At 37.6% G+C, this 144,179-nt stretch overlaps 9 protein-coding genes and 7 long non-coding RNA genes across 16 annotated transcripts; 6 read left to right on the top strand and 10 right to left on the bottom strand.

The window, feature by feature from the left end:
- Nucleotides 1–34,838: 34,838 nt before the first annotated feature.
- Nucleotides 34,839–36,217, bottom strand: LOC139994744 (uncharacterized). Its single transcript, XR_011801704.1, has 3 exons — nt 36,132–36,217; nt 35,909–36,012; nt 34,839–35,819 (listed from the first exon to the last, which is right to left on the bottom strand). It is a non-coding gene; the product is annotated as an uncharacterized lncRNA (long non-coding RNA).
- On the bottom strand, nt 36,216–39,862 carry LOC139994743 (protein RRP5 homolog). The gene is made up of 4 exons (XM_072017658.1): nt 39,708–39,862; nt 39,561–39,623; nt 38,930–39,488; nt 36,216–38,859 (listed from the first exon to the last, which is right to left on the bottom strand). The coding sequence occupies exons 2-4, from the start codon at nt 39,621–39,623 to the stop codon at nt 36,503–36,505; spliced, it is 2,979 nt and encodes a 992-aa protein (XP_071873759.1). The 5' UTR covers nt 39,708–39,862; the 3' UTR covers nt 36,216–36,502.
- An 8,511-nt stretch (nt 39,863–48,373) lies between these two features.
- LOC139995152 (protein RRP5 homolog) lies at nt 48,374–51,968 on the top strand. The gene is made up of 4 exons (XM_072018363.1): nt 48,374–48,528; nt 48,613–48,675; nt 48,748–49,306; nt 49,377–51,968. The coding sequence occupies exons 2-4, from the start codon at nt 48,613–48,615 to the stop codon at nt 51,731–51,733; spliced, it is 2,979 nt and encodes a 992-aa protein (XP_071874464.1). The 5' UTR covers nt 48,374–48,528; the 3' UTR covers nt 51,734–51,968.
- A 50-nt stretch (nt 51,969–52,018) lies between these two features.
- On the top strand, nt 52,019–53,397 carry LOC139994819 (uncharacterized). The gene is made up of 3 exons (XR_011801764.1): nt 52,019–52,104; nt 52,224–52,327; nt 52,417–53,397. It is a non-coding gene; the product is annotated as an uncharacterized lncRNA (long non-coding RNA).
- A 4,857-nt stretch (nt 53,398–58,254) lies between these two features.
- LOC139994691 (rRNA biogenesis protein RRP5-like) lies at nt 58,255–68,787 on the bottom strand. The gene is made up of 7 exons (XM_072017579.1): nt 68,633–68,787; nt 68,486–68,548; nt 67,855–68,413; nt 65,434–67,784; nt 58,755–59,586; nt 58,524–58,689; nt 58,255–58,446 (listed from the first exon to the last, which is right to left on the bottom strand). Exons 2-7 carry the CDS (start codon nt 68,546–68,548, stop codon nt 58,284–58,286), a joined length of 4,134 nt encoding a protein of 1,377 aa, XP_071873680.1. The 5' UTR covers nt 68,633–68,787; the 3' UTR covers nt 58,255–58,283.
- Nucleotides 64,138–65,142, bottom strand: LOC139994692 (uncharacterized). Its single transcript, XR_011801697.1, has 3 exons — nt 65,057–65,142; nt 64,834–64,937; nt 64,138–64,744 (listed from the first exon to the last, which is right to left on the bottom strand). It is a non-coding gene; the product is annotated as an uncharacterized lncRNA (long non-coding RNA).
- An 8,658-nt stretch (nt 68,788–77,445) lies between the features above and the next one.
- On the top strand, nt 77,446–80,945 carry LOC139994747 (protein RRP5 homolog). Its single transcript, XM_072017660.1, has 4 exons — nt 77,446–77,453; nt 77,538–77,600; nt 77,673–78,231; nt 78,302–80,945. Exons 2-4 carry the CDS (start codon nt 77,538–77,540, stop codon nt 80,656–80,658), a joined length of 2,979 nt encoding a protein of 992 aa, XP_071873761.1. The 5' UTR covers nt 77,446–77,453; the 3' UTR covers nt 80,659–80,945.
- On the top strand, nt 80,944–81,948 carry LOC139994748 (uncharacterized). The gene is made up of 3 exons (XR_011801706.1): nt 80,944–81,029; nt 81,149–81,252; nt 81,342–81,948. It is a non-coding gene; the product is annotated as an uncharacterized lncRNA (long non-coding RNA).
- Nucleotides 81,949–87,179: 5,231 nt separating this feature from the next.
- LOC139994712 (protein RRP5 homolog) lies at nt 87,180–88,700 on the bottom strand. The gene is made up of 3 exons (XM_072017619.1): nt 87,680–88,700; nt 87,449–87,614; nt 87,180–87,371 (listed from the first exon to the last, which is right to left on the bottom strand). The coding sequence occupies exons 1-3, from the start codon at nt 88,548–88,550 to the stop codon at nt 87,209–87,211; spliced, it is 1,200 nt and encodes a 399-aa protein (XP_071873720.1). The 5' UTR covers nt 88,551–88,700; the 3' UTR covers nt 87,180–87,208.
- A 4,362-nt stretch (nt 88,701–93,062) lies between these two features.
- On the bottom strand, nt 93,063–94,067 carry LOC139994713 (uncharacterized). The gene is made up of 3 exons (XR_011801700.1): nt 93,982–94,067; nt 93,759–93,862; nt 93,063–93,669 (listed from the first exon to the last, which is right to left on the bottom strand). It is a non-coding gene; the product is annotated as an uncharacterized lncRNA (long non-coding RNA).
- LOC139994710 (protein RRP5 homolog) lies at nt 94,067–97,712 on the bottom strand. Its single transcript, XM_074112082.1, has 4 exons — nt 97,558–97,712; nt 97,411–97,473; nt 96,780–97,338; nt 94,067–96,709 (listed from the first exon to the last, which is right to left on the bottom strand). Exons 2-4 carry the CDS (start codon nt 97,471–97,473, stop codon nt 94,353–94,355), a joined length of 2,979 nt encoding a protein of 992 aa, XP_073968183.1. The 5' UTR covers nt 97,558–97,712; the 3' UTR covers nt 94,067–94,352.
- Nucleotides 97,713–106,370: 8,658 nt separating this feature from the next.
- Nucleotides 106,371–109,870, top strand: LOC139994745 (protein RRP5 homolog). Its single transcript, XM_072017659.1, has 4 exons — nt 106,371–106,378; nt 106,463–106,525; nt 106,598–107,156; nt 107,227–109,870. Exons 2-4 carry the CDS (start codon nt 106,463–106,465, stop codon nt 109,581–109,583), a joined length of 2,979 nt encoding a protein of 992 aa, XP_071873760.1. The 5' UTR covers nt 106,371–106,378; the 3' UTR covers nt 109,584–109,870.
- Nucleotides 109,869–110,873, top strand: LOC139994746 (uncharacterized). Its single transcript, XR_011801705.1, has 3 exons — nt 109,869–109,954; nt 110,074–110,177; nt 110,267–110,873. It is a non-coding gene; the product is annotated as an uncharacterized lncRNA (long non-coding RNA).
- Nucleotides 110,874–116,104: 5,231 nt separating this feature from the next.
- Nucleotides 116,105–118,500, bottom strand: LOC139994716 (protein RRP5 homolog). Its single transcript, XM_072017621.1, has 3 exons — nt 116,605–118,500; nt 116,374–116,539; nt 116,105–116,296 (listed from the first exon to the last, which is right to left on the bottom strand). The coding sequence occupies exons 1-3, from the start codon at nt 117,473–117,475 to the stop codon at nt 116,134–116,136; spliced, it is 1,200 nt and encodes a 399-aa protein (XP_071873722.1). The 5' UTR covers nt 117,476–118,500; the 3' UTR covers nt 116,105–116,133.
- A 3,487-nt stretch (nt 118,501–121,987) lies between these two features.
- On the bottom strand, nt 121,988–122,992 carry LOC139994717 (uncharacterized). The gene is made up of 3 exons (XR_011801702.1): nt 122,907–122,992; nt 122,684–122,787; nt 121,988–122,594 (listed from the first exon to the last, which is right to left on the bottom strand). It is a non-coding gene; the product is annotated as an uncharacterized lncRNA (long non-coding RNA).
- On the bottom strand, nt 122,988–126,637 carry LOC139994715 (protein RRP5 homolog). Its single transcript, XM_072017620.1, has 4 exons — nt 126,483–126,637; nt 126,336–126,398; nt 125,705–126,263; nt 122,988–125,634 (listed from the first exon to the last, which is right to left on the bottom strand). The coding sequence occupies exons 2-4, from the start codon at nt 126,396–126,398 to the stop codon at nt 123,278–123,280; spliced, it is 2,979 nt and encodes a 992-aa protein (XP_071873721.1). The 5' UTR covers nt 126,483–126,637; the 3' UTR covers nt 122,988–123,277.
- Between the last annotated feature and the right edge of the window lie 17,542 nt (nt 126,638–144,179).

The following is a 144,179-nucleotide window of genomic DNA, read 5'->3' as shown; positions in this document are numbered from 1 at the left end:
CAACAGTTTTTTAAGATTTATATTTTTAACAATTTATTACACTTATTATTGCGCCGTGTCGGAAGATATATTTGATAATTGTATACTTGCTAGTTGCTTCATGTAAGCAAAAAGTAGATTAAGTTAATGTCGCGTAGACCGTAGTAAGACCTTTTTTCCTTTTTTTTTTTTTTTTTTTTCGTGGAGGAAATCCGCGCGGACACCCGTTAGTCCGCCGGAGGCGTCCCGTAATCGGCATTCCAGCAAAACCACATTGCCTCGGACTTCTCGGGTGAAACCTCCAGCCCCAACCCTTTGATCGCGGCGACCGCGCAGGCCACTGCCAGTTCAACATGCTGTTGAAGGCGTTGACCACGTCTAGCGACACAGCCAACGCCACGTAACCCCGCCGCACTGCCCCCTCGCCAATAGTATCGGCCGTAGACTGTCCCTTCCGGAAGCCAAACTGGCTGTCGTGTAGCCCGGGATCACGTCGGGACAAATGCGACTCGAGTCGGGCAGCCACAACCCTCTCCAACAGCTTGCCAGCCTGGTCCAATAGGGGGGAGCATGAGGCGGGCATGGGTTTTCGGGCCGTAGGACCACGTCCCGGGAAACCCCGATAGATCTGATGCTCTCTTACAGTCGGGTGGCAGCTGGTCGGTGCCTCTGGCGCCCGTCAATTTTGCCGATCCGATGCGGAGAGTTTCGGAGAAGTTGGTGGGCCCATGCCTGTCAAGACCACTCACCTCACCTTCTTGTGGGGCCCCCCGACACCCTGCACCGGCTTTGACCGGGGCAGGGTGCGAAAGAGTGAGTGGCACCAGGACGGACTTTGTTGATGACCGCGGCGACAACAATTACATAGCACTATGGATTGCGAAAGCGAAAATGGTTTACGGTGCAGGGGAGGGATACCCCAGTACCGGCGCAGCGGTCGGTAGTCAAGTGGGCTCACCTGCGTCGTCATCTCACGACCACGGCTGTTCGGGGGTGGACCGCCAGGCCCCCGGATGTGTTTTCACGTCTGGTGAGGCGGGAGGCAATAGTACGGAGATTCACAAGGAACCTCCGAGAAGAATAACAAGAGCATCGCGGAGAACCACGGGCGGGGCGGACGGCGTCTTCCTCGCACCGGCCGCGGTAACGGGCCTCGCGCCGGTAAGGGAGCTAAGAGCGCGGACGAGGTCCGATGACGGGGATTCGGTCGCCTCTTCCGCGTCTCGGTCATCCCTGGGATCGATCGTCTCCGGGGGGAAGAGAAGGCGCATTATGACGCTGACCCCGGAGATTTCTGTGGATTTGGCGCTGGACATACGGATGAGCTCGGCGGCCGACGTGAGCGCCGAGTTCACCAGGCAGGTGTCTAAGATCTTGCGGGTGGCGGCGACAGCGCCGAACCTGAAGGGAGCAAGTATCAAGGACCTAAAAGACGCGGTGACCTACGTCGCCGCCGCATGGAGGGAGCTTAACCTGCAGAGGGCTGAGGTGGTCCACAGCGGTAGCTCCACGGCCGCCAGGCTCGCGGAAGCAAGGCTGACCGCGTTGGAGGAGGAAAACGCGGCCTTGCGTAAAGAGATAACGAGGCTGGCCGCTCGCACCCACGAGTGCCCGCGGTGCAACGGTCGGGCTATTGAGCCCGGCCACCCTCCGCGGGAGGGGAAACAAGACGGCGCGCGTCTGGACGCCCTAGAGAAAAAGATGGGCGAACTCGGTCCCTCCATCATGAGGGCCATTGAGGAACGGTTCGGGGGCCGAAGACCGCGCAGCCCTGAACCTCGGCGCAAGGCGGACCAACCCGCTGTCCCACGCGTCACCCAAGCCACAATGCTCCCGAGGGAGCAGGAGGGTGGCGAATGGAGGGTGGTGGAAAGACGGCAGCGGAAGAAAAGGGCCGCAAGGAAGGAGGAGAAAAAAAAAGAAAGAATGCCCGCTGCTCCTTCGTCGCGACTAATGGGCATACGGAAGACGGGCGTCGCACTGGTGGCTAAAAAAGGAACGGCGCAGGCGACAAAAACGGCCGGGCTCCCCCGCGCACCGCGTACGTCCGCGGTGACGTTGACTATCAACGAGGGGGTTAAGACTTCGTACGCCGATGTTCTCGCGACGGCGCGACAGAAGGTCCCGCTTGCGGAGATCGGCGTCGAGTCCCTCGGAATGAGGAAATCGATGACCGGGGGTATAATTATCCGGCTCCCCGGCGACAGAGACAGAGGAAAGGCGTCGCGATTGGCGACGCGTCTGGCCGAGGTGCTGGATCCGGCCGCGGTGAGAGTAGCGGCCCCGAACAGGACGGCGGAGTTGAGGGTGGCCGGGATAGACATCTCGGTCGCTAAGGAGGAGCTGCGGCAGGCGCTGGCCTCAGCGGCGGGATGCGGCAGTGCGGAGGTGCGGGTCGGAGAGATCCGCACCACCAGATACGGCCTTGGGACTGCATGGGTAAGGTGCCCAGTGGCTGGAGCCCGGAAATTAGCCCGGGACGGGAAAGTAGCTCTGGGCTGGTCCACGGCGAAGGTCACGGCTATCCCGAAGAGACCCTTGCAGTGCTTTAAATGCCTGGAGCTGGGGCACATGCGGGCAACCTGCACGTCCAACGTGGATCGCGGGCATCTGTGCTACAGGTGTGGCGGTGGCGGGCATCGTGCCAGGGGGTGTCCCGCCTCCGCGCCCAAGTGCCCGTTATGCGAGTCGCTGGGGGCGCCAGCCAACCACAGGATGTGCGGGGCGGCATGTGCTCCGCCGAGAACTAAGAGGAAGCCACCGATCCGTGAACCGACCGCGGAGGTAACGCAAGAGGGGAGCACCGTCGAACATCCAGCGGTAGATGGCCGGGAGGAGGCCATGGAGGTGATTGAGTGATTTTAACCGTCTCCTCCAATGCAACTTGGGCAGATCGAGAAGGGCGCATGACCTGCTCCTCCAGACTATCCGGGAGGGAGAGGTCGCCCTCGCGACAGTGGCCGAGCCGTATCGCGTCCCTGACGCTCCCAACTGGATCGGGGATTTGGACGGACTGACGGCCATAACTTGGACGCCGACCCTGGGCGCCTTTGGCGCCCTGCTTGACCGTGGCAGCGGCTACGTCGCGGTCGAATGGGCAGGAATAGCGGTGGTGGCGGTCTACGTCTACCCCAACAGCGGCCTGGCCGCGTTCGGGGACTTTCTGGACGATGTCGGGGAATGCGTCAAAAGGTGCTTTCCCCGTCAGGTGCTGGTCCTCGGGGACTTCAACGCTCACTCGACGCAGTGGGGGAACCCCGCGACGAACGCCAGAGGAAGATGGCTGACAGACTGGGCTGCGGGACTCGGACTCCTGCTGGTAAACAAGGGTACGGCGAGCACCTGCGTGGCGTGGAGGGGGTCCTCCGTGGTCGACATCACGTGGGCCACCTCGAAGCTGTACCCGAGGATCCGTGACTGGAGAGTGGCCGAGGGAGTCGAGACCTTGTCCGATCACCTCTACATATTTATGGAGGTGGTCTCGGAGGACGTGGACGAAAATAACAACCAAGTCGCCCGAGGTGGTGCGAGCCGCTCCGGCCCGCAACCACCCAGATGGCGCCTGAAGGAGCGGGACAGGGAGATGTTGCGGGCGGCAGCCATCGTCTCGGCGTGGAGCTGGGACGCCCAAGGGACGATCAGTCTGGGAAGCGTCGACGAAGAGGCGGAGATCCTCCAAGGATACATGAGCGCGACGCCTCGATGCCGCGCTCCGTCCCGGGCGGTGGACGCAACCGCAGCGTCCACTGGTGGACGCCGGAGATAGCGGAATTGCGGGCGAGCTGCGTACGGGCACGCAGAAGAATCCTGAGGGCCCGTCGCCGTAGAAGGACGCGATACGAGGAGGAGATCTCCCGCTGCTACGGGGTCTACAGAGAGGCGAGACGAACTCTGCAGCGGGAGATCAAGATCGCGAAGGCTCGGTCTTGGAAGGAGCTGATCGAGGCGGTTGAGTCAGACCCGTGGGGGCGGCCGTAAAAGGTGGTAACAAAGAAGTTGCGACCCGCGGCCCCCTCGCTGACCGCCAACATGGATCCAGTACTGCTGGCCAGGGTCATCGGGACGCTGTTTCCGCGTCAGGACAGCGACGCGGGGCGGTCGGGATCGTCCCTCTCCTCCGGCGGGGGCGAGACGTCGTCAACAGCAGCGGTGGCGACGACGTCGATGGAGCGGAGCGAGGAGCTGCAGGTCACTCAGGAGGAGCTTCTCGCGGCGACTAAGAAGATGGCGTCCCGGGACGTGGCACCGGGTCCGGACGGAGTTCCGGGCCGAGTCTGGGCGGAGACGATGGAGGTGGTGGCCCCTCGCGTGCGGCATCTGTTTACCCGATGCCTGAGGGAGGGCATCTACCCGCGGATATGGCGGATGCCGAGATTGGTCCTGCTGCGAAAGGAGGGTCGTCCGCCGGAATCGCCGTCAGCGTACAGGCCGATATGCCTGCTGGACGAGATCGGGAAGCTCCTCGAGAGGGTGATCGCCACCCGTCTGGAGGGCCATATCTCGGGGCGGGTTCCCGGATGGCACGACAGTCAGTACGGCTTTCGCCGGGGTCGCTCCACGGTGGATGCTGTGAAGCGGGTGAGGAGCATGGCGGAGGACATGGTTTCCCGCTACGGAACGGCGGTAGCGGTCTCCCTGGACGTCAGCAATGCCTTCAACTCTATCCCCTGGGCGAGGATAATGGAGGCTCTGCGACATTTCGAGGTGCCGGCGTACCTGGTTGAGGTCATCGGAGCCTACCTAAACGATAGGTGGATCACCTTCACTGGGAGGAACGGGGAAGAGAGAAGGCGCGTGGAGCGCGGCGTCCCGCAGGGTTCGGTGTTGGGACCGATCTTGTGGATCACGGCCTACGACTCCGTCCTTCGATGCCCGATGCCCCCGGGCACGGGCTTGGTTTGTTACGCCGACGATACCTTGGTGCTAGCCGGGGGACGGTGGTGGAGTGAGACCGTGATTCTCGCGGAAGACGCTGTGGCATGCGCGGTGCACGCTATTCAGCGACTGGGATTGAACGTGTCGCCGGCCAAGTCGGAGGCCCTATGGTTCTTCGACCGCCGCCGCAGGGGATCCCCTCCCGATGGTTTGTCCGTGGCCATAAATGGCGAAGCGGTGCCGGTGAAGTGTCGTATGAGGTACCTGGGCCTCACCATCGACAGTCGGTGGACGTTCGGACCACATTTCGAGCTCCTGGTCCCGAGGGTGACGGCTGCAGCCAACGCCTTGTACGGCCTTCTTCCGAATATAGGCGGAGCAGGGTCGGGAGTCCGCCGACTCTACGAGGGAGTGATCCGGTCCCGGGTCCTCTATGGAGCACCGGTGTGGGCCCAAGATCTGATGGCCAACCGTCGCAGTCGTACCGTGGTGAGGAGACTGCAAAGGACGATCGCTATCCGAATAGCCAGAGGATATCGAACAATATCCTACGAGTCAGCGACAGTGCTGGCGGCGTCCCCCCCGTTCGAGCTGCGGGCCCTCGAGCTCTGTCGGGTGCATGAACACCTGAGGGCACCGCCTTCGACGGTGGCGCTGTCGCTGGGCGGCCTCTCGGCCTCGAACGTCCGGGAAGAGGCAAAGCTGGAGATCTGGGAGCGGTGGCGCTCCCAGCTGATGGAGGAGGACGCCAGGCGGCCACACCGAGCCGTCCGCGCCGTGCTTCCCAATTGGGAGGCTTGGAGAGATCAAGGCGGGGTTCCGCTCACCTTCAGGACGACACAGATGCTCGCCGGACACGGGGTCTTCGGTGAGTACCTGCTGAAGATCGGGCGGGAGGTGACGTCCACCTGTCACCACTGCGGGGAAGAGGAGGACACGGCACAGCACACGCTGGAGTTCTGTCCAGCGTGGGCGGAACCGCGGCGCGTCCTACAGCTCGACATCGGCGAGAGGTTGGCTCCGGAAGCGGTCGTTGAGGCCATGCTCCGAGGGCCCCGGGAGTTTAACGCTGTCCGCGGCTACTGCGAGGAGGTTATGCAGAGAAAGGAGCGGGCAGAGAGGGACCGGAAGAGAAGAGCCGATCCCAGTAGATCGTCGCATCAACGTCGCAGGGGCTCCGTACGACGCAGGGGCGCGGCGCCGCCGTCGCTGCCCCGGGTGCGTCAGATTAGGGGACGTGGCGCTAGGAGGAGTGGTTCCCCCTAGCTTTCCAACTCAAGCCGGGACGCCTCCCTAGACAACTACAACGGCAGGGAGATAGACGACGAGGTTGCACTCGGTAGTGATTCGCAAGAGACCCCGGGTGCACCTCTGAACGTCGGGATGACCACCGTGGGGTTTTAGTCGGTAGGAGTCCGACACTACACGGTCGTTGCTACGCAGCGCCGAGTGTCCATGAGGATTTCCCCACGATAAAAAAAAAAAAAAAAAAAAAAGCCTGGTCCAATAGGCACACAGACCGGAAGGCGGAAGGCGAGTCTGAAGTACGTCCAGGCTTCGGCAACAGGACCATCCGCCCCTCCTTCCATAGGACGGGGAATTCGCCGCGTGACAGACATCTGTCAAACAGAGTTCTCAGCCTCGGGGCCAAGACTCTGGCGACCTCCTTCCACAAGCGGGACGGAACTCCGTCTGGACCGGGAGCCTTCCGCGCTCCAATCCTCTCGACAGCCCCGGCCAACTCTTCCTCAGTGACCGCCGATTCTGGGCTCCCGTTTTCCGCGGTGTCCTGTGGCTCCTCCCCCGTCAGTTGTAGCTCCCGCCCTTCGTTTGTCCTGCCTTCCCCGTCATTCACCGCTCCCGGAAACCGGGTCCCGACGACTTCCTCCAAGAACTGAGGGTCCATGTACTCCACCGTGTGGGGCGCCCAAGGACGGAGTTTGTTCAACGCTAGTCTGTACAGGCGACTTCAGGGATTGGAGTCGAGGGTGACCAGAAGCTCATCCCAGGCTCGTCTCTTCGCCTCTTTGATGGCTCGCTGCAGAGGCCTCCGCGCTTCGCGGTAGACGTCGTACAAATATGCCACCGTGGCTTCATCGCCCCGTCGCCTACCCCGGGATCTAGTGTGCCGGCGCCGGGCGCGGATGCACGCCTCGCGGAGATGAGCGATCTCCTCAGACCACTAGTACACCGCACTGGCGCGGCGTCGAGCTCCAGACCGCGGCATACACGAATCGCAGATCGCGTGCAAGTCGCGCCTCAGGCGGACTGCCCCTGACTCCGTTTTTTTATTCGCCGGGGGTTCTTCTGCCCAGGCGACGACCATTGCGGCCGCAGTCATGAGATAATCGTCGCGGTGAGTCGCCGCCCACCGCGGGAACCGTAGTGAGACCTAAGTTTGCAATAACAGTAGATGACTATGTCGAGATTGAACGAACAATAGATTTGACTAATCTAAATGTGTAGCAATAGTAGATGACTGCACTGAGATGGAAAAAGCAGTAGATGACTGCTCTAAGGATAAGACCGTTGACTTGACTACACGAAAATTGGAAGAATAGTAGAAGACCCGTCTCGTACTATTAAGGAGGAAAGCTCGGTGTGGCTGTGCCCTTTTGAACTAAGAACGCGGATTCGTTGTTCACACTTTTCGGTAGAAAAGTGACAGCAACGATCCGCGATGCCCATTGGTTATAACCAACGCGAATAAATAAAAATATGAGGAGAAAGTCTCCTGCACATGTGACTCATAGGTGTCCTTGTTCCTGGGAAAAACCAGCTATTTCACTGGACACATCCGCTTTCTCCGTAATTAGTAAGAGCGTGCAATAAGCCGAAGGACTGTTTAAAGGACCATCCATAAACCGAAAATACATATATGAGTAGAGATTAAGCTAAAAAGATTCGATTTATGGTGGTTCCTTAGGTTTGTTGCGGGTCAGTGTAACGATGTGTAGGCCTTGGCGGCCAGACCATGAGGGACGTCACACGGACTATCTCACGCGGCGTAACACATTTTATGTCTAATTTATGTTCTTTATGATCGTTATGTATTAAAACTAATCACCTTCTTTAAATATTGACTGTGGTTTTATTATTCGTCGTCTCTGATCTCTCTGGTACCTTTGTTTACTCTTAATCGATTGGTCGCGAGCTTTTGAAAGTCTAGAATCCCATTCTCGTTTTCTGAATGCTACTTCGTTTGTGTAAGTGCGTTGTGGATTTCATTAAATTGTCGACGGTAAATTTGCTTTATGTTCGAATGTTAATTCAAAATGTATATAACCGGTTGAGTCGTGCATCATCATATTGTAAGCTAAACATATAAAATTTAAATGTTCGTCCCATTCTTTCTCTGAGTCCTTTTGGACACTTTTTAACATATCTGCTATTACAGCGTGAGTTCGTTCTAATGATCCATTACTTTGAGAGTGGAAACTTGTAGTTTTAATATGTTTTATTTTGAAAGCTTCTTTGTATTTTTGCATTAAGCTACTAATAAAAGTTTGTCCTCTATCTGTCAGTATTTTCTTACGTGCTGAATATGTAATGGTTTAACAAACAATTCCAAATAGTTTCTGTTTGTTGGTTTTTTATAGGAAGAAGGATAAGGTATTTCGTGAGTTCGTCGTGAATGAAAAGTATAAAGGAACGTCTTCAACGGTCCTAATATATCCATTGCTATCTTGCCATTTGGTTCCAATGGTGTGTCGGTTATGCATGGTACTTCTTTGGGTCGAATCCTAATCATCTTTGCGGTTTGACAGGTCTCACAGATCTTGATGAGTTCTTGAATTTTCTCCATAAGATTCGGAATCTTGTATCGTCCTCTAATCCTATGTTTTCTGTATGCCGGGATGCCCTATTAAATCCTTGTTCTCTTGCAGAATTTCTTCGATTTGCTCTTCAGTAAATTCCTGAATTGGTTCCCATGCTAGTATAAATTCTTTATCTTTATTGATGCTGTTGTGGAATAGAATTCTTGTGGAGAATCATTCTCTTGATTTCATTCTTCTCGGTTTCTGTGAAGTCGTTATCTCCAAAACCTATCTTTCTATTCTTTTGGAGGATATTCCCTATCTTGTTGAGCCATACTCGAGGTTCATAGTCTCCAAGTTGTGTTTTCTTCAGTTGGTAGAAGCTTTTGTCGTTAGGACAGATCTTTAAGTATTTTGGTTTCTCGCTAGATCCGATCCATAGTCCATACTCAAATAGAATATCGTATTCAGAGTCAAGTTCTGCGTTAAGTTCTTCGTTCCTAAGTGTAACTGGTTCGTTGGTTGTACAATGTATTCTACTGAGTGCGTCAGCTATAATGTTGGCTTTGCCTTTAGTATATTCTATGTCGCACTCGTATAACTCAAGTTTCAGTCTTCATCATATAAGTCTTGATGAAGAGTCTTTACAATTTTGAAGCCATTCAAGAGCTTGGTGGTCTGTTCTAATGGTAAATCGTCATTCAAGCAGATACCGTCGGAGACGTTTAACTGCCCATATTATATGCTAATAATACTTTCTCGGTTGTAGAATAATTACGTTCAGGTGGATTTAAAGTTCTTGATATATAGCTGCATGGATGTCCGTCTTGGGATAGAATGGCACCTATTCCTTCGTTACTTGCGTTAGTGGTTAATGCGAATGGTTTATTATAATCTGAATATTTTAAGAGAGAGTCACATAACTTTTGTTTCAGAGTATCAAATGCGTCTTGAGTTTTGTCAGTCCAGTGGAATGGCGTGTCTTTCTTAGTGAATTCAGTAAGTGGTTTTGTTAGTTTTGAAAAGTTACGAATAAATTTTCTGTAGTAACCTGCTAGTCCAAGGAAGCATTTTACTTCTGTTGGGTTTTTGGGTTGTCTAGTTTTTTACTACTTCTATCTTTTTCGGATTTGGTTTTACTCCATCACCTGTTACGATATGTCCGAAGTATTCCAATTCCGGTTTCAAAAATTTCCACTTATCTGGTTGTATTTTCAATCCTAATTCTCTAAGTCTTTGTAGCACGATAACTAAGTTTTGTTGTGTTCTTCTATTGATTGACCAAAAATAATAATATCGTCCAAATATACAAAGCAATGTTTATTAATAAGTTCACGAACTGCAGTGTCCATCATTCTTTGGAATGTCGCTGACACATTTTTGAGTCCAAATGGCATTCGATTATAATGGTAATGTCCTTGTGACGTGGAAAATGCTGTGTATTTCTTTGATTTGGGATTCATAGGAATTTGGTGAAATCCTGAAGATAGGTCGAGTAGTGGATATACGTCTTGGTCTGTAAGTTCGTTGAGTCTTCTAAAATTAATTACAATTCTCCATTTCTGTTTTCCTGAGACGTCTGGTTTCTTTGGTACAACGCATATTGGAGAGTTATATGGGGAGTCGGAAAGTTCTAGAATGTTTTACTTAAGCATTTCATCCATTTGTCACATAATATCTGTTTTGTGGCATTCAGGAGGTCGGTAGGATTTAGTGTTTATGATTTTGTTTTCTGTTAGCGTAATTGTATGTTTCGCAAGTGAACTGTATGGTAAGAGTTCTGTTTCGAGATTGAAGACGTCCAAATAATAAAGCAATATTTTCTCAATTGGTTCTCTAAGAGTTTTTTCTATGTATGAGAGTCTAACTAAATCTCTGAATGTAGAAATTTGATCGTAGGTGTTAGAATTTTCGATAGCATTAGTAATTTTTAAGTATTACTCACCACCATTGATAAAGCATACTGGAGTTGGTTTTCCTTCTAGATACACTGCTTTTGATATGGTTTGCCCAGGTGATATAGTCGTAGCGGGGGAGGGAGCAGGTTTCCCATCCCGAGAGGATCGGCCGACGAGGGCGCAGCGATGCCCGTGGACGCGCCTACATGAGGTGCGCGAGAGCCACCGCGGCCTCCGCAGGGGATTGAAATTAGGTGCTGGACTCTCCAGCACCCGGGAGCCACCAAGCAGTCCGGTTGGGGATCCGGACGGCCCCTGGGAGAGGACGCGACGTGACATGGCAGCACGCCGCGCCATTTTTGACAGAATGTTGTGCGCGGGGGGGGGGGCCTGGTGTGTCGCCTCAGCGGTTCCCGGGCACCCCTCGATCGCAAGAGGGACGGTCATCGTGGAGGTTTTAGTCGGTTGGAGTCCGACACTACCACGCCGCTCTTCCCCTTAGAAGCGGCGGGTGTCCGTGCGGATTTCCTCCACGAAAGAAAAAAAAAAAGAAAAACAAAAATAAAATATCATGTGGGTGGCTACCCCCAGCGGGGTACCATCGTCGTATTTGCTAGGTTATATCCTTTGTGAGGTCTGTTGAGTGTTTCCTTTTTAGTCTTCTTTCAATGTTTGTTGTGTTGATCGTTTCTGCTGCCAGCCGGTTCGGGTGCGTTGCTGTTCTTTCTCTGTACCTACTTGCGGGTCTGTTAATCTAATCCTTGACCGTTGGTATTTCCAGATCTTTCCGAATGTCCTCGTTTCTAACGTACCATGGGGCGTTTACTATGGTTCTGAGTATTTTTGCTTGCATTGTTTCAATTTTGGTTATATGGCTCTTTGCTGCTGTTCCCCATAGCGGGATTCCCTGCTACATGAAAATCTATCCTCTTGCCAAACAGATTTATAATAACGCGTTCTGAAGTTTATGACTATTTCAAATACTTTGCTTATGTTGGGGAGGAGACTTATAGGTCGTAGGTTTACAGGTGATGAGCCGTCTTTATTTTTTTTTTTTCTTTTTTTGTAATGGCTATTAATTTGACTTTTTTCCATATTCTGGGGAAATACGTGTTATTTAGCGTGTCACGTCGGAGACACAAGAAATCGTGAAATTAACGGATCACCGGTAATCTCCTCGCGGTTCGAACGAAATGATTCTTTCACGAATAGGATGCAGAGAATTGAACTTCGTATGGGATAATAAAATTTATTATAGAAATCCAACAGAGTGACGGTTCAAGCGTTACAACAGAATGGTTCGGAATGTTAGAACAGACTCGTTTGAAATGTTACAACAGACTGACTCGAGCGCTAGTTTAGAAGGGTTTTTCTATTGAGGGTCTAGTCCTTTTGGAGGGGTCACAGTCGGATGTGTGTGTCAGAGGCGCCTTTTTAGTTATTGTTTCGATAGCTGTGGCATGCAGGGTGTTTAGTCTATTCGGTTACTGAGCGAGCGACCCTTCTTGAGCGGGTGGTCTTCTTGAGTGTGTGACAAGCGCATTGTTGAAGAATACTGTGTAGTACCATTTTATTTTACGTTTGGGATACCGTCGAAGCCGGAGGATTTTTTATTGTTTAGTTTGGAGAAGATTATTTTTAGTTTGTTGTAATTTGTAAAGTAGTTTATTTCTGGTTCTGGTTGTTTGGGGTTGTCTGAGGTGTTTTCGTTTGAGAATGTGCATACTGTTTTATTTAGTGTTATGTCTTGTTCTATTTCATTTTTGAGTTTGTTTGTTTCGGCGATGATAATTCTGCTTAGTTGTTCTCGGCCCATGTGTTCGTTTTGTGCGTGTGTTTTGGAAAAGTGGGTGTCGATAATGTCTAGTTTTTTTTTCGTTCTTTTAGATATTACGAAGTTATCTTCGGTGTCTTTGTTGGTGTTATGTGTATCGTTATAACTGCTTCTTGGATGAGGGAGGCTTTTTCTGGCGGCAATTTGAGATGTGTGATAGGGTTTTGTTGTTTTGGTCTGAAAATTTGATTTATATGTGGGAACATGCTGGCTGAGTCGTTTTTGGAGATATTTTTTATTTTGTTTGTCCAGTAATTTATAGATGTCCAGTAGTTTATAGAGTTTGCAAATTCTTGTTTTGATTTTATTTTATATAGCAGGTACTTTAGGAATTCTAAGTCTTCTCTTTTGTCGTAAGAATAGTTGTATTTTAGATTATTTAATTTGGATAGTATGTTGCTTTTGTCTCGTTGTAACTTTTTTATTTTATTGTTGATATAGGGCTCGCATGAATTTTTTGTTTTAAGTTTAGTACGGATTCTTGAAGAGCAATTTGTGTATGTTTTTCTATTTCGTCTATGAATGAGTCGATTTGTCTGTTTGTTAGGTTAACGTTGTTGTAGATCTTTAGGTCGCAGCTCTGTTCGAGCAGGTTTTGGAACTTTTTCCAGTCTGTATTTTTTTAATTGAACCAGGGGGTCTCAGTCTGTGTGTTTCAAGTGTTAAGAAGTCAGATGTATTCTTGTTTATCTGAAATACTAGGGCGTTATGGTCTCTGTCATAGTCTAAGGTTTTGAGAGTGTTATTTGGTCATAAATTTTGAAATTTTAGTCGCGCATCTGCTAGCCATATGTCCAGGTATGAGCCTCCTTTTGGGTAAGAGGGTAGCTCAGAGATGTAAAGGTTTTTTTTGTAGTGTATGCTTTTATTATCTAGACAGTTTCTAATGAAGTTACCTCCCGTGTTGTTCAGTTCGTTTTTCCAACTTGTATGTTTTTCATTCAGGTCGCCAGCTATTATATAGTAGTTTTCCGGTTCATTGAGCTGTAAGAGTTCGAAAAGTTTCTTGAATTTGTCGCGTAATTTTAAATGATAACTACTTGCTTGACTCAGTAGAATGGCTGCCTTCATTGGTAACACAGTTAAGTTTTTACTACAAAAAGATCACATGAACTGTCACAAACCCGTCTCGTACCATCAAGGATGAAAGCTCGGTGTGGGTGTGCCCTTTTGAACTAAGAACGCGGATTCGTCGTTCATACTTTTCGGTAGAAAAGTGACAGCAACGATCCGCGATGCCCATTGATTAATAAATGAAACTATGAAGACAAAGAAAAACAGATGTGGCATCCTTATTCGTGGGAAAAGCCTGCTATTTCGCTAGACACCCGCTTTCTCCGTAATTGGTAAGAGAGTGCAAAAAAACATAAGGACCATCCGTAAATAGAAAATACTTATATAAATAGAAATAAATCTAAATATTCGGTTTATGGTATTTCCTTAGGTTTGTTGTGGGTCAATGTAACAATGTGTAGATCTTGGCGGCCAGACCGTGAGGAACCTCGTATGGACCATCGCATTTGGCGTAACACGTGGCAAGCAGAACTCTATCCGTGACAAGCGCATAGTTGCCGCCAAGCAGCGAGTTCCAGAAACGTCGATTTCGTTCCGTTCTTTTATTCTAACAAAGAGGGTGGCCTATGTGATCATGGGCGCGAACGGTGGCGTGATGCGAGCGTGGTGGGGGTCGTCTCCCCGAGAAGACAAAGAATTGATCTAAGGGCAATCAGTCTCTTTTGGAGATTCAAACGACATACATCGCGAGGTCTGACGATTGAAATTAAAGTTGCTCTTTCGTTTTCGACCTTTCACCATTCTAACTCGCACTTAGAAATTACAATTAATCTCTCACAACTCATACTTTACTTATACATACGCACCAGTGTAACTATCTTCATTACAAAGGTATTGAAATAAACTGTAACTTATAATTTGTTATATCATGGAAATGAAATAGGGAATCGATCATTTCGCGGCGTCGATTGTCTAATCGTAACGGGAATTTACGATCGCGTTTCTCCGCGAGTGAACTTGTAGATCTGTGAGTATTTCTGCCTCAATATTGTCTAAACCTTTTAACAAATATGTATGGTTTTGATTGGTGTTACGCTGTATGAAGCGGCCAACAAGTCAGCCCTTGTTACCTGACTGTCAACGGCCCTCATACCGTCATTCTGACCTCCTACAGACCCAAGGACCCACCATATACTCTAACGATAGTTTAATGGCTAACGTATATAGATGGGTCAATCGGTCTGCACTAAAATTACGGGACGTAGAGTCCTAAAAAGTACTTTAAGTTTAAAGCGGGCTATTCACGACGGCCTGGAATTTATTACGTGCTGGTAACAATCACGGAGAAAGCGGGTATCTGTCATACGGAAAGAGCGGATGTGTATACAAAGGAAAACGGGACTTCATCCCAAAAAACAATATCGTCAACCACCTAAGACGGTAGAAAGTCTCCTATTTCTGTGATGGCGAAAGAACGAACAGTCAGTCGAGTCTAGGCCAGTCTGTGCAAAACATCTCCCGGGTTACTTTGGCTCTTCAAGCTCTCGTGACAGTCAAGTCAACTGTTCGTACGACAATCGGGTAATTATATTGACTCTACGTTTCGTGTTAATAATCGAATTCACCGACTTCGCTTGTGTGTGAGAGTGTATCATTATAAAATTGAAATAAATATATACATTAATAAAACTGTAGACTACAGTTTTATTCCATTAGAACTACCCCTCTTATCCTAAAAGAAATACGGGGATCGAGCTGCTCGTGGTGTCGATTGATACAATCGTAACAGGAATTTACGATTCCCGTTGACGCGTCTCCTCGCGAACGCGTCTCCCCGCGACTGGCCGAAAATACAATTGGATTTTGGTGTGTAAGTGTAAAAGGCAGTGTTGGCTGCGAATAACGTTTCTTTGGCTCTGTTGAAATCGGGTAGATTTTGGAGGTAGAGTACATGTCTACCTGTGTGAATTCCTTTGATATGAGATTGTTTAATGTTTAGTACTTTTTTTATGAGCGCTACCGCATTCTTTGAGTCCTGTAGTGTTATATTGATTGGGGATGGTCTGGTTCCCATTGTAGTAGCTGGGGCGTCCGTGCGCTCCTCCGCGGTGTGTCTGATAGACTGCCCGTTGAGTGCCTGGCCTCGCTGTAGCACTGCTGGTGGGCCTTTTGGGTTGTTCGATGGGATTTGTCGCGCTTGCGTCGTTAATTGCTTCGGCGGTGTGGTGGGTGTGTGTTTTCCGATTTTGCCTCGTAGTACCTCATTCTTTTTTTTTATCTGTTCCAAGGTTGAACTCGGCGTTGTGGTATTTTTTGTTGATCCCGGTTATGGTTGCGATTCACTGGCCTCTTGACATTGCAGTATATCGAATCTAGATTTTGTTGTGATCATTGAAAGTGAGGTGGTTTTTATAGGCTTTATATTTTAGGTTTTTTCAGCCTTTTCGTCCTGGATGGAGTGCTCTTCTCCGTCTGTGCTTTCCTGGTTGTCCTCTAGCCCTTTAGTACTGGTCACCATGTTCGGCTATTGGTTCAGTTTCCGCGTCTTTTGTGCGGACCAAATCGGCCAGTCTTTTGATGAGTTTTCTGGCGGCACTCGACAGCAAATACCACCATTCGACACCAACTAGTGTCGGACGACGGCTGCGCAGTGGTTAGCGCCTCCAGGATGAGCTCGGCAGCGGACGTCAGCGCTGAAATCACACGGCAGATCGCCGAGATAATACGGGTTGCGAAGACATCTTCCAACCTAAAAGGTACCTACGTGAAGGCGCTAAAGGACGCGGCGGGCTACATAACCACCGCGTGGCAGAACCAAGCGTTGCAGAGCGTGGGGCCAGGGCAAAACAGCAGCACCGCAGCGGCGAAGCTTGCGGACGCCAGGATGACTGCGCTGGAAAAGGAGAACGCAGCCCTTCGCCAAGAGCTATCGCGAAGGACTGCCTGCGCGCACGAATGCCCACGGTGTAGAGGCTCGGCTTCCGATTCTGACCGCCCTCCGCGCGAGGACAAAAGCGAGAATGCGCGCCTCGCTGACCTGGAGGGGAGGGCCGAGGAGATCAGACCCTCCATATTAAGGGCGATAGAAAAGCGCTTCGCGGGCCATCTACTAAATAACGCCGAAACGCGGCAGAGAATGACGGAGCACCCTGCTACAAGTCGCTCCACCACCGCTGCCGAGAAACCACCAACACCTCCCCCGAGGAAACAGGAGAAGGAAGAGTGGAAAGTGGTGGCTTCCAAAAGGGCGAGAAGGAAGGAGGCCAAGGAGAGGATGGCAACTGACGTCCGGGAAACGGCGAAAAAAGGGGGAAGGATTGCGGCTCCAATACCACCGGCGGGGCGGCAGCCAACGCAGCAATCCCAGGGAAGGACAACGAGACTACCCAAACCGAGCAGCAGCGCCGCTGCAATGAAGACAGGACCGACGCCGCCAACGAGGATGGCCACGCTCCCTCGCACACAGCGAACTTCTGCGGTGACCCTCACGTTCAGCGAGGGAGCAAAAACGACATATGCCGAAATATTAACGACGACCAGACGGAGCATCCCCCTCACGGATATCGGCGTTAAGTCGATAGGAATGAGGAAGGCCGTGACGGGCGCGATAATAAAGTTGCCCGGTGACGAAGGAAGGGAGAAAGCGTTGCAACTGGCGACGCACCTGACGAAAGTGCTAGACCCGACCGCGGTCAAAGTGGCAGCTCCTACAAGGACGGCGGAGCTGAAGATAGTCGGGATCGACATCTCGATAGAGAAGGAGGAATTGCGACAAACGCTGGCCCTAGCGGCAGATTGCGGAGTCGCGGAGATGCAAGTGGGGGAGATCGGAGCCTCCAGAAGCGGCCTCGGGCGGCGTATGTAAAGTGTCCAGTGGCCGGAACCCGCAAATTGGCCCAGGCAGGGAAAGTAGCCTTGAGATGGTCCACTGCGAGGGTCATCGCGATCCCAAAGAGGCCGCTCCAAGGCTACAAATGCCTAGAGCTAGGATACGTACGAGCCACATGCGTGTCCACTGTGGAACGAGGGCACCTGTGCTACAGGCGCGGCGGAAGCGGACACCGTGCAAGAGAATGTCCCGCTTCCGCACTCAGATGCCCCCTGTGCGAATCGCTCGGGGCACCCGTCAACCATAGGATGGGAGGGACGGCATGCACGCCGCCAAAGACGAGGATAGCGAGCAAGAAATGTAGACCCTTTCGCGAAACAGCCGCCGCGGAAGGAACACAGGGATGCCCCGCCACCGCCGTCGCCGCCAAAGAAGCAACACCAGCAGCAGCAGCAGCAGCGGTAGATGGTCGGGGGGAGGCCATGGAGTTGGCGCAATAAAATCAAGCTCATACTCCAGGGCAACCTAGGAAGATCGAGGCGAGCGCTAGACTTACTCTTCCAGACCATCCGGGAGAGCGAGGTCGCCCTCGTTGTGGTAGCAGAGCCATATAACGTCCCCGACTCCCCCAATTGGGTCGGGAACTTGAAAGGGTCAACGGCCATCGGATGGACGACGACAACGACGTCGAGCGCCCCTGGCGCCCTGCTAGATCGTGGCAATGGATACGTCGCGGTCGAGTGGGCCAGGATAGCGGTGGTGGGCGTCTACGTCTCCCCCAACAGCGTCCTGGACGCTTACGGAGACTTCCTGGACGGAGTGAGCAACTGCATGAGAAGAAGATGCCGCTCCCGCCAGGTGCTCATACTGGGGGACTTCAACGCCCGTTCCTCGCAGTGGGGAGACACCCGTACAAACGCACGGGGAAGGATGCTGTCCAACTGGGCCGCGGGCCTCGGGCTCCTGCTAACCAACAGGGGCTCAACGAGCACGTGCGTAGCATGGAGGGGTTCCTCTGTGGTAGACATCACGTGGACCACTGCCAGCATGCACCGACGGATACACAATTGGAGAGTGGCCGAGGAGGTCGAGACACTGTCCGACCGCCTATACGTAATGATGGAGCTGACCTCGGAGACTGCGTCCACCGGACAGGACCGCAGCAATACCCGAGGTCCAAGCCGTTCTCGTCCACCGCTAACTCCAAGATGGCTACTGAAGGAAAGGGACAGAGACCTGCTTCAGGCGGCGGTCACCGTATCCGCGTGGAGCTGGGATGCGCGGGCAACGCAAGAAGGCGGCATCGACAAAGAAGCGGAAAGCCCGCAAAGGGACATGAGCGCAGCTTGCGACGCCTCGATGCCGCGCTCCATACCCGGCGGCGGAGCACGCAACAGCTGCGCCTACTGGTGGACAGAGGAGATCGCGGAACTCCGAAGAGAATGCGCGCTGGTCCGAAGAGGACTCCAAAGGGCTAGACGCAAGCGGAGACGTGACGAAGAGGAGATCTCTTGCTGCTACGAAGGCTACAGGGAGAAGAGACGCGCTCTCCAGCAGGAAATCCAGAACGCGAAAGCTCGGTCCTGGATGGAACTGGTCGAGTCGGTCGATTCCGACCCGTGGGGGCGGCCCTACCGATTGGTCACGAAGAAGCTGAGACCACCAGTACCCCCATTGACCGCAAACATGGAACCAGGGTTGCTCGCCAAAGTCATCGGAACTTTGTTCCCACGGCTGCGGGACAACAAGGACAACGGCAACACGAGACGGACACCATCCTCCCACCTCAGCGAGACCGTGAAGTGGAGCGAAGAGCTACGAGTCACCCAAGAGGAGCTCTTCGCGGCAACAAAAAGGATGGGATCCCGCGGCAACGTAACACCGGGACCGGACGGAATCCCATGCCGGGTCTGGGCAGAGTCAAAGAAGATCCTGGCTCCCCGTCTGCAAAGCCTGTTCACCAGATGCTTGAGGGAAGGAGTATACCCCCGGGCATGGAGAACGGCGAGGTTGATCCTACTGAGCAAGGAAGGACGTCCTTTGGCCTCGCCGTCCGCGTGTAGGCTAATATGCCTTCTGGACGAGGTGGGCAAACTATTCGAAAGAATAATTGCCACCCGTCTGGAGGCCCATATGACGGAAGGCGCACCTGGATGGCACGACAGCCAATTTGGATTTCGGCGACGTCGATCGACGGTGGACGCGGTGAAGCGGGTGAGAGCAACGATGGAAGCCATGGTCTCCCGAAAAGGAGTGGCGCTAGCAGTCTCCCTGGACGTCACAAACGCCTTCAATACCATACCCTGGGGCGGGATAATGGATGAGCTGGAACGTTTCAGAGTACCGCCGTACCTAGTACGCCCCATCCGGTCGTACCTCAACGATGGATGCATCGCGTACACCGGTAGGAACGGAGAGGAAAAGAGACCGGTCGAGTGTGGGGTTCCGCAGGGGTCAGTATTGGGACCTATTCTGTGGATCGCGGCATATGACTCAGTCCTCCGATGCCCCATGCCACCGAGCACGGACATGGTGTGCTATGCAGACGACACCTTGGTCCTGGCCGGGGGCCGCGGGTGGTACGAGACACAGAGGCTCGCGGAGACCGCCGTGGTATGCGCAGTGCGCGCCATCCGCAGACTGGGCCTGAGCGTGTCGCCGACCAAGTCAGAGGCACTGGGGTTCTTCGACCATCGCACTAGAGGAGCCCCCCCTCCAGAACTCTGCGTGTACATTGACGGAGTGGAAGTCCCGGTGAAATCCGAGATGAGGTATCTGGGTCTCACCATTGACAGCGGATGGACGTTCGGTTCACATTTCGATCTGCTTGTCCCGAAAGTGACGGCAGCAGCCAACGCCCTGTGCGGTTTACTGCCGAACATCGGAGGAGCGGGAACCGGAGTGCGCCGCCTATATGAGGGAGTGATTCGATCGCGGGTCCTCTACGGGACTCCCATACGGGCCGGAGATCTAATGGCCAACCGCCGCAGCCTAACCTTGCTGCGGAGGCTACACAGGACGACCGCTATCCGCATAGCAAGGGGATATAGAACGATATTCCATGCGTCGGCATCCGTGCTAGTTGCGTCATCTCCGTTTGAACTACAAGCCCTCGCACTCCAACAGGTGTAAGATCACCTGAGGGATCTGGGCTCGGGCGACGGGGGAACGCAGCCCACCAACTGTAACCGGCCGGTCCAAGACGTCCGGAGGGAGGCGAAGCGAAGGATATGGGAAAGGTGGCACTCCCAATTGCTGGAGGAAGACACCACGCGGCCGCACCGAGCCGTCCGCGCCATCCTTCCCAACTGGGAGGCCTGGAGGGACCGCGGAGAAGTCCCACTCACATTCAGGATGACGCAAGTACTCACCGACCACGGCGTGGTCGGGGAGTACCTGCTAAAAATTCAAAGAGAAGTGACGTCCATCTGTTACCACTGCCAAGAGGAGGAAGACACGGCACAACACACACTGGACCGCTGCCCAGCGTGTGAAGAACCGCGCCGCGTACTACGCCTCACCATCGGCGATAGGCTAGCCCCTGAAGCGGTCATGGAGGCCATGACGAGTGTCCAACCGGAGTTAGCCGCCGTCCGCAACTACGAGCGGACGGCGATGTACTCCTATTGCCCCCTCAGCATGGCTTCTACTAATTTCCCTAGTGATAAATGTTTCTCGGATCATATATTGAACTAATTCTACCATCGTGTTCCAGTGTATCAAGTCCTCGCCACGCTAAAAACGTCTGTGGCAAATCGCGTATCCGAAATACGAACCAAGACCAATATCGCCAACTGGCGTCATGTGCCCACCGCCGACAATCCAGTGGGTCTAATCTCCCGAGATCAGACGCCCAAGGAATTCCTGCACCCAACCATTTGGAAAAACGGACCAGAGTGGCTTGAGCAGAACGAAGAAAATTGGCCGATCTGGAGACACAAACAACACCGAACGGCACCTCTAACAATAGATAAAATAACTTCGTCACACAACAAGTTGATACAATTAATACAAAGCACGCATTTCTCGAGTGAAATTCGCACGTTCCAGAAGGGTCAATGAGGTTGGAGAGAAGCTCCAAAGTCTAAATCTCTTCATCGACAAGGAGGGAATATTACAAATCGGGGGAAGACTCAGTAACCCACCGATTCCTTACCACCAAAAGCATCCCATTATTTTGCCGAAAGCCTCGATAACAGAGCTTATTATAGAACATGAGCATCGAAGTAACCATCATTCAGGAACACTATACATGATACAACACTGAACATCATACGTTGTTAGACAACGCTACTGGTCTGTCGAGGGTCGTAGCCAAGTATGGCGTACTATAAAAAGGTGTGTACGATGTTGCCGAGCCAATCTACCCCCAGTAGAATACCTGGTGGGAGACCTTCCAGAGGCGCGTATTACCGAATCGCATCCCTTCACTAACGTCGGGATCGATTATTGTGGCTCATTCGACCGCACCCACCGGAAGGTCAAGGTTTACGTCGCCATATTCATATGTCTGACAACCAAAGCTGTACATATCGAATTGGTGAGTGACCTGACAACCGACGCACTCATTCCCGCTCTACGCCGCTTCATCTCTCGGCGAGGATATTGCGCGACAATCCTTTCAGATAACGGCACCAACTTCGTCGGGCCTAATAAGGAGTAGAAAGAACTCCGGGTCCTCTTACAGATAAACACAACAAAAGGGAGCAGAACTTTCTCACTGATCGGCAAATACAATGGCGTTTTAATTCTCCCAATTCACCATACTTCGTGGGCTTATGGGAAGCCGCGCTGAAATCATTTAAACGTCAACTCACCTGTGTCGTCGGCACGGAACTCTTAACCTTTGAACATCTCAACACCCTTATTAGTGACATAGAAGCCATACTCAACTCCCGTCCTCTTACCCCAATATCATCCATTCCTAATAATCTTCCTGTCCTCACTCCCGGTCACTTTTTAATAGGCGATACCGTAACGAATCTACAAGAACGAAACTTCAGAGCCACTCCACCAAGCCGGTTAACCAGCTGGCAGTGTATCAACCAATTAAAGCAACATTTTTGGAGGCGCTGGTACTAAGAGTATATCACCGAGTTGACCAGCCGTAATAAATGGAGCAAGGGCATTCATAATATTCGCGAAGGTACCATCGTAATACTCAGGGAGGATAAGGTTCCGTCAATGCATTAGCCCTTAGGCCCCATAATCAAGATCCATCCTGTAGCTGATGGAATCATCCGGACAGCCACGGTGCAGACGGCAGCGAATATCTTGGATCGCGGCTATTACGTCGATCGAATTTCTACCTTTTTTTACGTAGAGAAATCCTTATGGACACTCCGCTGCTGCTGCTGCTGCACCGGCAGCAGCAGAGTAGTGTCGGACTCCTACCGACTAAAACTCCACGATGGCCTTCCCACGCGTCTGACCGGAGTGCACCGTGTATCTCTTGCGAATTATCTGCTCCGGTGCACCCCCTTACGCGTCCGCTCGTTCGTTCGAGCCAGTCAAAGGTTCTCCTACCTATCGACTTCTGGCGCTAGGGGGGGGGGCATTGCCCCTAGCGCCATCCACCCTTCTTCTGGTCGCGGCCTGTTGGAACAGCGGTAAGGCGGCTCTCGGTCGCCTGACTCTCGCCAATGGCGAGACGCAGGGTGTAGCGAGGTAGCTCCCACGCCGGACAAAATTCCAGCATGTGCTGCGCCGTGTCCCTGCCCTCCCCGCAGTGGTGGCAGACGACCGTCTCCTCCCGGCCGATCTTCTTCAGGTACTCCCCGAACACGCCGTGTCCGATGAGCAACTGGGTCATCCTGTAGGTGACCGGGAGGCCGCGGCGGCTTCGCCATGTCTCCCAATTTGGGAGAACCGCCTCCGCGCCACGAACCTACCAACGCCCGAAGCTATCACGGGGGTGACACGGCCAGAACGGTTGCCGACGCATGGGACACCGTCCGGTATCCCCTGACGATTCTGATGGCGGTTGACCTGTGCAACCTCCTGAGGAGCAGGATACTGCGACGACTTGCCCTCAGATCGTCCGCCCATAACGGGGCTCCGTACATCACCCGGGACCGAACGACGCCCTCGTATAGATCGACTCCCGCCCCGCCGATGTTCGGCAGCAGGCCGCACAAGGCGTTGGCCGCCGCCGATACCCCCGGGATCAGGGTCGACTCTCTACTTAGAAGTGTATCTACCTAGGATTGTATCGAAGTTCTAGACTAATTTTTCCATACTTCCAGATTTTTCTCCAACACGCAATTTGGCGAGTAGATAACTACAATTCTATAAAACTAACTAAAATAACTTTAAACCACGAGAAATACCAAAAATCTCCAATGAAACGGCTCAACCACGGTGGAACCCACTACGAGCAGACTCTATCTCTGTCAACAAACAAGACCATAAGGTGGCAAACCTCTTCCCAAAGTTGCGAGTGGACATCGAACACTGCGCCTGTGGATATACCGAACCGTATAACAACATGGCGTATCAAGAACCAAATTTCGCAAGTCGCCATTTTGTCTGGAACTTTGATTAAACTACTGTGAATTAATAACCGTGAATAATTGTGATTAAAATAACCCCACTTTCAAAGTCTGAAACTACATTTATATGCGTTAAACATGATCAACACATTCCAATTATGCCTGAATATAGTGATAACTCAGACAGTATTCGAAGATCACTGTCGATAATATGATATCACCGAATCAAACATATACACCTTTATGCGCTTAGCACCGTACTGATAGCAACTAAAAAAGCGGCAAGCAAATAACATGAAAAGTAAATAAAATTAGTCACACTCAACAATGCAACTTATCTCTCGACTCTATCTCAGCTGGCCGCAATGTGATTACGGAGGGAGCTATCATCCCAATATGGAGTCAACTGATGAATATCGTACATGGCACTCTCGTCCGTCGCAGGCGCAGCGATCTCGAAATCGAGCTCTGAGGAGCAGGTCACTATCATAAAATGACGCCGAATACCAGTTACCGTAAGCGTCACCTCTACTCGCGTCGATCAAGTGCCTTACAAGCGTAATTACAAAATGGTTATACAAATCGCAATCTTCCACCTCATCAAGGCTCCAGCAACAACAAGGCATCTGTCATCCCATGGATTCTTACTAACATTAACAGTCTTACACGCTCGTCAACAGCTCAAACGTCAACATTAGCCATTCAACTTATTACCTGCACTTTAACTGGCAAATACCATAGGCCCATGTACAACCGTTAATTAAATTGATTCAATATTATTCAATTTAATTAATTAATTTTAATTTAAGGAACGGCACTGCAGACCTATCAATAAATAACTACCAGGCATATCATCCTGGTAAGGTGAGCCAATGTTTATATATAACTATTTTACTCTTCATTATAAATTCTCAAATCATACTACTATATCTTAGATTAACTGCTTACACTTTAATCAAAATGATACTGTTATAACTTTGTTTTAATTTTACTACGTTCTTCTATAAATTTAATCAAACATTAAATTTATTTAACTTTTGGGGACTGCATGCCTAGCCCTGTCACTGATAAAGAAATTTATCCTCCTTCCCCTTAATAAAGTAAGACTGATTATATAAATAACTATTTCTTTTATTCATAATTCTCAAATCCTCCTAATGTGTTTTCGATTTTAACCATTACCGTTCCGTTATACTTAAGCTCCAATGACTACCACTTTATTTTGATATTTATTATGTTTTCTAACTCATTTTAATCATTATATTATAAAAAACCTAACTCCAACCTAATCCCATCAATACCAATGATTCATCCACTTTCCCTTTGACAGAGTAATACTGCTAAACAAAATTACTATTTCGCTTTAATTCCCAATTTCTAGTCCTACATATGCATATCATTACATAACCCAACCACGACAACAGCTATTTTTATAATAAATATTATAAATTTAACTTTTATAAAAACCATATCTATTATATTTTACTATTATATCTTCCTGCTTGATATTGGATGTCTATGAGCCATTGTTGGTTCAATCATAAATATTTCTATTGTTGTTTTTAATACTAGATACACCAATTTTGACCGATAAGCCATTTTATTTTAATTCGGTTTATTCTGTTTTTTATTTGTTAGTTTACCTCCTTTGTTTTCAACTTTACCTCTTTCGTTCTATGCTAAATTCATTTCGAATAACCTTAATCTTAATTTAGTTATAATTAACTTCCTGTGTATTTGTATTATGTAGCGATATATACTATCTACCATATACCACGGTTAATTTAATTCATTTTATTACTTAATTAGGATGAATTAGTCGATGATTATTTACATCTAACTTTCTGGTCCTCCATACTATTGGCAAACTAATCTATTAGAGTAAGTACCAAATTAATTTACTAATTTCTACATAGTGATCAATTAATTATGATCTCATTAATCTTACTATACCTTACTATACTTTAACTACAGCTTCTTTCTACAACTATCAATTTATTATCTTTATTATATTTATTATATTTATTTTATTTTATTTTATTTTTATTGTAAGCCCGGACCACCAATCCCACTCAATACTATCAAAATCGCATTTTACATGGCCATTGCCCAAATTGACCTTTATTTAACAATGAACTACGATTATTTAAACTCTAAACATCGGCACTTAATACAAGAATATTCAAACTGTATACATAATTAATATTTAATATTAAATTAGATATTCATTTTAATTACACGTTGACTTTATTATCTACCCTATCTTTCTGTCTATGACCTACGTCTACCTTAACATGTGACTCATAGTTATTCATTCGTTATAGTTGCCGAACCGTAATTGCACTTTATTTCAATTCCTATTCTATTCAAATTTTAATTTCTATTTCCTTTAATTTAACCAGTACATTAACTTAATATTCATTTAGCTCACTTTAACTTGAATTAAAATCCACTAAACGCTGACTCACTCAATAACATTAATCGTTATATCGATTTTAGCTCCGCTACGCCTTCCAATTTAGCTTGCAACTTCTCGCATCCGTTAAACCTTCTCATCTTATTCAAGTCAACAATAAACTAAAAGCACTGTCCGTACCCATCACAACCTAATTCTTTTACTGAATCCTATCCATTCTCTTAGATACTCCAATATTCCGCTACTTATTTAACCCCAAATGGGAATTATCCATCACTATCTAGCTCGTTAAAAATTGGTATTTCTCGTGTTTCCTTTAAACTAACTCCACCCACGTTATGACACATCTACTACTGTTACAATTAGCCTTATGCTCACGAGCGGGAGCTCGCTGCAAACACGTCCGCACGCAATGGTGTCTCGAGTCGAACTCCAGTTTTACTACTAATTAAACTCGGTTTGTCTGATTTCTAAGATTTTATGTGTTTTAGATAATACGTCGATCTGCACATTGTTCGTGAGGATAATGATATAATGATTTTCAGTCTTTAAAGATACGAAGGTCAATTCTTCCAACTTGAATACAGCAATTGGGCAAGTTTTGACTGCCTGTTGGTTACTAATTAATTCGATTCTATATTCAGGTGAATTGCTTCTATTCTGACTTGGTTGAGTTCCCTTACAAATGTGGATGATTGCCGTTCGTTTATATTTGTTTAAGTAATGGCTATCGACAAACGTGTATTGTTCTAAGTTGGTTAGTATTAGATCAATTTCTACCAAGGTGCGATAAATACAGAGTTTTGCTTGAAATCGGATGAATTTGTGTTATTGAAAATTGAAAGTTTTGAACTAAAGGTTCGATATGGTTACTCATAAAGTTTTGTTTCGCTATTTGGTCGAGTGTTTTTAAGAATTGTTTAGGTTCTATAATTTGTGGATTTATTATTCCTTGTTTTCCTGATATGATAGGGCTAACAATTTCGTGGATGTTAATATAGAGCTCCGATATGGTAGATTCAATCTGGATTAGTAAAGAGATCAGTATTTCGTTTTTCTCGTTACGGTTTTCAATCTTGCGTTGGTAAGGTTTTTGAGTTGATTCGTCTTAGTATCATCTAGTACGTGTTTGATGTGCGATATGGTTACTAAGAATCGTTTTTATTTTGTTGTTGGAGTCAAACAATGTATCAATATTTTCGTTAATGAATTCTAAATCTTTTTCGAGGAGAGTTCCGAATAGAGTTCTAGATACTGAGCCTATGACGTTGAGCAGTCCGCGTTTGCTTCTATAGTGTAATAACAATTTTAAGTTGATGCGTTAGGTTTTGGAGATTTCTATACTTGATTTTTAGATTGTTTATTTCTAATATATAAGCGCAAGGTGGTTTACATTAATGATTTATTGGCTCAATTACATGTTGTAATCTATTGGTTTGATCGATTGGATCATTAAGGTTCACTATAAGAGTGATACCTACTTGTTCATTATACAGATAGTAATCGTCGATATGTTCTAAGAAAACGTTAGCATAATTTAGTTAATCTTACTATTAGATCGCTTTGAATGTATTCGAGAGTTAAAATTATCCATGTTATGGTCGCCTCCATGAAAAATAAGGTTTCAATCTGTTACCGTGTATTCTTTGCGTTTAACCATTGGAATATTCAATAAGATAAGTGGGTGGACTGGATGAGAGGATTGCTGCCGGTCCTAGCTATTCGTGGTCTAGTTTGTTGGTTTTGCGATCGTTATGTATCCATACTTTATCTTTTACTTGGAATATCGTTTGCGTTTTGATAATTTTTCGAATCTGATCTCCCTGATATCGCTTTTTGTTTAATTCGGTAATTTTACTTTGACTATATAGGCGTTATATCGATTTTTCCAGAGCTTAAATAATTGTTCTTTAGTTAGGGTGAGGGTGTTTGATGTTGAGGATGGCGTATTAGCTTGTCGTCCAAATGTCAGTTCGAAAGGGGTATGTCCGGTCGTTTCGTATACTGAAGTATTATATCCCATACATATTAGTTTTAGGTTTTCGTCCCAATCGTTTCGTCGGTCGATTTTAAAATCTTTCACGGCCTGAATCTTTTTGGGATTGAAATTTACTCCTTCTTTTGTTACTACTTGTCTTAGATATTCTAACTCTGGTTTCAAAAATTCGCATTTGTCCGGTTGTATTTTTAATCCTAAATTTTGTAGTCTGTCTAATATAATAGCTAGATTTCGGTTATGCTCTTAGATGGTGCTTCTGAATATTATGATGTCTAGGTATACGAAACAGTTACTTCCTACTAATCCCCGTAGCGCAGTATCCATCATGCGTTGGAAGGTTGGCCGTACGTTTTTGAGTCCGAAGGGAATACGATTATAGTTTTTTTTTTTTATTATTTAATTTTTACTTTACAATTTGTCCAGCTGGACATTTGGTTAATTTTTCTAACTTAATTGCTAAATAACACGTGGATGGCTACTCCCCGCGGGATACCGTCTTCAAGTTTGACTATTTTATTTCTTTATTGAGGTCAGTGGAGTGTTTTCTTTTTAGTCTTCTTTCTATGAGAGTCTTGTTCGCTTCAGCAGCCAGCTGGTTTGGATGTGTCGCCGTTCTTTCCTTGTATTTTTCGACGTACCTCCCGATTTCTTCGTTGACCGTTGGTATTTATAAGTCTTTCCGTATATCCTCGTCTCTGACATACCATGGGGCGTTGACTGTTGTTCTGAGTATCTTCGATTGTAGCGACTATAGTTTATTTATGTGGCTCATTGCTGTTGAATAAATATATACTCATTCTGATGTAGTACTAAAGAAGTTGATTACTAACAACAATACTTCGCAAAACGCTTTTACAAACTACGAAAAATTACGTTGATCGCACAATTTCCTTAGTTGGAGATTGTTCACTCGGCTTAGATTCTGGAAAATTCAGGATTAACGCGAAACAAGAATCATTTCTATGAAAAGTCGTAAGACAGCAATAGCATATTTTCGACTTTTTACACAAAGAATTACGTATGTACTTACCTTAATATATCAAGGACTTTTTTGTTACAAGAATGGATGAGCTACATGCACATTTATCTTCTATATCTATCTTGTATATTTTATATACATGCTTATACGCATACATATAGATATACATGCTCTATTACGTTACGATAAGCCCAATTGTTAGGTTAAAAATAAGTAAAAAATGTGTAGAATTCGTTTTTCTTAGATCGTATGTAATATCAATTGTCGTAGAATATCGAGACTCTGTGTAAGTAATACACATTTTGAGTGGATCCGTTAACTTTCCCACGATCAATCTGTTAAGTTACGAGACGAGAAATTTTTAACTTACAATAAAAATGTATGAGCTTACCTTCGTTTATCTTCCGACGTATACGATTTTTCAAAGATTTGTAGCGGCACTAGGCCGCAGAGAACAATTATCTCTCCAACGGTTTCTTCGGTACATAGTAAAGCATCGCTGGAACACTGTTTACAAAAGACCGACGAAACACATACACGATAAAGCGTAGATGCTGACAGGCCGAAAGTGTCGGGAAACTTCAATAGGTCTAATGGTGCATCGATATCCCTTTCGTTCTTCGGTCAAATAATCGGAAGAAGGCTTATATAATAATAATAGCAGATGATTGCGAATACGTGCGTAGTAGGGATATTGAAAGATGACAAAGCGAAGAAAAGCTTATCACTGGAGGTCTAGGGTACATTGACCACACAGGATCTATTGACCAAGTGCTCCCTTGAAATTCCTACTGTAGCGGCTCATAGCCACGAAGAAAGTTTCGACGACTGCGACGTTCGAGGCCAGGACGTCGTCAAAGAATAAACCCCGACGCAAGGCCTTCGAAAAAGAAAACCGTTTTCCTACCCCAAAAGAAAACTTTCTCTTTCAGGGACCTTGGCACCCTGTATAACGGGAAACGAGGAAACGCTCGACATTGAAGTTAAATGTTACGTCTTATTAAATTCCAAAGAATCCGATAGTATACCTCTCTGCATCATAAAATCTGCATTTAAAAAGAGGTATTGTGTGAGAGAGAAATCGGGTGTATCACAAAAAAAAATCAAAGGTTATTGAAATCGGATAAAACGTCCACTTTGTAAATAATTACCAGTTTTTCTTTTTGAAAAATAAATCTTTTTTACTTAATTATCCAATCTTATTCGAAAGAAAGTTATTTTTAATAGTTTTTATCGCCGCTCTGATCGTGCTTATAGCTTCTATTGTAGACAGAACGTAAACATACTTTTAACTTCGGTTATCTTCGTTTTCTTATATCTCGTTTCTCTTGCTTTTTCTTTCTCCTTTCCTCTCTAGTGTCAGAGCGGCGATGTATATTGGCGTTATACTCTCTATATTATACTGCTTATAATGCTGGTTTTGTGTAATAAAATTTACATAGACTATCATATCGGAAATATTATTTACTTTATCATTATCATTTTACTTGTGAAACGTTTGAATTAAACTTGTGAAACAATTTGTAGCGACACTCGACAATAAACTTTCCAACGGTTTCTGTTCCTTGCTATACAAAGCAGGCTCTATCCCTCAGACAAGATGATTACATACCTTCAACTAGCTTAAAAACCCGCCATAAATTTTAGGATTTCTGTAGTCAAGGTCCTTCAAACCGATCAAATATCTTTTAGTTTTAACATTCCTTAATTTATTATCTACTCCGGAAAAATACGGGAAAACTGCTTTTCTAACGTATCATGTTTCCCGCTAGCAACTTTCTCTCGCCGGCGGTTACCATCCCTCCTCACTCACCGACCTGGTAGATCAACAACATTATTTGTGCAGCATATATATTTGTTTGATTCGGAATAATTTGAAATATTTCATTCGTAACAAAAAGAAAATAAAACTACGCGGTTTAGTATAATCAAAAAATTTAGATTGATGTATATTGATTCCCTGTGAAGTCGAAAATCTGATATTCGCTTGACTGCCCAAAGGAATATACCAATTTGTATCATACCCCTCTTCTTGTGTATTATTTTCATCATTGCCGTCATCGTCAACTTCACTATTCAATTCAATTCGACGACAATGTACTGAAGATGCTATTATCATATTAGATAAACTGTTCGAAGGACTTTTCTCTCTATCTGACAACACTCGACATCGTTCGGAGGGATTTGATAAAAATGTATGGTAGCATAATCTTCATTTGAAATCATATTATCTTTTGGGGTTAAGTAAAAAATTAAATAGAAGACAATAGAAATATGTATCGCGTAATAAAAAATTCATCATGGCGCCACGGGCAATCCCTGTAAAACTAGCCTGACTTTCAACGTGTTAATAATCTATGATCGTATACATAAAAAAGAAAGAAATAAATATATTTTTAGTACTACACAAGATTACTATGTCTTGTATCATTCTGTCATACACGAAAAAATAAATTAGCATGTGTTTTAAAAGTGAAAGAAGTTACGTTTCTTGGTATGCAGAACTTTCATGATAACAGACTAGTATAAAAAATTGTTATTCTGCGGTTTCCGTTACACCGGGGATCACCCCTGTTCGGCTTCTAGCATCGAATAGAATACATACGTGCGAAGAAACACGTTTAACTTAATGTTGTTACTTCCCAAGTGTATGCGTTCTTAACGAAACTTTATCGTCGAATTTTTTGAAAACGAAGCTTTGTTTGAAAAATTGTCGCTTTATATGTTCGATTTATTTTTACATGGGGAATCATTTTTTTCGGCTTCTACCACAATTTTCGGAACATCTTGCATCGATATATATTGGACCACGATCTTTCCCGATTAAAATTTAAACTATTTATTACAATTTAGTACTTTTTGCAACTAGAATTTTTAGTACGTGTATAAACTAAACACGGAAACTTTATGGAAATTGCAAAAATTTTCGGAAATGGACGTCTTGTTTTTTTTCGCAATGAATGTCTTATCGATATCAACAATTTAACCATCTGTAAAATCTGCGAAACGGTTATTCTTAAAATATTTGATATTTAGTTCTTTCTCCAGAATATCCAAAATTTAGAAACTCCGAAACGAAATCCCAAGAACATTCGTAAGACTTAAAATACGGATGCTTCTAAAACTTGTGGAATTTAAGTCTTGCGAATATCCTAGGGATGTCTAAAATGAACGTAGGACGTTTAGATATAAACTGACCATGAACATGTATTCTTTGGACTTACGGTGCTGTCCGAATAATTGAATATAATTATAAGTCAGTATAAATGGATGCGAAATAATACGTACAGATTATAGTAAATTTACGAAGTGAAATAAAATAAAAACTATAAAAATAAAACTATGAAAAATAAAAATATAAAATATAAGAGTATAAAAAATAAAAAACTATAAAATAGAAAACTAGATTACTGGACCGTTAAGATATGAATTGGACAGATAAATTGGTATAAGGTAACATCTGATGAAATCAATTAAAATAGATTTGTATATGTGTATCTGAAAATGTATAAATAAATAAATATATATGTGTGTACAAAAGAGGTTTGAATGTATTTTAAACACTTCTGGTGAATAGCCAGAGTTTTTCCATATCATATCCTTGCTTTTGGAAGTATCTTCGCAAATATTTTGTCTGTTGCTGCTTAATTTCTCAAGAGTATCGTAAATTGTTTTCTCTGAATGAAAACTTCTCATCACTACGTTGCCATATTTTAATCATTTTCGAACAAGGAACTAGAACAATTCTGAAAGAAACAGATTCATTTCTAAAGTCAAAAAGAAACACATGTCCGGAGACGTGGGCAAACACGAAGTAATTTGTAGATATTTTCATATGTGTATATGAAAATAGATAAAAATATAAATCAATAAATATTAGGTCGTCCAGAAAGTTGTTTTCGCGTTCGCCGCTCGGAACCTTCTCTCGTTCCGCTTAAGTGAACAAACCACCAGATCACTCTACCGTCAATCGTGTGGTCACTTGTTATCCCCTGCTATGGCAAGAGAACAGTTCTCGACGTTAGTAGAAAGTGTATCGAGTGTTTCTTGCGTTGTGAAAGATGGAAAAGCAAAAGATGCATTTTCGTCACGTTATGTTTCACTGTTTTAAAAACGACAGTACGCCTAAAAACTTTGCAAAGGAGATTTGTGACGTTTATGGTATTTGGTCTATAACTGTTCAAACAGTTCAGAATTGGTTTAGGAGGTTTAGAGCCGGAAATTTTTATCTGAAAGATGAAGATCGCAGCGGACGTCCATCCATCACTGATACTGACCTTATCAAGGCTTGTTCGTGAGATAGCAGATGCTTTAAGTATTCCGCGAACAACGATTCATGAACATTTAAAAAAGCTTGGGTACCTTAATCCCTACGAAGTGTGGGTCCGCATCAACTGACGGAGAACAATCTCCTGAATCGAATCTCGACATGCGATTTGTTAATTCAATGCAAGAAAAGAGAGCCATTTTTAAAAAAGTTAATTACTGGGGAGGGAAGTTGGATTCTCTTGGAGTCGAGATAAGTGTCCTCCAACGGTAGCAAGACCTGGACTTCACCCGAAGAAGGTGCTGCTTTCAATTTGGTGGGACTGTAAAGGTATCCACTACTACGAATTACTTCCGGAAGAGCAAACGATCAACAGCAAAAAATATTGCACCCAACTCGAAAAACTTGAGGAGACCATTATCACAAAACGTCTTGAAGGGGTGAACAGACGTGGCGTCGTATTCCACCACGATAACGCGAGGCCACACGTTTCTTTAGCGGTGCGAACGAAACTTCTAAAGTTTGATTGGAACATTTTACCACATCCTCCATACTCTCCAGACTTTGTACCATCGGACTATTATTTGTTCTTCTCCCTAAAGAATTTTCTTCGCAATAGAAAATTCAAATCAGTAAACTAAGTGAAAATCGGCTTCGAAGAATATTTTAAAAGTAAGCCAAGAGAATTTTGGAAAAATGGCATTATGAGACTCCCGGAGAGATGGCAAAAGGTGATAGAAGAGAAAGGATCATACATTATTTAAGAAAGGTACACAGAAGGAAATATATTTTCTACTTACCTCCTATTTAAAAAACGAAAAGAACTTTCCGGATAATCTGATAAATAAGTTTTTATTATTATTTATCTTTATTTTTTATGACCGTCGTTTCTAGGATTTTAAAACTCGTTATTTTGTAACGTAGGATTATTTTGAAGTTCAGCGGATTTTTTATGAGGATTGCTGTCCCTCCACCTTGTGTTGTGTTCGGTCCGTCTTGTCTTACAAGGGAGTAGTTTTTGAAATGTATTTTGTGTATTTTGTTTAATTTTGTTTCTGAGATAAGTACGATATCGGGGGTTTCTTTATTTAGTAGGGTTAGCATACTATATCTTGTTTGGTTAGAAATTGGGGAGTTGGCATTTATTGAAATTATTTTCAGATGTTTTAAGTTTAAATGACTCGTTCTTTTCTGTAATTGTTGATTTGGTGGATTTGGGTTAGTCATCTTCTATACCATTGATAATGATGATGATAGGTCAATCCTTTCTTCGTGTGTTTTTAATGATTGTTTCAGTTCGTTCAATTGTGTTTGTTGTTCATGTAAGGCTTTGAGTATGCTTTTTTTGAAATCTTCGATAACGTTTATTATGTTTAGTTGGGCTATGGTTTCGATTGGGATAGGATTTTTATTTACACGGGGTAATATATTTGTTTGATGTAGCTGATTTTCTGGGGCTTGGTTTCTGCTTATTTCCTGTTCTAAGCCATCTGTTTCGATCGTTCGCGGAGAGACGCGATTGCGAGGAACCGCGTCAACGGGAGTCGTAAATTCCCGTTACGATTAGAATAATCGACGCCACGAAATGATCGATCACCTATTTCGGTTAGGATAATAGAGGTGGTTAAATTGAATATGACACTGATATAACAAATTACAAGTTACAGTTTATTATAACAGCTTATGTACAAACTAAATATGAGTTGCTAGAGAGTAATTGTAATTTCTGAGTTCGAGTAGAATAACGCAAGTTTGAATGGTCGAAAACGAAAGAGCAACTAACTCTCTATGAAAATGATGCTGCGAAGGAAAACTTGTGATGGGTGGATCCACGGACATCAGATGAGCTGATTCATTAAAGACAGGGTTTCGCTATGATAGTGAAGGAAATAGGCTTCGTTGGTAATTGGTTAATTTTCGAGGTTGGTGGGTGAGAAAGGGGCTAACTGTCACTGAGAGAAAGTGGCGAGTGGGAAGCATCATACGTGAGAAAACGAACTTTCCCGAATCTTCCCGTAGTAAACAGTAAACTGTTAGAAAACGAATTACTAAAGAGGTGTTTGTTGGATCTGAAGGGCCTTAGCTGGAAATTGCTAAAATTTATGATGGGTCCTTGAGGCTATTGAGAGTACGCCGTGAGGATGTGCGGACATCTGATTGCCAGCCAGCCGGCGGTATGTGGCCTGGTCTAGGTAGAGAGCCGGCCGAAGTAACAATAAGTTTACATTAAATATCCTGCAACTTTTATATATATTTTCAAATTGGCAATATAAATAGGACAATATTATCATGGTGCTAACAAAATGTTTTATATACAACACACAATATGAATATTAAAGTTTTCTGTGACTTATGTAAATACTTTACCAAGCCACTGTATATATCAATATTAACAGTATGTTTTTGCATCTGTAGCCATAAAATAGAAGTAAATTTTCAAAATATTCTTAGATATTGTGTATTAAGTTGTTGCTGACATCCTGTAAAGTAATGTGTCAAAATATTTTATTATCTTCGTTACCTCGCTTCTCTTCATATTGTATAAATATTTGCTGAACACAAACCAGACCTTTCTGAATACCACACTGCTCTTCAAACTGGATATACATTTTGAACGAGATTCTCATGCTTTTACATAGTGATGTTTAAACAAGTGCTTTCTTCAGGACATTCCTATAAATTCATTTATGAAATAAGCACTCTATGAAATTAAAAATATCAACTTTTTTAAAGTTATTATTATCGCACAACTTGTCTTCTACAGAGTATTTCTTTTCAAATGCAAACCTTACCATGCAAATGGGCATAATATTTTATTCCGAGGAACTTAATGAGATATATCGTTCTATTTTAGAATGAATAGTATAAGACAGATTTACCTACAAAATTCTTGTGCAGTCTGATTTTTTTGCTTCACAGGTTGCAGGCAATTGATCGTAAACCAGCTGGAGAAACCGGCTAAACTGGGGCAATAAGCAATGAGGTAACCCACGTGCGATTACATCACGAATCGCAAATATTATATCCACAGATGAATAGACCGTAGGCTTATCGTACCATCCATATTTCTGTGTCCAAAGTTTATGACTACATTTTACCAATGTCAGAAGCACCACGAAGACCCAACGGTCGAAGAGGTAGGTTGATTTAACTTCCCTTTGTTTTACACATTCGGTACTTCCAGTAACTTTTGAATTTTTATTTTTTTGGCAAGTACCACGTTCTCTTGGTTTTGTTTCTTCCTTTTTAAGTAATTATTATTATTCGATTTCTCTCTCACATCATACTTGTTTTCAAATGCAGATTTTATGATGCAGAGAGGCATAATATTGGATTCTTTGGAATTTAATAAGGCGTAACATTTAACTTTAGAATGAATAGTATAAGGTGTTAGATCTGGCTGTAAATCGTTTATGTGACGACGTACAGGTATCGCAGCTAAAGTTCCTTTACCAATACCTTGTAGGAATATCAAGATAAACCAATTTGTCACCATTAAGATTCTACCACGTAGCAATTTGCCGTCCGGGAATTGTATTTGCTTATTTTGTTTGGCACTTATTTTGTGCATTATTGACGATAACGTGGTCAATTCGACAAGCTCGTGTACGTAATTTATCCATATAATCGTCCCAGAAATTTTGTCCCCTATTTTTTTATTATCAGAGTAATGATTCTTAGACACTATACCTAGCAAGTTATTCTGTAATTGAACAACCAAACCATCAGCCGTAATTTTTTCAATCTTTCCAGTAACTCTCTGCCCTAATTTTACAGATGAAATTGGTCTGTTTTTGTAATATGAATTACTTGAAAGTTCTACTAATTTATTAAAATACAGGATCAATGTATCCAATGCTGCCACCATTCGACTTTTAGGATCAGATAGATCATCGTATATTTTCTTTAGCGACAATGTTAGTCCTAATTGTTGTTCTTTCTTGTTAATAGAAAATATTTTTGCCATTAAAATTTGGTTTGTGTGCAGTAGATTAAAATTACTAACGTTACTATAGGACACATATCCAAATGGCGTACATTCTGAAACTGGTAAAATTAGTCTTATACCATCTGGCTCCATATCTTTGATCGTACAAGGTATACAGTCTCCTATTTTCAGTTTCTCAAAATTCCTGTATCTTCCTTGAGTTACAATAGTCCTAGTTAAAATTAAATTAGGTACTGTAGCAAATACAAGAGCTGAAAGTGTATCACCAGGAACATATTTTGATGCCAGTAGAGCTGCAATCTCCATACAAGGTGACATGTGACCAGCTGGTAAAAATCCTGTACTAACAGTTTGTCCTTCATTTCTACTGATTCTTAAATATAACCCTTGAGTGGATGATTCTATTATTGTGCCTTCTACTTCTTCACCAATATCGAATGCTGCTTTTTCAACTTGTATGTCCTGATTAACCATTTTTACAGTTATCTCTCCCGAATCTGTGTTCACTGTTTGAACTTTTACCAAAATTGTTTGTCCAATCGAACAGTTCCAATTTACGTTAGATGTTTCCGTGTCGAGAGCAGTATGTGAAATCCAACCTTTAACATCCCCGAAGAACTTTACCAATATTCCACGCTTATGTATTTGAATGATAGTTGCGTGGTGTTTCGAGTCAATTTTCGCGTCTTGTATGTTCGCTAAAATGGGCAAGTCACTCGTTATTAAAGACCTTTTCAAAGTGAGATATACTTTTTTCCGGCCTATATGAACGAACAAGACTCTTGCTTCTACTTCTTCGTCGACTTTCAGCTTGTTTAAGGCACTTAAACCTTCGTCAGATATATGATCTGGTGCAATTTGTCCATTAAATTTACCAAGTTGTACATTAACGAAACCATTCACTTTGTCAATATCTGTAATCTTTACATTTACCATGTCGCCAGGTTTAAAATCAGACAATGAAAAGTACTTCTGTTCCAGCAGCGAACGCTGCATGGTACAGAGATAAATTCCATCTAACCAGCTGTATGATAATATTCTGCATTTATGTGTAGTACCAGGTGCAAATTTTTCAATGATTTTATTATATTCAACACCTGTTCTTTTCAAGGAAACGAATCCCCGTATTCCATTCTTAGTTAATTGTAGTACTATTCCACGAGATTCTCTGAATAGAACAGTAGCTCCTTCTACAACATCTCCAGGCTTAATAGTATTGTCTCTAGATTTATCTATCGTCGAGCTAAAGTATGCAAATTTGATGGTCGGCAAAATATATAATAATGTTCCAGTAATTGTCAGACTATTTGAATATTTAGATAAGGGCTCGTCTAAATATATTTGATTTATGAATCCTATATTGTTTTCATTTAATGAAACACATAAGCCATTAGACAACACTTTCTTTATAGAAAGATCAAATTTTGTGCCTGGCATCATGCTGTCCAATGATTTAATTTCTGTTTCACAAATAGTCTTAACAAGCTTCCGTTTCAAAGTTAATGTAATCGTCGATGTATTCTCATTATTTTTAACTTCTTTAACATAGCATAGAAGCTGTTTACCTGGAACTACATAAGACTTCTTAGTAATAATCGTTAGTTTTTTTCATAAATGTATATATTATTTAAATTTACTTACACAAACATTTTTCACTGCCACTTTCCTTAGTAGGAATAAACGCTCTTACGTTTATTAAACCTGTGTCTACCAGATAACCATGATCTTCTATACTACTAATAGTACATACTATTTTTGAGCCAATATCTAAATAAGCAACATCTAAACTTTGATTTATTAGACTGGGCTCAAGAGATATCGCAATTTGCAATATCTCTTGCGATTGTATAGCTTTTACATAACATACGACGTAATCTCCATAGGTATATAACTCAGGAAGGGACTTAAATTCGTTTGTCTCAGAATCCTGTGATTTGACAAAATTTTGCAACAAATTTGTGTAACATTCACTGATATCTGTAATTTGGGCACGACCTACTAAGCCGCCTGGCAAAGATATCAGCAAATCATAGTTTGTCACTTCAGAAATACATCCTAATACCACTAATCCTTCAGATATTGTTGCATATGATAATCGTTCTGCAGTGTTGGGAACAAAATTTGGTTCCTCTTCGTCTTGTTTCTTTGCCCTCTGTTTCTCACGATTCCTTTTACCAATTTTCTCATATTTGCCAAATAACTATTAACGTACAAATATTGAATAAGTAATTTTAAGATATTAAAATATGATGGATATATGTAATAAATTTACCAAATCTGATGCTTTCCTTTCTCGAACTTCTTTTCCACCTCTTAAAAGATTTTTCGACGTCATCTATGAAAAATAATTATGTTACTATTATATACATTATAAAAAGAAAATTTACAAAATCTGTAGAAATGTATAACTATAAAGTACCGAGATAAAGTATGTAGTTGGTGGGTCGTGCTAAATGCTGAAGAAACACTCGAGTATAGTTAACAATATATATTTATTAACAAATACTCTATATGTACACTTTGCGTAAAACTCGCGATTACTATGAGCGGTTCGCGATTACAAGTTGGACTTGGACACGATAGAAGTTATGATGATGATTGCTTAAGATGTGGAGGAACTCGGGTCAACTATTACTGCTAACTACCAACTATCGACTCTGACTGCCGTCTAACGACTGACATTCCGTCACGATGATGCTGCAGAGGAAAACTATGGTGGGATATGTCTAAGGATACGAGATCATCGGATTCGTCGAGAAAGGCCTTCGTTAAGAAAGTGGGGGATATGGACGTTGAAGAAGGATACTAACCGCCCTCGAGAGAAATTTGCTAGCGGGAAGTATCATACGTGAGAAAAGCAGATTTCCCGTATTTTTCTGGAGTAGATAATAAATTAAGGAATGTTAAAACTACAACATATTTGATCTGTTTGATGGACCTTGACTACAGAAATCCTAACATTTATGGCGGGTTCTTAAGCTAGTTGAAGGTATGCAATCATCTTGTCCGAGGGATAGAGCCTGCTTTGTATTGCAAGGAACAGAAACCGTTGGAAGGTTTATTGTCGAGTGCCGCTAGTAATTGTTTCACGTAGTTCAAACGTTTCGCAAGTAAAATGATAATGATAAAGTAAATAATATTTCCGATATGATAGACTATGTAAACTTTATTACACAAAATCAGCAGTATAAGCAGTATAATATAGAGAGTATAGAAACGCCAATATACATCGCTGCTCTGACACTAGAGAGGAAAGGAGAAAGAAAAAGCAAGAGAAACGAGATATAAGAAAACGAAGATAACCGAAGTTAAAAGTATGTTTACGTTCTGTCTACAATAGAAGCTATAAGCACGATCAGAGCGGCGATAAAGACTATTAAAAATAACTTTCTTTCGGATAAGATTGGATAATTAAGTAAAAAAGATTTATTTTTCAATAAGAAAAACTGGTAATTATTTACAAAGTGGACGATTTATCTGATTTCAATAACCTTTGATTTTTTTTTTTTTTTTTGATACACCCGATTTCTCTCTCACACAATACTTCTTTACAAATGCAGATTTTATGATGCAGAGAGGTATACTATCGGATTCTTTGGAATTTAATAAGACGTAACATTTAACTTCAGTGTCAAGCTTTTCCTCGTTTCCCGTTATACAGGATGCCGAGTTCCCCGAAAGAGAATGTTTTCTTTTGGGGTAGAAAAATGGTTTTCCTTTTCGAAGGCCTTGCGTCGGGGTTTATTCTTTGACGACGTCCTGGCCTCGAACGTCGCAGTCGTCGAAACTTTCTTCGTGGCTATGAGCCGCTATGAGTAGGAATTTCAAGGGAGCACTTGGTCAATAGATCCTGTGTGGTCAATGCACCATCAATGTACAATCGAAGATACTGAGAACAATAGTCAACGCCCCATGGTATGTCAGAGACGAGGATATACGTAAAGACTTAACAATACCAACGGTCAGAGAAGAAATCGGCTTGTACGCAGAAAAATACAAGGAAAGGACGGCAACACATCCAAACCAGCTAGCTGCTGAAGCGAACAAAACTCATAGAAAGAAGACTAAAAAGAAAACACCCTACTGACCTCACTAAAGAAATGAAATAGTCAAACTCGAAGATGGTATCCCGCTGGGGGTAGCCATCCACATGTTATATAGCAATTAAACTAGAAAAATTTACCGAATGTCCAGCTGGACAAGTTGTAAAGTATAAATTAAATAATAATAATTAAAAAATAAACAGTATGCATTTGTCACGACCGGCATACTTCAAACCCGATGAACTGATAACGGAGATAAAGATGTGGCGGCACTCGGCGACTAAGTATATCGCCGAAGTGCCTAATGAGTCACCAGTATTCCAACGGTTCTTCCGTCGAATGTTCGAAACGAAGGCGTGCGTGGCAACGGTCAAGGACGCCTAACGAACGCGTGGATAGTGGGGATATTGTGGGATGACAGAGAAAAAAGAAACAGATCCGATCGAAAGTCAAATTGTAAGAGCTTCAGTCTCGGAAAGTCACGACTGGAGTTCAGAAGTAAATTGTAGTTAGTGTAAACCAAGTGTTAAGAAATAAATTCTCTCTTTTTTATTTTACGTGACACATTGTTCGCTTCAAACTTCTTCATAAGAGCACGTCAGTCGAGAGTACGCACCATATCTGAGCGTGCTGTTAATTTAAGCGTTATCCTTTGTATTTCCCGAAGGAATTGCGTTACTCTATGGAACTGTTACATCAGAACACTTTAAAAAATATGTATGTTTATTTTCATTTATTAGTCGTTAAAATATTAATGCGGAAAAAGAAGATAAAGTATTCTGAAAAATAGAATAATTATTCCATACTTTCAAATACAAGTATCTGCATTTAAAATTTGTAGCATAAATATGAAGTAATATACAGAAATAGAGAAAAAATTTTCTTTCTTTGTTCAACTGTGAGAAAAAACGTCATTGTTTATGCAGACAAATTAATAAATTTTTCATCTTGCTTGTTTGCAGCTAGTTCTTGTCGTTACATATCTCATTTTTTCCGCAGTTTAACGACAAGATTATAGAAATGTTTTTTTTTATTTTTATTTATAATTTGCTTTTTCTTCTTTATAGTTACAAAAATTTACTTTTTTGTTATTTTTTTTATAATTTGTCGATTATCATCCACGGTTCAACACTATGGAAACAAATTCAACACTGGAATGCTATGAAGAATAAGATTAGACATTTGGTACTATGCAGCCTTTTCACTAGTCAACAGATACCTTTGTCACGTAGAAGATATAGAAAATCGTGAAATTAATAGATTATCGGTTGTTTCCTTAATTACTAATCAATTATTCTGAATTATTTCACGTTTATTATTAGTTTGAACGTTTCACAATTAAAGTGAAATATTGAGACTTTAGATATGATAATCTATGTAAAATTGTTCAGAATACTATAACAGAGTGTGTGGAGTGCTGATTTTGGGAAGATTTATAGACTAAGGTTTGGTCCCTCTGGAAGGGTTGTCCCTGGGTATCTGTCAGAAATGGCTATCCTCTTTCTATCTTCTAGGCCTGGGACACTATCTGGTTATTGTCTAGATGGCCGTGGCCTCCAAAATGTCACCTTCACGCTGAACAAAAATCACAACGGTGTCAAACCATTTCTAACATCTCACGTCTCCGTATCCATTGCAGTAAAGCTTCCCGAGTTACAGCTTTCAACTTTTGACGCATACTTCGAAAATTGGATCCCATTCCACGACAATTGACTGTCAACATTGTATATCAATAATCAACCGGAATGGAAATTTTTTTCCCATTCAAAAATTAGAATATTTTGGATCGGCTTCGTTCGTGTAGGATGAGAGGGGAAGTACATTATAGCGCGGCTGTGGCGTACGCGTGAACCGTTAAGAAGCGAAGAAACAATGCATATATACACTGCATACACACACGGCCGGCCATAAGCACTACGACATTTATTGACGTTTAATACAGAAACGTTTAATACTTGTTATAATTACTAATAAATATGACAAATAGCTGTACTATTACTTATGTCCGTTTTATCATGCAAACCAATTTTCTTTCCAAATTCTTTTACATAATTAACTATCGTGGGCAAAACACGCAATTTAAAATAAAAGGCGTACTATTTCGTTTTGTTGAACCAAAGGAAACGATTGGCTCGCATTTCAGCAGAAACTTTTTTATAATGAATATATTTATAAATTAAATACGTGTACAAAATTCACATTTAGAAAAGACCTATTGAAAAACAAAATCTTTGTAACTATATTTTGTTTTCAATTAAGCGTGTATTAGTGAGAGTAAATAATTTTTATTTATTCGTTAACATAAACATTTATATCGCTTTATATTATAATTGTTTACAAGGTTGATATTGGTTAATATGTTTTTCTACTAACATATGTACCTGCAGGATAATCCAAAATAATAGTAAGAATTTTAATGACATTTTATAATTAATGTGTAGATATTTATTATTCATTGTTTGACATTAGAAGAGGTAGTACTTATTTTTAGAACACTTGTAAAATGCCGAAGAATGAGAGGACACTAGCAGCGAGTCAATACCAGTCAGCTAGAAACATTTACCGAATGTCCAGCTGGACAAATTGTAAAGTACAAATTAGATAAATAAAAAAAAAAAAAAAAAAAAACAATAATGCTCTTCTAATCAGTTGTTTGTTGAGAATCGACGGTATAGAGTATTTGTCGTAATTAAATTTCTACGTGGTAATATCAAACCTATTTTTTAAATATATTCAATGAAATGTGTCGTGAAAATCGCAGTCCGCACAGATGGTAATCTATTCAAATATTTTTAATTCATAAAGTTAATAGATCTAGCGTTACATATTACAAGGTGCACAGTATACTAACATTTCCTTACGCGAAGCTAAACTATTCTTTTTTCGTGGTAGAGCTAATGTATTTGCCAAACAAAATCTCTTCAAATGTAGCTCTCTTAAAGATTTAACTTTAAGCCAAAATCTTGATTAGCGATAATATACATAGTTTACTTTATTTTCTAGCTAAAGAGCGAAACGCTTTCTTTGAATTGACAACAATACAGAGAGTCAGTTGGTATTCGTCATTCATTCGGTAATGATTGTCAATCATCCAATAGTTAATATTCATCAACCGTACATAGTCAGTCATACAGTTATAATCAATCAAATAGTTAATTCAGGAGTTATTCTTCAGTCAAGAACAAGTTAATTAAAATTTCGTAATTATAAATCACGCCGATTAATGAGTTGAAATTAGTTTGTCAGGGTTCAGTTAACTGACAGTTTTGTATACTTAATCAGTATTAAGTGCGATTGACATTACACGTAATATTCATTACGCGATATTACAAACGCGATATTCATCAATAAGTGACATTAAATTTTTGATGGCTGTGGTGGGATGCGCTTTTCGCAGAGGATTAAAGTTACTACGAGTATTGTAATAACGTAAACGAGAAATATGTCGGTCACACGAGAAACATTGAACGAAGACACGATCGTGACATTAAATTTTTGTAACCTAATATGTTTTGTAATATAAATTAACATAATACAGATACCGATTCAGTGCTTAACGAAACATAGTACGTATTCATTTTTTGTTGTAACACATTATTTAATATTCCATCTTGCGATGTTGGTTTGGGTGAAAAGTTGGCTGATTCCTCCAACTGTAATGCTTTAGTAATATTTTTCATTAATTCTACCTTTCCGAACGCTGTTCTAACTTATATACATTTTTTTCTTTTTTGTAATTATTTAGTCCTAGCTATTCGTGGTCTAGTTTGTTGGTTTTGCGATCGTTATGTATCCATACTTTATCTTTTACTTGGAATATCGTTTGCGTTTTGATAATTTTTCGAATCTGATCTCCCTGATATCGCTTTTTGTTTAATTCGGTAATTTTACTTTGACTATATAGGCGTTATATCGATTTTTCCAGAGCTTAAATAATTGTTCTTTAGTTAGGGTGAGGGTGTTTGATGTTGAGGATGGCGTATTAGCTTGTCGTCCAAATGTCAGTTCGAAAGGGGTATGTCCGGTCGTTTCGTATACTGAAGTATTATATCCCATACATATTAGTTTTAGGTTTTCGTCCCAATCGTTTCGTCGGTCGATTTTAAAATCTTTCACGGCCTGAATCTTTTTGGGATTGAAATTTACTCCTTCTTTTGTTACTACTTGTCTTAGATATTCTAACTCTGGTTTCAAAAATTCGCATTTGTCCGGTTGTATTTTTAATCCTAAATTTTGTAGTCTGTCTAATATAATAGCTAGATTTCGGTTATGCTCTTAGATGGTGCTTCTGAATATTATGATGTCTAGGTATACGAAACAGTTACTTCCTACTAATCCCCGTAGCGCAGTATCCATCATGCGTTGGAAGGTTGGCCGTACGTTTTTGAGTCCGAAGGGAATACGATTATAGTTTTTTTTTTTTATTATTTAATTTTTACTTTACAATTTGTCCAGCTGGACATTTGGTTAATTTTTCTAACTTAATTGCTAAATAACACGTGGATGGCTACTCCCCGCGGGATACCGTCTTCAAGTTTGACTATTTTATTTCTTTATTGAGGTCAGTGGAGTGTTTTCTTTTTAGTCTTCTTTCTATGAGAGTCTTGTTCGCTTCAGCAGCCAGCTGGTTTGGATGTGTCGCCGTTCTTTCCTTGTATTTTTCGACGTACCTCCCGATTTCTTCGTTGACCGTTGGTATTTATAAGTCTTTCCGTATATCCTCGTCTCTGACATACCATGGGGCGTTGACTGTTGTTCTGAGTATCTTCGATTGTAGCGACTATAGTTTATTTATGTGGCTCATTGCTGTTGAATAAATATATACTCATTCTGATGTAGTACTAAAGAAGTTGATTACTAACAACAATACTTCGCAAAACGCTTTTACAAACTACGAAAAATTACGTTGATCGCACAATTTCCTTAGTTGGAGATTGTTCACTCGGCTTAGATTCTGGAAAATTCAGGATTAACGCGAAACAAGAATCATTTCTATGAAAAGTCGTAAGACAGCAATAGCATATTTTCGACTTTTTACACAAAGAATTACGTATGTACTTACCTTAATATATCAAGGACTTTTTTGTTACAAGAATGGATGAGCTACATGCACATTTATCTTCTATATCTATCTTGTATATTTTATATACATGCTTATACGCATACATATAGATATACATGCTCTATTACGTTACGATAAGCCCAATTGTTAGGTTAAAAATAAGTAAAAAATGTGTAGAATTCGTTTTTCTTAGATCGTATGTAATATCAATTGTCGTAGAATATCGAGACTCTGTGTAAGTAATACACATTTTGAGTGGATCCGTTAACTTTCCCACGATCAATCTGTTAAGTTACGAGACGAGAAATTTTTAACTTACAATAAAAATGTATGAGCTTACCTTCGTTTATCTTCCGACGTATACGATTTTTCAAAGATTTGTAGCGGCACTAGGCCGCAGAGAACAATTATCTCTCCAACGGTTTCTTCGGTACATAGTAAAGCATCGCTGGAACACTGTTTACAAAAGACCGACGAAACACATACACGATAAAGCGTAGATGCTGACAGGCCGAAAGTGTCGGGAAACTTCAATAGGTCTAATGGTGCATCGATATCCCTTTCGTTCTTCGGTCAAATAATCGGAAGAAGGCTTATATAATAATAATAGCAGATGATTGCGAATACGTGCGTAGTAGGGATATTGAAAGATGACAAAGCGAAGAAAAGCTTATCACTGGAGGTCTAGGGTACATTGACCACACAGGATCTATTGACCAAGTGCTCCCTTGAAATTCCTACTGTAGCGGCTCATAGCCACGAAGAAAGTTTCGACGACTGCGACGTTCGAGGCCAGGACGTCGTCAAAGAATAAACCCCGACGCAAGGCCTTCGAAAAGGAAAACCATTTTTCTACCCCAAAAGAAAACATTCTCTTTCGGGGAACTCGGCATCCTGTATAACGGGAAACGAGGAAAAGCTTGACACTGAAGTTAAATGTTACGTCTTATTAAATTCCAAAGAATCCGATAGTATACCTCTCTGCATCATAAAATCTGCATTTGTAAAGAAGTATTGTGTGAGAGAGAAATCGGGTGTATCAAAAAAAAAAAAAAAATCAAAGGTTATTGAAATCAGATAAATCGTCCACTTTGTAAATAATTACCAGTTTTTCTTATTGAAAAATAAATCTTTTTTACTTAATTATCCAATCTTATCCGAAAGAAAGTTATTTTTAATAGTCTTTATCGCCGCTCTGATCGTGCTTATAGCTTCTATTGTAGACAGAACGTAAACATACTTTTAACTTCGGTTATCTTCGTTTTCTTATATCTCGTTTCTCTTGCTTTTTCTTTCTCCTTTCCTCTCTAGTGTCAGAGCAGCGATGTATATTGGCGTTTCTATACTCTCTATATTATACTGCTTATACTGCTGATTTTGTGTAATAAAGTTTACATAGTCTATCATATCGGAAATATTATTTACTTTATCATTATCATTTTACTTGCGAAACGTTTGAACTACGTGAAACAATTACTAGCGGCACTCGACAATAAACCTTCCAACGGTTTCTGTTCCTTGCAATACAAAGCAGGCTCTATCCCTCGGACAAGATGATTGCATACCTTCAACTAGCTTAAGAACCCGCCATAAATGTTAGGATTTCTGTAGTCAAGGTCCATCAAACAGATCAAATATGTTGTAGTTTTAACATTCCTTAATTTATTATCTACTCCAGAAAAATACGGGAAATCTGCTTTTCTCACGTATGATACTTCCCGCTAGCAAATTTCTCTCGAGGGCGGTTAGTATCCTTCTTCAACGTCCATATCCCCCACTTTCTTAACGAAGGCCTTTCTCGACGAATCCGATGATCTCGTATCCTTAGACATATCCCACCATAGTTTTCCTCTGCAGCATCATCGTGACGGAATGTCAGTCGTTAGACGGCAGTCAGAGTCGATAGTTGGTAGTTAGCAGTAATAGTTGACCCGAGTTCCTCCACATCTTAAGCAATCATCATCATAACTTCTATCGTGTCCAAGTCCAACTTGTAATCGCGAACCGCTCATAGTAATCGCGAGTTTTACGCAAAGTGTACATATAGAGTATTTGTTAATAAATATATATTGTTAACTATACTCGAGTGTTTCTTCAGCATTTAGCACGACCCACCAACTACATACTTTATCTCGGTACTTTATAGTTATACATTTCTACAGATTTTGTAAATTTTCTTTTTATAATGTATATAATAGTAACATAATTATTTTTCATAGATGACGTCGAAAAATCTTTTAAGAGGTGGAAAAGAAGTTCGAGAAAGGAAAGCATCAGATTTGGTAAATTTATTACATATATCCATCATATTTTAATATCTTAAAATTACTTATTCAATATTTGTACGTTAATAGTTATTTGGCAAATATGAGAAAATTGGTAAAAGGAATCGTGAGAAACAGAGGGCAAAGAAACAAGACGAAGAGGAACCAAATTTTGTTCCCAACACTGCAGAACGATTATCATATGCAACAATATCTGAAGGATTAGTGGTATTAGGATGTATTTCTGAAGTGACAAACTATGATTTGCTGATATCTTTGCCAGGCGGCTTAGTAGGTCGTGCCCAAATTACAGATATCAGTGAATGTTACACAAATTTGTTGCAAAATTTTGTCAAATCACAGGATTCTGAGACAAACGAATTTAAGTCCCTTCCTGAGTTATATACCTATGGAGATTACGTCGTATGTTATGTAAAAGCTATACAATCGCAAGAGATATTGCAAATTGCGATATCTCTTGAGCCCAGTCTAATAAATCAAAGTTTAGATGTTGCTTATTTAGATATTGGCTCAAAAATAGTATGTACTATTAGTAGTATAGAAGATCATGGTTATCTGGTAGACACAGGTTTAATAAACGTAAGAGCGTTTATTCCTACTAAGGAAAGTGGCAGTGAAAAATGTTTGTGTAAGTAAATTTAAATAATATATACATTTATGAAAAAAACTAACGATTATTACTAAGAAGTCTTATGTAGTTCCAGGTAAACAGCTTCTATGCTATGTTAAAGAAGTTAAAAATAATGAGAATACATCGACGATTACATTAACTTTGAAACGGAAGCTTGTTAAGACTATTTGTGAAACAGAAATTAAATCATTGGACAGCATGATGCCAGGCACAAAATTTGATCTTTCTATAAAGAAAGTGTTGTCTAATGGCTTATGTGTTTCATTAAATGAAAACAATATAGGATTCATAAATCAAATATATTTAGACGAGCCCTTATCTAAATATTCAAATAGTCTGACAATTACTGGAACATTATTATATATTTTGCCGACCATCAAATTTGCATACTTTAGCTCGACGATAGATAAATCTAGAGACAATACTATTAAGCCTGGAGATGTTGTAGAAGGAGCTACTGTTCTATTCAGAGAATCTCGTGGAATAGTACTACAATTAACTAAGAATGGAATACGGGGATTCGTTTCCTTGAAAAGAACAGGTGTTGAATATAATAAAATCATTGAAAAATTTGCACCTGGTACTACACATAAATGCAGAATATTATCATACAGCTGGTTAGATGGAATTTATCTCTGTACCATGCAGCGTTCGCTGCTGGAACAGAAGTACTTTTCATTGTCTGATTTTAAACCTGGCGACATGGTAAATGTAAAGATTACAGATATTGACAAAGTGAATGGTTTCGTTAATGTACAACTTGGTAAATTTAATGGACAAATTGCACCAGATCATATATCTGACGAAGGTTTAAGTGCCTTAAACAAGCTGAAAGTCGACGAAGAAGTAGAAGCAAGAGTCTTGTTCGTTCATATAGGCCGGAAAAAAGTATATCTCACTTTGAAAAGGTCTTTAATAACGAGTGACTTGCCCATTTTAGCGAACATACAAGACGCGAAAATTGACTCGAAACACCACGCAACTATCATTCAAATACATAAGCGTGGAATATTGGTAAAGTTCTTCGGGGATGTTAAAGGTTGGATTTCACATACTGCTCTCGACACGGAAACATCTAACGTAAATTGGAACTGTTCGATTGGACAAACAATTTTGGTAAAAGTTCAAACAGTGAACACAGATTCGGGAGAGATAACTGTAAAAATGGTTAATCAGGACATACAAGTTGAAAAAGCAGCATTCGATATTGGTGAAGAAGTAGAAGGCACAATAATAGAATCATCCACTCAAGGGTTATATTTAAGAATCAGTAGAAATGAAGGACAAACTGTTAGTACAGGATTTTTACCAGCTGGTCACATGTCACCTTGTATGGAGATTGCAGCTCTACTGGCATCAAAATATGTTCCTGGTGATACACTTTCAGCTCTTGTATTTGCTACAGTACCTAATTTAATTTTAACTAGGACTATTGTAACTCAAGGAAGATACAGGAATTTTGAGAAACTGAAAATAGGAGACTGTATACCTTGTACGATCAAAGATATGGAGCCAGATGGTATAAGACTAATTTTACCAGTTTCAGAATGTACGCCATTTGGATATGTGTCCTATAGTAACGTTAGTAATTTTAATCTACTGCACACAAACCAAATTTTAATGGCAAAAATATTTTCTATTAACAAGAAAGAACAACAATTAGGACTAACATTGTCGCTAAAGAAAATATACGATGATCTATCTGATCCTAAAAGTCGAATGGTGGCAGCATTGGATACATTGATCCTGTATTTTAATAAATTAGTAGAACTTTCAAGTAATTCATATTACAAAAACAGACCAATTTCATCTGTAAAATTAGGGCAGAGAGTTACTGGAAAGATTGAAAAAATTACGGCTGATGGTTTGGTTGTTCAATTACAGAATAACTTGCTAGGTATAGTGTCTAAGAATCATTACTCTGATAATAAAAAAATAGGGGACAAAATTTCTGGGACGATTATATGGATAAATTACGTACACGAGCTTGTCGAATTGACCACGTTATCGTCAATAATGCACAAAATAAGTGCCAAACAAAATAAGCAAATACAATTCCCGGACGGCAAATTGCTACGTGGTAGAATCTTAATGGTGACAAATTGGTTTATCTTGATATTCCTACAAGGTATTGGTAAAGGAACTTTAGCTGCGATACCTGTACGTCGTCACATAAACGATTTACAGCCAGATCTAACACCTTATACTATTCATTCTAAAGTTAAATGTTACGCCTTATTAAATTCCAAAGAATCCAATATTATGCCTCTCTGCATCATAAAATCTGCATTTGAAAACAAGTATGATGTGAGAGAGAAATCGAATAATAATAATTACTTAAAAAGGAAGAAACAAAACCAAGAGAACGTGGTACTTGCCAAAAAAATAAAAATTCAAAAGTTACTGGAAGTACCGAATGTGTAAAACAAAGGGAAGTTAAATCAACCTACCTCTTCGACCGTTGGGTCTTCGTGGTGCTTCTGACATTGGTAAAATGTAGTCATAAACTTTGGACACAGAAATATGGATGGTACGATAAGCCTACGGTCTATTCATCTGTGGATATAATATTTGCGATTCGTGATGTAATCGCACGTGGGTTACCTCATTGCTTATTGCCCCAGTTTAGCCGGTTTCTCCAGCTGGTTTACGATCAATTGCCTGCAACTTGTGAAGCAAAAAAATCAGACTGCACAAGAATTTTGTAGGTAAATCTGTCTTATACTATTCATTCTAAAATAGAACGATATATCTCATTAAGTTCCTCGGAATAAAATATTATGCCCATTTGCATGGTAAGGTTTGCATTTGAAAAGAAATACTCTGTAGAAGACAAGTTGTGCGATAATAATAACTTTAAAAAAGTTGATATTTTTAATTTCATAGAGTGCTTATTTCATAAATGAATTTATAGGAATGTCCTGAAGAAAGCACTTGTTTAAACATCACTATGTAAAAGCATGAGAATCTCGTTCAAAATGTATATCCAGTTTGAAGAGCAGTGTGGTATTCAGAAAGGTCTGGTTTGTGTTCAGCAAATATTTATACAATATGAAGAGAAGCGAGGTAACGAAGATAATAAAATATTTTGACACATTACTTTACAGGATGTCAGCAACAACTTAATACACAATATCTAAGAATATTTTGAAAATTTACTTCTATTTTATGGCTACAGATGCAAAAACATACTGTTAATATTGATATATACAGTGGCTTGGTAAAGTATTTACATAAGTCACAGAAAACTTTAATATTCATATTGTGTGTTGTATATAAAACATTTTGTTAGCACCATGATAATATTGTCCTATTTATATTGCCAATTTGAAAATATATATAAAAGTTGCAGGATATTTAATGTAAACTTATTGTTACTTCGGCCGGCTCTCTACCTAGACCAGGCCACATACCGCCGGCTGGCTGGCAATCAGATGTCCGCACATCCTCACGGCGTACTCTCAATAGCCTCAAGGACCCATCATAAATTTTAGCAATTTCCAGCTAAGGCCCTTCAGATCCAACAAACACCTCTTTAGTAATTCGTTTTCTAACAGTTTACTGTTTACTACGGGAAGATTCGGGAAAGTTCGTTTTCTCACGTATGATGCTTCCCACTCGCCACTTTCTCTCAGTGACAGTTAGCCCCTTTCTCACCCACCAACCTCGAAAATTAACCAATTACCAACGAAGCCTATTTCCTTCACTATCATAGCGAAACCCTGTCTTTAATGAATCAGCTCATCTGATGTCCGTGGATCCACCCATCACAAGTTTTCCTTCGCAGCATCATTTTCATAGAGAGTTAGTTGCTCTTTCGTTTTCGACCATTCAAACTTGCGTTATTCTACTCGAACTCAGAAATTACAATTACTCTCTAGCAACTCATATTTAGTTTGTACATAAGCTGTTATAATAAACTGTAACTTGTAATTTGTTATATCAGTGTCATATTCAATTTAACCACCTCTATTATCCTAACCGAAATAGGTGATCGATCATTTCGTGGCGTCGATTATTCTAATCGTAACGGGAATTTACGACTCCCGTTGACGCGGTTCCTCGCAATCGCGTCTCTCCGCGAACGATCGAAACAGATGGCTTAGAACAGGAAATAAGCAGAAACCAAGCCCCAGAAAATCAGCTACATCAAACAAATATATTACCCCGTGTAAATAAAAATCCTATCCCAATCGAAACCATAGCCCAACTAAACATAATAAACGTTATCGAAGATTTCAAAAAAAGCATACTCAAAGCCTTACATGAACAACAAACACAATTGAACGAACTGAAACAATCATTAAAAACACACGAAGAAAGGATTGACCTATCATCATCATTATCAATGGTATAGAAGATGACTAACCCAAATCCACCAAATCAACAATTACAGAAAAGAACGAGTCATTTAAACTTAAAACATCTGAAAATAATTTCAATAAATGCCAACTCCCCAATTTCTAACCAAACAAGATATAGTATGCTAACCCTACTAAATAAAGAAACCCCCGATATCGTACTTATCTCAGAAACAAAATTAAACAAAATACACAAAATACATTTCAAAAACTACTCCCTTGTAAGACAAGACGGACCGAACACAACACAAGGTGGAGGGACAGCAATCCTCATAAAAAATCCGCTGAACTTCAAAATAATCCTACGTTACAAAATAACGAGTTTTAAAATCCTAGAAACGACGGTCATAAAAAATAAAGATAAATAATAATAAAAACTTATTTATCAGATTATCCGGAAAGTTCTTTTCGTTTTTTAAATAGGAGGTAAGTAGAAAATATATTTCCTTCTGTGTACCTTTCTTAAATAATGTATGATCCTTTCTCTTCTATCACCTTTTGCCATCTCTCCGGGAGTCTCATAATGCCATTTTTCCAAAATTCTCTTGGCTTACTTTTAAAATATTCTTCGAAGCCGATTTTCACTTAGTTTACTGATTTGAATTTTCTATTGCGAAGAAAATTCTTTAGGGAGAAGAACAAATAATAGTCCGATGGTACAAAGTCTGGAGAGTATGGAGGATGTGGTAAAATGTTCCAATCAAACTTTAGAAGTTTCGTTCGCACCGCTAAAGAAACGTGTGGCCTCGCGTTATCGTGGTGGAATACGACGCCACGTCTGTTCACCCCTTCAAGACGTTTTGTGATAATGGTCTCCTCAAGTTTTTCGAGTTGGGTGCAATATTTTTTGCTGTTGATCGTTTGCTCTTCCGGAAGTAATTCGTAGTAGTGGATACCTTTACAGTCCCACCAAATTGAAAGCAGCACCTTCTTCGGGTGAAGTCCAGGTCTTGCTACCGTTGGAGGACACTTATCTCGACTCCAAGAGAATCCAACTTCCCTCCCCAGTAATTAACTTTTTTAAAAATGGCTCTCTTTTCTTGCATTGAATTAACAAATCGCATGTCGAGATTCGATTCAGGAGATTGTTCTCCGTCAGTTGATGCGGACCCACACTTCGTAGGGATTAAGGTACCCAAGCTTTTTTAAATGTTCATGAATCGTTGTTCGCGGAATACTTAAAGCATCTGCTATCTCACGAACAAGCCTTGATAAGGTCAGTATCAGTGATGGATGGACGTCCGCTGCGATCTTCATCTTTCAGATAAAAATTTCCGGCTCTAAACCTCCTAAACCAATTCTGAACTGTTTGAACAGTTATAGACCAAATACCATAAACGTCACAAATCTCCTTTGCAAAGTTTTTAGGCGTACTGTCGTTTTTAAAACAGTGAAACATAACGTGACGAAAATGCATCTTTTGCTTTTCCATCTTTCACAACGCAAGAAACACTCGATACACTTTCTACTAACGTCGAGAACTGTTCTCTTGCCATAGCAGGGGATAACAAGTGACCACACGATTGACGGTAGAGTGATCTGGTGGTTTGTTCACTTAAGCGGAACGAGAGAAGGTTCCGAGCGGCGAACGCGAAAACAACTTTCTGGACGACCTAATATTTATTGATTTATATTTTTATCTATTTTCATATACACATATGAAAATATCTACAAATTACTTCGTGTTTGCCCACGTCTCCGGACATGTGTTTCTTTTTGACTTTAGAAATGAATCTGTTTCTTTCAGAATTGTTCTAGTTCCTTGTTCGAAAATGATTAAAATATGGCAACGTAGTGATGAGAAGTTTTCATTCAGAGAAAACAATTTACGATACTCTTGAGAAATTAAGCAGCAACAGACAAAATATTTGCGAAGATACTTCCAAAAGCAAGGATATGATATGGAAAAACTCTGGCTATTCACCAGAAGTGTTTAAAATACATTCAAACCTCTTTTGTACACACATATATATTTATTTATTTATACATTTTCAGATACACATATACAAATCTATTTTAGTTGATTTCATCAGATGTTACCTTATACCAATTTATCTGTCCAATTCATATCTTAACGGTCCAGTAATCTAGTTTTCTATTTTATAGTTTTTTATTTTTTATACTCTTATATTTTATATTTTTATTTTTCATAGTTTTATTTTTATAGTTTTTATTTTATTTCACTTCGTAAATTTACTATAATCTGTACGTATTATTTCGCATCCATTTATACTGACTTATAATTATATTCAATTATTCGGACAGCACCGTAAGTCCAAAGAATACATGTTCATGGTCAGTTTATATCTAAACGTCCTACGTTCATTTTAGACATCCCTAGGATATTCGCAAGACTTAAATTCCACAAGTTTTAGAAGCATCCGTATTTTAAGTCTTACGAATGTTCTTGGGATTTCGTTTCGGAGTTTCTAAATTTTGGATATTCTGGAGAAAGAACTAAATATCAAATATTTTAAGAATAACCGTTTCGCAGATTTTACAGATGGTTAAATTGTTGATATCGATAAGACATTCATTGCGAAAAAAAACAAGACGTCCATTTCCGAAAATTTTTGCAATTTCCATAAAGTTTCCGTGTTTAGTTTATACACGTACTAAAAATTCTAGTTGCAAAAAGTACTAAATTGTAATAAATAGTTTAAATTTTAATCGGGAAAGATCGTGGTCCAATATATATCGATGCAAGATGTTCCGAAAATTGTGGTAGAAGCCGAAAAAAATGATTCCCCATGTAAAAATAAATCGAACATATAAAGCGACAATTTTTCAAACAAAGCTTCGTTTTCAAAAAATTCGACGATAAAGTTTCGTTAAGAACGCATACACTTGGGAAGTAACAACATTAAGTTAAACGTGTTTCTTCGCACGTATGTATTCTATTCGATGCTAGAAGCCGAACAGGGGTGATCCCCGGTGTAACGGAAACCGCAGAATAACAATTTTTTATACTAGTCTGTTATCATGAAAGTTCTGCATACCAAGAAACGTAACTTCTTTCACTTTTAAAACACATGCTAATTTATTTTTTCGTGTATGACAGAATGATACAAGACATAGTAATCTTGTGTAGTACTAAAAATATATTTATTTCTTTCTTTTTTATGTATACGATCATAGATTATTAACACGTTGAAAGTCAGGCTAGTTTTACAGGGATTGCCCGTGGCGCCATGATGAATTTTTTATTACGCGATACATATTTCTATTGTCTTCTATTTAATTTTTTACTTAACCCCAAAAGATAATATGATTTCAAATGAAGATTATGCTACCATACATTTTTATCAAATCCCTCCGAACGATGTCGAGTGTTGTCAGATAGAGAGAAAAGTCCTTCGAACAGTTTATCTAATATGATAATAGCATCTTCAGTACATTGTCGTCGAATTGAATTGAATAGTGAAGTTGACGATGACGGCAATGATGAAAATAATACACAAGAAGAGGGGTATGATACAAATTGGTATATTCCTTTGGGCAGTCAAGCGAATATCAGATTTTCGACTTCACAGGGAATCAATATACATCAATCTAAATTTTTTGATTATACTAAACCGCGTAGTTTTATTTTCTTTTTGTTACGAATGAAATATTTCAAATTATTCCGAATCAAACAAATATATATGCTGCACAAATAATGTCAAAACAGCGATTGAATCATCCCGATAAATGGGTTGAAACAAATCCTAATGAAATCAAACTGTTTTTTGACCTGATTGTATCCTTTTGGGTCGAATAATATACTGAATTAGAGAAAGGCTAAACAAGAACTAGCCGAGCTTGCTGAAGTCTCTGCTTATATATGTTTTGGTTTGGGGATGTTGAGGGGCTCGAAGTAGGTTATGATGATAAGGTAGTGACGTGTGCAAAAGAGTCCCAAGGTCGGGAAGGAAGTCTTATCTCTGATGTAGATTAAGATGTGATCGATGTCACACAAGAGACAACGTATTTAGAGTACTTCAGATAGTGACAATGATTTTTCACATTAATGTACATTGAGCCCTTTACGAATTGCCAAAGACATTTATATTCAACATGATTCCCTCGAGCAGATCGAAGAATCTGGATCGCCATGTAACTTCTCTAGCAAGAGTAAACTCATCGAATATTTTTTGATTCTGTACTATGGTCACTAATAGTTGGAGAAACTCTTAGGTTGTCCTAAAAGTTTCTTTCGTTTCATAACGTGATAATAAATGAACAACAATTTCTGTTTTATATTATTTTATTAAATTCGGTGTGATCCATTTCGTTCTACTTCTATTATTATGTTCGTTTCTAATTCAATAAACTAATATAAAACACAAAACAATTTTGCAATCCCCAAAATGAAAAGAAAGTGTAAAGTAAGTTACGAAAACAGTAGCAATGGAAATATTATATTCGATGAAGAAAAAACTTATAATGAAGATGGTACAGAGATCATGGAAACATCAGATTTAGAAGGTGAAAACTATAAATATTATAAATAACAACATGAAGTTATTGAATGGGGAAACTTTACATAACTGGACTTTTTTAGGTATTGTGAAATTAAGGTTTTGCTCGCACGATGTAATGAAGTACGTGTCAAAATGTTTTATTATTTTTGATCATTTTGTACACTGCTTCTCTACATATTCTACAGCCATTTGTTGAACACGAGTCACGTCTTCCTGAGTACCATGCTGTTCTTCAAAATTGATGAACTTTTTAAAGAGGATCTTCATCTTTCTAGGCGGTAATGTCTGAACAACTGCTCTCTCTAGAACTTTCCTGTAAATACAAATTATTACAAGGTAAATTCTCTATGAAATTAAAATGACAAAATATAGTTGAAAAAATATTTTTACCTTGCTATATCAATATCATTAGATTTCACTAAGGAGTCGATATAACAAGACCATATATCCACCCGTTTTGGATAAGAACTTAGAATTTGTTCAAACAAAGTTTGTGCTCTCTCTTTATCCCCAAATTTGTTCTCCATAATCGCAAACCGAGCCATTAGATTTACATCTGTAAAATTCATATTATATTAGTATTTTATTCTTTATGACATTTTATTTCTGTTATGTACATACGTTCAGATGCTGGCAAAGATTGCAATGCTCTCTGCATAATATGCCTTGATTTGTCCTTCAAACCCATTTTTATCAAAGCTTCTCCACAATTAAACCATGTCTCAGGAATATATTTAAACTTCGCAATCATGGTAGATATTGTTTTCTCCACTTCCATCTGCCTGCCAGCCTTGACATGAACTGTCAACATGTGGCTGTATATTTTTCGTGAGTCGTTAGACCTCACTGCCTCTTGAAAAACATTATTCAATGTTTTAGGGATCCCAAATTCAGACTCTAAATTCAACCACGCATTCCAAACATTTAATATTTCATTCTCCTCTCTAAAGTTAATTGTTTTCACCGCTCTTCTCGCAACTGCTCTTGCTTTCTCTATTTCTGTTGCCTGTAAATGGTATGCCATATACTGTAACCATACTATTGAACTGTCTGGACTAGCTAAAACTAGTCTATCGAACTGATCCACGGAATTTGGTAACTGGTTGTTGGCCAGCGCTTCTTCTCGTTGGCGAATTTCGCCTTCCTTCTGTCTTTCTTGTTCTCGACGTTCAGCGGCACTTAATTTCTTATTTCTCAGTTTTGGCTTTTTCTCTACTTCATCTTCACTATCGCTGGATGACTCTTTATCCTGATCGAGAGATAAATTGGGGTTGCCATCCCAGAAAAATCCACACGGAGATATCCTTGGCTTCTGCTCGTAATCCGTATCTTCCAGTTTTATCTTTTCTTCTCCTGTTTGTTCAACACACATTTTCTTAGAATATTCCTTCTCTAAATCTTTCACTGGTTTCTCTCTGTTTCGTTTTCCTTTGTTTTTCATCTTTTGTATTTTCTGTAATTTTTCAATTTTTATTTTTTCGGTGTGTAGCATATTCTCTCCTTTTTTTGTTCTCACTTTCGACGCTTTACTTTTTTCGACGTAGGACTCGCGATTACACTTGACGATTCGCAATTCTCGGTTACAACTCGACTGATAGACGATGAGTTAAGATAGCGATTGAGCAGAGTGCGCGATATAATCTTATATAACGACTGCTCAAGGAACGTAGAAGAACTGTCTTTCTGTGCCGATGGCCCTGCGGAGGAAAACTGTGATGGGTTTGGCTAAGAGTACGAGAGGATCGGATTCGTTAGGGAAAGTTTCGTTAGGAAAGTGGGGGAAATGGACGTCGCTGTTAATTGGTTGATCTACCAGGTCGGTGAGTGAGGAGGGATGGCAACCGCCGTCGAGAGAAAGTTGCTAGCGGGCAGACGTATATATTAAGTTGTAGAAGTTAATTGTAGGAGCACAATGGATGTTAATAAAGTATTGGCATCTGTTACGATCTGATCTTGATCTTCGGTGTTCGTAACCGATTATGCGTTACTCTATATGTAGAATCTTAGATTTCTCGAATTATATTTAAATCAAAACGGTAGTAGCTGCCACCAGAAATAGTCTTTAGACTATTTCAATTGGTTCGACTCTCGTTCGTTATTTTCGAAACGAGACGAACGACTGAATGGAATAGATTGAAAACTTGTCGCACCTTTCTAAATCGCGGCACTATTCTGAATATCCCAGAAGATCGTTTAAATACTTTCGCGACAACAGAACGGATTCAAAAACTTGTCGCTCCTTTCTAAAGCGCAACACTATTTTAAATTTCCAAACTATCGTATTCTTGATAATCTAATTCGTTGATATAACCATAGGAGTAGCTTTGACTACCGTATTAATGCGACTGATAAATAAACTCCACGTTACGGCCTGCCTGCTATGGGCAGGAGTACTAGCGCGAGAAGGATTAGAGTTTTCTTGGAATAAATAAATAATTTCAATGTCTTGTAACTAGTAATTTAGTCGATTTTATTTAGTTATATGTTTATTAACAATATTCTGATCTTAACTCTCTATGTAGTTTACAAAAGGAGGAAAATTATCATTAGCGATGCAGCTCTAGATCGCATTCGGGTATAGGTAAGTTGGATGGTGAAAACTAATTTCTGTTTCTTCCTTGGTTATTCCTAATTCTTCTCCAATATTTTCTTCTTCTCCTCTAATGTCGGCATACGTTTAAATCAACGTTCTGCTCGTTTCCTGCTGTTATAGGCTCTACCTCTATGAAGGAAGAAGAAAGAAAAGATAAGGGACGTACAAACATTGTTTATTATTTGGATACAAGACTATAATATGAAGAATCTCTATTTTGCGTTTCCAAGAGACACAATTTGTGATTATAGTAACAAGTAGATTTACGCGATACAATATGTCACAAGAATTGAAAATGTTGCTAAAATATTACAATCGTGTACAACACGTATCCTATTCTCTCATCTAACTCTGAATTCTCTTTCCTCAATCGTATGAATTTAAATGTATTAAAATCAAGATTTCCATCTTGGATAGTTTTTCAAATCTAAAATAATTCGAAGCTTTCTTATCACGATTTGATCAAAACGGTTTGCCAGCTCTTTCGACATTGTATATATACTATATATTTTCCATTTCTCCCTATCTTTCTCGAAGATATCGTTTCTCTTGTAGCAATGCCATAAATATGCGATTCAATAGATTATAGAGATTCACAATTTAACGTAAAATAACTAGAATCAAGTTTAAACCATAATCATCGTCACTTATTCGTACCATCGTCATTTGTACCTTTAATTCATATAGTTAAAACTAAAAAGTGCCAACTTTTTTGCTGAAAAATTTGCACATTCATGATTTTGATACGAGGCCGATATAATTTTCAAGTTCATTGGCTCAATTAACCCTGCTGCGTTCTTTCGATCATTTTTTATCCAGTGGTATTTTTTGATGTTAAAAAATATTTCAAATTCAGGTAAGATATGAAAAGACTGTTATTGGTATGCATGACTGCTCATCTCAATTTTAAGATAAATATTTTCTTAAAATACTATGTTGAAAATGACAACGTGAGTTCGCGCTCGCCATCTATATGCAGATGCGCTAGTTACAATAAATAGTAACTAGAAGATAGTTCTAGATATAATCGATACGTTTAATCAATAGGTTTAAGGAATTCTTTTGTCTTTTTTTTACTCAGTCCATGTAAGAAAGTGCAATAAAGGTCGTTAAGCTCAGAACGGTGTGATAAACCTCTCCGAAGAATAAACTAATGGCTATTGTGATCCTACCTCTAAATAGAGAAATAACAACATATTATAAATCTCTTTTACTGCTAAAATTAAAACAAAATTGAAGTGTAAAAATTCGAAGATTGCAGCAGGGTTAAACTTCCCTTTAGAATGCCAAAAGTTTATCTACCAATACTACCAATACACCCCCAGTATATGGATTGGTCACCAATTTTTGATGTCTTAAAGTAAGGTTTTCAGCCTGACGCGATGGTGTTTTTTATTATAACCTAACCCCGCGTTCACGAGGTTAGAGAGTAAAAAAACGCGAGAAAGAGACGGTAAACTGGGCGCAGGAGGGAAGAAATGGAGAGTGACAGTAAGTGAGTGAGTGAGTGAGTGAGTGAGTGAGTGGTGAGTGAGTGAGAGAGAGACCGCGAGAATGGGATACGGTCGGAGGAGAGACAAGGATAGAGTGATAGGACGACAAGATGGAAAAGAAAGAGAAAGAAGACGCGTTCATTTGAACACAGTGCCTTTGACATTTTTTATGTTCCAAAGTTAAAACCTACGGACCCGTATATATATAATCGCATATTTCACAAATACGAGCCATTCTTTATAAAATAGAAAATACTCACGGGCTGTATGCCTCTTACACAAGTAGATATGGGTTTTCACTTGATTAATTCGTCCAAAGTAAATGTGTACACGATTTCACTAGAAAACGTCAGTGTTACGTAGACCAACAGTAGAATTTTAGCTAACGCTCTTACGGAGACTTTACGAAAAGAATAAGGGAAGGAGAGGTGATGCGTCGCGATACCGAAAAGCACGGGCCATAGCACGGAATTATCGGCAACGTCACACACCGTGACGAATACTCGGAATTTACGATTCGATGTGTCTGAAAGTAGTCGCTCGATGCTACGAGACTCGAGACACACGATCGTTTTACAATAGGGTTTTATATCTAGATCACGTCACGATGCTCGCTTTTACTTGAAAAATCTTTGACACGATTTGGTACGAGTGTGAATTCGCCGCCGACCGAGTTTGCTACTCGAGTTATTTACATTTTTTCCCACGCTTCCCTCTCCTAGTTTATTAAACATTTGAGACACCACGAGATTATCACCACTGATTTCGCTAACACAACGTGCAAATAATATAGCGATTACAATATGGCCGATTTCCGCATTGGCAGACGCATTCTGCGCTAACGCACAAGAAAGTACCATCTCGTTTGTCTAGGGTGAAACTTCGAAACGAATGTTGCCACTCACGGCTATAAAAGGATTTTGTTTACCAATCACGTTTATCGCGTCAAATTATTCCAATTTTAAATTGGACTATCGATCGATTCAAACTTGTCTTTAACTATCAATTCATGTAGTTCATATTAAAAAAAAAACTTTAATACTAATTATTGGATGACATATTTATAACTCCCCAGTTTCTAATCGTATTCCAATCGTAACTTGGGCAGATCTGAAGAAATGAATTGTATTGTTCTCGAAACATTGACACAAAATGAAAAAAATAATTAGAACATGTCAATTTATTTTGTTCTTTCACTTTTATTCCATGGCTTCTGAAAGTGTTGGTAGACCTTTTATGATTACCATACGCGTATTATACGAAACATTTTCAAATTTCATTGATGCTGTATTGACATCCAACTATCATAATTATATTTTTAAAATCTTAAACGATTCTGAAAATGAATGCAGAAATTATAAGATATTTAGTACAAGTACATGTACATATATTTTGCAGAGATTATAAAAATATTTAAATAAACAATCATTCATAAAATCAGTAAGTCTCAGTATTCAGTGGGACCATTTTTAATATAACACATTATACGCTTAAAATGACTATACATACTGTATATTAATTTTATACTAAATATAAGTATTTCGTTTACTCCCGGAGAGACGCGATCGCGAGGAAGCACGTCAACGGAAGTCGTAAATTCCCGTTACGATTAGACAATCGACACCACGAAATGATCGATCCCCTATTTCGGTTAGGATAATAGAGGTGGTTAAATTGAATATGACACTGATATAACAAATTACAAGTTACAGTTTATTATAACAGCTTATGTACAAACTAAATATGAGTTGCTAGAGAGTAATTGTAATTTCTGAGTTCGAGTAGAATAACGCAAGTTTGAATGGTCGAAAACGAAAGAGCAACTAACTCTCTATGAAAATGATGCTGCGAAGGAAAACTTGTGATGGGTGGATCCACGGACATCAGATGAGCTGATTCATTAAAGACAGGGTTTCGCTATGATAGTGAAAGAAATAGGCTTCGTTGGTAATTGGTTAATTTTCGAGGTTGGTGGGTGAGAAAGGGGCTAACTGTCACTGAGAGAAAGTGGCGAGTGGGAAGCATCATACGTGAGAAAACGAACTTTCCCGAATCTTCCCGTAGTAAACAGTAAACTGTTAGAAAACGAATTACTAAAGAGGTGTTTGTTGGATCTGAAGGGCCTTAGCTGGAAATTGCTAAAATTTATGATGGGTCCTTGAGGCTATTGAGAGTACGCCGTGAGGATGTGCGGACATCTGATTGCCAGCCAGCCGGCGGTATGTGGCCTGGTCTAGGTAGAGAGCCGGCCGAAGTAACAATAAGTTTACATTAAATATCCTGCAACTTTTATATATATTTTCAAATTGGCAATATAAATAGGACAATATTATCATGGTGCTAACAAAATGTTTTATATACAACACACAATATGAATATTAAAGTTTTCTGTGACTTATGTAAATACTTTACCAAGCCACTGTATATATCAATATTAACAGTATGTTTTTGCATCTGTAGCCATAAAATAGAAGTAAATTTTCAAAATATTCTTAGATATTGTGTATTAAGTTGTTGCTGACATCCTGTAAAGTAATGTGTCAAAATATTTTATTATCTTCGTTACCTCGCTTCTCTTCATATTGTATAAATATTTGCTGAACACAAACCAGACCTTTCTGAATACCACACTGCTCTTCAAACTGGATATACATTTTGAACGAGATTCTCATGCTTTTACATAGTGATGTTTAAACAAGTGCTTTCTTCAGGACATTCCTATAAATTCATTTATGAAATAAGCACTCTATGAAATTAAAAATATCAACTTTTTTAAAGTTATTATTATCGCACAACTTGTCTTCTACAGAGTATTTCTTTTCAAATGCAAACCTTACCATGCAAATGGGCATAATATTTTATTCCGAGGAACTTAATGAGATATATCGTTCTATTTTAGAATGAATAGTATAAGACAGATTTACCTACAAAATTCTTGTGCAGTCTGATTTTTTTGCTTCACAGGTTGCAGGCAATTGATCGTAAACCAGCTGGAGAAACCGGCTAAACTGGGGCAATAAGCAATGAGGTAACCCACGTGCGATTACATCACGAATCGCAAATATTATATCCACAGATGAATAGACCGTAGGCTTATCGTACCATCCATATTTCTGTGTCCAAAGTTTATGACTACATTTTACCAATGTCAGAAGCACCACGAAGACCCAACGGTCGAAGAGGTAGGTTGATTTAACTTCCCTTTGTTTTACACATTCGGTACTTCCAGTAACTTTTGAATTTTTATTTTTTTGGCAAGTACCACGTTCTCTTGGTTTTGTTTCTTCCTTTTTAAGTAATTATTATTATTCGATTTCTCTCTCACATCATACTTGTTTTCAAATGCAGATTTTATGATGCAGAGAGGCATAATATTGGATTCTTTGGAATTTAATAAGGCGTAACATTTAACTTTAGAATGAATAGTATAAGGTGTTAGATCTGGCTGTAAATCGTTTATGTGACGACGTACAGGTATCGCAGCTAAAGTTCCTTTACCAATACCTTGTAGGAATATCAAGATAAACCAATTTGTCACCATTAAGATTCTACCACGTAGCAATTTGCCGTCCGGGAATTGTATTTGCTTATTTTGTTTGGCACTTATTTTGTGCATTATTGACGATAACGTGGTCAATTCGACAAGCTCGTGTACGTAATTTATCCATATAATCGTCCCAGAAATTTTGTCCCCTATTTTTTTATTATCAGAGTAATGATTCTTAGACACTATACCTAGCAAGTTATTCTGTAATTGAACAACCAAACCATCAGCCGTAATTTTTTCAATCTTTCCAGTAACTCTCTGCCCTAATTTTACAGATGAAATTGGTCTGTTTTTGTAATATGAATTACTTGAAAGTTCTACTAATTTATTAAAATACAGGATCAATGTATCCAATGCTGCCACCATTCGACTTTTAGGATCAGATAGATCATCGTATATTTTCTTTAGCGACAATGTTAGTCCTAATTGTTGTTCTTTCTTGTTAATAGAAAATATTTTTGCCATTAAAATTTGGTTTGTGTGCAGTAGATTAAAATTACTAACGTTACTATAGGACACATATCCAAATGGCGTACATTCTGAAACTGGTAAAATTAGTCTTATACCATCTGGCTCCATATCTTTGATCGTACAAGGTATACAGTCTCCTATTTTCAGTTTCTCAAAATTCCTGTATCTTCCTTGAGTTACAATAGTCCTAGTTAAAATTAAATTAGGTACTGTAGCAAATACAAGAGCTGAAAGTGTATCACCAGGAACATATTTTGATGCCAGTAGAGCTGCAATCTCCATACAAGGTGACATGTGACCAGCTGGTAAAAATCCTGTACTAACAGTTTGTCCTTCATTTCTACTGATTCTTAAATATAACCCTTGAGTGGATGATTCTATTATTGTGCCTTCTACTTCTTCACCAATATCGAATGCTGCTTTTTCAACTTGTATGTCCTGATTAACCATTTTTACAGTTATCTCTCCCGAATCTGTGTTCACTGTTTGAACTTTTACCAAAATTGTTTGTCCAATCGAACAGTTCCAATTTACGTTAGATGTTTCCGTGTCGAGAGCAGTATGTGAAATCCAACCTTTAACATCCCCGAAGAACTTTACCAATATTCCACGCTTATGTATTTGAATGATAGTTGCGTGGTGTTTCGAGTCAATTTTCGCGTCTTGTATGTTCGCTAAAATGGGCAAGTCACTCGTTATTAAAGACCTTTTCAAAGTGAGATATACTTTTTTCCGGCCTATATGAACGAACAAGACTCTTGCTTCTACTTCTTCGTCGACTTTCAGCTTGTTTAAGGCACTTAAACCTTCGTCAGATATATGATCTGGTGCAATTTGTCCATTAAATTTACCAAGTTGTACATTAACGAAACCATTCACTTTGTCAATATCTGTAATCTTTACATTTACCATGTCGCCAGGTTTAAAATCAGACAATGAAAAGTACTTCTGTTCCAGCAGCGAACGCTGCATGGTACAGAGATAAATTCCATCTAACCAGCTGTATGATAATATTCTGCATTTATGTGTAGTACCAGGTGCAAATTTTTCAATGATTTTATTATATTCAACACCTGTTCTTTTCAAGGAAACGAATCCCCGTATTCCATTCTTAGTTAATTGTAGTACTATTCCACGAGATTCTCTGAATAGAACAGTAGCTCCTTCTACAACATCTCCAGGCTTAATAGTATTGTCTCTAGATTTATCTATCGTCGAGCTAAAGTATGCAAATTTGATGGTCGGCAAAATATATAATAATGTTCCAGTAATTGTCAGACTATTTGAATATTTAGATAAGGGCTCGTCTAAATATATTTGATTTATGAATCCTATATTGTTTTCATTTAATGAAACACATAAGCCATTAGACAACACTTTCTTTATAGAAAGATCAAATTTTGTGCCTGGCATCATGCTGTCCAATGATTTAATTTCTGTTTCACAAATAGTCTTAACAAGCTTCCGTTTCAAAGTTAATGTAATCGTCGATGTATTCTCATTATTTTTAACTTCTTTAACATAGCATAGAAGCTGTTTACCTGGAACTACATAAGACTTCTTAGTAATAATCGTTAGTTTTTTTCATAAATGTATATATTATTTAAATTTACTTACACAAACATTTTTCACTGCCACTTTCCTTAGTAGGAATAAACGCTCTTACGTTTATTAAACCTGTGTCTACCAGATAACCATGATCTTCTATACTACTAATAGTACATACTATTTTTGAGCCAATATCTAAATAAGCAACATCTAAACTTTGATTTATTAGACTGGGCTCAAGAGATATCGCAATTTGCAATATCTCTTGCGATTGTATAGCTTTTACATAACATACGACGTAATCTCCATAGGTATATAACTCAGGAAGGGACTTAAATTCGTTTGTCTCAGAATCCTGTGATTTGACAAAATTTTGCAACAAATTTGTGTAACATTCACTGATATCTGTAATTTGGGCACGACCTACTAAGCCGCCTGGCAAAGATATCAGCAAATCATAGTTTGTCACTTCAGAAATACATCCTAATACCACTAATCCTTCAGATATTGTTGCATATGATAATCGTTCTGCAGTGTTGGGAACAAAATTTGGTTCCTCTTCGTCTTGTTTCTTTGCCCTCTGTTTCTCACGATTCCTTTTACCAATTTTCTCATATTTGCCAAATAACTATTAACGTACAAATATTGAATAAGTAATTTTAAGATATTAAAATATGATGGATATATGTAATAAATTTACCAAATCTGATGCTTTCCTTTCTCGAACTTCTTTTCCACCTCTTAAAAGATTTTTCGACGTCATCTATGAAAAATAATTATGTTACTATTATATACATTATAAAAAGAAAATTTACAAAATCTGTAGAAATGTATAACTATAAAGTACCGAGATAAAGTATGTAGTTGGTGGGTCGTGCTAAATGCTGAAGAAACACTCGAGTATAGTTAACAATATATATTTATTAACAAATACTCTATATGTACACTTTGCGTAAAACTCGCGATTACTATGAGCGGTTCGCGATTACAAGTTGGACTTGGACACGATAGAAGTTATGATGATGATTGCTTAAGATGTGGAGGAACTCGGGTCAACTATTACTGCTAACTACCAACTATCGACTCTGACTGCCGTCTAACGACTGACATTCCGTCACGATGATGCTGCAGAGGAAAACTATGGTGGGATATGTCTAAGGATACGAGATCATCGGATTCGTCGAGAAAGGCCTTCGTTAAGAAAGTGGGGGATATGGACGTTGAAGAAGGATACTAACCGCCCTCGAGAGAAATTTGCTAGCGGGAAGTATCATACGTGAGAAAAGCAGATTTCCCGTATTTTTCTGGAGTAGATAATAAATTAAGGAATGTTAAAACTACAACATATTTGATCTGTTTGATGGACCTTGACTACAGAAATCCTAACATTTATGGCGGGTTCTTAAGCTAGTTGAAGGTATGCAATCATCTTGTCCGAGGGATAGAGCCTGCTTTGTATTGCAAGGAACAGAAACCGTTGGAAGGTTTATTGTCGAGTGCCGCTAGTAATTGTTTCACGTAGTTCAAACGTTTCGCAAGTAAAATGATAATGATAAAGTAAATAATATTTCCGATATGATAGACTATGTAAACTTTATTACACAAAATCAGCAGTATAAGCAGTATAATATAGAGAGTATAGAAACGCCAATATACATCGCTGCTCTGACACTAGAGAGGAAAGGAGAAAGAAAAAGCAAGAGAAACGAGATATAAGAAAACGAAGATAACCGAAGTTAAAAGTATGTTTACGTTCTGTCTACAATAGAAGCTATAAGCACGATCAGAGCGGCGATAAAGACTATTAAAAATAACTTTCTTTCGGATAAGATTGGATAATTAAGTAAAAAAGATTTATTTTTCAATAAGAAAAACTGGTAATTATTTACAAAGTGGACGATTTATCTGATTTCAATAACCTTTGATTTTTTTTTTTTTTTTGATACACCCGATTTCTCTCTCACACAATACTTCTTTACAAATGCAGATTTTATGATGCAGAGAGGTATACTATCGGATTCTTTGGAATTTAATAAGACGTAACATTTAACTTCAGTGTCAAGCTTTTCCTCGTTTCCCGTTATACAGGATGCCGAGTTCCCCGAAAGAGAATGTTTTCTTTTGGGGTAGAAAAATGGTTTTCCTTTTCGAAGGCCTTGCGTCGGGGTTTATTCTTTGACGACGTCCTGGCCTCGAACGTCGCAGTCGTCGAAACTTTCTTCGTGGCTATGAGCCGCTACAGTAGGAATTTCAAGGGAGCACTTGGTCAATAGATCCTGTGTGGTCAATGTACCCTAGACCTCCAGTGATAAGCTTTTCTTCGCTTTGTCATCTTTCAATATCCCTACTACGCACGTATTCGCAATCATCTGCTATTATTATTATATAAGCCTTCTTCCGATTATTTGACCGAAGAACGAAAGGGATATCGATGCACCATTAGACCTATTGAAGTTTCCCGACACTTTCGGCCTGTCAGCATCTACGCTTTATCGTGTATGTGTTTCGTCGGTCTTTTGTAAACAGTGTTCCAGCGATGCTTTACTATGTACCGAAGAAACCGTTGGAGAGATAATTGTTCTCTGCGGCCTAGTGCCGCTACAAATCTTTGAAAAATCGTATACGTCGGAAGATAAACGAAGGTAAGCTCATACATTTTTATTGTAAGTTAAAAATTTCTCGTCTCGTAACTTAACAGATTGATCGTGGGAAAGTTAACGGATCCACTCAAAATGTGTATTACTTACACAGAGTCTCGATATTCTACGACAATTGATATTACATACGATCTAAGAAAAACGAATTCTACACATTTTTTACTTATTTTTAACCTAACAATTGGGCTTATCGTAACGTAATAGAGCATGTATATCTATATGTATGCGTATAAGCATGTATATAAAATATACAAGATAGATATAGAAGATAAATGTGCATGTAGCTCATCCATTCTTGTAACAAAAAAGTCCTTGATATATTAAGGTAAGTACATACGTAATTCTTTGTGTAAAAAGTCGAAAATATGCTATTGCTGTCTTACGACTTTTCATAGAAATGATTCTTGTTTCGCGTTAATCCTGAATTTTCCAGAATCTAAGCCGAGTGAACAATCTCCAACTAAGGAAATTGTGCGATCAACGTAATTTTTCGTAGTTTGTAAAAGCGTTTTGCGAAGTATTGTTGTTAGTAATCAACTTCTTTAGTACTACATCAGAATGAGTATATATTTATTCAACAGCAATGAGCCACATAAATAAACTATAGTCGCTACAATCGAAGATACTCAGAACAACAGTCAACGCCCCATGGTATGTCAGAGACGAGGATATACGGAAAGACTTATAAATACCAACGGTCAACGAAGAAATCGGGAGGTACGTCGAAAAATACAAGGAAAGAACGGCGACACATCCAAACCAGCTGGCTGCTGAAGCGAACAAGACTCTCATAGAAAGAAGACTAAAAAGAAAACACTCCACTGACCTCAATAAAGAAATAAAATAGTCAAACTTGAAGACGGTATCCCGCGGGGAGTAGCCATCCACGTGTTATTTAGCAATTAAGTTAGAAAAATTAACCAAATGTCCAGCTGGACAAATTGTAAAGTAAAAATTAAATAATAAAAAAAAAAAACTATAATCGTATTCCCTTCGGACTCAAAAACGTACGGCCAACCTTCCAACGCATGATGGATACTGCGCTACGGGGATTAGTAGGAAGTAACTGTTTCGTATACCTAGACATCATAATATTCAGAAGCACCATCTAAGAGCATAACCGAAATCTAGCTATTATATTAGACAGACTACAAAATTTAGGATTAAAAATACAACCGGACAAATGCGAATTTTTGAAACCAGAGTTAGAATATCTAAGACAAGTAGTAACAAAAGAAGGAGTAAATTTCAATCCCAAAAAGATTCAGGCCGTGAAAGATTTTAAAATCGACCGACGAAACGATTGGGACGAAAACCTAAAACTAATATGTATGGGATATAATACTTCAGTATACGAAACGACCGGACATACCCCTTTCGAACTGACATTTGGACGACAAGCTAATACGCCATCCTCAACATCAAACACCCTCACCCTAACTAAAGAACAATTATTTAAGCTCTGGAAAAATCGATATAACGCCTATATAGTCAAAGTAAAATTACCGAATTAAACAAAAAGCGATATCAGGGAGATCAGATTCGAAAAATTATCAAAACGCAAACGATATTCCAAGTAAAAGATAAAGTATGGATACATAACGATCGCAAAACCAACAAACTAGACCACGAATAGCTAGGACTAAATAATTACAAAAAAGAAAAAAATGTATATAAGTTAGAACAGCGTTCGGAAAGGTAGAATTAATGAAAAATATTACTAAAGCATTACAGTTGGAGGAATCAGCCAACTTTTCACCCAAACCAACATCGCAAGATGGAATATTAAATAATGTGTTACAACAAAAAATGAATACGTACTATGTTTCGTTAAGCACTGAATCGGTATCTGTATTATGTTAATTTATATTACAAAACATATTAGGTTACAAAAATTTAATGTCACGATCGTGTCTTCGTTCAATGTTTCTCGTGTGACCGACATATTTCTCGTTTACGTTATTACAATACTCGTAGTAACTTTAATCCTCTGCGAAAAGCGCATCCCACCACAGCCATCAAAAATTTAATGTCACTTATTGATGAATATCGCGTTTGTAATATCGCGTAATGAATATTACGTGTAATGTCAATCGCACTTAATACTGATTAAGTATACAAAACTGTCAGTTAACTGAACCCTGACAAACTAATTTCAACTCATTAATCGGCGTGATTTATAATTACGAAATTTTAATTAACTTGTTCTTGACTGAAGAATAACTCCTGAATTAACTATTTGATTGATTATAACTGTATGACTGACTATGTACGGTTGATGAATATTAACTATTGGATGATTGACAATCATTACCGAATGAATGACGAATACCAACTGACTCTCTGTATTGTTGTCAATTCAAAGAAAGCGTTTCGCTCTTTAGCTAGAAAATAAAGTAAACTATGTATATTATCGCTAATCAAGATTTTGGCTTAAAGTTAAATCTTTAAGAGAGCTACATTTGAAGAGATTTTGTTTGGCAAATACATTAGCTCTACCACGAAAAAAGAATAGTTTAGCTTCGCGTAAGGAAATGTTAGTATACTGTGCACCTTGTAATATGTAACGCTAGATCTATTAACTTTATGAATTAAAAATATTTGAATAGATTACCATCTGTGCGGACTGCGATTTTCACGACACATTTCATTGAATATATTTAAAAAATAGGTTTGATATTACCACGTAGAAATTTAATTACGACAAATACTCTATACCGTCGATTCTCAACAAACAACTGATTAGAAGAGCATTATTGTTTTTTTTTTTTTTTTTTTTTATTTATCTAATTTGTACTTTACAATTTGTCCAGCTGGACATTCGGTAAATGTTTCTAGCTGACTGGTATTGACTCGCTGCTAGTGTCCTCTCATTCTTCGGCATTTTACAAGTGTTCTAAAAATAAGTACTACCTCTTCTAATGTCAAACAATGAATAATAAATATCTACACATTAATTATAAAATGTCATTAAAATTCTTACTATTATTTTGGATTATCCTGCAGGTACATATGTTAGTAGAAAAACATATTAACCAATATCAACCTTGTAAACAATTATAATATAAAGCGATATAAATGTTTATGTTAACGAATAAATAAAAATTATTTACTCTCACTAATACACGCTTAATTGAAAACAAAATATAGTTACAAAGATTTTGTTTTTCAATAGGTCTTTTCTAAATGTGAATTTTGTACACGTATTTAATTTATAAATATATTCATTATAAAAAAGTTTCTGCTGAAATGCGAGCCAATCGTTTCCTTTGGTTCAACAAAACGAAATAGTACGCCTTTTATTTTAAATTGCGTGTTTTGCCCACGATAGTTAATTATGTAAAAGAATTTGGAAAGAAAATTGGTTTGCATGATAAAACGGACATAAGTAATAGTACAGCTATTTGTCATATTTATTAGTAATTATAACAAGTATTAAACGTTTCTGTATTAAACGTCAATAAATGTCGTAGTGCTTATGGCCGGCCGTGTGTGTATGCAGTGTATATATGCATTGTTTCTTCGCTTCTTAACGGTTCACGCGTACGCCACAGCCGCGCTATAATGTACTTCCCCTCTCATCCTACACGAACGAAGCCGATCCAAAATATTCTAATTTTTGAATGGGAAAAAAATTTCCATTCCGGTTGATTATTGATATACAATGTTGACAGTCAATTGTCGTGGAATGGGATCCAATTTTCGAAGTATGCGTCAAAAGTTGAAAGCTGTAACTCGGGAAGCTTTACTGCAATGGATACGGAGACGTGAGATGTTAGAAATGGTTTGACACCGTTGTGATTTTTGTTCAGCGTGAAGGTGACATTTTGGAGGCCACGGCCATCTAGACAATAACCAGATAGTGTCCCAGGCCTAGAAGATAGAAAGAGGATAGCCATTTCTGACAGATACCCAGGGACAACCCTTCCAGAGGGACCAAACCTTAGTCTATAAATCTTCCCAAAATCAGCACTCCACACACTCTGTTATAGTATTCTGAACAATTTTACATAGATTATCATATCTAAAGTCTCAATATTTCACTTTAATTGTGAAACGTTCAAACTAATAATAAACGTGAAATAATTCAGAATAATTGATTAGTAATTAAGGAAACAACCGATAATCTATTAATTTCACGATTTTCTATATCTTCTACGTGACAAAGGTATCTGTTGACTAGTGAAAAGGCTGCATAGTACCAAATGTCTAATCTTATTCTTCATAGCATTCCAGTGTTGAATTTGTTTCCATAGTGTTGAACCGTGGATGATAATCGACAAATTATAAAAAAAATAACAAAAAAGTAAATTTTTGTAACTATAAAGAAGAAAAAGCAAATTATAAATAAAAATAAAAAAAAACATTTCTATAATCTTGTCGTTAAACTGCGGAAAAAATGAGATATGTAACGACAAGAACTAGCTGCAAACAAGCAAGATGAAAAATTTATTAATTTGTCTGCATAAACAATGACGTTTTTTCTCACAGTTGAACAAAGAAAGAAAATTTTTTCTCTATTTCTGTATATTACTTCATATTTATGCTACAAATTTTAAATGCAGATACTTGTATTTGAAAGTATGGAATAATTATTCTATTTTTCAGAATACTTTATCTTCTTTTTCCGCATTAATATTTTAACGACTAATAAATGAAAATAAACATACATATTTTTTAAAGTGTTCTGATGTAACAGTTCCATAGAGTAACGCAATTCCTTCGGGAAATACAAAGGATAACGCTTAAATTAACAGCACGCTCAGATATGGTGCGTACTCTCGACTGACGTGCTCTTATGAAGAAGTTTGAAGCGAACAATGTGTCACGTAAAATAAAAAAGAGAGAATTTATTTCTTAACACTTGGTTTACACTAACTACAATTTACTTCTGAACTCCAGTCGTGACTTTCCGAGACTGAAGCTCTTACAATTTGACTTTCGATCGGATCTGTTTCTTTTTTCTCTGTCATCCCACAATATCCCCACTATCCACGCGTTCGTTAGGCGTCCTTGACCGTTGCCACGCACGCCTTCGTTTCGAACATTCGACGGAAGAACCGTTGGAATACTGGTGACTCATTAGGCACTTCGGCGATATACTTAGTCGCCGAGTGCCGCCACATCTTTATCTCCGTTATCAGTTCATCGGGTTTGAAGTATGCCGGTCGTGACAAATGCATACTGTTTATTTTTTAATTATTATTATTTAATTTATACTTTACAACTTGTCCAGCTGGACATTCGGTAAATTTTTCTAGTTTAATTGCTATATAACATGTGGATGGCTACCCCCAGCGGGATACCATCTTCGAGTTTGACTATTTCATTTCTTTAGTGAGGTCAGTAGGGTGTTTTCTTTTTAGTCTTCTTTCTATGAGTTTTGTTCGCTTCAGCAGCTAGCTGGTTTGGATGTGTTGCCGTCCTTTCCTTGTATTTTTCTGCGTACAAGCCGATTTCTTCTCTGACCGTTGGTATTGTTAAGTCTTTACGTATATCCTCGTCTCTGACATACCATGGGGCGTTGACTATTGTTCTCAGTATCTTCGATTGTACATTGATGGTGCATTGACCACACAGGATCTATTGACCAAGTGCTCCCTTGAAATTCCTACTCATAGCGGCTCATAGCCACGAAGAAAGTTTCGACGACTGCGACGTTCGAGGCCAGGACGTCGTCAAAGAATAAACCCCGACGCAAGGTCTTCGAAAAGGAAAACCATTTTTCTACCCCAAAAGAAAACATTCTCTTTCGGGGAACTCGGCATCCTGTATAACGGGAAACGAGGAAAAGCTTGACACTGAAGTTAAATGTTACGTCTTATTAAATTCCAAAGAATCCGATAGTATACCTCTCTGCATCATAAAATCTGCATTTGTAAAGAAGTATTGTGTGAGAGAGAAATCGGGTGTATCAAAAAAAAAAAAAAAAATCAAAGGTTATTGAAATCAGATAAATCGTCCACTTTGTAAATAATTACCAGTTTTTCTTATTGAAAAATAAATCTTTTTTACTTAATTATCCAATCTTATCCGAAAGAAAGTTATTTTTAATAGTCTTTATCGCCGCTCTGATCGTGCTTATAGCTTCTATTGTAGACAGAACGTAAACATACTTTTAACTTCGGTTATCTTCGTTTTCTTATATCTCGTTTCTCTTGCTTTTTCTTTCTCCTTTCCTCTCTAGTGTCAGAGCAGCGATGTATATTGGCGTTTCTATACTCTCTATATTATACTGCTTATACTGCTGATTTTGTGTAATAAAGTTTACATAGTCTATCATATCGGAAATATTATTTACTTTATCATTATCATTTTACTTGCGAAACGTTTGAACTACGTGAAACAATTACTAGCGGCACTCGACAATAAACCTTCCAACGGTTTCTGTTCCTTGCAATACAAAGCAGGCTCTATCCCTCGGACAAGATGATTGCATACCTTCAACTAGCTTAAGAACCCGCCATAAATGTTAGGATTTCTGTAGTCAAGGTCCATCAAACAGATCAAATATGTTGTAGTTTTAACATTCCTTAATTTATTATCTACTCCAGAAAAATACGGGAAATCTGCTTTTCTCACGTATGATACTTCCCGCTAGCAAATTTCTCTCGAGGGCGGTTAGTATCCTTCTTCAACGTCCATATCCCCCACTTTCTTAACGAAGGCCTTTCTCGACGAATCCGATGATCTCGTATCCTTAGACATATCCCACCATAGTTTTCCTCTGCAGCATCATCGTGACGGAATGTCAGTCGTTAGACGGCAGTCAGAGTCGATAGTTGGTAGTTAGCAGTAATAGTTGACCCGAGTTCCTCCACATCTTAAGCAATCATCATCATAACTTCTATCGTGTCCAAGTCCAACTTGTAATCGCGAACCGCTCATAGTAATCGCGAGTTTTACGCAAAGTGTACATATAGAGTATTTGTTAATAAATATATATTGTTAACTATACTCGAGTGTTTCTTCAGCATTTAGCACGACCCACCAACTACATACTTTATCTCGGTACTTTATAGTTATACATTTCTACAGATTTTGTAAATTTTCTTTTTATAATGTATATAATAGTAACATAATTATTTTTCATAGATGACGTCGAAAAATCTTTTAAGAGGTGGAAAAGAAGTTCGAGAAAGGAAAGCATCAGATTTGGTAAATTTATTACATATATCCATCATATTTTAATATCTTAAAATTACTTATTCAATATTTGTACGTTAATAGTTATTTGGCAAATATGAGAAAATTGGTAAAAGGAATCGTGAGAAACAGAGGGCAAAGAAACAAGACGAAGAGGAACCAAATTTTGTTCCCAACACTGCAGAACGATTATCATATGCAACAATATCTGAAGGATTAGTGGTATTAGGATGTATTTCTGAAGTGACAAACTATGATTTGCTGATATCTTTGCCAGGCGGCTTAGTAGGTCGTGCCCAAATTACAGATATCAGTGAATGTTACACAAATTTGTTGCAAAATTTTGTCAAATCACAGGATTCTGAGACAAACGAATTTAAGTCCCTTCCTGAGTTATATACCTATGGAGATTACGTCGTATGTTATGTAAAAGCTATACAATCGCAAGAGATATTGCAAATTGCGATATCTCTTGAGCCCAGTCTAATAAATCAAAGTTTAGATGTTGCTTATTTAGATATTGGCTCAAAAATAGTATGTACTATTAGTAGTATAGAAGATCATGGTTATCTGGTAGACACAGGTTTAATAAACGTAAGAGCGTTTATTCCTACTAAGGAAAGTGGCAGTGAAAAATGTTTGTGTAAGTAAATTTAAATAATATATACATTTATGAAAAAAACTAACGATTATTACTAAGAAGTCTTATGTAGTTCCAGGTAAACAGCTTCTATGCTATGTTAAAGAAGTTAAAAATAATGAGAATACATCGACGATTACATTAACTTTGAAACGGAAGCTTGTTAAGACTATTTGTGAAACAGAAATTAAATCATTGGACAGCATGATGCCAGGCACAAAATTTGATCTTTCTATAAAGAAAGTGTTGTCTAATGGCTTATGTGTTTCATTAAATGAAAACAATATAGGATTCATAAATCAAATATATTTAGACGAGCCCTTATCTAAATATTCAAATAGTCTGACAATTACTGGAACATTATTATATATTTTGCCGACCATCAAATTTGCATACTTTAGCTCGACGATAGATAAATCTAGAGACAATACTATTAAGCCTGGAGATGTTGTAGAAGGAGCTACTGTTCTATTCAGAGAATCTCGTGGAATAGTACTACAATTAACTAAGAATGGAATACGGGGATTCGTTTCCTTGAAAAGAACAGGTGTTGAATATAATAAAATCATTGAAAAATTTGCACCTGGTACTACACATAAATGCAGAATATTATCATACAGCTGGTTAGATGGAATTTATCTCTGTACCATGCAGCGTTCGCTGCTGGAACAGAAGTACTTTTCATTGTCTGATTTTAAACCTGGCGACATGGTAAATGTAAAGATTACAGATATTGACAAAGTGAATGGTTTCGTTAATGTACAACTTGGTAAATTTAATGGACAAATTGCACCAGATCATATATCTGACGAAGGTTTAAGTGCCTTAAACAAGCTGAAAGTCGACGAAGAAGTAGAAGCAAGAGTCTTGTTCGTTCATATAGGCCGGAAAAAAGTATATCTCACTTTGAAAAGGTCTTTAATAACGAGTGACTTGCCCATTTTAGCGAACATACAAGACGCGAAAATTGACTCGAAACACCACGCAACTATCATTCAAATACATAAGCGTGGAATATTGGTAAAGTTCTTCGGGGATGTTAAAGGTTGGATTTCACATACTGCTCTCGACACGGAAACATCTAACGTAAATTGGAACTGTTCGATTGGACAAACAATTTTGGTAAAAGTTCAAACAGTGAACACAGATTCGGGAGAGATAACTGTAAAAATGGTTAATCAGGACATACAAGTTGAAAAAGCAGCATTCGATATTGGTGAAGAAGTAGAAGGCACAATAATAGAATCATCCACTCAAGGGTTATATTTAAGAATCAGTAGAAATGAAGGACAAACTGTTAGTACAGGATTTTTACCAGCTGGTCACATGTCACCTTGTATGGAGATTGCAGCTCTACTGGCATCAAAATATGTTCCTGGTGATACACTTTCAGCTCTTGTATTTGCTACAGTACCTAATTTAATTTTAACTAGGACTATTGTAACTCAAGGAAGATACAGGAATTTTGAGAAACTGAAAATAGGAGACTGTATACCTTGTACGATCAAAGATATGGAGCCAGATGGTATAAGACTAATTTTACCAGTTTCAGAATGTACGCCATTTGGATATGTGTCCTATAGTAACGTTAGTAATTTTAATCTACTGCACACAAACCAAATTTTAATGGCAAAAATATTTTCTATTAACAAGAAAGAACAACAATTAGGACTAACATTGTCGCTAAAGAAAATATACGATGATCTATCTGATCCTAAAAGTCGAATGGTGGCAGCATTGGATACATTGATCCTGTATTTTAATAAATTAGTAGAACTTTCAAGTAATTCATATTACAAAAACAGACCAATTTCATCTGTAAAATTAGGGCAGAGAGTTACTGGAAAGATTGAAAAAATTACGGCTGATGGTTTGGTTGTTCAATTACAGAATAACTTGCTAGGTATAGTGTCTAAGAATCATTACTCTGATAATAAAAAAATAGGGGACAAAATTTCTGGGACGATTATATGGATAAATTACGTACACGAGCTTGTCGAATTGACCACGTTATCGTCAATAATGCACAAAATAAGTGCCAAACAAAATAAGCAAATACAATTCCCGGACGGCAAATTGCTACGTGGTAGAATCTTAATGGTGACAAATTGGTTTATCTTGATATTCCTACAAGGTATTGGTAAAGGAACTTTAGCTGCGATACCTGTACGTCGTCACATAAACGATTTACAGCCAGATCTAACACCTTATACTATTCATTCTAAAGTTAAATGTTACGCCTTATTAAATTCCAAAGAATCCAATATTATGCCTCTCTGCATCATAAAATCTGCATTTGAAAACAAGTATGATGTGAGAGAGAAATCGAATAATAATAATTACTTAAAAAGGAAGAAACAAAACCAAGAGAACGTGGTACTTGCCAAAAAAATAAAAATTCAAAAGTTACTGGAAGTACCGAATGTGTAAAACAAAGGGAAGTTAAATCAACCTACCTCTTCGACCGTTGGGTCTTCGTGGTGCTTCTGACATTGGTAAAATGTAGTCATAAACTTTGGACACAGAAATATGGATGGTACGATAAGCCTACGGTCTATTCATCTGTGGATATAATATTTGCGATTCGTGATGTAATCGCACGTGGGTTACCTCATTGCTTATTGCCCCAGTTTAGCCGGTTTCTCCAGCTGGTTTACGATCAATTGCCTGCAACCTGTGAAGCAAAAAAATCAGACTGCACAAGAATTTTGTAGGTAAATCTGTCTTATACTATTCATTCTAAAATAGAACGATATATCTCATTAAGTTCCTCGGAATAAAATATTATGCCCATTTGCATGGTAAGGTTTGCATTTGAAAAGAAATACTCTGTAGAAGACAAGTTGTGCGATAATAATAACTTTAAAAAAGTTGATATTTTTAATTTCATAGAGTGCTTATTTCATAAATGAATTTATAGGAATGTCCTGAAGAAAGCACTTGTTTAAACATCACTATGTAAAAGCATGAGAATCTCGTTCAAAATGTATATCCAGTTTGAAGAGCAGTGTGGTATTCAGAAAGGTCTGGTTTGTGTTCAGCAAATATTTATACAATATGAAGAGAAGCGAGGTAACGAAGATAATAAAATATTTTGACACATTACTTTACAGGATGTCAGCAACAACTTAATACACAATATCTAAGAATATTTTGAAAATTTACTTCTATTTTATGGCTACAGATGCAAAAACATACTGTTAATATTGATATATACAGTGGCTTGGTAAAGTATTTACATAAGTCACAGAAAACTTTAATATTCATATTGTGTGTTGTATATAAAACATTTTGTTAGCACCATGATAATATTGTCCTATTTATATTGCCAATTTGAAAATATATATAAAAGTTGCAGGATATTTAATGTAAACTTATTGTTACTTCGGCCGGCTCTCTACCTAGACCAGGCCACATACCGCCGGCTGGCTGGCAATCAGATGTCCGCACATCCTCACGGCGTACTCTCAATAGCCTCAAGGACCCATCATAAATTTTAGCAATTTCCAGCTAAGGCCCTTCAGATCCAACAAACACCTCTTTAGTAATTCGTTTTCTAACAGTTTACTGTTTACTACGGGAAGATTCGGGAAAGTTCGTTTTCTCACGTATGATGCTTCCCACTCGCCACTTTCTCTCAGTGACAGTTAGCCCCTTTCTCACCCACCAACCTCGAAAATTAACCAATTACCAACGAAGCCTATTTCTTTCACTATCATAGCGAAACCCTGTCTTTAATGAATCAGCTCATCTGATGTCCGTGGATCCACCCATCACAAGTTTTCCTTCGCAGCATCATTTTCATAGAGAGTTAGTTGCTCTTTCGTTTTCGACCATTCAAACTTGCGTTATTCTACTCGAACTCAGAAATTACAATTACTCTCTAGCAACTCATATTTAATTTGTACATAAGCTGTTATAATAAACTGTAACTTGTAATTTGTTATATCAGTGTCATATTCAATTTAACCACCTCTATTATCCTAACCGAAATAGGTGATCGATCATTTCGTGGCGTCGATTATTCTAATCGTAACGGGAATTTACGACTCCCGTTGACGCGGTTCCTCGCAATCGCGTCTCTCCGCGAACGATCGAAACAGATGGCTTAGAACAGGAAATAAGCAGAAACCAAGCCCCAGAAAATCAGCTACATCAAACAAATATATTACCCCGTGTAAATAAAAATCCTATCCCAATCGAAACCATAGCCCAACTAAACATAATAAACGTTATCGAAGATTTCAAAAAAAGCATACTCAAAGCCTTACATGAACAACAAACACAATTGAACGAACTGAAACAATCATTAAAAACACACGAAGAAAGGATTGACCTATCATCATCATTATCAATGGTATAGAAGATGACTAACCCAAATCCACCAAATCAACAATTACAGAAAAGAACGAGTCATTTAAACTTAAAACATCTGAAAATAATTTCAATAAATGCCAACTCCCCAATTTCTAACCAAACAAGATATAGTATGCTAACCCTACTAAATAAAGAAACCCCCGATATCGTACTTATCTCAGAAACAAAATTAAACAAAATACACAAAATACATTTCAAAAACTACTCCCTTGTAAGACAAGACGGACCGAACACAACACAAGGTGGAGGGACAGCAATCCTCATAAAAAATCCGCTGAACTTCAAAATAATCCTACGTTACAAAATAACGAGTTTTAAAATCCTAGAAACGACGGTCATAAAAAATAAAGATAAATAATAATAAAAACTTATTTATCAGATTATCCGGAAAGTTCTTTTCGTTTTTTAAATAGGAGGTAAGTAGAAAATATATTTCCTTCTGTGTACCTTTCTTAAATAATGTATGATCCTTTCTCTTCTATCACCTTTTGCCATCTCTCCGGGAGTCTCATAATGCCATTTTTCCAAAATTCTCTTGGCTTACTTTTAAAATATTCTTCGAAGCCGATTTTCACTTAGTTTACTGATTTGAATTTTCTATTGCGAAGAAAATTCTTTAGGGAGAAGAACAAATAATAGTCCGATGGTACAAAGTCTGGAGAGTATGGAGGATGTGGTAAAATGTTCCAATCAAACTTTAGAAGTTTCGTTCGCACCGCTAAAGAAACGTGTGGCCTCGCGTTATCGTGGTGGAATACGACGCCACGTCTGTTCACCCCTTCAAGACGTTTTGTGATAATGGTCTCCTCAAGTTTTTCGAGTTGGGTGCAATATTTTTTGCTGTTGATCGTTTGCTCTTCCGGAAGTAATTCGTAGTAGTGGATACCTTTACAGTCCCACCAAATTGAAAGCAGCACCTTCTTCGGGTGAAGTCCAGGTCTTGCTACCGTTGGAGGACACTTATCTCGACTCCAAGAGAATCCAACTTCCCTCCCCAGTAATTAACTTTTTTAAAAATGGCTCTCTTTTCTTGCATTGAATTAACAAATCGCATGTCGAGATTCGATTCAGGAGATTGTTCTCCGTCAGTTGATGCGGACCCACACTTCGTAGGGATTAAGGTACCCAAGCTTTTTTAAATGTTCATGAATCGTTGTTCGCGGAATACTTAAAGCATCTGCTATCTCACGAACAAGCCTTGATAAGGTCAGTATCAGTGATGGATGGACGTCCGCTGCGATCTTCATCTTTCAGATAAAAATTTCCGGCTCTAAACCTCCTAAACCAATTCTGAACTGTTTGAACAGTTATAGACCAAATACCATAAACGTCACAAATCTCCTTTGCAAAGTTTTTAGGCGTACTGTCGTTTTTAAAACAGTGAAACATAACGTGACGAAAATGCATCTTTTGCTTTTCCATCTTTCACAACGCAAGAAACACTCGATACACTTTCTACTAACGTCGAGAACTGTTCTCTTGCCATAGCAGGGGATAACAAGTGACCACACGATTGACGGTAGAGTGATCTGGTGGTTTGTTCACTTAAGCGGAACGAGAGAAGGTTCCGAGCGGCGAACGCGAAAACAACTTTCTGGACGACCTAATATTTATTGATTTATATTTTTATCTATTTTCATATACACATATGAAAATATCTACAAATTACTTCGTGTTTGCCCACGTCTCCGGACATGTGTTTCTTTTTGACTTTAGAAATGAATCTGTTTCTTTCAGAATTGTTCTAGTTCCTTGTTCGAAAATGATTAAAATATGGCAACGTAGTGATGAGAAGTTTTCATTCAGAGAAAACAATTTACGATACTCTTGAGAAATTAAGCAGCAACAGACAAAATATTTGCGAAGATACTTCCAAAAGCAAGGATATGATATGGAAAAACTCTGGCTATTCACCAGAAGTGTTTAAAATACATTCAAACCTCTTTTGTACACACATATATATTTATTTATTTATACATTTTCAGATACACATATACAAATCTATTTTAATTGATTTCATCAGATGTTACCTTATACCAATTTATCTGTCCAATTCATATCTTAACGGTCCAGTAATCTAGTTTTCTATTTTATAGTTTTTTATTTTTTATACTCTTATATTTTATATTTTTATTTTTCATAGTTTTATTTTTATAGTTTTTATTTTATTTCACTTCGTAAATTTACTATAATCTGTACGTATTATTTCGCATCCATTTATACTGACTTATAATTATATTCAATTATTCGGACAGCACCGTAAGTCCAAAGAATACATGTTCATGGTCAGTTTATATCTAAACGTCCTACGTTCATTTTAGACATCCCTAGGATATTCGCAAGACTTAAATTCCACAAGTTTTAGAAGCATCCGTATTTTAAGTCTTACGAATGTTCTTGGGATTTCGTTTCGGAGTTTCTAAATTTTGGATATTCTGGAGAAAGAACTAAATATCAAATATTTTAAGAATAACCGTTTCGCAGATTTTACAGATGGTTAAATTGTTGATATCGATAAGACATTCATTGCGAAAAAAAACAAGACGTCCATTTCCGAAAATTTTTGCAATTTCCATAAAGTTTCCGTGTTTAGTTTATACACGTACTAAAAATTCTAGTTGCAAAAAGTACTAAATTGTAATAAATAGTTTAAATTTTAATCGGGAAAGATCGTGGTCCAATATATATCGATGCAAGATGTTCCGAAAATTGTGGTAGAAGCCGAAAAAAATGATTCCCCATGTAAAAATAAATCGAACATATAAAGCGACAATTTTTCAAACAAAGCTTCGTTTTCAAAAAATTCGACGATAAAGTTTCGTTAAGAACGCATACACTTGGGAAGTAACAACATTAAGTTAAACGTGTTTCTTCGCACGTATGTATTCTATTCGATGCTAGAAGCCGAACAGGGGTGATCCCCGGTGTAACGGAAACCGCAGAATAACAATTTTTTATACTAGTCTGTTATCATGAAAGTTCTGCATACCAAGAAACGTAACTTCTTTCACTTTTAAAACACATGCTAATTTATTTTTTCGTGTATGACAGAATGATACAAGACATAGTAATCTTGTGTAGTACTAAAAATATATTTATTTCTTTCTTTTTTATGTATACGATCATAGATTATTAACACGTTGAAAGTCAGGCTAGTTTTACAGGGATTGCCCGTGGCGCCATGATGAATTTTTTATTACGCGATACATATTTCTATTGTCTTCTATTTAATTTTTTACTTAACCCCAAAAGATAATATGATTTCAAATGAAGATTATGCTACCATACATTTTTATCAAATCCCTCCGAACGATGTCGAGTGTTGTCAGATAGAGAGAAAAGTCCTTCGAACAGTTTATCTAATATGATAATAGCATCTTCAGTACATTGTCGTCGAATTGAATTGAATAGTGAAGTTGACGATGACGGCAATGATGAAAATAATACACAAGAAGAGGGGTATGATACAAATTGGTATATTCCTTTGGGCAGTCAAGCGAATATCAGATTTTCGACTTCACAGGGAATCAATATACATCAATCTAAATTTTTTGATTATACTAAACCGCGTAGTTTTATTTTCTTTTTGTTACGAATGAAATATTTCAAATTATTCCGAATCAAACAAATATATATGCTGCACAAATAATGTCAAAACAGCGATTGAATCATCCCGATAAATGGGTTGAAACAAATCCTAATGAAATCAAACTGTTTTTTGACCTGATTGTATCCTTTTGGGTCGAATAATATACTGAATTAGAGAAAGGCTAAACAAGAACTAGCCGAGCTTGCTGAAGTCTCTGCTTATATATGTTTTGGTTTGGGGATGTTGAGGGGCTCGAAGTAGGTTATGATGATAAGGTAGTGACGTGTGCAAAAGAGTCCCAAGGTCGGGAAGGAAGTCTTATCTCTGATGTAGATTAAGATGTGATCGATGTCACACAAGAGACAACGTATTTAGAGTACTTCAGATAGTGACAATGATTTTTCACATTAATGTACATTGAGCCCTTTACGAATTGCCAAAGACATTTATATTCAACATGATTCCCTCGAGCAGATCGAAGAATCTGGATCGCCATGTAACTTCTCTAGCAAGAGTAAACTCATCGAATATTTTTTGATTCTGTACTATGGTCACTAATAGTTGGAGAAACTCTTAGGTTGTCCTAAAAGTTTCTTTCGTTTCATAACGTGATAATAAATGAACAACAATTTCTGTTTTATATTATTTTATTAAATTCGGTGTGATCCATTTCGTTCTACTTCTATTATTATGTTCGTTTCTAATTCAATAAACTAATATAAAACACAAAACAATTTTGCAATCCCCAAAATGAAAAGAAAGTGTAAAGTAAGTTACGAAAACAGTAGCAATGGAAATATTATATTCGATGAAGAAAAAACTTATAATGAAGATGGTACAGAGATCATGGAAACATCAGATTTAGAAGGTGAAAACTATAAATATTATAAATAACAACATGAAGTTATTGAATGGGGAAACTTTACATAACTGGACTTTTTTAGGTATTGTGAAATTAAGGTTTTGCTCGCACGATGTAATGAAGTACGTGTCAAAATGTTTTATTATTTTTGATCATTTTGTACACTGCTTCTCTACATATTCTACAGCCATTTGTTGAACACGAGTCACGTCTTCCTGAGTACCATGCTGTTCTTCAAAATTGATGAACTTTTTAAAGAGGATCTTCATCTTTCTAGGCGGTAATGTCTGAACAACTGCTCTCTCTAGAACTTTCCTGTAAATACAAATTATTACAAGGTAAATTCTCTATGAAATTAAAATGACAAAATATAGTTGAAAAAATATTTTTACCTTGCTATATCAATATCATTAGATTTCACTAAGGAGTCGATATAACAAGACCATATATCCACCCGTTTTGGATAAGAACTTAGAATTTGTTCAAACAAAGTTTGTGCTCTCTCTTTATCCCCAAATTTGTTCTCCATAATCGCAAACCGAGCCATTAGATTTACATCTGTAAAATTCATATTATATTAGTATTTTATTCTTTATGACATTTTATTTCTGTTATGTACATACGTTCAGATGCTGGCAAAGATTGCAATGCTCTCTGCATAATATGCCTTGATTTGTCCTTCAAACCCATTTTTATCAAAGCTTCTCCACAATTAAACCATGTCTCAGGAATATATTTAAACTTCGCAATCATGGTAGATATTGTTTTCTCCACTTCCATCTGCCTGCCAGCCTTGACATGAACTGTCAACATGTGGCTGTATATTTTTCGTGAGTCGTTAGACCTCACTGCCTCTTGAAAAACATTATTCAATGTTTTAGGGATCCCAAATTCAGACTCTAAATTCAACCACGCATTCCAAACATTTAATATTTCATTCTCCTCTCTAAAGTTAATTGTTTTCACCGCTCTTCTCGCAACTGCTCTTGCTTTCTCTATTTCTGTTGCCTGTAAATGGTATGCCATATACTGTAACCATACTATTGAACTGTCTGGACTAGCTAAAACTAGTCTATCGAACTGATCCACGGAATTTGGTAACTGGTTGTTGGCCAGCGCTTCTTCTCGTTGGCGAATTTCGCCTTCCTTCTGTCTTTCTTGTTCTCGACGTTCAGCGGCACTTAATTTCTTATTTCTCAGTTTTGGCTTTTTCTCTACTTCATCTTCACTATCGCTGGATGACTCTTTATCCTGATCGAGAGATAAATTGGGGTTGCCATCCCAGAAAAATCCACACGGAGATATCCTTGGCTTCTGCTCGTAATCCGTATCTTCCAGTTTTATCTTTTCTTCTCCTGTTTGTTCAACACACATTTTCTTAGAATATTCCTTCTCTAAATCTTTCACTGGTTTCTCTCTGTTTCGTTTTCCTTTGTTTTTCATCTTTTGTATTTTCTGTAATTTTTCAATTTTTATTTTTTCGGTGTGTAGCATATTCTCTCCTTTTTTTGTTCTCACTTTCGACGCTTTACTTTTTTCGACGTAGGACTCGCGATTACACTTGACGATTCGCAATTCTCGGTTACAACTCGACTGATAGACGATGAGTTAAGATAGCGATTGAGCAGAGTGCGCGATATAATCTTATATAACGACTGCTCAAGGAACGTAGAAGAACTGTCTTTCTGTGCCGATGGCCCTGCGGAGGAAAACTGTGATGGGTTTGGCTAAGAGTACGAGAGGATCGGATTCGTTAGGGAAAGTTTCGTTAGGAAAGTGGGGGAAATGGACGTCGCTGTTAATTGGTTGATCTACCAGGTCGGTGAGTGAGGAGGGATGGCAACCGCCGTCGAGAGAAAGTTGCTAGCGGGCAGACGTATATATTAAGTTGTAGAAGTTAATTGTAGGAGCACAATGGATGTTAATAAAGTATTGGCATCTGTTACGATCTGATCTTGATCTTCGGTGTTCGTAACCGATTATGCGTTACTCTATATGTAGAATCTTAGATTTCTCGAATTATATTTAAATCAAAACGGTAGTAGCTGCCACCAGAAATAGTCTTTAGACTATTTCAATTGGTTCGACTCTCGTTCGTTATTTTCGAAACGAGACGAACGACTGAATGGAATAGATTGAAAACTTGTCGCACCTTTCTAAATCGCGGCACTATTCTGAATATCCCAGAAGATCGTTTAAATACTTTCGCGACAACAGAACGGATTCAAAAACTTGTCGCTCCTTTCTAAAGCGCAACACTATTTTAAATTTCCAAACTATCGTATTCTTGATAATCTAATTCGTTGATATAACCATAGGAGTAGCTTTGACTACCGTATTAATGCGACTGATAAATAAACTCCACGTTACGGCCTGCCTGCTATGGGCAGGAGTACTAGCGCGAGAAGGATTAGAGTTTTCTTGGAATAAATAAATAATTTCAATGTCTTGTAACTAGTAATTTAGTCGATTTTATTTAGTTATATGTTTATTAACAATATTCTGATCTTAACTCTCTATGTAGTTTACAAAAGGAGGAAAATTATCATTAGCGATGCAGCTCTAGATCGCATTCGGGTATAGGTAAGTTGGATGGTGAAAACTAATTTCTGTTTCTTCCTTGGTTATTCCTAATTCTTCTCCAATATTTTCTTCTTCTCCTCTAATGTCGGCATACGTTTAAATCAACGTTCTGCTCGTTTCCTGCTGTTATAGGCTCTACCTCTATGAAGGAAGAAGAAAGAAAAGATAAGGGACGTACAAACATTGTTTATTATTTGGATACAAGACTATAATATGAAGAATCTCTATTTTGCGTTTCCAAGAGACACAATTTGTGATTATAGTAACAAGTAGATTTACGCGATACAATATGTCACAAGAATTGAAAATGTTGCTAAAATATTACAATCGTGTACAACACGTATCCTATTCTCTCATCTAACTCTGAATTCTCTTTCCTCAATCGTATGAATTTAAATGTATTAAAATCAAGATTTCCATCTTGGATAGTTTTTCAAATCTAAAATAATTCGAAGCTTTCTTATCACGATTTGATCAAAACGGTTTGCCAGCTCTTTCGACATTGTATATATACTATATATTTTCCATTTCTCCCTATCTTTCTCGAAGATATCGTTTCTCTTGTAGCAATGCCATAAATATGCGATTCAATAGATTATAGAGATTCACAATTTAACGTAAAATAACTAGAATCAAGTTTAAACCATAATCATCGTCACTTATTCGTACCATCGTCATTTGTACCTTTAATTCATATAGTTAAAACTAAAAAGTGCCAACTTTTTTGCTGAAAAATTTGCACATTCATGATTTTGATACGAGGCCGATATAATTTTCAAGTTCATTGGCTCAATTAACCCTGCTGCGTTCTTTCGATCATTTTTTATCCAGTGGTATTTTTTGATGTTAAAAAATATTTCAAATTCAGGTAAGATATGAAAAGACTGTTATTGGTATGCATGACTGCTCATCTCAATTTTAAGATAAATATTTTCTTAAAATACTATGTTGAAAATGACAACGTGAGTTCGCGCTCGCCATCTATATGCAGATGCGCTAGTTACAATAAATAGTAACTAGAAGATAGTTCTAGATATAATCGATACGTTTAATCAATAGGTTTAAGGAATTCTTTTGTCTTTTTTTTACTCAGTCCATGTAAGAAAGTGCAATAAAGGTCGTTAAGCTCAGAACGGTGTGATAAACCTCTCCGAAGAATAAACTAATGGCTATTGTGATCCTACCTCTAAATAGAGAAATAACAACATATTATAAATCTCTTTTACTGCTAAAATTAAAACAAAATTGAAGTGTAAAAATTCGAAGATTGCAGCAGGGTTAAACTTCCCTTTAGAATGCCAAAAGTTTATCTACCAATACTACCAATACACCCCCAGTATATGGATTGGTCACCAATTTTTGATGTCTTAAAGTAAGGTTTTCAGCCTGACGCGATGGTGTTTTTTATTATAACCTAACCCCGCGTTCACGAGGTTAGAGAGTAAAAAAACGCGAGAAAGAGACGGTAAACTGGGCGCAGGAGGGAAGAAATGGAGAGTGACAGTAAGTGAGTGAGTGAGTGAGTGAGTGAGTGAGTGGTGAGTGAGTGAGAGAGAGACCGCGAGAATGGGATACGGTCGGAGGAGAGACAAGGATAGAGTGATAGGACGACAAGATGGAAAAGAAAGAGAAAGAAGACGCGTTCATTTGAACACAGTGCCTTTGACATTTTTTATGTTCCAAAGTTAAAACCTACGGACCCGTATATATATAATCGCATATTTCACAAATACGAGCCATTCTTTATAAAATAGAAAATACTCACGGGCTGTATGCCTCTTACACAAGTAGATATGGGTTTTCACTTGATTAATTCGTCCAAAGTAAATGTGTACACGATTTCACTAGAAAACGTCAGTGTTACGTAGACCAACAGTAGAATTTTAGCTAACGCTCTTACGGAGACTTTACGAAAAGAATAAGGGAAGGAGAGGTGATGCGTCGCGATACCGAAAAGCACGGGCCATAGCACGGAATTATCGGCAACGTCACACACCGTGACGAATACTCGGAATTTACGATTCGATGTGTCTGAAAGTAGTCGCTCGATGCTACGAGACTCGAGACACACGATCGTTTTACAATAGGGTTTTATATCTAGATCACGTCACGATGCTCGCTTTTACTTGAAAAATCTTTGACACGATTTGGTACGAGTGTGAATTCGCCGCCGACCGAGTTTGCTACTCGAGTTATTTACATTTTTTCCCACGCTTCCCTCTCCTAGTTTATTAAACATTTGAGACACCACGAGATTATCACCACTGATTTCGCTAACACAACGTGCAAATAATATAGCGATTACAATATGGCCGATTTCCGCATTGGCAGACGCATTCTGCGCTAACGCACAAGAAAGTACCATCTCGTTTGTCTAGGGTGAAACTTCGAAACGAATGTTGCCACTCACGGCTATAAAAGGATTTTGTTTACCAATCACGTTTATCGCGTCAAATTATTCCAATTTTAAATTGGACTATCGATCGATTCAAACTTGTCTTTAACTATCAATTCATGTAGTTCATATTAAAAAAAAAACTTTAATACTAATTATTGGATGACATATTTATAACTCCCCAGTTTCTAATCGTATTCCAATCGTAACTTGGGCAGATCTGAAGAAATGAATTGTATTGTTCTCGAAACATTGACACAAAATGAAAAAAATAATTAGAACATGTCAATTTATTTTGTTCTTTCACTTTTATTCCATGGCTTCTGAAAGTGTTGGTAGACCTTTTATGATTACCATACGCGTATTATACGAAACATTTTCAAATTTCATTGATGCTGTATTGACATCCAACTATCATAATTATATTTTTAAAATCTTAAACGATTCTGAAAATGAATGCAGAAATTATAAGATATTTAGTACAAGTACATGTACATATATTTTGCAGAGATTATAAAAATATTTAAATAAACAATCATTCATAAAATCAGTAAGTCTCAGTATTCAGTGGGACCATTTTTAATATAACACATTATACGCTTAAAATGACTATACATACTGTATATTAATTTTATACTAAATATAAGTATTTCGTTTACTCCCGGAGAGACGCGATCGCGAGGAAGCACGTCAACGGAAGTCGTAAATTCCCGTTACGATTAGACAATCGACACCACGAAATGATCGATCCCCTATTTCGGTTAGGATAATAGAGGTGGTTAAATTGAATATGACACTGATATAACAAATTACAAGTTACAGTTTATTATAACAGCTTATGTACAAACTAAATATGAGTTGCTAGAGAGTAATTGTAATTTCTGAGTTCGAGTAGAATAACGCAAGTTTGAATGGTCGAAAACGAAAGAGCAACTAACTCTCTATGAAAATGATGCTGCGAAGGAAAACTTGTGATGGGTGGATCCACGGACATCAGATGAGCTGATTCATTAAAGACAGGGTTTCGCTATGATAGTGAAAGAAATAGGCTTCGTTGGTAATTGGTTAATTTTCGAGGTTGGTGGGTGAGAAAGGGGCTAACTGTCACTGAGAGAAAGTGGCGAGTGGGAAGCATCATACGTGAGAAAACGAACTTTCCCGAATCTTCCCGTAGTAAACAGTAAACTGTTAGAAAACGAATTACTAAAGAGGTGTTTGTTGGATCTGAAGGGCCTTAGCTGGAAATTGCTAAAATTTATGATGGGTCCTTGAGGCTATTGAGAGTACGCCGTGAGGATGTGCGGACATCTGATTGCCAGCCAGCCGGCGGTATGTGGCCTGGTCTAGGTAGAGAGCCGGCCGAAGTAACAATAAGTTTACATTAAATATCCTGCAACTTTTATATATATTTTCAAATTGGCAATATAAATAGGACAATATTATCATGGTGCTAACAAAATGTTTTATATACAACACACAATATGAATATTAAAGTTTTCTGTGACTTATGTAAATACTTTACCAAGCCACTGTATATATCAATATTAACAGTATGTTTTTGCATCTGTAGCCATAAAATAGAAGTAAATTTTCAAAATATTCTTAGATATTGTGTATTAAGTTGTTGCTGACATCCTGTAAAGTAATGTGTCAAAATATTTTATTATCTTCGTTACCTCGCTTCTCTTCATATTGTATAAATATTTGCTGAACACAAACCAGACCTTTCTGAATACCACACTGCTCTTCAAACTGGATATACATTTTGAACGAGATTCTCATGCTTTTACATAGTGATGTTTAAACAAGTGCTTTCTTCAGGACATTCCTATAAATTCATTTATGAAATAAGCACTCTATGAAATTAAAAATATCAACTTTTTTAAAGTTATTATTATCGCACAACTTGTCTTCTACAGAGTATTTCTTTTCAAATGCAAACCTTACCATGCAAATGGGCATAATATTTTATTCCGAGGAACTTAATGAGATATATCGTTCTATTTTAGAATGAATAGTATAAGACAGATTTACCTACAAAATTCTTGTGCAGTCTGATTTTTTTGCTTCACAGGTTGCAGGCAATTGATCGTAAACCAGCTGGAGAAACCGGCTAAACTGGGGCAATAAGCAATGAGGTAACCCACGTGCGATTACATCACGAATCGCAAATATTATATCCACAGATGAATAGACCGTAGGCTTATCGTACCATCCATATTTCTGTGTCCAAAGTTTATGACTACATTTTACCAATGTCAGAAGCACCACGAAGACCCAACGGTCGAAGAGGTAGGTTGATTTAACTTCCCTTTGTTTTACACATTCGGTACTTCCAGTAACTTTTGAATTTTTATTTTTTTGGCAAGTACCACGTTCTCTTGGTTTTGTTTCTTCCTTTTTAAGTAATTATTATTATTCGATTTCTCTCTCACATCATACTTGTTTTCAAATGCAGATTTTATGATGCAGAGAGGCATAATATTGGATTCTTTGGAATTTAATAAGGCGTAACATTTAACTTTAGAATGAATAGTATAAGGTGTTAGATCTGGCTGTAAATCGTTTATGTGACGACGTACAGGTATCGCAGCTAAAGTTCCTTTACCAATACCTTGTAGGAATATCAAGATAAACCAATTTGTCACCATTAAGATTCTACCACGTAGCAATTTGCCGTCCGGGAATTGTATTTGCTTATTTTGTTTGGCACTTATTTTGTGCATTATTGACGATAACGTGGTCAATTCGACAAGCTCGTGTACGTAATTTATCCATATAATCGTCCCAGAAATTTTGTCCCCTATTTTTTTATTATCAGAGTAATGATTCTTAGACACTATACCTAGCAAGTTATTCTGTAATTGAACAACCAAACCATCAGCCGTAATTTTTTCAATCTTTCCAGTAACTCTCTGCCCTAATTTTACAGATGAAATTGGTCTGTTTTTGTAATATGAATTACTTGAAAGTTCTACTAATTTATTAAAATACAGGATCAATGTATCCAATGCTGCCACCATTCGACTTTTAGGATCAGATAGATCATCGTATATTTTCTTTAGCGACAATGTTAGTCCTAATTGTTGTTCTTTCTTGTTAATAGAAAATATTTTTGCCATTAAAATTTGGTTTGTGTGCAGTAGATTAAAATTACTAACGTTACTATAGGACACATATCCAAATGGCGTACATTCTGAAACTGGTAAAATTAGTCTTATACCATCTGGCTCCATATCTTTGATCGTACAAGGTATACAGTCTCCTATTTTCAGTTTCTCAAAATTCCTGTATCTTCCTTGAGTTACAATAGTCCTAGTTAAAATTAAATTAGGTACTGTAGCAAATACAAGAGCTGAAAGTGTATCACCAGGAACATATTTTGATGCCAGTAGAGCTGCAATCTCCATACAAGGTGACATGTGACCAGCTGGTAAAAATCCTGTACTAACAGTTTGTCCTTCATTTCTACTGATTCTTAAATATAACCCTTGAGTGGATGATTCTATTATTGTGCCTTCTACTTCTTCACCAATATCGAATGCTGCTTTTTCAACTTGTATGTCCTGATTAACCATTTTTACAGTTATCTCTCCCGAATCTGTGTTCACTGTTTGAACTTTTACCAAAATTGTTTGTCCAATCGAACAGTTCCAATTTACGTTAGATGTTTCCGTGTCGAGAGCAGTATGTGAAATCCAACCTTTAACATCCCCGAAGAACTTTACCAATATTCCACGCTTATGTATTTGAATGATAGTTGCGTGGTGTTTCGAGTCAATTTTCGCGTCTTGTATGTTCGCTAAAATGGGCAAGTCACTCGTTATTAAAGACCTTTTCAAAGTGAGATATACTTTTTTCCGGCCTATATGAACGAACAAGACTCTTGCTTCTACTTCTTCGTCGACTTTCAGCTTGTTTAAGGCACTTAAACCTTCGTCAGATATATGATCTGGTGCAATTTGTCCATTAAATTTACCAAGTTGTACATTAACGAAACCATTCACTTTGTCAATATCTGTAATCTTTACATTTACCATGTCGCCAGGTTTAAAATCAGACAATGAAAAGTACTTCTGTTCCAGCAGCGAACGCTGCATGGTACAGAGATAAATTCCATCTAACCAGCTGTATGATAATATTCTGCATTTATGTGTAGTACCAGGTGCAAATTTTTCAATGATTTTATTATATTCAACACCTGTTCTTTTCAAGGAAACGAATCCCCGTATTCCATTCTTAGTTAATTGTAGTACTATTCCACGAGATTCTCTGAATAGAACAGTAGCTCCTTCTACAACATCTCCAGGCTTAATAGTATTGTCTCTAGATTTATCTATCGTCGAGCTAAAGTATGCAAATTTGATGGTCGGCAAAATATATAATAATGTTCCAGTAATTGTCAGACTATTTGAATATTTAGATAAGGGCTCGTCTAAATATATTTGATTTATGAATCCTATATTGTTTTCATTTAATGAAACACATAAGCCATTAGACAACACTTTCTTTATAGAAAGATCAAATTTTGTGCCTGGCATCATGCTGTCCAATGATTTAATTTCTGTTTCACAAATAGTCTTAACAAGCTTCCGTTTCAAAGTTAATGTAATCGTCGATGTATTCTCATTATTTTTAACTTCTTTAACATAGCATAGAAGCTGTTTACCTGGAACTACATAAGACTTCTTAGTAATAATCGTTAGTTTTTTTCATAAATGTATATATTATTTAAATTTACTTACACAAACATTTTTCACTGCCACTTTCCTTAGTAGGAATAAACGCTCTTACGTTTATTAAACCTGTGTCTACCAGATAACCATGATCTTCTATACTACTAATAGTACATACTATTTTTGAGCCAATATCTAAATAAGCAACATCTAAACTTTGATTTATTAGACTGGGCTCAAGAGATATCGCAATTTGCAATATCTCTTGCGATTGTATAGCTTTTACATAACATACGACGTAATCTCCATAGGTATATAACTCAGGAAGGGACTTAAATTCGTTTGTCTCAGAATCCTGTGATTTGACAAAATTTTGCAACAAATTTGTGTAACATTCATTGATATCTGTAATTTGGGCACGACCTACTAAGCCGCCTGGCAAAGATATCAGCAAATCATAGTTTGTCACTTCAGAAATACATCCTAATACCACTAATCCTTCAGATATTGTTGCATATGATAATCGTTCTGCAGTGTTGGGAACAAAATTTGGTTCCTCTTCGTCTTGTTTCTTTGCCCTCTGTTTCTCACGATTCCTTTTACCAATTTTCTCATATTTGCCAAATAACTATTAACGTACAAATATTGAATAAGTAATTTTAAGATATTAAAATATGATGGATATATGTAATAAATTTACCAAATCTGATGCTTTCCTTTCTCGAACTTCTTTTCCACCTCTTAAAAGATTTTTCGACGTCATCTATGAAAAATAATTATGTTACTATTATATACATTATAAAAAGAAAATTTACAAAATCTGTAGAAATGTATAACTATAAAGTACCGAGATAAAGTATGTAGTTGGTGGGTCGTGCTAAATGCTGAAGAAACACTCGAGTATAGTTAACAATATATATTTATTAACAAATACTCTATATGTACACTTTGCGTAAAACTCGCGATTACTATGAGCGGTTCGCGATTACAAGTTGGACTTGGACACGATAGAAGTTATGATGATGATTGCTTAAGATGTGGAGGAACTCGGGTCAACTATTACTGCTAACTACCAACTATCGACTCTGACTGCCGTCTAACGACTGACATTCCGTCACGATGATGCTGCAGAGGAAAACTATGGTGGGATATGTCTAAGGATACGAGATCATCGGATTCGTCGAGAAAGGCCTTCGTTAAGAAAGTGGGGGATATGGACGTTGAAGAAGGATACTAACCGCCCTCGAGAGAAATTTGCTAGCGGGAAGTATCATACGTGAGAAAAGCAGATTTCCCGTATTTTTCTGGAGTAGATAATAAATTAAGGAATGTTAAAACTACAACATATTTGATCTGTTTGATGGACCTTGACTACAGAAATCCTAACATTTATGGCGGGTTCTTAAGCTAGTTGAAGGTATGCAATCATCTTGTCCGAGGGATAGAGCCTGCTTTGTATTGCAAGGAACAGAAACCGTTGGAAGGTTTATTGTCGAGTGCCGCTAGTAATTGTTTCACGTAGTTCAAACGTTTCGCAAGTAAAATGATAATGATAAAGTAAATAATATTTCCGATATGATAGACTATGTAAACTTTATTACACAAAATCAGCAGTATAAGCAGTATAATATAGAGAGTATAGAAACGCCAATATACATCGCTGCTCTGACACTAGAGAGGAAAGGAGAAAGAAAAAGCAAGAGAAACGAGATATAAGAAAACGAAGATAACCGAAGTTAAAAGTATGTTTACGTTCTGTCTACAATAGAAGCTATAAGCACGATCAGAGCGGCGATAAAGACTATTAAAAATAACTTTCTTTCGGATAAGATTGGATAATTAAGTAAAAAAGATTTATTTTTCAATAAGAAAAACTGGTAATTATTTACAAAGTGGACGATTTATCTGATTTCAATAACCTTTGATTTTTTTTTTTTTTTTGATACACCCGATTTCTCTCTCACACAATACTTCTTTACAAATGCAGATTTTATGATGCAGAGAGGTATACTATCGGATTCTTTGGAATTTAATAAGACGTAACATTTAACTTCAGTGTCAAGCTTTTCCTCGTTTCCCGTTATACAGGATGCCGAGTTCCCCGAAAGAGAATGTTTTCTTTTGGGGTAGAAAAATGGTTTTCCTTTTCGAAGGCCTTGCGTCGGGGTTTATTCTTTGACGACGTCCTGGCCTCGAACGTCGCAGTCGTCGAAACTTTCTTCGTGGCTATGAGCCGCTACAGTAGGAATTTCAAGGGAGCACTTGGTCAATAGATCCTGTGTGGTCAATGTACCCTAGACCTCCAGTGATAAGCTTTTCTTCGCTTTGTCATCTTTCAATATCCCTACTACGCACGTATTCGCAATCATCTGCTATTATTATTATATAAGCCTTCTTCCGATTATTTGACCGAAGAACGAAAGGGATATCGATGCACCATTAGACCTATTGAAGTTTCCCGACACTTTCGGCCTGTCAGCATCTACGCTTTATCGTGTATGTGTTTCGTCGGTCTTTTGTAAACAGTGTTCCAGCGATGCTTTACTATGTACCGAAGAAACCGTTGGAGAGATAATTGTTCTCTGCGGCCTAGTGCCGCTACAAATCTTTGAAAAATCGTATACGTCGGAAGATAAACGAAGGTAAGCTCATACATTTTTATTGTAAGTTAAAAATTTCTCGTCTCGTAACTTAACAGATTGATCGTGGGAAAGTTAACGGATCCACTCAAAATGTGTATTACTTACACAGAGTCTCGATATTCTACGACAATTGATATTACATACGATCTAAGAAAAACGAATTCTACACATTTTTTACTTATTTTTAACCTAACAATTGGGCTTATCGTAACGTAATAGAGCATGTATATCTATATGTATGCGTATAAGCATGTATATAAAATATACAAGATAGATATAGAAGATAAATGTGCATGTAGCTCATCCATTCTTGTAACAAAAAAGTCCTTGATATATTAAGGTAAGTACATACGTAATTCTTTGTGTAAAAAGTCGAAAATATGCTATTGCTGTCTTACGACTTTTCATAGAAATGATTCTTGTTTCGCGTTAATCCTGAATTTTCCAGAATCTAAGCCGAGTGAACAATCTCCAACTAAGGAAATTGTGCGATCAACGTAATTTTTCGTAGTTTGTAAAAGCGTTTTGCGAAGTATTGTTGTTAGTAATCAACTTCTTTAGTACTACATCAGAATGAGTATATATTTATTCAACAGCAATGAGCCACATAAATAAACTATAGTCGCTACAATCGAAGATACTCAGAACAACAGTCAACGCCCCATGGTATGTCAGAGACGAGGATATACGGAAAGACTTATAAATACCAACGGTCAACGAAGAAATCGGGAGGTACGTCGAAAAATACAAGGAAAGAACGGCGACACATCCAAACCAGCTGGCTGCTGAAGCGAACAAGACTCTCATAGAAAGAAGACTAAAAAGAAAACACTCCACTGACCTCAATAAAGAAATAAAATAGTCAAACTTGAAGACGGTATCCCGCGGGGAGTAGCCATCCACGTGTTATTTAGCAATTAAGTTAGAAAAATTAACCAAATGTCCAGCTGGACAAATTGTAAAGTAAAAATTAAATAATAAAAAAAAAAAACTATAATCGTATTCCCTTCGGACTCAAAAACGTACGGCCAACCTTCCAACGCATGATGGATACTGCGCTACGGGGATTAGTAGGAAGTAACTGTTTCGTATACCTAGACATCATAATATTCAGAAGCACCATCTAAGAGCATAACCGAAATCTAGCTATTATATTAGACAGACTACAAAATTTAGGATTAAAAATACAACCGGACAAATGCGAATTTTTGAAACCAGAGTTAGAATATCTAAGACAAGTAGTAACAAAAGAAGGAGTAAATTTCAATCCCAAAAAGATTCAGGCCGTGAAAGATTTTAAAATCGACCGACGAAACGATTGGGACGAAAACCTAAAACTAATATGTATGGGATATAATACTTCAGTATACGAAACGACCGGACATACCCCTTTCGAACTGACATTTGGACGACAAGCTAATACGCCATCCTCAACATCAAACACCCTCACCCTAACTAAAGAACAATTATTTAAGCTCTGGAAAAATCGATATAACGCCTATATAGTCAAAGTAAAATTACCGAATTAAACAAAAAGCGATATCAGGGAGATCAGATTCGAAAAATTATCAAAACGCAAACGATATTCCAAGTAAAAGATAAAGTATGGATACATAACGATCGCAAAACCAACAAACTAGACCACGAATAGCTAGGACTAAATAATTACAAAAAAGAAAAAAATGTATATAAGTTAGAACAGCGTTCGGAAAGGTAGAATTAATGAAAAATATTACTAAAGCATTACAGTTGGAGGAATCAGCCAACTTTTCACCCAAACCAACATCGCAAGATGGAATATTAAATAATGTGTTACAACAAAAAATGAATACGTACTATGTTTCGTTAAGCACTGAATCGGTATCTGTATTATGTTAATTTATATTACAAAACATATTAGGTTACAAAAATTTAATGTCACGATCGTGTCTTCGTTCAATGTTTCTCGTGTGACCGACATATTTCTCGTTTACGTTATTACAATACTCGTAGTAACTTTAATCCTCTGCGAAAAGCGCATCCCACCACAGCCATCAAAAATTTAATGTCACTTATTGATGAATATCGCGTTTGTAATATCGCGTAATGAATATTACGTGTAATGTCAATCGCACTTAATACTGATTAAGTATACAAAACTGTCAGTTAACTGAACCCTGACAAACTAATTTCAACTCATTAATCGGCGTGATTTATAATTACGAAATTTTAATTAACTTGTTCTTGACTGAAGAATAACTCCTGAATTAACTATTTGATTGATTATAACTGTATGACTGACTATGTACGGTTGATGAATATTAACTATTGGATGATTGACAATCATTACCGAATGAATGACGAATACCAACTGACTCTCTGTATTGTTGTCAATTCAAAGAAAGCGTTTCGCTCTTTAGCTAGAAAATAAAGTAAACTATGTATATTATCGCTAATCAAGATTTTGGCTTAAAGTTAAATCTTTAAGAGAGCTACATTTGAAGAGATTTTGTTTGGCAAATACATTAGCTCTACCACGAAAAAAGAATAGTTTAGCTTCGCGTAAGGAAATGTTAGTATACTGTGCACCTTGTAATATGTAACGCTAGATCTATTAACTTTATGAATTAAAAATATTTGAATAGATTACCATCTGTGCGGACTGCGATTTTCACGACACATTTCATTGAATATATTTAAAAAATAGGTTTGATATTACCACGTAGAAATTTAATTACGACAAATACTCTATACCGTCGATTCTCAACAAACAACTGATTAGAAGAGCATTATTGTTTTTTTTTTTTTTTTTTTTTATTTATCTAATTTGTACTTTACAATTTGTCCAGCTGGACATTCGGTAAATGTTTCTAGCTGACTGGTATTGACTCGCTGCTAGTGTCCTCTCATTCTTCGGCATTTTACAAGTGTTCTAAAAATAAGTACTACCTCTTCTAATGTCAAACAATGAATAATAAATATCTACACATTAATTATAAAATGTCATTAAAATTCTTACTATTATTTTGGATTATCCTGCAGGTACATATGTTAGTAGAAAAACATATTAACCAATATCAACCTTGTAAACAATTATAATATAAAGCGATATAAATGTTTATGTTAACGAATAAATAAAAATTATTTACTCTCACTAATACACGCTTAATTGAAAACAAAATATAGTTACAAAGATTTTGTTTTTCAATAGGTCTTTTCTAAATGTGAATTTTGTACACGTATTTAATTTATAAATATATTCATTATAAAAAAGTTTCTGCTGAAATGCGAGCCAATCGTTTCCTTTGGTTCAACAAAACGAAATAGTACGCCTTTTATTTTAAATTGCGTGTTTTGCCCACGATAGTTAATTATGTAAAAGAATTTGGAAAGAAAATTGGTTTGCATGATAAAACGGACATAAGTAATAGTACAGCTATTTGTCATATTTATTAGTAATTATAACAAGTATTAAACGTTTCTGTATTAAACGTCAATAAATGTCGTAGTGCTTATGGCCGGCCGTGTGTGTATGCAGTGTATATATGCATTGTTTCTTCGCTTCTTAACGGTTCACGCGTACGCCACAGCCGCGCTATAATGTACTTCCCCTCTCATCCTACACGAACGAAGCCGATCCAAAATATTCTAATTTTTGAATGGGAAAAAAATTTCCATTCCGGTTGATTATTGATATACAATGTTGACAGTCAATTGTCGTGGAATGGGATCCAATTTTCGAAGTATGCGTCAAAAGTTGAAAGCTGTAACTCGGGAAGCTTTACTGCAATGGATACGGAGACGTGAGATGTTAGAAATGGTTTGACACCGTTGTGATTTTTGTTCAGCGTGAAGGTGACATTTTGGAGGCCACGGCCATCTAGACAATAACCAGATAGTGTCCCAGGCCTAGAAGATAGAAAGAGGATAGCCATTTCTGACAGATACCCAGGGACAACCCTTCCAGAGGGACCAAACCTTAGTCTATAAATCTTCCCAAAATCAGCACTCCACACACTCTGTTATAGTATTCTGAACAATTTTACATAGATTATCATATCTAAAGTCTCAATATTTCACTTTAATTGTGAAACGTTCAAACTAATAATAAACGTGAAATAATTCAGAATAATTGATTAGTAATTAAGGAAACAACCGATAATCTATTAATTTCACGATTTTCTATATCTTCTACGTGACAAAGGTATCTGTTGACTAGTGAAAAGGCTGCATAGTACCAAATGTCTAATCTTATTCTTCATAGCATTCCAGTGTTGAATTTGTTTCCATAGTGTTGAACCGTGGATGATAATCGACAAATTATAAAAAAAATAACAAAAAAGTAAATTTTTGTAACTATAAAGAAGAAAAAGCAAATTATAAATAAAAATAAAAAAAAACATTTCTATAATCTTGTCGTTAAACTGCGGAAAAAATGAGATATGTAACGACAAGAACTAGCTGCAAACAAGCAAGATGAAAAATTTATTAATTTGTCTGCATAAACAATGACGTTTTTTCTCACAGTTGAACAAAGAAAGAAAATTTTTTCTCTATTTCTGTATATTACTTCATATTTATGCTACAAATTTTAAATGCAGATACTTGTATTTGAAAGTATGGAATAATTATTCTATTTTTCAGAATACTTTATCTTCTTTTTCCGCATTAATATTTTAACGACTAATAAATGAAAATAAACATACATATTTTTTAAAGTGTTCTGATGTAACAGTTCCATAGAGTAACGCAATTCCTTCGGGAAATACAAAGGATAACGCTTAAATTAACAGCACGCTCAGATATGGTGCGTACTCTCGACTGACGTGCTCTTATGAAGAAGTTTGAAGCGAACAATGTGTCACGTAAAATAAAAAAGAGAGAATTTATTTCTTAACACTTGGTTTACACTAACTACAATTTACTTCTGAACTCCAGTCGTGACTTTCCGAGACTGAAGCTCTTACAATTTGACTTTCGATCGGATCTGTTTCTTTTTTCTCTGTCATCCCACAATATCCCCACTATCCACGCGTTCGTTAGGCGTCCTTGACCGTTGCCACGCACGCCTTCGTTTCGAACATTCGACGGAAGAACCGTTGGAATACTGGTGACTCATTAGGCACTTCGGCGATATACTTAGTCGCCGAGTGCCGCCACATCTTTATCTCCGTTATCAGTTCATCGGGTTTGAAGTATGCCGGTCGTGACAAATGCATACTGTTTATTTTTTAATTATTATTATTTAATTTATACTTTACAACTTGTCCAGCTGGACATTCGGTAAATTTTTCTAGTTTAATTGCTATATAACATGTGGATGGCTACCCCCAGCGGGATACCATCTTCGAGTTTGACTATTTCATTTCTTTAGTGAGGTCAGTAGGGTGTTTTCTTTTTAGTCTTCTTTCTATGAGTTTTGTTCGCTTCAGCAGCTAGCTGGTTTGGATGTGTTGCCGTCCTTTCCTTGTATTTTTCTGCGTACAAGCCGATTTCTTCTCTGACCGTTGGTATTGTTAAGTCTTTACGTATATCCTCGTCTCTGACATACCATGGGGCGTTGACTATTGTTCTCAGTATCTTCGATTGTACATTGATGGTGCATTGACCACACAGGATCTATTGACCAAGTGCTCCCTTGAAATTCCTACTCATAGCGGCTCATAGCCACGAAGAAAGTTTCGACGACTGCGACGTTCGAGGCCAGGACGTCGTCAAAGAATAAACCCCGACGCAAGGCCTTCGAAAAGGAAAACCATTTTTCTACCCCAAAAGAAAACATTCTCTTTCGGGGAACTCGGCATCCTGTATAACGGGAAACGAGGAAAAGCTTGACACTGAAGTTAAATGTTACGTCTTATTAAATTCCAAAGAATCCGATAGTATACCTCTCTGCATCATAAAATCTGCATTTGTAAAGAAGTATTGTGTGAGAGAGAAATCGGGTGTATCAAAAAAAAAAAAAAAAATCAAAGGTTATTGAAATCAGATAAATCGTCCACTTTGTAAATAATTACCAGTTTTTCTTATTGAAAAATAAATCTTTTTTACTTAATTATCCAATCTTATCCGAAAGAAAGTTATTTTTAATAGTCTTTATCGCCGCTCTGATCGTGCTTATAGCTTCTATTGTAGACAGAACGTAAACATACTTTTAACTTCGGTTATCTTCGTTTTCTTATATCTCGTTTCTCTTGCTTTTTCTTTCTCCTTTCCTCTCTAGTGTCAGAGCAGCGATGTATATTGGCGTTTCTATACTCTCTATATTATACTGCTTATACTGCTGATTTTGTGTAATAAAGTTTACATAGTCTATCATATCGGAAATATTATTTACTTTATCATTATCATTTTACTTGCGAAACGTTTGAACTACGTGAAACAATTACTAGCGGCACTCGACAATAAACCTTCCAACGGTTTCTGTTCCTTGCAATACAAAGCAGGCTCTATCCCTCGGACAAGATGATTGCATACCTTCAACTAGCTTAAGAACCCGCCATAAATGTTAGGATTTCTGTAGTCAAGGTCCATCAAACAGATCAAATATGTTGTAGTTTTAACATTCCTTAATTTATTATCTACTCCAGAAAAATACGGGAAATCTGCTTTTCTCACGTATGATACTTCCCGCTAGCAAATTTCTCTCGAGGGCGGTTAGTATCCTTCTTCAACGTCCATATCCCCCACTTTCTTAACGAAGGCCTTTCTCGACGAATCCGATGATCTCGTATCCTTAGACATATCCCACCATAGTTTTCCTCTGCAGCATCATCGTGACGGAATGTCAGTCGTTAGACGGCAGTCAGAGTCGATAGTTGGTAGTTAGCAGTAATAGTTGACCCGAGTTCCTCCACATCTTAAGCAATCATCATCATAACTTCTATCGTGTCCAAGTCCAACTTGTAATCGCGAACCGCTCATAGTAATCGCGAGTTTTACGCAAAGTGTACATATAGAGTATTTGTTAATAAATATATATTGTTAACTATACTCGAGTGTTTCTTCAGCATTTAGCACGACCCACCAACTACATACTTTATCTCGGTACTTTATAGTTATACATTTCTACAGATTTTGTAAATTTTCTTTTTATAATGTATATAATAGTAACATAATTATTTTTCATAGATGACGTCGAAAAATCTTTTAAGAGGTGGAAAAGAAGTTCGAGAAAGGAAAGCATCAGATTTGGTAAATTTATTACATATATCCATCATATTTTAATATCTTAAAATTACTTATTCAATATTTGTACGTTAATAGTTATTTGGCAAATATGAGAAAATTGGTAAAAGGAATCGTGAGAAACAGAGGGCAAAGAAACAAGACGAAGAGGAACCAAATTTTGTTCCCAACACTGCAGAACGATTATCATATGCAACAATATCTGAAGGATTAGTGGTATTAGGATGTATTTCTGAAGTGACAAACTATGATTTGCTGATATCTTTGCCAGGCGGCTTAGTAGGTCGTGCCCAAATTACAGATATCAGTGAATGTTACACAAATTTGTTGCAAAATTTTGTCAAATCACAGGATTCTGAGACAAACGAATTTAAGTCCCTTCCTGAGTTATATACCTATGGAGATTACGTCGTATGTTATGTAAAAGCTATACAATCGCAAGAGATATTGCAAATTGCGATATCTCTTGAGCCCAGTCTAATAAATCAAAGTTTAGATGTTGCTTATTTAGATATTGGCTCAAAAATAGTATGTACTATTAGTAGTATAGAAGATCATGGTTATCTGGTAGACACAGGTTTAATAAACGTAAGAGCGTTTATTCCTACTAAGGAAAGTGGCAGTGAAAAATGTTTGTGTAAGTAAATTTAAATAATATATACATTTATGAAAAAAACTAACGATTATTACTAAGAAGTCTTATGTAGTTCCAGGTAAACAGCTTCTATGCTATGTTAAAGAAGTTAAAAATAATGAGAATACATCGACGATTACATTAACTTTGAAACGGAAGCTTGTTAAGACTATTTGTGAAACAGAAATTAAATCATTGGACAGCATGATGCCAGGCACAAAATTTGATCTTTCTATAAAGAAAGTGTTGTCTAATGGCTTATGTGTTTCATTAAATGAAAACAATATAGGATTCATAAATCAAATATATTTAGACGAGCCCTTATCTAAATATTCAAATAGTCTGACAATTACTGGAACATTATTATATATTTTGCCGACCATCAAATTTGCATACTTTAGCTCGACGATAGATAAATCTAGAGACAATACTATTAAGCCTGGAGATGTTGTAGAAGGAGCTACTGTTCTATTCAGAGAATCTCGTGGAATAGTACTACAATTAACTAAGAATGGAATACGGGGATTCGTTTCCTTGAAAAGAACAGGTGTTGAATATAATAAAATCATTGAAAAATTTGCACCTGGTACTACACATAAATGCAGAATATTATCATACAGCTGGTTAGATGGAATTTATCTCTGTACCATGCAGCGTTCGCTGCTGGAACAGAAGTACTTTTCATTGTCTGATTTTAAACCTGGCGACATGGTAAATGTAAAGATTACAGATATTGACAAAGTGAATGGTTTCGTTAATGTACAACTTGGTAAATTTAATGGACAAATTGCACCAGATCATATATCTGACGAAGGTTTAAGTGCCTTAAACAAGCTGAAAGTCGACGAAGAAGTAGAAGCAAGAGTCTTGTTCGTTCATATAGGCCGGAAAAAAGTATATCTCACTTTGAAAAGGTCTTTAATAACGAGTGACTTGCCCATTTTAGCGAACATACAAGACGCGAAAATTGACTCGAAACACCACGCAACTATCATTCAAATACATAAGCGTGGAATATTGGTAAAGTTCTTCGGGGATGTTAAAGGTTGGATTTCACATACTGCTCTCGACACGGAAACATCTAACGTAAATTGGAACTGTTCGATTGGACAAACAATTTTGGTAAAAGTTCAAACAGTGAACACAGATTCGGGAGAGATAACTGTAAAAATGGTTAATCAGGACATACAAGTTGAAAAAGCAGCATTCGATATTGGTGAAGAAGTAGAAGGCACAATAATAGAATCATCCACTCAAGGGTTATATTTAAGAATCAGTAGAAATGAAGGACAAACTGTTAGTACAGGATTTTTACCAGCTGGTCACATGTCACCTTGTATGGAGATTGCAGCTCTACTGGCATCAAAATATGTTCCTGGTGATACACTTTCAGCTCTTGTATTTGCTACAGTACCTAATTTAATTTTAACTAGGACTATTGTAACTCAAGGAAGATACAGGAATTTTGAGAAACTGAAAATAGGAGACTGTATACCTTGTACGATCAAAGATATGGAGCCAGATGGTATAAGACTAATTTTACCAGTTTCAGAATGTACGCCATTTGGATATGTGTCCTATAGTAACGTTAGTAATTTTAATCTACTGCACACAAACCAAATTTTAATGGCAAAAATATTTTCTATTAACAAGAAAGAACAACAATTAGGACTAACATTGTCGCTAAAGAAAATATACGATGATCTATCTGATCCTAAAAGTCGAATGGTGGCAGCATTGGATACATTGATCCTGTATTTTAATAAATTAGTAGAACTTTCAAGTAATTCATATTACAAAAACAGACCAATTTCATCTGTAAAATTAGGGCAGAGAGTTACTGGAAAGATTGAAAAAATTACGGCTGATGGTTTGGTTGTTCAATTACAGAATAACTTGCTAGGTATAGTGTCTAAGAATCATTACTCTGATAATAAAAAAATAGGGGACAAAATTTCTGGGACGATTATATGGATAAATTACGTACACGAGCTTGTCGAATTGACCACGTTATCGTCAATAATGCACAAAATAAGTGCCAAACAAAATAAGCAAATACAATTCCCGGACGGCAAATTGCTACGTGGTAGAATCTTAATGGTGACAAATTGGTTTATCTTGATATTCCTACAAGGTATTGGTAAAGGAACTTTAGCTGCGATACCTGTACGTCGTCACATAAACGATTTACAGCCAGATCTAACACCTTATACTATTCATTCTAAAGTTAAATGTTACGCCTTATTAAATTCCAAAGAATCCAATATTATGCCTCTCTGCATCATAAAATCTGCATTTGAAAACAAGTATGATGTGAGAGAGAAATCGAATAATAATAATTACTTAAAAAGGAAGAAACAAAACCAAGAGAACGTGGTACTTGCCAAAAAAATAAAAATTCAAAAGTTACTGGAAGTACCGAATGTGTAAAACAAAGGGAAGTTAAATCAACCTACCTCTTCGACCGTTGGGTCTTCGTGGTGCTTCTGACATTGGTAAAATGTAGTCATAAACTTTGGACACAGAAATATGGATGGTACGATAAGCCTACGGTCTATTCATCTGTGGATATAATATTTGCGATTCGTGATGTAATCGCACGTGGGTTACCTCATTGCTTATTGCCCCAGTTTAGCCGGTTTCTCCAGCTGGTTTACGATCAATTGCCTGCAACCTGTGAAGCAAAAAAATCAGACTGCACAAGAATTTTGTAGGTAAATCTGTCTTATACTATTCATTCTAAAATAGAACGATATATCTCATTAAGTTCCTCGGAATAAAATATTATGCCCATTTGCATGGTAAGGTTTGCATTTGAAAAGAAATACTCTGTAGAAGACAAGTTGTGCGATAATAATAACTTTAAAAAAGTTGATATTTTTAATTTCATAGAGTGCTTATTTCATAAATGAATTTATAGGAATGTCCTGAAGAAAGCACTTGTTTAAACATCACTATGTAAAAGCATGAGAATCTCGTTCAAAATGTATATCCAGTTTGAAGAGCAGTGTGGTATTCAGAAAGGTCTGGTTTGTGTTCAGCAAATATTTATACAATATGAAGAGAAGCGAGGTAACGAAGATAATAAAATATTTTGACACATTACTTTACAGGATGTCAGCAACAACTTAATACACAATATCTAAGAATATTTTGAAAATTTACTTCTATTTTATGGCTACAGATGCAAAAACATACTGTTAATATTGATATATACAGTGGCTTGGTAAAGTATTTACATAAGTCACAGAAAACTTTAATATTCATATTGTGTGTTGTATATAAAACATTTTGTTAGCACCATGATAATATTGTCCTATTTATATTGCCAATTTGAAAATATATATAAAAGTTGCAGGATATTTAATGTAAACTTATTGTTACTTCGGCCGGCTCTCTACCTAGACCAGGCCACATACCGCCGGCTGGCTGGCAATCAGATGTCCGCACATCCTCACGGCGTACTCTCAATAGCCTCAAGGACCCATCATAAATTTTAGCAATTTCCAGCTAAGGCCCTTCAGATCCAACAAACACCTCTTTAGTAATTCGTTTTCTAACAGTTTACTGTTTACTACGGGAAGATTCGGGAAAGTTCGTTTTCTCACGTATGATGCTTCCCACTCGCCACTTTCTCTCAGTGACAGTTAGCCCCTTTCTCACCCACCAACCTCGAAAATTAACCAATTACCAACGAAGCCTATTTCTTTCACTATCATAGCGAAACCCTGTCTTTAATGAATCAGCTCATCTGATGTCCGTGGATCCACCCATCACAAGTTTTCCTTCGCAGCATCATTTTCATAGAGAGTTAGTTGCTCTTTCGTTTTCGACCATTCAAACTTGCGTTATTCTACTCGAACTCAGAAATTACAATTACTCTCTAGCAACTCATATTTAATTTGTACATAAGCTGTTATAATAAACTGTAACTTGTAATTTGTTATATCAGTGTCATATTCAATTTAACCACCTCTATTATCCTAACCGAAATAGGTGATCGATCATTTCGTGGCGTCGATTATTCTAATCGTAACGGGAATTTACGACTCCCGTTGACGCGGTTCCTCGCAATCGCGTCTCTCCGCGAACGATCGAAACAGATGGCTTAGAACAGGAAATAAGCAGAAACCAAGCCCCAGAAAATCAGCTACATCAAACAAATATATTACCCCGTGTAAATAAAAATCCTATCCCAATCGAAACCATAGCCCAACTAAACATAATAAACGTTATCGAAGATTTCAAAAAAAGCATACTCAAAGCCTTACATGAACAACAAACACAATTGAACGAACTGAAACAATCATTAAAAACACACGAAGAAAGGATTGACCTATCATCATCATTATCAATGGTATAGAAGATGACTAACCCAAATCCACCAAATCAACAATTACAGAAAAGAACGAGTCATTTAAACTTAAAACATCTGAAAATAATTTCAATAAATGCCAACTCCCCAATTTCTAACCAAACAAGATATAGTATGCTAACCCTACTAAATAAAGAAACCCCCGATATCGTACTTATCTCAGAAACAAAATTAAACAAAATACACAAAATACATTTCAAAAACTACTCCCTTGTAAGACAAGACGGACCGAACACAACACAAGGTGGAGGGACAGCAATCCTCATAAAAAATCCGCTGAACTTCAAAATAATCCTACGTTACAAAATAACGAGTTTTAAAATCCTAGAAACGACGGTCATAAAAAATAAAGATAAATAATAATAAAAACTTATTTATCAGATTATCCGGAAAGTTCTTTTCGTTTTTTAAATAGGAGGTAAGTAGAAAATATATTTCCTTCTGTGTACCTTTCTTAAATAATGTATGATCCTTTCTCTTCTATCACCTTTTGCCATCTCTCCGGGAGTCTCATAATGCCATTTTTCCAAAATTCTCTTGGCTTACTTTTAAAATATTCTTCGAAGCCGATTTTCACTTAGTTTACTGATTTGAATTTTCTATTGCGAAGAAAATTCTTTAGGGAGAAGAACAAATAATAGTCCGATGGTACAAAGTCTGGAGAGTATGGAGGATGTGGTAAAATGTTCCAATCAAACTTTAGAAGTTTCGTTCGCACCGCTAAAGAAACGTGTGGCCTCGCGTTATCGTGGTGGAATACGACGCCACGTCTGTTCACCCCTTCAAGACGTTTTGTGATAATGGTCTCCTCAAGTTTTTCGAGTTGGGTGCAATATTTTTTGCTGTTGATCGTTTGCTCTTCCGGAAGTAATTCGTAGTAGTGGATACCTTTACAGTCCCACCAAATTGAAAGCAGCACCTTCTTCGGGTGAAGTCCAGGTCTTGCTACCGTTGGAGGACACTTATCTCGACTCCAAGAGAATCCAACTTCCCTCCCCAGTAATTAACTTTTTTAAAAATGGCTCTCTTTTCTTGCATTGAATTAACAAATCGCATGTCGAGATTCGATTCAGGAGATTGTTCTCCGTCAGTTGATGCGGACCCACACTTCGTAGGGATTAAGGTACCCAAGCTTTTTTAAATGTTCATGAATCGTTGTTCGCGGAATACTTAAAGCATCTGCTATCTCACGAACAAGCCTTGATAAGGTCAGTATCAGTGATGGATGGACGTCCGCTGCGATCTTCATCTTTCAGATAAAAATTTCCGGCTCTAAACCTCCTAAACCAATTCTGAACTGTTTGAACAGTTATAGACCAAATACCATAAACGTCACAAATCTCCTTTGCAAAGTTTTTAGGCGTACTGTCGTTTTTAAAACAGTGAAACATAACGTGACGAAAATGCATCTTTTGCTTTTCCATCTTTCACAACGCAAGAAACACTCGATACACTTTCTACTAACGTCGAGAACTGTTCTCTTGCCATAGCAGGGGATAACAAGTGACCACACGATTGACGGTAGAGTGATCTGGTGGTTTGTTCACTTAAGCGGAACGAGAGAAGGTTCCGAGCGGCGAACGCGAAAACAACTTTCTGGACGACCTAATATTTATTGATTTATATTTTTATCTATTTTCATATACACATATGAAAATATCTACAAATTACTTCGTGTTTGCCCACGTCTCCGGACATGTGTTTCTTTTTGACTTTAGAAATGAATCTGTTTCTTTCAGAATTGTTCTAGTTCCTTGTTCGAAAATGATTAAAATATGGCAACGTAGTGATGAGAAGTTTTCATTCAGAGAAAACAATTTACGATACTCTTGAGAAATTAAGCAGCAACAGACAAAATATTTGCGAAGATACTTCCAAAAGCAAGGATATGATATGGAAAAACTCTGGCTATTCACCAGAAGTGTTTAAAATACATTCAAACCTCTTTTGTACACACATATATATTTATTTATTTATACATTTTCAGATACACATATACAAATCTATTTTAATTGATTTCATCAGATGTTACCTTATACCAATTTATCTGTCCAATTCATATCTTAACGGTCCAGTAATCTAGTTTTCTATTTTATAGTTTTTTATTTTTTATACTCTTATATTTTATATTTTTATTTTTCATAGTTTTATTTTTATAGTTTTTATTTTATTTCACTTCGTAAATTTACTATAATCTGTACGTATTATTTCGCATCCATTTATACTGACTTATAATTATATTCAATTATTCGGACAGCACCGTAAGTCCAAAGAATACATGTTCATGGTCAGTTTATATCTAAACGTCCTACGTTCATTTTAGACATCCCTAGGATATTCGCAAGACTTAAATTCCACAAGTTTTAGAAGCATCCGTATTTTAAGTCTTACGAATGTTCTTGGGATTTCGTTTCGGAGTTTCTAAATTTTGGATATTCTGGAGAAAGAACTAAATATCAAATATTTTAAGAATAACCGTTTCGCAGATTTTACAGATGGTTAAATTGTTGATATCGATAAGACATTCATTGCGAAAAAAAACAAGACGTCCATTTCCGAAAATTTTTGCAATTTCCATAAAGTTTCCGTGTTTAGTTTATACACGTACTAAAAATTCTAGTTGCAAAAAGTACTAAATTGTAATAAATAGTTTAAATTTTAATCGGGAAAGATCGTGGTCCAATATATATCGATGCAAGATGTTCCGAAAATTGTGGTAGAAGCCGAAAAAAATGATTCCCCATGTAAAAATAAATCGAACATATAAAGCGACAATTTTTCAAACAAAGCTTCGTTTTCAAAAAATTCGACGATAAAGTTTCGTTAAGAACGCATACACTTGGGAAGTAACAACATTAAGTTAAACGTGTTTCTTCGCACGTATGTATTCTATTCGATGCTAGAAGCCGAACAGGGGTGATCCCCGGTGTAACGGAAACCGCAGAATAACAATTTTTTATACTAGTCTGTTATCATGAAAGTTCTGCATACCAAGAAACGTAACTTCTTTCACTTTTAAAACACATGCTAATTTATTTTTTCGTGTATGACAGAATGATACAAGACATAGTAATCTTGTGTAGTACTAAAAATATATTTATTTCTTTCTTTTTTATGTATACGATCATAGATTATTAACACGTTGAAAGTCAGGCTAGTTTTACAGGGATTGCCCGTGGCGCCATGATGAATTTTTTATTACGCGATACATATTTCTATTGTCTTCTATTTAATTTTTTACTTAACCCCAAAAGATAATATGATTTCAAATGAAGATTATGCTACCATACATTTTTATCAAATCCCTCCGAACGATGTCGAGTGTTGTCAGATAGAGAGAAAAGTCCTTCGAACAGTTTATCTAATATGATAATAGCATCTTCAGTACATTGTCGTCGAATTGAATTGAATAGTGAAGTTGACGATGACGGCAATGATGAAAATAATACACAAGAAGAGGGGTATGATACAAATTGGTATATTCCTTTGGGCAGTCAAGCGAATATCAGATTTTCGACTTCACAGGGAATCAATATACATCAATCTAAATTTTTTGATTATACTAAACCGCGTAGTTTTATTTTCTTTTTGTTACGAATGAAATATTTCAAATTATTCCGAATCAAACAAATATATATGCTGCACAAATAATGTCAAAACAGCGATTGAATCATCCCGATAAATGGGTTGAAACAAATCCTAATGAAATCAAACTGTTTTTTGACCTGATTGTATCCTTTTGGGTCGAATAATATACTGAATTAGAGAAAGGCTAAACAAGAACTAGCCGAGCTTGCTGAAGTCTCTGCTTATATATGTTTTGGTTTGGGGATGTTGAGGGGCTCGAAGTAGGTTATGATGATAAGGTAGTGACGTGTGCAAAAGAGTCCCAAGGTCGGGAAGGAAGTCTTATCTCTGATGTAGATTAAGATGTGATCGATGTCACACAAGAGACAACGTATTTAGAGTACTTCAGATAGTGACAATGATTTTTCACATTAATGTACATTGAGCCCTTTACGAATTGCCAAAGACATTTATATTCAACATGATTCCCTCGAGCAGATCGAAGAATCTGGATCGCCATGTAACTTCTCTAGCAAGAGTAAACTCATCGAATATTTTTTGATTCTGTACTATGGTCACTAATAGTTGGAGAAACTCTTAGGTTGTCCTAAAAGTTTCTTTCGTTTCATAACGTGATAATAAATGAACAACAATTTCTGTTTTATATTATTTTATTAAATTCGGTGTGATCCATTTCGTTCTACTTCTATTATTATGTTCGTTTCTAATTCAATAAACTAATATAAAACACAAAACAATTTTGCAATCCCCAAAATGAAAAGAAAGTGTAAAGTAAGTTACGAAAACAGTAGCAATGGAAATATTATATTCGATGAAGAAAAAACTTATAATGAAGATGGTACAGAGATCATGGAAACATCAGATTTAGAAGGTGAAAACTATAAATATTATAAATAACAACATGAAGTTATTGAATGGGGAAACTTTACATAACTGGACTTTTTTAGGTATTGTGAAATTAAGGTTTTGCTCGCACGATGTAATGAAGTACGTGTCAAAATGTTTTATTATTTTTGATCATTTTGTACACTGCTTCTCTACATATTCTACAGCCATTTGTTGAACACGAGTCACGTCTTCCTGAGTACCATGCTGTTCTTCAAAATTGATGAACTTTTTAAAGAGGATCTTCATCTTTCTAGGCGGTAATGTCTGAACAACTGCTCTCTCTAGAACTTTCCTGTAAATACAAATTATTACAAGGTAAATTCTCTATGAAATTAAAATGACAAAATATAGTTGAAAAAATATTTTTACCTTGCTATATCAATATCATTAGATTTCACTAAGGAGTCGATATAACAAGACCATATATCCACCCGTTTTGGATAAGAACTTAGAATTTGTTCAAACAAAGTTTGTGCTCTCTCTTTATCCCCAAATTTGTTCTCCATAATCGCAAACCGAGCCATTAGATTTACATCTGTAAAATTCATATTATATTAGTATTTTATTCTTTATGACATTTTATTTCTGTTATGTACATACGTTCAGATGCTGGCAAAGATTGCAATGCTCTCTGCATAATATGCCTTGATTTGTCCTTCAAACCCATTTTTATCAAAGCTTCTCCACAATTAAACCATGTCTCAGGAATATATTTAAACTTCGCAATCATGGTAGATATTGTTTTCTCCACTTCCATCTGCCTGCCAGCCTTGACATGAACTGTCAACATGTGGCTGTATATTTTTCGTGAGTCGTTAGACCTCACTGCCTCTTGAAAAACATTATTCAATGTTTTAGGGATCCCAAATTCAGACTCTAAATTCAACCACGCATTCCAAACATTTAATATTTCATTCTCCTCTCTAAAGTTAATTGTTTTCACCGCTCTTCTCGCAACTGCTCTTGCTTTCTCTATTTCTGTTGCCTGTAAATGGTATGCCATATACTGTAACCATACTATTGAACTGTCTGGACTAGCTAAAACTAGTCTATCGAACTGATCCACGGAATTTGGTAACTGGTTGTTGGCCAGCGCTTCTTCTCGTTGGCGAATTTCGCCTTCCTTCTGTCTTTCTTGTTCTCGACGTTCAGCGGCACTTAATTTCTTATTTCTCAGTTTTGGCTTTTTCTCTACTTCATCTTCACTATCGCTGGATGACTCTTTATCCTGATCGAGAGATAAATTGGGGTTGCCATCCCAGAAAAATCCACACGGAGATATCCTTGGCTTCTGCTCGTAATCCGTATCTTCCAGTTTTATCTTTTCTTCTCCTGTTTGTTCAACACACATTTTCTTAGAATATTCCTTCTCTAAATCTTTCACTGGTTTCTCTCTGTTTCGTTTTCCTTTGTTTTTCATCTTTTGTATTTTCTGTAATTTTTCAATTTTTATTTTTTCGGTGTGTAGCATATTCTCTCCTTTTTTTGTTCTCACTTTCGACGCTTTACTTTTTTCGACGTAGGACTCGCGATTACACTTGACGATTCGCAATTCTCGGTTACAACTCGACTGATAGACGATGAGTTAAGATAGCGATTGAGCAGAGTGCGCGATATAATCTTATATAACGACTGCTCAAGGAACGTAGAAGAACTGTCTTTCTGTGCCGATGGCCCTGCGGAGGAAAACTGTGATGGGTTTGGCTAAGAGTACGAGAGGATCGGATTCGTTAGGGAAAGTTTCGTTAGGAAAGTGGGGGAAATGGACGTCGCTGTTAATTGGTTGATCTACCAGGTCGGTGAGTGAGGAGGGATGGCAACCGCCGTCGAGAGAAAGTTGCTAGCGGGCAGACGTATATATTAAGTTGTAGAAGTTAATTGTAGGAGCACAATGGATGTTAATAAAGTATTGGCATCTGTTACGATCTGATCTTGATCTTCGGTGTTCGTAACCGATTATGCGTTACTCTATATGTAGAATCTTAGATTTCTCGAATTATATTTAAATCAAAACGGTAGTAGCTGCCACCAGAAATAGTCTTTAGACTATTTCAATTGGTTCGACTCTCGTTCGTTATTTTCGAAACGAGACGAACGACTGAATGGAATAGATTGAAAACTTGTCGCACCTTTCTAAATCGCGGCACTATTCTGAATATCCCAGAAGATCGTTTAAATACTTTCGCGACAACAGAACGGATTCAAAAACTTGTCGCTCCTTTCTAAAGCGCAACACTATTTTAAATTTCCAAACTATCGTATTCTTGATAATCTAATTCGTTGATATAACCATAGGAGTAGCTTTGACTACCGTATTAATGCGACTGATAAATAAACTCCACGTTACGGCCTGCCTGCTATGGGCAGGAGTACTAGCGCGAGAAGGATTAGAGTTTTCTTGGAATAAATAAATAATTTCAATGTCTTGTAACTAGTAATTTAGTCGATTTTATTTAGTTATATGTTTATTAACAATATTCTGATCTTAACTCTCTATGTAGTTTACAAAAGGAGGAAAATTATCATTAGCGATGCAGCTCTAGATCGCATTCGGGTATAGGTAAGTTGGATGGTGAAAACTAATTTCTGTTTCTTCCTTGGTTATTCCTAATTCTTCTCCAATATTTTCTTCTTCTCCTCTAATGTCGGCATACGTTTAAATCAACGTTCTGCTCGTTTCCTGCTGTTATAGGCTCTACCTCTATGAAGGAAGAAGAAAGAAAAGATAAGGGACGTACAAACATTGTTTATTATTTGGATACAAGACTATAATATGAAGAATCTCTATTTTGCGTTTCCAAGAGACACAATTTGTGATTATAGTAACAAGTAGATTTACGCGATACAATATGTCACAAGAATTGAAAATGTTGCTAAAATATTACAATCGTGTACAACACGTATCCTATTCTCTCATCTAACTCTGAATTCTCTTTCCTCAATCGTATGAATTTAAATGTATTAAAATCAAGATTTCCATCTTGGATAGTTTTTCAAATCTAAAATAATTCGAAGCTTTCTTATCACGATTTGATCAAAACGGTTTGCCAGCTCTTTCGACATTGTATATATACTATATATTTTCCATTTCTCCCTATCTTTCTCGAAGATATCGTTTCTCTTGTAGCAATGCCATAAATATGCGATTCAATAGATTATAGAGATTCACAATTTAACGTAAAATAACTAGAATCAAGTTTAAACCATAATCATCGTCACTTATTCGTACCATCGTCATTTGTACCTTTAATTCATATAGTTAAAACTAAAAAGTGCCAACTTTTTTGCTGAAAAATTTGCACATTCATGATTTTGATACGAGGCCGATATAATTTTCAAGTTCATTGGCTCAATTAACCCTGCTGCGTTCTTTCGATCATTTTTTATCCAGTGGTATTTTTTGATGTTAAAAAATATTTCAAATTCAGGTAAGATATGAAAAGACTGTTATTGGTATGCATGACTGCTCATCTCAATTTTAAGATAAATATTTTCTTAAAATACTATGTTGAAAATGACAACGTGAGTTCGCGCTCGCCATCTATATGCAGATGCGCTAGTTACAATAAATAGTAACTAGAAGATAGTTCTAGATATAATCGATACGTTTAATCAATAGGTTTAAGGAATTCTTTTGTCTTTTTTTTACTCAGTCCATGTAAGAAAGTGCAATAAAGGTCGTTAAGCTCAGAACGGTGTGATAAACCTCTCCGAAGAATAAACTAATGGCTATTGTGATCCTACCTCTAAATAGAGAAATAACAACATATTATAAATCTCTTTTACTGCTAAAATTAAAACAAAATTGAAGTGTAAAAATTCGAAGATTGCAGCAGGGTTAAACTTCCCTTTAGAATGCCAAAAGTTTATCTACCAATACTACCAATACACCCCCAGTATATGGATTGGTCACCAATTTTTGATGTCTTAAAGTAAGGTTTTCAGCCTGACGCGATGGTGTTTTTTATTATAACCTAACCCCGCGTTCACGAGGTTAGAGAGTAAAAAAACGCGAGAAAGAGACGGTAAACTGGGCGCAGGAGGGAAGAAATGGAGAGTGACAGTAAGTGAGTGAGTGAGTGAGTGAGTGAGTGAGTGGTGAGTGAGTGAGAGAGAGACCGCGAGAATGGGATACGGTCGGAGGAGAGACAAGGATAGAGTGATAGGACGACAAGATGGAAAAGAAAGAGAAAGAAGACGCGTTCATTTGAACACAGTGCCTTTGACATTTTTTATGTTCCAAAGTTAAAACCTACGGACCCGTATATATATAATCGCATATTTCACAAATACGAGCCATTCTTTATAAAATAGAAAATACTCACGGGCTGTATGCCTCTTACACAAGTAGATATGGGTTTTCACTTGATTAATTCGTCCAAAGTAAATGTGTACACGATTTCACTAGAAAACGTCAGTGTTACGTAGACCAACAGTAGAATTTTAGCTAACGCTCTTACGGAGACTTTACGAAAAGAATAAGGGAAGGAGAGGTGATGCGTCGCGATACCGAAAAGCACGGGCCATAGCACGGAATTATCGGCAACGTCACACACCGTGACGAATACTCGGAATTTACGATTCGATGTGTCTGAAAGTAGTCGCTCGATGCTACGAGACTCGAGACACACGATCGTTTTACAATAGGGTTTTATATCTAGATCACGTCACGATGCTCGCTTTTACTTGAAAAATCTTTGACACGATTTGGTACGAGTGTGAATTCGCCGCCGACCGAGTTTGCTACTCGAGTTATTTACATTTTTTCCCACGCTTCCCTCTCCTAGTTTATTAAACATTTGAGACACCACGAGATTATCACCACTGATTTCGCTAACACAACGTGCAAATAATATAGCGATTACAATATGGCCGATTTCCGCATTGGCAGACGCATTCTGCGCTAACGCACAAGAAAGTACCATCTCGTTTGTCTAGGGTGAAACTTCGAAACGAATGTTGCCACTCACGGCTATAAAAGGATTTTGTTTACCAATCACGTTTATCGCGTCAAATTATTCCAATTTTAAATTGGACTATCGATCGATTCAAACTTGTCTTTAACTATCAATTCATGTAGTTCATATTAAAAAAAAAACTTTAATACTAATTATTGGATGACATATTTATAACTCCCCAGTTTCTAATCGTATTCCAATCGTAACTTGGGCAGATCTGAAGAAATGAATTGTATTGTTCTCGAAACATTGACACAAAATGAAAAAAATAATTAGAACATGTCAATTTATTTTGTTCTTTCACTTTTATTCCATGGCTTCTGAAAGTGTTGGTAGACCTTTTATGATTACCATACGCGTATTATACGAAACATTTTCAAATTTCATTGATGCTGTATTGACATCCAACTATCATAATTATATTTTTAAAATCTTAAACGATTCTGAAAATGAATGCAGAAATTATAAGATATTTAGTACAAGTACATGTACATATATTTTGCAGAGATTATAAAAATATTTAAATAAACAATCATTCATAAAATCAGTAAGTCTCAGTATTCAGTGGGACCATTTTTAATATAACACATTATACGCTTAAAATGACTATACATACTGTATATTAATTTTATACTAAATATAAGTATTTCGTTTACTCCCGGAGAGACGCGATCGCGAGGAAGCACGTCAACGGAAGTCGTAAATTCCCGTTACGATTAGACAATCGACACCACGAAATGATCGATCCCCTATTTCGGTTAGGATAATAGAGGTGGTTAAATTGAATATGACACTGATATAACAAATTACAAGTTACAGTTTATTATAACAGCTTATGTACAAACTAAATATGAGTTGCTAGAGAGTAATTGTAATTTCTGAGTTCGAGTAGAATAACGCAAGTTTGAATGGTCGAAAACGAAAGAGCAACTAACTCTCTATGAAAATGATGCTGCGAAGGAAAACTTGTGATGGGTGGATCCACGGACATCAGATGAGCTGATTCATTAAAGACAGGGTTTCGCTATGATAGTGAAAGAAATAGGCTTCGTTGGTAATTGGTTAATTTTCGAGGTTGGTGGGTGAGAAAGGGGCTAACTGTCACTGAGAGAAAGTGGCGAGTGGGAAGCATCATACGTGAGAAAACGAACTTTCCCGAATCTTCCCGTAGTAAACAGTAAACTGTTAGAAAACGAATTACTAAAGAGGTGTTTGTTGGATCTGAAGGGCCTTAGCTGGAAATTGCTAAAATTTATGATGGGTCCTTGAGGCTATTGAGAGTACGCCGTGAGGATGTGCGGACATCTGATTGCCAGCCAGCCGGCGGTATGTGGCCTGGTCTAGGTAGAGAGCCGGCCGAAGTAACAATAAGTTTACATTAAATATCCTGCAACTTTTATATATATTTTCAAATTGGCAATATAAATAGGACAATATTATCATGGTGCTAACAAAATGTTTTATATACAACACACAATATGAATATTAAAGTTTTCTGTGACTTATGTAAATACTTTACCAAGCCACTGTATATATCAATATTAACAGTATGTTTTTGCATCTGTAGCCATAAAATAGAAGTAAATTTTCAAAATATTCTTAGATATTGTGTATTAAGTTGTTGCTGACATCCTGTAAAGTAATGTGTCAAAATATTTTATTATCTTCGTTACCTCGCTTCTCTTCATATTGTATAAATATTTGCTGAACACAAACCAGACCTTTCTGAATACCACACTGCTCTTCAAACTGGATATACATTTTGAACGAGATTCTCATGCTTTTACATAGTGATGTTTAAACAAGTGCTTTCTTCAGGACATTCCTATAAATTCATTTATGAAATAAGCACTCTATGAAATTAAAAATATCAACTTTTTTAAAGTTATTATTATCGCACAACTTGTCTTCTACAGAGTATTTCTTTTCAAATGCAAACCTTACCATGCAAATGGGCATAATATTTTATTCCGAGGAACTTAATGAGATATATCGTTCTATTTTAGAATGAATAGTATAAGACAGATTTACCTACAAAATTCTTGTGCAGTCTGATTTTTTTGCTTCACAGGTTGCAGGCAATTGATCGTAAACCAGCTGGAGAAACCGGCTAAACTGGGGCAATAAGCAATGAGGTAACCCACGTGCGATTACATCACGAATCGCAAATATTATATCCACAGATGAATAGACCGTAGGCTTATCGTACCATCCATATTTCTGTGTCCAAAGTTTATGACTACATTTTACCAATGTCAGAAGCACCACGAAGACCCAACGGTCGAAGAGGTAGGTTGATTTAACTTCCCTTTGTTTTACACATTCGGTACTTCCAGTAACTTTTGAATTTTTATTTTTTTGGCAAGTACCACGTTCTCTTGGTTTTGTTTCTTCCTTTTTAAGTAATTATTATTATTCGATTTCTCTCTCACATCATACTTGTTTTCAAATGCAGATTTTATGATGCAGAGAGGCATAATATTGGATTCTTTGGAATTTAATAAGGCGTAACATTTAACTTTAGAATGAATAGTATAAGGTGTTAGATCTGGCTGTAAATCGTTTATGTGACGACGTACAGGTATCGCAGCTAAAGTTCCTTTACCAATACCTTGTAGGAATATCAAGATAAACCAATTTGTCACCATTAAGATTCTACCACGTAGCAATTTGCCGTCCGGGAATTGTATTTGCTTATTTTGTTTGGCACTTATTTTGTGCATTATTGACGATAACGTGGTCAATTCGACAAGCTCGTGTACGTAATTTATCCATATAATCGTCCCAGAAATTTTGTCCCCTATTTTTTTATTATCAGAGTAATGATTCTTAGACACTATACCTAGCAAGTTATTCTGTAATTGAACAACCAAACCATCAGCCGTAATTTTTTCAATCTTTCCAGTAACTCTCTGCCCTAATTTTACAGATGAAATTGGTCTGTTTTTGTAATATGAATTACTTGAAAGTTCTACTAATTTATTAAAATACAGGATCAATGTATCCAATGCTGCCACCATTCGACTTTTAGGATCAGATAGATCATCGTATATTTTCTTTAGCGACAATGTTAGTCCTAATTGTTGTTCTTTCTTGTTAATAGAAAATATTTTTGCCATTAAAATTTGGTTTGTGTGCAGTAGATTAAAATTACTAACGTTACTATAGGACACATATCCAAATGGCGTACATTCTGAAACTGGTAAAATTAGTCTTATACCATCTGGCTCCATATCTTTGATCGTACAAGGTATACAGTCTCCTATTTTCAGTTTCTCAAAATTCCTGTATCTTCCTTGAGTTACAATAGTCCTAGTTAAAATTAAATTAGGTACTGTAGCAAATACAAGAGCTGAAAGTGTATCACCAGGAACATATTTTGATGCCAGTAGAGCTGCAATCTCCATACAAGGTGACATGTGACCAGCTGGTAAAAATCCTGTACTAACAGTTTGTCCTTCATTTCTACTGATTCTTAAATATAACCCTTGAGTGGATGATTCTATTATTGTGCCTTCTACTTCTTCACCAATATCGAATGCTGCTTTTTCAACTTGTATGTCCTGATTAACCATTTTTACAGTTATCTCTCCCGAATCTGTGTTCACTGTTTGAACTTTTACCAAAATTGTTTGTCCAATCGAACAGTTCCAATTTACGTTAGATGTTTCCGTGTCGAGAGCAGTATGTGAAATCCAACCTTTAACATCCCCGAAGAACTTTACCAATATTCCACGCTTATGTATTTGAATGATAGTTGCGTGGTGTTTCGAGTCAATTTTCACGTCTTGTATGTTCGCTAAAATGGGCAAGTCACTCGTTATTAAAGACCTTTTCAAAGTGAGATATACTTTTTTCCGGCCTATATGAACGAACAAGACTCTTGCTTCTACTTCTTCGTCGACTTTCAGCTTGTTTAAGGCACTTAAACCTTCGTCAGATATATGATCTGGTGCAATTTGTCCATTAAATTTACCAAGTTGTACATTAACGAAACCATTCACTTTGTCAATATCTGTAATCTTTACATTTACCATGTCGCCAGGTTTAAAATCAGACAATGAAAAGTACTTCTGTTCCAGCAGCGAACGCTGCATGGTACAGAGATAAATTCCATCTAACCAGCTGTATGATAATATTCTGCATTTATGTGTAGTACCAGGTGCAAATTTTTCAATGATTTTATTATATTCAACACCTGTTCTTTTCAAGGAAACGAATCCCCGTATTCCATTCTTAGTTAATTGTAGTACTATTCCACGAGATTCTCTGAATAGAACAGTAGCTCCTTCTACAACATCTCCAGGCTTAATAGTATTGTCTCTAGATTTATCTATCGTCGAGCTAAAGTATGCAAATTTGATGGTCGGCAAAATATATAATAATGTTCCAGTAATTGTCAGACTATTTGAATATTTAGATAAGGGCTCGTCTAAATATATTTGATTTATGAATCCTATATTGTTTTCATTTAATGAAACACATAAGCCATTAGACAACACTTTCTTTATAGAAAGATCAAATTTTGTGCCTGGCATCATGCTGTCCAATGATTTAATTTCTGTTTCACAAATAGTCTTAACAAGCTTCCGTTTCAAAGTTAATGTAATCGTCGATGTATTCTCATTATTTTTAACTTCTTTAACATAGCATAGAAGCTGTTTACCTGGAACTACATAAGACTTCTTAGTAATAATCGTTAGTTTTTTTCATAAATGTATATATTATTTAAATTTACTTACACAAACATTTTTCACTGCCACTTTCCTTAGTAGGAATAAACGCTCTTACGTTTATTAAACCTGTGTCTACCAGATAACCATGATCTTCTATACTACTAATAGTACATACTATTTTTGAGCCAATATCTAAATAAGCAACATCTAAACTTTGATTTATTAGACTGGGCTCAAGAGATATCGCAATTTGCAATATCTCTTGCGATTGTATAGCTTTTACATAACATACGACGTAATCTCCATAGGTATATAACTCAGGAAGGGACTTAAATTCGTTTGTCTCAGAATCCTGTGATTTGACAAAATTTTGCAACAAATTTGTGTAACATTCATTGATATCTGTAATTTGGGCACGACCTACTAAGCCGCCTGGCAAAGATATCAGCAAATCATAGTTTGTCACTTCAGAAATACATCCTAATACCACTAATCCTTCAGATATTGTTGCATATGATAATCGTTCTGCAGTGTTGGGAACAAAATTTGGTTCCTCTTCGTCTTGTTTCTTTGCCCTCTGTTTCTCACGATTCCTTTTACCAATTTTCTCATATTTGCCAAATAACTATTAACGTACAAATATTGAATAAGTAATTTTAAGATATTAAAATATGATGGATATATGTAATAAATTTACCAAATCTGATGCTTTCCTTTCTCGAACTTCTTTTCCACCTCTTAAAAGATTTTTCGACGTCATCTATGAAAAATAATTATGTTACTATTATATACATTATAAAAAGAAAATTTACAAAATCTGTAGAAATGTATAACTATAAAGTACCGAGATAAAGTATGTAGTTGGTGGGTCGTGCTAAATGCTGAAGAAACACTCGAGTATAGTTAACAATATATATTTATTAACAAATACTCTATATGTACACTTTGCGTAAAACTCGCGATTACTATGAGCGGTTCGCGATTACAAGTTGGACTTGGACACGATAGAAGTTATGATGATGATTGCTTAAGATGTGGAGGAACTCGGGTCAACTATTACTGCTAACTACCAACTATCGACTCTGACTGCCGTCTAACGACTGACATTCCGTCACGATGATGCTGCAGAGGAAAACTATGGTGGGATATGTCTAAGGATACGAGATCATCGGATTCGTCGAGAAAGGCCTTCGTTAAGAAAGTGGGGGATATGGACGTTGAAGAAGGATACTAACCGCCCTCGAGAGAAATTTGCTAGCGGGAAGTATCATACGTGAGAAAAGCAGATTTCCCGTATTTTTCTGGAGTAGATAATAAATTAAGGAATGTTAAAACTACAACATATTTGATCTGTTTGATGGACCTTGACTACAGAAATCCTAACATTTATGGCGGGTTCTTAAGCTAGTTGAAGGTATGCAATCATCTTGTCCGAGGGATAGAGCCTGCTTTGTATTGCAAGGAACAGAAACCGTTGGAAGGTTTATTGTCGAGTGCCGCTAGTAATTGTTTCACGTAGTTCAAACGTTTCGCAAGTAAAATGATAATGATAAAGTAAATAATATTTCCGATATGATAGACTATGTAAACTTTATTACACAAAATCAGCAGTATAAGCAGTATAATATAGAGAGTATAGAAACGCCAATATACATCGCTGCTCTGACACTAGAGAGGAAAGGAGAAAGAAAAAGCAAGAGAAACGAGATATAAGAAAACGAAGATAACCGAAGTTAAAAGTATGTTTACGTTCTGTCTACAATAGAAGCTATAAGCACGATCAGAGCGGCGATAAAGACTATTAAAAATAACTTTCTTTCGGATAAGATTGGATAATTAAGTAAAAAAGATTTATTTTTCAATAAGAAAAACTGGTAATTATTTACAAAGTGGACGATTTATCTGATTTCAATAACCTTTGATTTTTTTTTTTTTTTGATACACCCGATTTCTCTCTCACACAATACTTCTTTACAAATGCAGATTTTATGATGCAGAGAGGTATACTATCGGATTCTTTGGAATTTAATAAGACGTAACATTTAACTTCAGTGTCAAGCTTTTCCTCGTTTCCCGTTATACAGGATGCCGAGTTCCCCGAAAGAGAATGTTTTCTTTTGGGGTAGAAAAATGGTTTTCCTTTTCGAAGGCCTTGCGTCGGGGTTTATTCTTTGACGACGTCCTGGCCTCGAACGTCGCAGTCGTCGAAACTTTCTTCGTGGCTATGAGCCGCTATGAGTAGGAATTTCAAGGGAGCACTTGGTCAATAGATCCTGTGTGGTCAATGCACCATCAATGTACAATCGAAGATACTGAGAACAATAGTCAACGCCCCATGGTATGTCAGAGACGAGGATATACGTAAAGACTTAACAATACCAACGGTCAGAGAAGAAATCGGCTTGTACGCAGAAAAATACAAGGAAAGGACGGCAACACATCCAAACCAGCTAGCTGCTGAAGCGAACAAAACTCATAGAAAGAAGACTAAAAAGAAAACACCCTACTGACCTCACTAAAGAAATGAAATAGTCAAACTCGAAGATGGTATCCCGCTGGGGGTAGCCATCCACATGTTATATAGCAATTAAACTAGAAAAATTTACCGAATGTCCAGCTGGACAAGTTGTAAAGTATAAATTAAATAATAATAATTAAAAAATAAACAGTATGCATTTGTCACGACCGGCATACTTCAAACCCGATGAACTGATAACGGAGATAAAGATGTGGCGGCACTCGGCGACTAAGTATATCGCCGAAGTGCCTAATGAGTCACCAGTATTCCAACGGTTCTTCCGTCGAATGTTCGAAACGAAGGCGTGCGTGGCAACGGTCAAGGACGCCTAACGAACGCGTGGATAGTGGGGATATTGTGGGATGACAGAGAAAAAAGAAACAGATCCGATCGAAAGTCAAATTGTAAGAGCTTCAGTCTCGGAAAGTCACGACTGGAGTTCAGAAGTAAATTGTAGTTAGTGTAAACCAAGTGTTAAGAAATAAATTCTCTCTTTTTTATTTTACGTGACACATTGTTCGCTTCAAACTTCTTCATAAGAGCACGTCAGTCGAGAGTACGCACCATATCTGAGCGTGCTGTTAATTTAAGCGTTATCCTTTGTATTTCCCGAAGGAATTGCGTTACTCTATGGAACTGTTACATCAGAACACTTTAAAAAATATGTATGTTTATTTTCATTTATTAGTCGTTAAAATATTAATGCGGAAAAAGAAGATAAAGTATTCTGAAAAATAGAATAATTATTCCATACTTTCAAATACAAGTATCTGCATTTAAAATTTGTAGCATAAATATGAAGTAATATACAGAAATAGAGAAAAAATTTTCTTTCTTTGTTCAACTGTGAGAAAAAACGTCATTGTTTATGCAGACAAATTAATAAATTTTTCATCTTGCTTGTTTGCAGCTAGTTCTTGTCGTTACATATCTCATTTTTTCCGCAGTTTAACGACAAGATTATAGAAATGTTTTTTTTTATTTTTATTTATAATTTGCTTTTTCTTCTTTATAGTTACAAAAATTTACTTTTTTGTTATTTTTTTTATAATTTGTCGATTATCATCCACGGTTCAACACTATGGAAACAAATTCAACACTGGAATGCTATGAAGAATAAGATTAGACATTTGGTACTATGCAGCCTTTTCACTAGTCAACAGATACCTTTGTCACGTAGAAGATATAGAAAATCGTGAAATTAATAGATTATCGGTTGTTTCCTTAATTACTAATCAATTATTCTGAATTATTTCACGTTTATTATTAGTTTGAACGTTTCACAATTAAAGTGAAATATTGAGACTTTAGATATGATAATCTATGTAAAATTGTTCAGAATACTATAACAGAGTGTGTGGAGTGCTGATTTTGGGAAGATTTATAGACTAAGGTTTGGTCCCTCTGGAAGGGTTGTCCCTGGGTATCTGTCAGAAATGGCTATCCTCTTTCTATCTTCTAGGCCTGGGACACTATCTGGTTATTGTCTAGATGGCCGTGGCCTCCAAAATGTCACCTTCACGCTGAACAAAAATCACAACGGTGTCAAACCATTTCTAACATCTCACGTCTCCGTATCCATTGCAGTAAAGCTTCCCGAGTTACAGCTTTCAACTTTTGACGCATACTTCGAAAATTGGATCCCATTCCACGACAATTGACTGTCAACATTGTATATCAATAATCAACCGGAATGGAAATTTTTTTCCCATTCAAAAATTAGAATATTTTGGATCGGCTTCGTTCGTGTAGGATGAGAGGGGAAGTACATTATAGCGCGGCTGTGGCGTACGCGTGAACCGTTAAGAAGCGAAGAAACAATGCATATATACACTGCATACACACACGGCCGGCCATAAGCACTACGACATTTATTGACGTTTAATACAGAAACGTTTAATACTTGTTATAATTACTAATAAATATGACAAATAGCTGTACTATTACTTATGTCCGTTTTATCATGCAAACCAATTTTCTTTCCAAATTCTTTTACATAATTAACTATCGTGGGCAAAACACGCAATTTAAAATAAAAGGCGTACTATTTCGTTTTGTTGAACCAAAGGAAACGATTGGCTCGCATTTCAGCAGAAACTTTTTTATAATGAATATATTTATAAATTAAATACGTGTACAAAATTCACATTTAGAAAAGACCTATTGAAAAACAAAATCTTTGTAACTATATTTTGTTTTCAATTAAGCGTGTATTAGTGAGAGTAAATAATTTTTATTTATTCGTTAACATAAACATTTATATCGCTTTATATTATAATTGTTTACAAGGTTGATATTGGTTAATATGTTTTTCTACTAACATATGTACCTGCAGGATAATCCAAAATAATAGTAAGAATTTTAATGACATTTTATAATTAATGTGTAGATATTTATTATTCATTGTTTGACATTAGAAGAGGTAGTACTTATTTTTAGAACACTTGTAAAATGCCGAAGAATGAGAGGACACTAGCAGCGAGTCAATACCAGTCAGCTAGAAACATTTACCGAATGTCCAGCTGGACAAATTGTAAAGTACAAATTAGATAAATAAAAAAAAAAAAAAAAAAAAACAATAATGCTCTTCTAATCAGTTGTTTGTTGAGAATCGACGGTATAGAGTATTTGTCGTAATTAAATTTCTACGTGGTAATATCAAACCTATTTTTTAAATATATTCAATGAAATGTGTCGTGAAAATCGCAGTCCGCACAGATGGTAATCTATTCAAATATTTTTAATTCATAAAGTTAATAGATCTAGCGTTACATATTACAAGGTGCACAGTATACTAACATTTCCTTACGCGAAGCTAAACTATTCTTTTTTCGTGGTAGAGCTAATGTATTTGCCAAACAAAATCTCTTCAAATGTAGCTCTCTTAAAGATTTAACTTTAAGCCAAAATCTTGATTAGCGATAATATACATAGTTTACTTTATTTTCTAGCTAAAGAGCGAAACGCTTTCTTTGAATTGACAACAATACAGAGAGTCAGTTGGTATTCGTCATTCATTCGGTAATGATTGTCAATCATCCAATAGTTAATATTCATCAACCGTACATAGTCAGTCATACAGTTATAATCAATCAAATAGTTAATTCAGGAGTTATTCTTCAGTCAAGAACAAGTTAATTAAAATTTCGTAATTATAAATCACGCCGATTAATGAGTTGAAATTAGTTTGTCAGGGTTCAGTTAACTGACAGTTTTGTATACTTAATCAGTATTAAGTGCGATTGACATTACACGTAATATTCATTACGCGATATTACAAACGCGATATTCATCAATAAGTGACATTAAATTTTTGATGGCTGTGGTGGGATGCGCTTTTCGCAGAGGATTAAAGTTACTACGAGTATTGTAATAACGTAAACGAGAAATATGTCGGTCACACGAGAAACATTGAACGAAGACACGATCGTGACATTAAATTTTTGTAACCTAATATGTTTTGTAATATAAATTAACATAATACAGATACCGATTCAGTGCTTAACGAAACATAGTACGTATTCATTTTTTGTTGTAACACATTATTTAATATTCCATCTTGCGATGTTGGTTTGGGTGAAAAGTTGGCTGATTCCTCCAACTGTAATGCTTTAGTAATATTTTTCATTAATTCTACCTTTCCGAACGCTGTTCTAACTTATATACATTTTTTTCTTTTTTGTAATTATTTATTTGGATTTTACAATTTGTCCAGAAGGACATTTGGTAAAGTATTATATCTAGGTGGAAGTGAATAAAAAAAACAAAATAAAATATAGCATGTGGGTGGCTACCCCCAGCGGGGTACCATCTTCGTGTTTGCTAGGTTATATCCTTTGTGAGGTCTGTTGGGTGTTTCCTTTTTAATCTTCTTTCAATGTTTGTTGTGTTGATCGTTTCTGCTGCCAGCCGGTTTGGGTGCGTTGCTATTCTTTCTCTGTACCTAGTTGCGAGTCTGTTAATCACCTCCTTGACCGTTGGTATTCCCAGGTCTTTCTGGTATGTCCTCGTTTCTAACGTACCATGGGGCGTTTAAAATGGTTCTGAGTATTTTTGCTTGCATTGTTTCAATTTTGGTTATATGGCTCATCGCTGCTGTTCCCCATAGCGGGATTCCGTAGGTCCAGATTGGTTTTACGATTGATTTGTATATTCTTAATTTGTTTTCAGTGCTTAATTTGGATTTTCGACTTGTTAGCCAGTGCATTTGTCTCCTCGCTGTCTGTATTTTGTCTATTATTGCTTTAATATGCTGTTTCCACGTGAGTTGTGTATCTATGTGTAGTCCTAGGTATTTGACTTGCCTAGTTTGTATTATTTGCGTGCCGTTCAGGAAGATGTTTGGTGGTATCTGTTTTCGCAGTGTGAATGTGATGTGGTTGCATTTATTAGGGTTAGTTTTGATTTGTTTAGCTTGTAGCCACTTTTCTATTTTTGTGATATGTTTTTGTAATATTGCGATTGCTGTTACTGGGTTAGTGTGCCTGACTAGTACAGCTGTGTCGTCCGCGAATGTCAGTATTTTGCTATTTGTAGTTGTTGGTATGTTGGCCGTGTAGAGTGTGTATAGTATTGGTCCTAAGACGCTTCCTTGCGGGACCCCTGCCTTGATGTCTTTGACTTCTGAGTATGCGTCTTTGATTTTTATTACGAAGGTTCTGTTGCTTAGATATGATTTTATTAATTGGTATATTTGCTCCGGGAATTGTTTCTTGATTGTTTGTAGTAGTCTTTCGTGGTTTACTTTATCGAAAGCTTTTTCTATGTCCATGAAGAGGGCTGTGCAATATTGTTTGTTTTCGAGTGTTGTTATTATTTCATTGACAAGCCTGTGCAGGACATATCCCATGACTGCCATTTTCACATGTTCTTGCGAGGGCGGGTTCAGAGTAAAATGGATAACCCTGTATTTATACTGCCACTCCAGTTATTCTTCTCGTTCAAAATACAAATAACAAATAAATCTCTGTTGGTACTGTTAATTTTATTTGATGTATGTGGAATCAAAGAAACGCGTGGGTAAATTGTAAGGTAATGTAAGTATATATATATTGTGAATATTAAAGTACAAAGTTTGGAATACAATGTAAGCTGGTCCAGATCCGCAGTTCTTCAATTTTAAATGGGAAAAATCTGAAAATGTGTCCCACAACTTGTCGAAGTTGGAACTGATAGCGGCGAAGATGAAAGCCCTTGGAAGTGAAATTGCCGAGAGAATGCTGATAACACGTATTTTATCGGCGTTACCAAGCAAATTTGACCATTTTCACAGTGCGTGGGATTCAATGGAAGAAGAAAAGAAGACCCTAGACAAGCTTAGTATGAGACTGATGACAGAAGAAATCAGATGGAAGAAAGTCTCAGGGTAACATTGCTAGCGTGCGGATCTGGACCAGCTTACATTGTATTCCACACTTTGTACTTTAATATTCACAATATATATATATACTTATAATACCTTACAATTTATCCACGCGTTTCTTTAATTCCACATACATCAAATAACCTTAAAAGTTACATTCCCTGAAATTGTGATGGTTCATAAACTGTACCTTTATTCTTTATAATAAGCCATTTATGTACTTTATTTTTACGAGTCATTGCAGGAAATAAATAGAAATCGTCAAGAAACAAGATTACAACTGTGCGCCTATATATTATATATATATATATATATCGGGTTTGAGTTGTTGGGGCTTGGGTTATGGGCGTGTAGAGAATCTTCGCCTGGGTTGTTCATTGTTGTTGCACAATCAAGACAGCGTTTATTATCACGGATACAGATGAAATAAGATCGACCAGTGACCGCGGTAACTAGACGCTAATGGCAATGACCTTAGGTTCGATATAGCGAATCCACGGTCCACGGGCTCACTCTTTGTTAAACTCAGAATAGAATTCTATGCACAAAAGTAACGTTCGCTATGACGCTCAGTATATTGCTCTCTAGACGATGTGTCAGTCACCAAGGAGATCACAAGAATAATTGACTGATGGAAACTTTCCTCTCCTTACGATTGCGTTAGCTTTGTTGAACGTTGCCCCGGGATACCAACAAAACTGCAGCCACCGTTGCTAGGCAGACCCGCGTAGCTGCGACATTGCTCTTGCCCGGAGTTTGATTGTTAACACAACGTGTGTCTCATAATATTGGTATTTTTCTGTTAGGTGGAACGTTCATCCCGTGAAAGCGGCTACGCTCGGCGACTGGTTGTCGCCTCGAGCCTAAGCTCATTGTCTCAAGTTTCGAATGACTGTGTCTGGGTTATTTTGTGAATGCTATTGAGGTTTTTCCAAGTAATTTCAACGGGTGACCCCGTTGTCCTTTCATCTCCGACATATATATATATGTAATATCGTTAATTTTGGGATAATTCAGGGATCGATTCTGAAGTCTGAAAATCGAGTTTTTTTTATTATGAACGTAATTAGATAAAATACAAAAATAAACAACAATTGATATCCGTCTATAACAATAAATAACAATAAATAACATAGACGAGAAATAACAAGTTTTGTACAATGTTTACCTGAATATCGAGAATCGATTTTCAACGTCCTGAGCTACCGATCTTTCTTCGTCAGTCTTCAAAATTTTAAATAGCTATTCTGTAATCTTGTTTGCTTCTAATGTTACTCTCTGTCCGTCCGTTTGGGAAAATGCGTGCTTCTCAAAAATGGTTGTCCGTAAAACATAAGAGGGTCGCTCTGTCCGTGAAACAAAGAATGTCGTGCTACCCGTAAAACAAAACGAGTCCCTATCCCACGTGAACTCTAGGGAGTTTACATATATATTTTGAATTTGTTAACTAGTCGAAATTCGAAACTCGGCGTAATAATAAACTAAAAATTTACAAAACGATCATAAAACCAATTTGTACGTACGGAATACCACTATGGGGGCAGCAGCAATGATCTACATGACTAAACTAAAGTTGCTACGACCAACAATAATCAGAACAATAGTTAGCGCCGCATGGTATGTTAAAAATGAGGATTTACGTAAAGACTTAAAAATACCAATGGTCAAGGAAGAAATCGACAGATGTACAAATAGATACAAAGAAGGAATTGCAACGCATCCAAACCAGCTGGCTGAAGCGTAAAATACCCATGTCGAAAGAAGACTAAAAAGAAAAGCCTACCCTATACAGCCCGTAACCGTTTGCGTTTATCAATCTATGAATTACATTTATGATTTTACAATCCGCAGGAAAGTAATAGTACACTCAATATTCTGGTTTACGGCTGGAGACAAATAAGAAATATATATATTCTATACAACACATCTCATTGAATATACGGAAAATCATTAGTAGAACATAGGTTATGAAAACACATTTTAATTCATGAATATGTTATGAAAATTATGTAAGAAAATATAAATAAAAGACAATGCGAAATATCATGCAAAATATGTCGTGCAGCGAATAAATTAATCATTATTTATAATATTTCATATCTTATTTCCCTTGTAAAATATTTATTATGTTTCGACGTACTCAATTCTTTAATAGTTTTATATTAAATTGTTATTATCCCATAACTTTATAATTTGATTCCTCTACTGTTTGAAATTGACTGACTCCTGGGAAATTCTTTTGACTAAATTTATAATTTAATTTTCATAATTTATAGCTTATATATTTTTACATATTTATTATATAATTTATTAAATATTTTATAATTTATATAAATATTAATTCATAGCTTGAATATTTTTAGAAAAATAATAGTTTCAATGTATTCAATTGTGTCAACCGAAGCACTATCGTGTTCAACAAATCAATCTTTTCGTACAACATGACTAATATGCTTTTCTAATCCTCAACATACTACATTGATATATATAAATATATAAACAATAAAACTGAGAAATAGCTGTTTATGAGTCAAGTCAATTATGATTATTCGAGATTTATGACAGTGGGCTCGGGCTCGAAGTGACATAATGGGTCACTGAACGTAGCCACGGTCACGGGAGGGACGTGTACCTAACAGAGGTATAAAGTAATTAAATAACTCTCCTTAAAAACAGGAATTGACCTGAGGAATACGGAGAGGAGTATATAAGAGCAGTTACACTTTGACTGAAATTCAATTCGATAAGTTCGACTAGTACAGAGAACGCTTGTCATCCCGTTGACCGTGTATTCGTTATCGAACCTAAATTCATCGTCATAGATATCACGATCACTTACTCATCGACATCATTTGTTAACGTTTGTAATACATTCCCATAAATAAAATTCATCTAATACAAGACAACTATGGACAATTCCCAGCAAGACTCATTACACGCCCCGTTTTCCAAGGAGATCACGACATATATATATGATATAGGTGATATATATTCCCGTTTCAAGTTTATCACAAGAAGTTCCTTTTTTCTTAAGTTAAGATTACAATAAGTATCTTGAATCTATTCTTCTGTCTTAATAGTGGAAATACCTAATGGAAGAAGTAGTGTGCAATACATTATAATATGCTCAAATATAGCAAGACCTGCTAAGAGAACCTGCGTCATAGCTAGCTTGATCCTTCTGGTTCTTTATTTCGAGTTTGTTTTCGCCTGTTAGATTAACCAGTTCTTTGTGTTCTATCAGCCTTCTATTCCCTTTGCACCTACTTATAGCTTATTAGTTCAATGCTTCACCCGCAGGCACAAAATCTAACTGATTTTCAGCAAGCATGTTTGTTCGAAAGTCTTATCACTTCACGGAAAATGATAAGTGACTTCAATATGGATTGTCATTCGCCACTCGTTTATGAAGTAAATCTAAGAGACGGCAATTCTGGTGTAGTTTCCTTCAAGTATCATCATTTCGAATATATTTCTGTTAGAGCGTGTACATATTTCGTGAAATTTTTTATATCTAAGTTTACTACAGCAACGCAGTGCCATGTTTGATTACTTAGTCTAAAAACTAAACGTTTCACAAAACTGTCTGTGTTTAAAATTTGGCAGCATTCCCACTTCATAAAAACGTTCTCGATGTCCAGAACAATATACTCCATGTATTTTAAGGGAGTTTCTTTGAGACCGTTGTTCCAATAGACTCAAATCTTCAAAAAAATATCTTACAAGATTTTGAAATCCGTGTCAAAAATGCATTCATGAGCAGTTGGAATTTTCTTACAGGAATAACTTCATAAAGAATTTTAGTCTTGGGTGAAAACACTACGTGCTTTCATTTAAAACCTTTTTGACTGAGTGTCTTCAGGTCTTTCATTGTATGATGCCAAACAGCACAGAAAGGATGAAGCGTTAGATACTTTATTACTGAATTATTAACTTTTTACTAGTATTAAGAAGTTTTTATATTTTTTACCTATATTATTTCTGAAATAACATCGCTATTGGCTATAAAATTTGAGTAAGCTCCACTCTTATGCTTTAACACTTTTTTGACTTCCAGTGAGTGAAAAATAAAACAATAAAAAATTGAGTAGATCTGTGTTATTCTATTATTCTGCTGTTATATTCTATTATTCTGTTTTCAAAACATTTTGATACTAATTAGCAAGAAATATAGCAAGATTTTACCTATATTTCCTGCTATAACTTTCATAACTTATTTTTTTTTTTTTTTATTTAAATTGTACTTTAGAGTTTGTCCAACTGGACATTCGGTAAATTTTTCTAGGTTTTTCACTACTTATGACGACGATATTCCGTATGTTTACGTATGATAGAAGATATATAGTTTACAAAATGTAAAATTTAGAAAGAAACTCGTAAAATTTGTATAAATATTGAATGTATTCTCATTCTGAACGTTGCATCAAATGTAGTGTCAACTTATACTATAATCAATAAAAATAAGTAAAAAGAGTGGAAATGCAATTAATTAATGGAAAAGAGTGGAATATCCATTTTACAGACACATTTTACAGAGAAGACATTTTAATGTAAAGAATCATTTAAAATTAATTACAGGCGATTAGGATGAAATAGCTACATAACTATTGTCCAGAATAATTTATATAGTGAGTTTCACATAAAATCGGACAATGCAGTACGAAAAATGTTTTAAACTTTTATCTTTAAAATATTGCGAATAAAAGTATAAGGTGAAATAAGGTTAGGAGTAAATATCGCAATGCGTACTCATTTAATCAATATAGCGTTTAACAACGATACATCGTCGTTGGTTACATGTCGTTGGATGGTTGCGAAAAGTGCTCACAATGATATGAATTAAATGTTATCTACATTTTTATTTTATTATTAAAATTGATTTATCTTTCCGAATTGTTTGATATTCCGAAAATATTTTCCGAACGGGATTCTGCTGCGAGTAATATTGAGCATTATTGAATAAATTTTCGTTTAAATTATTATTTAAATAAAAACCCTTAGTTACCAGTAGGTGTGAGCGTCATAAAAGTCTGCTTAATTTGTCAAGAACAATACTTACAAATGCTTAAGAAGTTCACAAATAATGTTCTTAATCATGTTCAGCTGGTGAAAAGCGACATTCAGAATAACCAGAATAACAAGAATAACAAGAATAACAAGAATAACCAGAATAACCAGAATAACCAGAATAACCAGAATAACCAGAATAACCAGAATAACCAGAATAACCAGAATAACCAGAATAACCAGAATAACCAGAATAACCAGAATAACCAGAATAACCAGAATAACCAGAATAACCAGAATTACCAGAATTACCAGAATTACCAGAATTACCAGAATTATTATAATTGCCAGAATAACAGAATACAGCCATTCAGTGCAGCAACGACTTCGGTTGCTATTGAGATAATGTTTTGAATATAATTTTATCTTTACAATAATGAGTAAACTTTAATTATCACAGTAGTATTAAATTAAAGATGTACTTAAAATTATAGTATAGTTTTACTTAGTTATACTAAAGTTAGAATATAAGTATAGTTTAATAGTATAATACAATATAAGCGTAGTATAATGGTATAATACAATATAAGTGTAGTATAATGGTATAATACAATATAAGTGTAGTATAATAGTATAATACAATATAGGTATAGCATAGATATACCAAGTTGTATTAAAGTTATTGTATAGTTATACTAAAGTTATTTTATAGTTATACTAAATTAAAACTAGGTTACACCTTGTACTACTCCAAGATTTTTTCTTCGAAACTCTTTTATTACAGTTGGTTTGATCGTCGCTCCTTGCTTCCTTGGGAAATCGCAAGAAGAATGTACCACCAACGTTGAAGAGTCTTCGAAGAAAGGAGACCAAGGTGATGACACCGGAGGACAGATTCCTGGGGTCGCAACTTAGTTGATACGACAGTGAATGGCTGAGTGGATGGTCCCTATTGTGGTTGGTAGTAGTACAATCACTACCGGACAGATGGCCGAAGCTCGGCTTCGGTACTCTTTACTAGAGTTGAACATCTGAACGGAAGTGCGATACTGCGGATGAGCGATGTAATATAAGAAACAAGTAATTATGGAACTGAGCAAAAACAGAAAGCGATGGGGAGGGTTCCATGAATCCTAGAAGTCGAAACTTCGGACATGTTGATTCTGCTTTAGGAAGGCATTGTGTTCTGATGTATTTGTTAGAAAAATTTACCGAATGTCCAGCTGGACAAATTGTAAAGTACAAATTAAATGATAAAAAAAAAAAAGAATGTTGATTCTGCTTTAGGAGGGCATTGTGTTCTGATGTATTTGGGCACGAGTTCACCAACTGCGGACTCGTAGTAACTCGAAGTAGACTCCAGTAACAAAGGGTAGTAAACTGAGACAAGCTTCTGCTACCTGCAAGAATAGTCCGATGACTCATCGGCGTCTTACGTGTGCAGATCTGAGAAAACCTGCGGCGCACGAGATTGATTCGCTGGCATGCGAATAGCCGACTTCGAGGAAGATCTAGGCGAACTAGCAGTAGAGATAAACTATTTTAGGTGACAGGCCCCGAACTGTGCAAACGAATCAGGTGGCCCTTCGAAAGCAGTGGGGGGAATGGCTCGGATGCTTGGATGGCATGGAGGCTGCGTCGCCAGTCTTATGAACCTCGTCCAGGCCAGTGGAGCTCTTGGCCAGATAGCCATATATATAAGTACAAGATTTTGGGGTTAGAAATGAATTTAAAAAATGGATTATTGGGAAGACAACTGCTAAGAGGCCGTGATTCTAGAAAACAGGAATAGAAGTCAAACGGTCGATAATGCAGGCAGAAGGAGAAGGGAAATGACGTCAGAACGATACAGGCGTAGAGGGAATATTCAATAAATTTTCGTTTGAATCATTATTTAAATAAAAACCCTTAGTTACCATTAAGGGGGAGCAACATAAAAGTCTGCTTAATGGAACAAAAACAATGCTTAAGGATGCTCAAGAATAATTCACAAACAATGTTCTTAAACATTTTTAGTTGGTGAAGAACGACATCCAGAATAACCAGAATTACCAGAATTACCAGAATTACCGGAATAACAGAATACAGCCATTCAGTGCAGTAACGACTACAGTTGCTGTTTAGATAATTTTTTAATATAATTTTTAATTTAATATAATTTTAGTTGCACATTAATGAGTAAATTTTAAATATCACAATAGTATTAAACTGAAATTATACTTAATGTTATACTGTAGGTATAATAAGGTTATAGTATAATTATACTAAACTTGTATTAAAGTCATAGTATAGTTATACTAAAGTTATAGTAAAGTTATACTAGAGTTATATTAAATTAAAACTAGGTCACACCTTGTACTGCTCCAAATTGTTTTCTTCAAAACTCTTTTCTTAGAGTTGGTTTGCTCGTCGCTTCTCGCTTCCTTGAAGAGTCAACAAGTCAATACACTTATTTAAAACATAATGCACTCTGATTTAACAGTCACGTATAATCAAAACCCCCTGGTTCTGGGGTTAGGCGACCCACATGAGGGTGCCTGTCTATTACCAGGATAGAGAAGAGGATTTTAGTAGGTAAAAATGCTCAACATCTTGCCGAGCCCCACATAATCCAACAGCTTTGGCTCTCGGATATGCACAAGTGTGTAGCGGCACTCGACAGTAAACTTTCCAAATCTATCTCCTACTACGGGAAGATGCGAGAAATCTGCTTTTTTCATGTACGATGCTTTCCGCTAGCAACTTTCTTTCAAGGGTAGTTAGCATCCTTTTCCAACCACCAACGCAAAATTAGCCAATTAACAACGACGTCCATTTCCCTCACTTTCCGAACCAAGGCTTTCGTCAACGAATCCGATGATCTCGCATCCTAAGACACACCCCAACACAGTTTTCCTTTGCAGCATCGTCGTGACGGAAAGTCAGTCGTTACATATTGGTCAGAAGCAATAGTTGGTAGTTCGTAATAATTGATCAGAGTTCCTCGGCATCTTAGGTAATCATCATCCGAGCTTATATCGCGCATCAAAACGCTTCAACCAGAAGTCCAACTTGTAATTGCGAATCGCGAATCGCTACTAATAATAATCTCGAACCGCTAATATAACAATCGCGAGTTCTACGCTTCGTGTACACAGAGAGTATATTATAATAAATATCTGTTATTAAATATATCCGAGTGATTGTTCAGTACCTATACGACTTATCTTCCTCGTAAAAAAAGGAAGAAGGTGAATAAAAGAAAATATGTTCTATACTTTTCTAAACAGAAACGAGTCACAGCGGTTACCCTTAGATCTAAAAGAATTCCGCCTTATTTCCAAACGACGTATAGAAACCATATTTACATATTTACATCCCCATATTTACATCAAGAGAAGTGTAATTTTCCTTCCTCTAAGAGCAAAGCCGTAGGTAGAATCGGCTCGGCAATCGGAGAAAGTGGTTGAGTGTCAGCGAAATATACTACAAATAAATTACAGAATCGTTACTCAGAAGTCACCCTTCCTCCTTTCGATTCCTACATCACACGTAAAGTATATTTATATGTATGCGTTGTAGAAAGCTCAAGATGAAGAAAGCGTCAGACCAGTTATTAAGGCTAGAAAGAAGGAGCAAGTTTCACGCCTCTGAGCGTGGCGGGCACTTTGTTAGCTATCAAAATTGAAAACTTCCTAGCAAACTAGATAAGTATTCCGCTAAACTTACAGCTAAATACCTCGGACCCGCTAGGCTTCAGCATGTTTTCTCTCCGCGTGTAGTCTTTCTAATGGATGAAAAGGGGGAAGCTTTGGACAAGTTTCATATCGGCGACTTGACAGCTCCGAGTCCAAAATACTATAGCAATGTCATGCTTGGTCTCGTTTCAATCAGAAAAATAAAATTTTTATTAACAAGAGTTAAAAATAAAAATGTTTCATTATTGTTATTCACGGATACAAAGGCGAAAGCGTATCCCACGGTTAGGCCACTGTAGACGGTCACTGGTGATCATCAGGTTTAGGAATCTTTATCTTCCTTACAGTTGTACAACCAACTTATCCTTTCTCTATATTTACTGACGACATGCATCGTTGTGAAATCGGCTGCTTTACAGTCGGTCGAATTGTCGGCTATACAATGTATAAGCTATAACCTAGGACAGAGGTGGAAGACATGTTGCCTTCAAGTTCCCTAAATGCGGATTTTTGACTGTACCCAAATTGTACAGATCAATACCTTTTAGTTTTATTAATACATTTTTATTCGCCTTTTTTATTTTTATTTTATGTTTAAAATGAACATATTTACAATACCAAATGATAAAATAAGTTTCAACGAAACAATTCTCCAAGATTGACTGTTACACCATTAAAACATTAGTAAACCATAAAAGCTAAATTGATAGCTGTTACGCTTATGATTTATAGTCGGTTCAGCTGAGACGAGTCAATATAAACAGGTGCGCGTACATATCGTATTGTTATTAGTCATACGAGTACAATTAACTGTCAATTTTCGTTTTTTTACTTTACCCGTAATAATATTAATCTACTTGAAACTCCCTCTGGAATCTTTAGATTTAAGAAACTGTATTATGACATTATTGTATTATGAATGCGGTTTCATACATTTCATGTTTGGGTAATAAACACAATTTAAGAAAAGATAAAAAAAAAATGGCTCAACACATGGACGGGATGGGACCCACTATTTAAAATAATAATAACAAATCTTTGGATAAGTGATACATGTGATTTTACAAATTCGACGCTTTCATGCTGCAATTTCTTTTTGAAGATGAAAGTAACTAAAAAAATGTTTAATGCAGATCACATAATACTTTCCGGTAAGACAAGTATCAGCAATAACTTTGTTCATTTCATTGCATTTTGGACGAAACTGTAGAAATGTTAACTACCGTCCGATCTCAATAATTTTTGTATTTGTTGTAAAACTAAACATTTTGAACAACTTTTTGACACGCTTAGTTTTCGAAATAGTCGCGACAAACTGCCGATACCGCTACAATGAATTCTGCACAATACATCTGTGGCAGCGTATGCTTCACTATATTGGTTGCCAGCTGCCGCGGTCATAACTACATACGTGACACTGCAAGAAATGTTCGTTATAACTCAGGTAAAAGCGAATATGATTAATGCATTAGGTCTGAGTTTATGTCAGATTTTTTAATCCGACCATCTTGTTGCGACCAGCGATACTTGAGTGAAATAATAAGGATTACTCGTTTTATAAAATAATATCAATTATTCATTCGCCTATTATTTTCACAATTAATTTCTTATTGTTTCGCGCAAGCGTTGCCAGCTTCCTTGCAGCAGCCGAATTAAGAAATATAATTAAAACCTACATCCAATATATTGACGGTATTCACTTTTAATTGAATTATAAATTATAACAAACTTATAATGAATTATAAGTTGTAACAGATTCCTGTAATCTCTCGTATGTACGTTATGCACGAGGCCTTACTCTTTCCTCGTTTATAAACAGAAGATAAATGGCCGACGATCCACACTGATGTATATACTGCCACAAACGTAGAGCTATAAGCAGAATTCATAAAAGAACTTACTGCAGTAGTACCGGCAGCTTTAGTTAATATCTCGGGTACTACTAAGTGCGTCTACCCCTTATATATGTATATAAGA

Source organism: Bombus fervidus, chromosome 15, assembly GCF_041682495.2.
Source record: "Bombus fervidus isolate BK054 chromosome 15, iyBomFerv1, whole genome shotgun sequence".
NCBI classification, from domain to species: Eukaryota; Metazoa; Arthropoda; class Insecta; order Hymenoptera; family Apidae; genus Bombus; species Bombus fervidus.
Note: the sequence above shows the minus strand (reverse complement) of the source record. Positions and strands in the feature narration are given on the sequence as shown.

What these genes read in the sequence shown, in the direction of transcription:
- LOC139994716 (XM_072017621.1), bottom strand. Translation starts at nt 117,475, where the DNA reads ATGCTACACACCGAAAAAATAAAAATTGAAAAATTACAGAAAATACAA. An exon ending in ATCTTTGCCAGCATCTGAAC is followed by an intron (nt 116,540 to 116,604) that starts GTATGTACATAA and finishes TGAATTTTACAG; the next exon opens with ATGTAAATCTAATGGCTCGG. An exon ending in AATGATATTGATATAGCAAG is followed by an intron (nt 116,297 to 116,373) that starts GTAAAAATATTT and finishes TTGTATTTACAG; the next exon opens with GAAAGTTCTAGAGAGAGCAG.
- LOC139994712 (XM_072017619.1), bottom strand. Translation starts at nt 88,550, where the DNA reads ATGCTACACACCGAAAAAATAAAAATTGAAAAATTACAGAAAATACAA. An exon ending in ATCTTTGCCAGCATCTGAAC is followed by an intron (nt 87,615 to 87,679) that starts GTATGTACATAA and finishes TGAATTTTACAG; the next exon opens with ATGTAAATCTAATGGCTCGG. An exon ending in AATGATATTGATATAGCAAG is followed by an intron (nt 87,372 to 87,448) that starts GTAAAAATATTT and finishes TTGTATTTACAG; the next exon opens with GAAAGTTCTAGAGAGAGCAG.
- LOC139994745 (XM_072017659.1), top strand. Translation starts at nt 106,463, where the DNA reads ATGACGTCGAAAAATCTTTTAAGAGGTGGAAAAGAAGTTCGAGAAAGG. An exon ending in AAAGGAAAGCATCAGATTTG is followed by an intron (nt 106,526 to 106,597) that starts GTAAATTTATTA and finishes GTACGTTAATAG; the next exon opens with TTATTTGGCAAATATGAGAA. An exon ending in TGGCAGTGAAAAATGTTTGT is followed by an intron (nt 107,157 to 107,226) that starts GTAAGTAAATTT and finishes AGTCTTATGTAG; the next exon opens with TTCCAGGTAAACAGCTTCTA.
- LOC139994710 (XM_074112082.1), bottom strand. Translation starts at nt 97,473, where the DNA reads ATGACGTCGAAAAATCTTTTAAGAGGTGGAAAAGAAGTTCGAGAAAGG. An exon ending in AAAGGAAAGCATCAGATTTG is followed by an intron (nt 97,339 to 97,410) that starts GTAAATTTATTA and finishes GTACGTTAATAG; the next exon opens with TTATTTGGCAAATATGAGAA. An exon ending in TGGCAGTGAAAAATGTTTGT is followed by an intron (nt 96,710 to 96,779) that starts GTAAGTAAATTT and finishes AGTCTTATGTAG; the next exon opens with TTCCAGGTAAACAGCTTCTA.
- LOC139994715 (XM_072017620.1), bottom strand. Translation starts at nt 126,398, where the DNA reads ATGACGTCGAAAAATCTTTTAAGAGGTGGAAAAGAAGTTCGAGAAAGG. An exon ending in AAAGGAAAGCATCAGATTTG is followed by an intron (nt 126,264 to 126,335) that starts GTAAATTTATTA and finishes GTACGTTAATAG; the next exon opens with TTATTTGGCAAATATGAGAA. An exon ending in TGGCAGTGAAAAATGTTTGT is followed by an intron (nt 125,635 to 125,704) that starts GTAAGTAAATTT and finishes AGTCTTATGTAG; the next exon opens with TTCCAGGTAAACAGCTTCTA.
- LOC139994747 (XM_072017660.1), top strand. Translation starts at nt 77,538, where the DNA reads ATGACGTCGAAAAATCTTTTAAGAGGTGGAAAAGAAGTTCGAGAAAGG. An exon ending in AAAGGAAAGCATCAGATTTG is followed by an intron (nt 77,601 to 77,672) that starts GTAAATTTATTA and finishes GTACGTTAATAG; the next exon opens with TTATTTGGCAAATATGAGAA. An exon ending in TGGCAGTGAAAAATGTTTGT is followed by an intron (nt 78,232 to 78,301) that starts GTAAGTAAATTT and finishes AGTCTTATGTAG; the next exon opens with TTCCAGGTAAACAGCTTCTA.
- LOC139994691 (XM_072017579.1), bottom strand. Translation starts at nt 68,548, where the DNA reads ATGACGTCGAAAAATCTTTTAAGAGGTGGAAAAGAAGTTCGAGAAAGG. An exon ending in AGTTACTGGAAGTACCGAAT is followed by an intron (nt 59,587 to 65,433) that starts GTGTAAAACAAA and finishes GAAAAATTACAG; the next exon opens with AAAATACAAAAGATGAAAAA. An exon ending in AATGATATTGATATAGCAAG is followed by an intron (nt 58,447 to 58,523) that starts GTAAAAATATTT and finishes TTGTATTTACAG; the next exon opens with GAAAGTTCTAGAGAGAGCAG.
- LOC139995152 (XM_072018363.1), top strand. Translation starts at nt 48,613, where the DNA reads ATGACGTCGAAAAATCTTTTAAGAGGTGGAAAAGAAGTTCGAGAAAGG. An exon ending in AAAGGAAAGCATCAGATTTG is followed by an intron (nt 48,676 to 48,747) that starts GTAAATTTATTA and finishes GTACGTTAATAG; the next exon opens with TTATTTGGCAAATATGAGAA. An exon ending in TGGCAGTGAAAAATGTTTGT is followed by an intron (nt 49,307 to 49,376) that starts GTAAGTAAATTT and finishes AGTCTTATGTAG; the next exon opens with TTCCAGGTAAACAGCTTCTA.
- LOC139994743 (XM_072017658.1), bottom strand. Translation starts at nt 39,623, where the DNA reads ATGACGTCGAAAAATCTTTTAAGAGGTGGAAAAGAAGTTCGAGAAAGG. An exon ending in AAAGGAAAGCATCAGATTTG is followed by an intron (nt 39,489 to 39,560) that starts GTAAATTTATTA and finishes GTACGTTAATAG; the next exon opens with TTATTTGGCAAATATGAGAA. An exon ending in TGGCAGTGAAAAATGTTTGT is followed by an intron (nt 38,860 to 38,929) that starts GTAAGTAAATTT and finishes AGTCTTATGTAG; the next exon opens with TTCCAGGTAAACAGCTTCTA.